The 141,109-nt window shown below is 42.5% G+C and overlaps 12 protein-coding genes, 3 long non-coding RNA genes and 4 pseudogenes across 26 annotated transcripts; 10 read left to right on the top strand and 9 right to left on the bottom strand.

Moving 5' to 3' along the window:
* Positions 1-10,702: 10,702 nt before the first annotated feature.
* LOC123470453 lies at positions 10,703-12,156 on the bottom strand. Its single transcript, XM_045170713.1, has one exon. It carries the CDS (start codon positions 11,735-11,737, stop codon positions 10,979-10,981), a length of 759 nt encoding a protein of 252 aa, XP_045026648.1. The 5' UTR covers positions 11,738-12,156; the 3' UTR covers positions 10,703-10,978.
* Positions 12,157-14,344: 2,188 nt separating this feature from the next.
* Positions 14,345-15,913, top strand: LOC116933651 (annotated as a pseudogene).
* Positions 15,914-22,987: 7,074 nt separating this feature from the next.
* On the top strand, positions 22,988-28,518 carry LOC116933646. The gene is made up of 11 exons (XM_032941379.2): positions 22,988-23,345; positions 24,682-24,814; positions 24,918-25,022; positions 25,100-25,154; positions 25,291-25,527; positions 25,609-25,885; positions 25,956-26,202; positions 26,283-26,391; positions 26,494-26,672; positions 26,763-27,574; positions 27,653-28,518. Exons 2-11 carry the CDS (start codon positions 24,689-24,691, stop codon positions 27,756-27,758), a joined length of 2,253 nt encoding a protein of 750 aa, XP_032797270.2. The 5' UTR covers positions 22,988-23,345; positions 24,682-24,688; the 3' UTR covers positions 27,759-28,518.
* A 145-nt stretch (positions 28,519-28,663) lies between these two features.
* On the bottom strand, positions 28,664-42,095 carry LOC116933644 (transformation/transcription domain-associated protein). Of its 3 annotated transcripts, XM_032941378.2 has the most exons (14): positions 41,757-42,094; positions 38,972-41,540; positions 35,114-38,851; positions 34,669-35,001; positions 33,023-34,582; positions 32,868-32,959; positions 32,612-32,806; positions 32,339-32,534; positions 31,698-32,267; positions 30,794-31,623; positions 30,349-30,726; positions 30,177-30,270; positions 29,536-29,955; positions 28,664-29,455 (listed from the first exon to the last, which is right to left on the bottom strand). In XM_032941378.2, exons 2-14 carry the CDS (start codon positions 41,534-41,536, stop codon positions 28,766-28,768), a joined length of 11,661 nt encoding a protein of 3,886 aa, XP_032797269.2. In that variant the 5' UTR covers positions 41,537-41,540; positions 41,757-42,094; the 3' UTR covers positions 28,664-28,765. The 3 variants fall into 3 exon arrangements, with proteins under 3 accessions (XP_032797269.2, XP_032797268.2, XP_032797267.2); XM_032941377.2 differs by having other exon boundaries at positions 32,868-34,582; positions 41,616-42,095; XM_032941376.2 differs by having other exon boundaries at positions 32,868-34,582.
* Positions 42,096-46,819: 4,724 nt separating this feature from the next.
* Positions 46,820-47,386, top strand: LOC123470630 (glycine, alanine and asparagine-rich protein-like). Its single transcript, XM_045171170.1, has one exon. The coding sequence runs from the start codon at positions 46,820-46,822 to the stop codon at positions 47,384-47,386; it is 567 nt and encodes a 188-aa protein (XP_045027105.1).
* Positions 47,387-47,597: 211 nt separating this feature from the next.
* Positions 47,598-51,499, top strand: LOC116933653 (uncharacterized protein K02A2.6-like). The gene has a single exon (XM_032941383.2). The coding sequence runs from the start codon at positions 50,209-50,211 to the stop codon at positions 51,244-51,246; it is 1,038 nt and encodes a 345-aa protein (XP_032797274.2). The 5' UTR covers positions 47,598-50,208; the 3' UTR covers positions 51,247-51,499.
* A 14,681-nt stretch (positions 51,500-66,180) lies between these two features.
* Positions 66,181-67,080, bottom strand: LOC116933656. The gene has a single exon (XM_032941387.2). The coding sequence runs from the start codon at positions 67,078-67,080 to the stop codon at positions 66,181-66,183; it is 900 nt and encodes a 299-aa protein (XP_032797278.2).
* An 8,810-nt stretch (positions 67,081-75,890) lies between these two features.
* On the top strand, positions 75,891-77,599 carry LOC123470327. 5 transcript variants are annotated; one of them, XR_006643975.1, is made up of 3 exons: positions 75,891-76,008; positions 76,173-77,054; positions 77,144-77,599. It is a non-coding gene; the product is annotated as an uncharacterized LOC123470327 (long non-coding RNA). The 5 variants fall into 5 exon arrangements; XR_006643974.1 differs by having other exon boundaries at positions 75,898-76,008; positions 76,163-77,054; XR_006643977.1 differs by having other exon boundaries at positions 75,901-77,054; positions 77,144-77,156; positions 77,216-77,599.
* On the bottom strand, positions 77,099-78,459 carry LOC123470324. The gene is made up of 3 exons (XM_045170504.1): positions 78,319-78,459; positions 78,150-78,254; positions 77,099-77,824 (listed from the first exon to the last, which is right to left on the bottom strand). Exons 1-3 carry the CDS (start codon positions 78,349-78,351, stop codon positions 77,150-77,152), a joined length of 813 nt encoding a protein of 270 aa, XP_045026439.1. The 5' UTR covers positions 78,352-78,459; the 3' UTR covers positions 77,099-77,149.
* On the top strand, positions 77,869-79,235 carry LOC123470326. Of its 3 annotated transcripts, none has more exons than XR_006643972.1 (3): positions 77,869-78,020; positions 78,158-78,256; positions 78,516-79,235. It is a non-coding gene; the product is annotated as an uncharacterized LOC123470326 (long non-coding RNA). The 3 variants fall into 3 exon arrangements; XR_006643971.1 differs by having other exon boundaries at positions 78,158-78,267; XR_006643970.1 differs by lacking the exon at positions 78,516-79,235 and having other exon boundaries at positions 78,158-78,387.
* Positions 78,483-83,571, bottom strand: LOC123470325. 2 transcript variants are annotated; one of them, XM_045170507.1, is made up of 7 exons: positions 83,200-83,571; positions 83,072-83,134; positions 82,927-83,013; positions 82,743-82,867; positions 82,531-82,669; positions 78,614-78,919; positions 78,483-78,559 (listed from the first exon to the last, which is right to left on the bottom strand). In XM_045170507.1, exons 2-7 carry the CDS (start codon positions 83,094-83,096, stop codon positions 78,483-78,485), a joined length of 759 nt encoding a protein of 252 aa, XP_045026442.1. In that variant the 5' UTR covers positions 83,097-83,134; positions 83,200-83,571. The 2 variants fall into 2 exon arrangements, with proteins under 2 accessions (XP_045026442.1, XP_045026440.1); XM_045170505.1 differs by having other exon boundaries at positions 78,483-78,919.
* A 665-nt stretch (positions 83,572-84,236) lies between these two features.
* LOC116933658 (splicing factor 3B subunit 4) lies at positions 84,237-85,525 on the top strand. The gene is made up of 4 exons (XM_032941389.2): positions 84,237-84,395; positions 84,463-84,776; positions 84,839-84,883; positions 84,941-85,525. The coding sequence occupies exons 1-4, from the start codon at positions 84,362-84,364 to the stop codon at positions 85,445-85,447; spliced, it is 900 nt and encodes a 299-aa protein (XP_032797280.2). The 5' UTR covers positions 84,237-84,361; the 3' UTR covers positions 85,448-85,525.
* Positions 85,526-86,944: 1,419 nt separating this feature from the next.
* On the bottom strand, positions 86,945-88,336 carry LOC116933659 (D-aminoacyl-tRNA deacylase). 3 transcript variants are annotated; one of them, XM_032941390.2, is made up of 5 exons: positions 88,176-88,319; positions 88,101-88,115; positions 87,676-87,766; positions 87,293-87,528; positions 86,945-87,213 (listed from the first exon to the last, which is right to left on the bottom strand). In XM_032941390.2, exons 1-5 carry the CDS (start codon positions 88,216-88,218, stop codon positions 87,092-87,094), a joined length of 507 nt encoding a protein of 168 aa, XP_032797281.1. In that variant the 5' UTR covers positions 88,219-88,319; the 3' UTR covers positions 86,945-87,091. The 3 variants fall into 3 exon arrangements, with proteins under 3 accessions (XP_032797281.1, XP_032797282.1, XP_032797283.1); XM_032941391.2 differs by lacking the exon at positions 88,101-88,115 and having other exon boundaries at positions 88,176-88,336; XM_032941392.2 differs by lacking the exons at positions 88,101-88,115; positions 88,176-88,319 and adding an exon at positions 87,951-88,090.
* A 3,351-nt stretch (positions 88,337-91,687) lies between these two features.
* LOC123470629 lies at positions 91,688-92,332 on the top strand. Its single transcript, XM_045171169.1, has one exon. The coding sequence runs from the start codon at positions 91,688-91,690 to the stop codon at positions 92,330-92,332; it is 645 nt and encodes a 214-aa protein (XP_045027104.1).
* A 1,828-nt stretch (positions 92,333-94,160) lies between these two features.
* On the bottom strand, positions 94,161-98,874 carry LOC123470628. Its single transcript, XM_045171168.1, has 2 exons — positions 94,806-98,874; positions 94,161-94,744 (listed from the first exon to the last, which is right to left on the bottom strand). The coding sequence occupies exons 1-2, from the start codon at positions 98,872-98,874 to the stop codon at positions 94,161-94,163; spliced, it is 4,653 nt and encodes a 1,550-aa protein (XP_045027103.1).
* A 2,666-nt stretch (positions 98,875-101,540) lies between these two features.
* Positions 101,541-102,989, bottom strand: LOC116932387 (annotated as a pseudogene).
* A 16,696-nt stretch (positions 102,990-119,685) lies between these two features.
* On the bottom strand, positions 119,686-122,291 carry LOC116931910 (annotated as a pseudogene).
* Positions 122,292-123,284: 993 nt separating this feature from the next.
* On the top strand, positions 123,285-124,770 carry LOC123470362 (annotated as a pseudogene).
* Positions 124,771-127,816: 3,046 nt separating this feature from the next.
* LOC116932276 lies at positions 127,817-128,401 on the top strand. Its single transcript, XR_004399485.2, has 3 exons — positions 127,817-127,934; positions 128,011-128,166; positions 128,226-128,401. It is a non-coding gene; the product is annotated as an uncharacterized LOC116932276 (long non-coding RNA).
* Positions 128,402-141,109: the final 12,708 nt, after the last annotated feature.

Genomic DNA, 141,109 nt, shown 5'->3' with positions numbered 1-141,109 from the left:
AATGTAAAAAAATGGAACTGATAGGCAATGATTGTGATCCGCGAAGGTTATTGAAACTGAATAAAAATCGGGCACAGCCTTTCTGCTGACACAGTTCATTTTCAGTCTTGGTGTGATACAGGTCTTCCAAGATGTACACTTTTTCCGATGTATTGTCCGATTGGCGGTATTTTGACCTTGCTGCTGTGCGCTTCGCTGAGATTGCCTTCCGTAATCCTGTGAGCCGGTACCGTCGCCTGAATGTAAGTGATCGGAGGCTGTTTGCCACACTCCTAAACGATGCTAAGGTTACGGGTACCTCTTTGGATTTTACACCGTTTTCAGGGGAAGTTTAGGAATTGGTTTGGGATTTTTAGTACGTATCCCTTCTACGCGAAGTATCGCGATTTTTATTCCCACAACTATGCCAGACTTCTGTGGTGGCTTGAGTCAGGTGAGGATGTTTATCATCCGTCCCCACGACGTTCCAACTTCCATTCAGAAGTTTTGTTCTCCACGGTGGAGGCTCGGCTGGCAGCCCGACTGGTCGCGCTGGAAGTTTTGAACCTCTGGGGGGAGAATCCGTAATCTGAAGCCTTATAATTTTTCCTTTGTCAATTGCAATCCGGTATTTCTTTTTTTTTTGAATTTTCAATACATTTTTTTAACACAACTTTTTTTTCTTGTTTCTACGCTAGAGGGCATCATAGGCTAAGTTTGACACAATGGTACGTGATTACTATAGGTGCATAATAACTACGGGAAAGTGAATTATTGTTTTACAGGTTCTGCATTTCCAACTCTTCCCTCCCGCGGTCTTCGGGTGGTAGGCTGACCACATCGTGCTGTTCGTCAGCAGCTAACCTTGCACTGAGTAGGTAAAATTTATAACCCAAAAATATGATTCCCATGCTTAATACTACAGCTACCATTATTAATTCATAGGGATATCGGGCAGAAGATGTCTCCATCTGTTTATCCACTTCGGTCACAAGGTTGTGAATTTGTTTCACCGTCATTTCAGCAGCTAACCTGTCGCGGTCATTGCGTTGGAGTAATTCACTAATGATGTCTATCGAACTCGTGTTCTCCCGTGGAATTTCAATGATGACGTGCTTCCCGCTGCTGTTACTGGTTGGGTCCTGAGAAAAAACGTTGACAGATGGTAGCAACGCCGCTTGAAGATTCGGGGCTTCTATGCTTCCTTCCATGCTGGCTGGGAAGACCCAATCTTCTGTTCTCGCCGTACAACCCAAAGGTACTTCAAATATTCCAACCGCTGGTAATGTTACCGTTCTTAGGGGCGGTTGTCCAACATTGGGTGGACATGAGAATACTATGTCGTGTGGTTTCGTCGCCGAGAAGGCCCATTGATTTGCTCCAATGTATACGACTTCTGGACCTCGCCAATCTGCAAATTTCTTCCGGCACTGCGTCTTGATTCGAGGTACATCGTTCATAAATGCTGCTATGGCGCAGGACTTGCGAGCGTTCCGTTTGCTGATGCCCGTATGGAATTTACATAACGGTCGTCCTATTTTACTGCACTCCCCGACGTCGTCTTTGGAAAGTTCCAGGAATGTTTCGAAGTCAGCTGCTACTGCAAGAAAGTTTGGTAAGTTGCTCAAGCTGACACTATGCGTTCCATTATCCTCGGCCCCCGGCAGGTTGATGATCTGAAACAGCTTATACTGTTGAGCTTGATCGAAGATAGGGACCTGAATGAAGATCCTGAAATGATGTTCCAATGCTGCCACCGTGACTGTGGATTCACGATAAGCCACCCAAAGCTCATCGCTGGAAATTGACCATCCTCTAGGTAATTGTCAGTTGACATTTTTAATCACTGCGTTAAATCGTGCTGGGGAAACGATTTGAGGGGCTAAATGCCCGTTTGCTAATAGACTGAATCCTATGTTGAGGCTATCGGCAAGTTGGTGTAGCCATTGCAGGATTTGATTCAGCGCCTCAAACGTGTCGTCCAGCTGGAAGAAATACTCGAAATGGTCTAAGTCAAGCTCTTCTAGCTTTGTATTCCACTCTAATAATTGTGCGGTCACGCTTTGCAGGGACGCAAACTGTCCTCAGAGCTCTCTAATCAACTGAGAGTTGGTTCTGGATTCCAACAACGATTCGTTCAGAACGGTAGCTTGCTTTTCCATAATGTGTATCATTTCCTTTTGATTCAGTTTAACCTGTTGCACCTGACTGTTTAATTCTTCTAGGTCCTGCTGTGTTGAAACGCCAAAAAGCCATTTGAGAGCTGATCCACCTCCGTCGATGAGACTACGTCGGTTTCTTTGGTTGGTGTTTAAGGCTTCTTTCACGGTCGTGAATTGCTCGGCCACGCTCTCCAGTTCCTTCGAGAAACTTCGTAATTTGCTGAAAATTCTTTTGGCTGCTATAGTTTGTGGTCGAGCCCCTTGCTGTTTCCATTTGTCTGCCACTGCTTGCTGTTGGAGAATTTTCTGTTGCAAGTAAGCTATTGCTGCTCCAGCCGGCCCTAAATCGAGGTCAGATACGATTATCCATGCTGATTCACTGAAAGCGACATCTACATGTTCTTTAAAAATCGTGTTTTCTCTCAGGATCAGTGCCGTAACCATTGATGGATTGAAGACTGTAAACAGGAGCATCAAGAATGGTACCAAGCAAGTTAGGTACCTAGCGGGTGGTCTTCTGTTACGGATGGGCCTTTGAGCTGGTACTACTTCAGTTGAAGTGGGGGGCACTACCATGACGCCATCTGCTGTGGGATGTTCGGTAACTGTTTCCTTGTCGTCTGCTACCGCTTGAGGGCTGGTAACTGCTGGTACATCTTGTGATTCAATTTCTTGATCTTCCCTGTGTTCTTTTCCAGTGGTTTCTTCTAAATTGTTTGGAGCTATTTCTTGTGGGAGCTGCCATTCATTTGAGGCTTCAAAGAATGGCTTCATACGGATGACGTGCACAATATCCGTTTTCCCTCGACCGGTTGCTGATGTCACCTCATAATTCACCGGCATGGTTTACCTCAACACTTTGAAAGGTCCCAACCATCGGTGAAGGAGTTTTTCGGATTTTCCCACTTTTCTGAATGGTTTGTACACTAGCACTAAATCTCCGGATTGGAAGGACAGATCCCGATGATGTGAGTCGTACCTCTCTTTCTGTTTGTTTTTTACCTCTTCCATTCTAGTTTTCACTATTTCTTTAGCCGTCGATAATTCGATCAATAGGCGATCTGCGTAATTTCCTGTGGCGCCATCTTCTGTCAACAATGGATTCGGATCCGCGCCCAGCTCCAAATCGATTGGTAATTTTTGGCTCGCGTCCGTAGAGGAGAAAGAATGGAGAGTATCCTGTGGATTCTTGCCTGGCTGTGTTGTACGCAAAGCACACATACTGTAGGGTCTCATCCCAATCCCGCTGGTCAGTACTAACATAAATGGAAAGCATTGCTGCTAACGTATGATTCATTCTTTCCACAGCCCCGTTTGCTTGAGGATGATAACTGGATGTTGTTTTGTGGTTGGTGTGTAACTTTTTGACCACTGCTTGAGTTAACTCAGCAACGAAGCATTTTCCTCGATCAGTGATGATTTGTTCTGGAGCTCCATGGCGAAGAAAAATTTGGTTAACGAAGAACTCAGCGACATCTTCTGCTTTGCCGGTTGGCATAGGGACATTCACGCCAAAAAAACCAATCGATGGCGCGTCAAAATTTAGATTTTGATAAAAATTGGAGTGTGTATTGGAAAATACACCAACAATTTATTGTCCAATTTTTGGATTTTTCATTTAATTGGTTTAAGAGTTATTGCGATGTAAAAATCGCATTTTTTCATTTTGCCGAAAAGGCAGAAAAAATTTTTATTTTTCTTTTCTCTTATTCTTGCCTCTATTTTTCACTCGATTGTGATTTTAAAAATGTCAATCGATTCCTTATTACTTTCTTTATATAGTTCATAAAATAATTTTCTTTTTAATAAAAAATTAAATGTATAGTTAAAAGAATGAAAAAAAAATTCTCATAACTTCAAAATTCTGTATCACGGAATGCTTGTCGATTGAGAAACTTTAATTTTAACCACAGGAAAGAAGAACTTTCATTTATCATTATATAAAAAAACCACGTGACCTTTTTTCTTTATAGTTGATAATTAATTCAATCTATAAAGGGCTCTTTTTGCATTTCAAGACGTTTTTTTTAGCCCTGAGCATTCTCCCCCCATAACGTCGGCCATTTTGGGAGGGGAGCGATTTCCCCCTTCATATCGTAAAAACGACCTTGAGACAAGCGTTCATGGGGGGAGAATGCTCAGGGCTAAAAAAAACGTCTTGAAACGTCTTGAAAACGTCAAAAGACAGAGCAAGCAGATAAAACAAAAGTTTTTTCGTTTTTAACTGATATCGGATATGATCTGATGAGAAAATAGATAAATTTGCAATGTTGGGAAAGGCTCAATTTTTACTTTGTCTGATTTTTCTAAAATTATTTTAAAATTTTAAGTTGGCCCTATCTTGAATCTTTAAGAAATAGAAGGTTACCGATGTTTCATAATTGCAGCTGTTGTACCAGACGCATCGAACATCCTTTCTACTGAAGAAGAGACTCAGTCAACAAAGGAGAAAAATCTTGAAGCTCCTGGATGGAAATGATAGGGTGAAAAACTTTGTGATGTGCAACGAAAACCCTACAAAGAAATTTTTCAAAATGGGAAAAATTACACAGTACTATGTGTACCTGTGGATTTCCGTGCGAAAATTTTACAGGCCTATTACGATGACATTGTTTCCGGTCATTTAGGTATCAAGCGGACTCTCCACAAAATATGCAGTCGATTCATTTGTATGAAAATGAATCTTAACCTATCTAATTTTGTTCAGAGCTGCATGAGCTGTCAAGGAAGGAACGTAGTACCAGATAGACTTCCGGGATTCCTGCAATGGATAAAAGTAGAAAGACCTTTTGAGAAAGTGGGTATTGACCTGCTAGGTCCATTCCCTCTGTTTTACAGAGTAACAAAATGATAATTGTTTCAGTGGATTATCTGACTAAAAGGGTTGAGCTAAAAGCCATGCCAACCGGCAAAGCAGAAGATGTTGCCGAATTTTACGTGAATCAAATTTTTCTACGTCATGGAGACCTAGAACAAATCATCACCGACCGAGGAGAATGCTTCGTTGAACACTTAACTCAAGCAGTGGTCAAGAAATTACACCAACCACAAAACGACATCCAGTTATCAACCTCAGGCAAATGGAGCTGTTGAAAGAATGAATCATACGTTAGCGGAAATGCTTTCAATGTATGTTAGCAGTGACCAGCGGTATTGGGATGAGACCCTACAGTACGTGTGCTTTGCGTACAACACAGCCAGGCAGGAATCCACGGGATATTCTCCATTTTTCTTCTCTATGGATATGAGCCTAAATTACCAATCGATTTAAAGCTTGGTGCCGACAATTATTGCCAGAAGATGGCGCCACAACAGACTACGCAGATTGCCTGTTGTCCGAATTATCGGCAGCCAGAGAAGTGGTTAAAATTAGAATGGAGGAAGTGAAAAACAAACAGAAAGAGAAATACGACTAACGACATCGGGAGTCATCCTTCCAACCAGGAGATTTAGTGTTAGTGTATCAGCCATTCAGAAAAGTGGGGAAATTCGTAAAGCTACTTCGTCGTTTGTTAGGACCTTTTAAAGTGTTGAGAAAAACCACGCCAGTTAATTGTGAAGTAATATCGGCAACTTGACGAGGACGGATATTGTGCACGTAATCCGGATGAAGCCATATTTTAAAGTTTCCGAAGAATGACAGCTTCCACAAGAAGTAGCTCCAAACAACTCGGAGGGTAACACTGAAAAAGAACAAGAGGAAGATTAGGAGATTGAATCAAAAAATGTATCTCCAGTAACCAGTTCACAAGTGGTAGCAGACGATTAAGGGATAGTTAACGAACATTCCCCAACAGGTGGCGTCACGGTGGCATCTCCTGCTTCGACCGAAGTACAGCCAGTTTAAATGCCCGGCCGTAACAGGAGACCAACTGCTAGGTACCTAACTTGCTTGGTACCATTTCTGATGCTCCTGTTTACAGTTTTCAACTCACTAACGGCTATGGCGCTGATCCTGTGAAAAAACACGATTTTCAAAGAAAATGTACACGTCGCTTTCAGTGAATCTGCATGGACAATCGTAACTGACCTCGACTTGGGACCAGCCGGAGCTACAACTGCTTATTTGCAACAAAAAATTCTGCAACAGCAAGCATTGGTGGATAAATGGAAAATGCAAGACTCTCGACCCCAAAAGATAGCAGCTAAAAGGATTTTCGTCGAATTACAGTTAAAGGAACTAGAGAGCACGACTAAAAAATTCCCGACCGTAAAAGAAGCCTTAAACACCAACCCTAGAAACCGACGTAGTCTCATCGACGGACGTGGATCAGCTCTTAAATGGCTCTTTGGGGTTTCAACACAGCAAGACCTAGAAGAATTAAACAGTTAAGTATAACAGGTTAAGCTAAATCAAAAGGAAATTATACAAATCATGGAAAAACAAGTTACCGTTCTGAACGAAACACTGTGGGAATCCAGAGCCAACGCCTAGTTGATTAGAGAGCTCTGAGGCCAATTCGTGTCCCTGCAAAGTGTTACAGCACAATTATTTGTATGGAATGCAATGCTAGAAGAACTTGACTTTGACCATATCGAGTATTTCTTCCAGCTGGACGACACATTTGAGGCGATAACTCAAATCCTACAATGGCTGCACCAACTTGCCGACAGCCTCAACTTAGGATTCAGTCTATTTGCAAATGGATATTTAGCTACTCAAATAGTTTCTCCAGCACGATTTAACGTAGTTATTTAAAAAATAAACCAACAATTACCCAGAAGATGATAATTTTCTAGCGATGTGGTTTGGGCTTATCGCAAATCCACAGTCACGGTGGCGGACCTGGAACATTATTTCAGGATCTTTATTCAGGTTAACAGTAAAAACTGTTTCAGATCATCAACTTGCCGGGGGCTGCGGCTAATGAAACGCATAGTCTCAGTTTTAGCAACTTACCCAACTTTCTTGCAGTAGCCGCTGACCTCAAAACATTCCTTGAACTATAGTGTTTTCCTGCCCATCCAATGTTATTCAACCTTCCCTGAGAACGATAACGTTACCAGCAGTCAAAATATTTGAGGTACCTTTAGGTTATACGGCGAGAACGTACATTGGGCCTTCCAAGGCAGCATGAAAGGAAACGTTGAAGCCCCGAACCTGAAAGGGGTGGTGTTGCCATCTGTTAACGTTTTTACCAAGATCATGTTTGAATTAGCTATAACACAATTGAGAAACAGTCTTATGATCTTTTTATTGAGTACCTGGATGAATAGTTGGAGATCACTAGTTTGATAGAGAGATGCAGAGAGAGTGCATGTGAACGGTAGCAGTACTGCAGTACAGAAAAGCAAGAGAGCCACGTACAATGGCTGTACATGGTTGCACATTATGCACACAGATGGCGTTGGACACGTATGTTTTAACAGATCAAACCGGAAAAAGCAGTAGGAGACACGTTTTCATCGAGATCCCGCCGGAAAATTCGATTTTAATAGACATAATCAGCGAGCTGCTCCAGCGCAACGATCGTGCCAGGTTGACGGCGGAAATTACTGGAGAGCAAATCCACATGCTCGTGACGGAAGAGGATAAACACCCACAGACATTTTCCACTCGACATCCGTATGAAATAATAATGGCAATTTTATTATTGAGTATAGGAACAATATTTTCCTGGTATAAGTTTTACTTACTTAGTGAGAGATTAGCTGCTCACGAACAACACGATGTAGTCAACTAGTCATCCTTTCACCCGACTAGTCGATTTAATTTTTTTGTAAACTAGTCAAAGGTTATCGACTTGTTTTGGACCATGTTTAAGCCAAGGTCTACTTAATGGTTAAAGCCTGTAAACTTGAATATCTCCTATGGCGGTGATGCTTTATCTGGCAACAACCAATCAAAGGGGAAAAAGGGTTACAGCCGCGCTATCTGGCCCTTGCTACTTCTACTGCTTCGAAAACCTAAATAAAAGATTAAGTTATAACATGGTTTCCATGTATTTTTTATTAAGAGTATCTTATAATCCTAACTTTTAGTTAAAGAATTCAAGCAAGTGTAAAAAATCGCCTCTTTGAGAAAGATTTGTGTCCACTTAGTAATATTCTCATCATTTGATATCACCATTGATATAACAGTTTTGACGTTATTGAGATGATGGTTAAAGAACTCGGTCTACAGATCTAATGATGTGAGGATAAAGGTTCAAGTGTATTGTATGTTATGTTATCAATGTGAGTATCGACATTTTTAAAATTTTGAATTTTATTTCTAAATGAAAGAATTTATCCTTTTATAGAGTTTTTGCCTAAATGATTAATTTTACAACTACAAGTAGAAAATTGTCCATCAACGTGATAATCAAACTTATATTTTTTCAATATACAACTTTTTTTTACAACTCTATCTCGTTTAGGTACCTGAACTCTACCAGGCAAAGTACGACAGACAGTCCTGGTAGAGTTCAGGCCCCTCTACCACAAGCTAGGCGTTGCCGTCATTGGTGCAACATGTTCCCTCCCCTATCTACCAGCACTGCCACTGCCGAACGGTCGGGGCAGGCCGGGACCTTAATTTGTTTTGTTTACTTATGATAATTGTTTGTTTGTTTGTTTTTTTGGTTTTTTTTTTTATTCTTGCAATAAAATGCCTTTTACCCGTATAATTTTGTTTTCACTTTTTAGATGGCTTAACGGTATGCTAGGAACACCGACGTGGTGTAACCGGTTCCGCAACCCGATTAAATTTTTGTGTACCCTGTTTGCACCCGTTTCGTGTATTACATCGTATTTTACTATTTATATTGATTTCCCTTCATTTGCTCACACTTTTCGAGTTTGGGCAAGGCCATATCGTTTACATTGGGTATTTTGAACTGAAGGGACCCACATAACACAATACAGTACGTCGGATGTCCGACAGATGTCGGGGTCGAATGTTGAGTACATCTTTTTGATATCCTCCGAACAGCCTGATATCCGATTTGGATGTCCTATGGATATAATTTTTTTGGGTTTTGACCGCCCTAAACAGCGCCGTCAGACATTCTAAGGATATCCGAACGGGCTTTCATTTGGCTATAAATATGACATGTATTGGACCTTCTTCTTGAAATCTTGAAAAATATTAGGCTATGTCAGGATAAGAACGCGGGTCTCCCGCACCACAGTTGAATATTTTTCCACTGTGCCAATCTATAAACAAAATATATCGTTTTCGAACAATACAATCGAATTGTTGTAAAACACTTGAGTTTTTTTCGATAACAAATCACATACAGGATTTTTAAGAAGTCAAGATGATATCGAACTTAGGTTAAACCTGAAGTGTTTAAATTGCAATTAAACAATTTATGCTAAATATTTTTTGAATTTTAAACTTCAACATGATTAATTAAGTTTAAAGTAGTTTTTTATTATTTGAAATTAAAATCCTATCATAAGTATACTTGCTTTGAATATTATTAAATGCCGAATAATATTTATTTTCTGTAAGTTAATTTCCAATGGCTTGGTTCCCGTAAGCTAAACGGAAAGCCTGTGCAAACAAAATCATTTTTTGTAATACAATTTAAAATAAACCATCCGGCAAATAGATAATTACTCCTTAATTTTTTAATTTGTCGTATTAAATGCTGGACTTAAAATAAAAATACGTTCAAGGGAAAAATTGGAACATGGTTAAGTTCTCCCCTTTTGGAAACAAAGAAATTTTGACAATTAATAATGAAACTTTGTGATCGGCCCCAACTAGTTCTATCGAGTCAACCGCCCCGCACCGATAAAGTGCATTCAGGGTTGAATTGAGGTGCCAATTTTTCAACCGGGGCGGTGCGGGGGGAAATTTGAGGTTAACCCGTTGCCCCGACGCAATTAAAAAAATGCTGTTCTTTCGGTTTCAGAGTTAAAATCGGGGCAAGCGGGTAGAACGAGCTATTATCGGGGTTGTTATCGGATCGATCGGGTGAAACAGTCAATCGATAATGTTTTTTGCATTGATGAATCGATTGATTGCAATCCAATTGATTGGAAACCCCAATTGAATTCGGGGAGAAGAATTTTCCACCCTGAGCCACGCCTCGATGGCCCGAAATGAGAAACCCGATTTGCAAAAAAGCACCCCGATTGGCTCGAGGCCGATGAATGAAACAATTGAAAATCTTCTTGGCTGTTGAAAGAAGGTCCGTAGAATATAATTTCCGCACATCCATTGCACTTCCAAGGTGACTAGCCGACGGACATCCCTGGAATTACCCATTGAGTACATGGATATTGTAACGTGGGGAGTTACTTGAAGACCCGGGTAGTGACTAAGACACGTTTATTCACTGTAAACGTCCACAACACTACAACACATATAAGTTGACTGGGGACGCAGCAAGGGAAACGTACGAGTATTTATGCACTTATGTGGACAGCAGCTACCGGGGAAAATATCCGCTGACAAGACTGTCGGACATCTCGGGTAGAGTTGCGGTCAATAACTGATACAGGAGCGCCGGACGTGACAACTAGTCCATGGGGCCTCAATAACCGCGACATCTCCCTCTCTAGATAGCGAGTCGTCCCGACCGCTATTACTTTCCTATAAAACTATATATACCAAAAACTCAACATACCATGGAAAACATTTGAACCCTCTACACTCTACAAAGATAACACCTTGCCAAACATCAACTGAGAGAGAGAGAGAGAAAAAAAAACGGTACATGAGTTCATAAAATAACATAAGTTGGGGGATTTTTCCACTTTCAGCAAGTCAACCGCTCCCGCCATCGAAGAATTTCCATGCAGTGTCGCTCTTCTCCACCAATTGGGTCTTCAGCTTGGCCAAGTCCTCCCCTCTGCTTCTCTTTCTTTGTCTCCGGCTGCTTTCACGCCGCTCTTTTTCTTCTCTACATTAATTCCTCCAACATTCTCTCGATTTTTTCCAACCTCGTTTCTACCGTTGCATCTTGCTGTGATGGGTCATACGTGGGTTTTTCCTCCCTTCCCATAACTCCCAGCATTCTCTCGATTTTTCCCAACCTCGTTTCTACCGTTGCATCTTGCTGCGATGGGTCATACGTGGGTCTTTCCTCCCTTCCCATAACTCCCAGAGCCCACTCGTATTGCTTCCCTCGATCGGTCATCTCCTGGAAGCGCTTTACTTCCTGGAGGAACTCATCGCAGTTAGTGGGCTTTAAGCTCCATAATTGTTCTAGTACACTAGGTCTCAACCCCTGCCAGAGATACGCTAGCTTCGTGGCTTCGGCCATACGCGCGTTTACCCTCCTGCACAGATCAAGCACGACGTAGTAGTACTCCAGGGTCGATTCCTCAATTCCCTGCTTCCTGGCACGCAATTTGGCCTCGTTATGTCGCACATAGTTTACGGGCGTAAACTGTGTCAACAGTGTCGATTTAACTCCCCTGACCACCGGGGGCCCTTGTACGTCCGACCACGCATTGGGAAGATTGCCCGTTGCCTCCATGCACGCATACCATTTGCCCGCAGCCCCCTCTAATGACAGCTCAATGTGATCCCGTAACTCGTTTTCACCCCATCGGTTGTATCTACCCACCTTTTCGTAGCGATGGATCCAACTCACTACGTCTTCCCCATCCCGACCGGTGAATGTGGGTGGAGTCTGGAATTTAATTTGGGCGGCCATCCCTACGGTATTGAGGGGGGCAACTGCCGCGGCCACAACAGAATTTCTCGCTAACCTGCCGCGTAACAATCGAGCGCTTGCAACAGAAGATCTCCGTCGAAAAGCGCCAAAATCCCACTCTACTCCCTCTTCACTGTCCTCAGAATCAGAGCTGTCCTCGCCGTCCGCCCACGCTAGAGTTTCCTCCTCGCTAATAGTAGCTTGATGTTGCCCCAAATTACTTTCTCTCGTTATTACCCGTGTACGGTCTTCCCACCCGGATAATCCTCCTGGCTCACCTACACAGTCGTCCACTCGACTCCCGTTCCTTCGCACAAGGTTACTCGGGTTCAGGGTTTCGACGATACCACCTACAATTGCTTGATCAACCCTTGGCGCAAATCGCCCAAACTCGTCGCGAGGGCGTTGTCTTCCCCTTGCTCTACCAGCACCCCCACTCATCTACTGCCTTCTGAATATTTGTCTAAAACCTGATCCTCAGATCGCTTAAAACGGCAACTTACTGCCTTCCCCCCGACGAACGACTCTTCGTCTAAATCCGATCTTCCGATCGCTCACAACGGTAACCTACCGCCTCCCGACGAACGACTCTTCGTCTAAATCAGATCTTCCGATCGCTCACAACGGTAACCTACCGCCTCCCGACGAACGACTCTTCGTCTAAATCCGATCTTCCGATCGCTCACAACGGTACCCTACCGCCTCCCGACGAACGACTCTTCGTCTAAATCCGATCTTCCGATCGCTCACAACGGTAACCTACCGCCTCCCGACGAACTACTCTTCGTCTAAATCCGATCTCCCGATCGCATACAACGGTAACCTACCGTATCCTAAGCCCCATTAGTCACTACTAGGTCTCATCTTTCTCCCTAGAATCTCTTATGGTGTCCCTATGTTGTCACACACTAATCGCCCGTCACACGGCCGGTGCTGTGGCTTCGTACCCCAACAGTTTAAGGCGCGTGGCCAGTTGGGTCGACGACTCTCGGAAGCCCCTAACAGCCCCCGCCTCCGCACAACCTGAGCAAAAGAGTGACAACGCAAGGACTTACCACAAGTTCTGCATCTCCACCATGTAACGTGGGGAGTTACTTGAAGACCCGGGTAGTGACTAAGACACGTTTATTCACTGTAAACGTCCACAACACTACAACACATATAAGTTGACTGGGGACGCAGCAAGGGAAACGTACGAGTATTTATGCACTTATGTGGACAGCAGCTACCGGGGAAAATATCCGCTGACAAGACTGCCGGACATCTCGGGTAGAGTTGCGGTCAATAACTGATACAGGAGCGCCGGACGTGACAATTGGTCCATGGGGCCTCAATAACCGCGACAATATCTAACGGATGTTCGACCATGATTCGGACATCCGACGGCAGAAATGTGCTATATGGGGAACCGCTTGATAAGTACCTATCAGAGTTATAACCGATCAGTCATTTTTCACGAGACGAGACCAATTTATTCTGAAGCTCGCACAAGTACAGAATGTCCTGATTTCGATTGCTGCACTATTTGCTGTAGGCTCTGTAAGCAACTATGCTGTTTGTTGTAGCACATGCAAAAGGGAATTGTGTGTTTTGTGGAGCACAACTTGTTCTATTTTCATTATTTTTGAAGATGTATTTCTTCATTTATTTGATGTTGAAAAGGTTGACATTTTTCAACAATACCCCTCGTTTCAACACAATCTGCCCTACGGCTACCTGACGACGAGAGTCACGTGATTTGTGAAAACGAGAACTAGAAGCTAGAATAGACCAGTCTTATAACTCGTATAGAGCAAGTGATTGACGCGTACCCCCTCCCTATTTGTGAACGCACTCTTGCGGATTTCGCCGTGTTTGTTACGAGTCCATTTTTCCTCTGAGGAATCCTTATAGGGAAAAAAGGGGATCGCAAAAAAAAACTTGTGAAACCTTCCCAATTTACCAAAGGATACTAGCAATAATGTTGTGTTAAAGGTAAATGAACTAGCTACATTTTAATATTAAATTAATGGTATTTAATTCTAGAAAACAGCTAAATTTTAATGTTTAACGGTATGTTGCAACGGTTTTGTTTCATACATTTCCAATTCCAAGCTAAAGTTAGGTTCATAAGCTAAATTTCAGCTACGTAAGCCTTTCTTTTAGCGTGTTTTCAACTACTGTGCTGCCCTCTGTCGTATCAGTTAAAAACTTTAAAACAAATCCTTAAAAAACCCTCGAAAACTGACGACCAAGCCTTATGGCCAAAGTCGACGCAATGAACGAACCATCCCTCTATGACTCTGATGTCTGATGGGACTGAAACAACAGATGGGTTTAGCCTGAATTGCGAGATCGTGCAACTCAGTATCCGTTGAAGGTCTATTGCTTAATCTTCTGTCACAGATAAAGACCACTGGTTTATTCTCTCCATAAGAGAATGAACATGGTCAACTGTCGCCAACATTCTTGCTACCCTTCCTCCGATTTCTCCAACCTCGTATCACTTGTCCTGCCCTCTAGTGTACGTTTTGTTCTCTACACTCTGCTTTCTTCCAACCGTCCGCCATTATTCGTGGCAGTATACAGTTTGTGCGTCCTCGGCGTCATGAGAATTTTCTAAAAGAAATGTCGTTATCGACAGAAAAAAAGAAAAAGTGTGGTACACATTGTTTCATTTGTGGATCAATTGAAGATGATAAAAACCATAGATTTGGAACTTTTGAAGCTAACACGAAGAGGTTTTCAGAGTGGGAAAAATTGATTCCTAAACCTGGATTGAAGGTTCGCTCAGCTATCTGTGGTCGGCATTTTGATGCTGATGACATAATTAAAGGGAGAGAAATTGGAGGAATTTTCCAGCCGTTCAAGCAATAGAAACTTAAAGACCATGCTGTACCCAAACACTTAATCTGTAATATATTTTCTAAATGTTCATTTGTAAACTGGTATGTTGCTGAAGTAACTTGACAACTTTGACGTAGGCAAACCTGTTGATCCTCTTGCTGAATCTCTCCATTGTTCTCAAGCTAAGAAAGGTCCTTTTTTCAAATAATTTTAAAAGTTAAACACAATACAACTATTGTTATTTTACAGGTGGGCCCAAGATACGTAACCCATTTGCAGATTGCAACAAAGAAAATCGAGAAGCTCTTGCTTCCAAATCTTCTAATAATGGTAAATGTTTTCTTAGGTTTAATATCATCATATTGTTGCATACATTATTCCAAAGCTTTTTGAACATAATTCCGTAATTGTTATCATAGGTGGGACATCTAAACGGATTCCATTGTCTGATTGTAGCACTGGAAATCGGCAACCTCTCATTTCCAAAGCTTCAAACCATGGTACTTGAAACATAACTTTTAATTGAAAATATCAATTGACATTCTCAATTTTTGCAGGTACACTCATCAATTTAGCTAGTCCCCGTGAACACTTTGAGATGATTAATAGAATCAATCCAATTGACCGAAATGTGACTGTTGTCAATAATTTGTTTGGGGCAGCTCAAGGTAATTAATTATGGAAGTTTTAAGATATGGGTTGTAATTTAATTAGTCTTTTTCATTAATCCTAGGTGAGGGCACTGTCACACTTCATGACTTTGGAGCCAACGATCTACCGCTCCTCTCCGAAAGACTAGCTTCGACTGAATCTGAAGCATCAGACGCTTGTTTTTCTACGATGGATCTTGAGCCAACACTTAATTCTACCGAGTCTGAGTCCATTTCCGGCGATCCCAAGACCTCGTCTGCAAACGATCCCTCTGATGGTGAGGCAATTTATATTTTGTTATCTATTTCTTAAAATCAAAATAATTTTTTTTTTTTTTGAATTTTTAACACGATTCATTTTCAGTGCCGAGCTCCAATAGCTACGAGGAAGTTCTGTCAAAGATTAAGGAACTAAGTCTAATCCCTATTTCTTGTACACAACATCCAGGAACACTCCCATATCTAATAATGGAATATGTTCATATCCGATTTCATTTTGAGGCAAAACGTTACCAAAACTTACACTTGTCGAAACAAAATGCTTCAATTCTAAATCACAAGAAGCTCTCTAAAATATCGACGTAAACTATTTCTGTGATGCAAGTGATAATTGAATTCTGAAAGTCAATAACTATAACTATGATCTCTACGTGTTTCAATTGAAAAAACAAAGATATCTTAATAAAATTCTGGATGACTATGTTGTACCCAGTCCTTTAAAAAAATTGTCCTTATCTAATCCTTTAAAAAATACACCACCAACACAATGAACTTACAAAAGAGAGAGGAGTAGTAACAAAAGTTCACCAATCCAAAGACTTTTTAAGAAATTTATTAGCCTTGTGGCAAACAATAGCGATGACTTTAAAACGTCAACAAAAGTAAAAGAGAAAACAATCTTCGTCTGCAACACCCTTCGTAGCCACGGTGCAGTACAGCAGTTTATCCGCTAGAGGCACTACAATCGATACGAGAGCTCGGCGTCAGTAGGGATAGGGCTAAAAGGATAGCACATGAGAAACCAGTCTTCTTTATCTATGCTTCTGTCGATTTCGGATGGCTGCACTTTTCTGCACTGGTGCAATTGCCACGAGAAAAAGTTGTTCGAGTGGTAATCTTAGTGCAATCCACTTTTTCGGTGCATCGATTTTGTACGTTCCAGTGGCACTCCAGAACCGTCCGAGGTCACTCGAAAACTGCACTTTCTTGCCCGACCTTTTTAGTCAGTGCAAGGCTGCAAGCGGTGCAGTGCAATTTTTAGCAGACAAATTTAGAGAGTGTGTAGTTTAGTGATAGGAGCCTTTTTTTCTTTCGTCTTCTACTTCCTCCAGCCGGCGTAAAAAGTGAAAAAAGTGTTCGAGTGTAACCTCCATTTTCTGACAACCCGGTGGAGTGCATGACGTCACATGACTCTTCTCGCTCCGAGCCAGTGTGCACTGGCTACTGCACCGAGTGCAGCCATCCGAAATCGACATTCTATTTAGGTTTTCGATGCAGTAGCAGTAACAAGCGCCAGATAGCGCACCCACATTTTTCCCCCTGATTGGTTGTCGCTAGGTAACGCATCACCGCCAACGGAGGTATTCAAGTTTACAGGCCTTAACCATTAAATAGGCCTTGGTGGTGTGTGTTGGATCTGTGTTGTGTCTGAGTGCTGTCATGGTCTGTGCTGTATACTGTGATCAATTTTTAAATGCAGCTTGACAGTGTCTCAGATTTCTTTAGTGTACCTGCAATTAAATTATTTTGTCGTCAACTGAAAGATTGCCGAAATTCAAAGTCAACGGATTTTTCTCGTGGAGAAAACCAATATGAGCAATGGGTTGTACCCCTAAAAAGTTGCATTACAGGAAAAGAAATCAATTATTGTGTGCACACTGTTTGGCTTCAAGGAAATATTCTTCATGTAATCAACGAGTCACATGTTATTCTGAAAGATGTCTCAGGAGGAATCGTAAAAATTTCCTTGATTTCTTTTTCTGTTACAAATTGGATACAGCAAGGTATATATATATTTAGGTTTTGTAAAGTTGTGACAAATTCTAAACAAGATTTCTTTATATTAGGAGTGTATTGTTCAGTAATTGGCACAGTTGTGTCCTCAAGCCAAACACCACTCATACAAGCCATAAAAATGACCAAGTTGGATAACAGCATGAACCTTCAAATTTTGTGGGAATGGGAAGTGAAAGATTTGGCAGATCAGCTGTGCAATGCTGCTTGAGCCTTGCATGTTGGTGTACACGCATTACTAATATATTTAAAGTACCAAAAGCCAATATCCTTTTCTGTGTATTTTTTCATTATCTGCTTAAAAATATAAACTTCACTCATTGTCATACACAATGGAAAATTATTCATCCTATGTGCGTAAGTTGCATCTCCCACTTCGCATTGTGTAACTTTCGTGTACGCGTAGTTGATGCTGTAAGTTTTCCAGGTCACCGTAATCCCATTACTCTTAGAGAAAAGTGTTAAAATGATCGATCAAAATGCTTAGTTCAGCTTCATAAAAGAACGTACGTTGTGTAGTAAATAACATCTTTTGATGCCAGTAGTAAGTAAGCAAATTAGTTTGCTGCTTTCAATTGCTTTCCGATTAACACGTAGTGGCTGTCTATGACGGCTGGGGCGCCGCGTTTCCTTTTTTTTTTTGTTTTGTTTCTGTTTTTTTTTTGTTTGGTTTTTTTTGTTTTCGTTTTTTTTCTTTTGTTTTTTGCTTTTTTTATTTTTTGTTTTTTGTTGTTGTTGTTGTTGTTTTTGTTGTTGTTGTTGTTGTTGTTGTTGTTGTTGCTTTTAACCTTTCCACAAAACAGAGCGGCTTACAGCCGTGTATCAATTTCACAATTTGCGATACTTTTATACTCTGCAGTGCTTTGGAGTACTACAGACTTTTTCTGTTTTTTTGGTTGGTTCTTGGAATAGTACATGTTAGCCAACTCCTGAGGGAAGTGTACGTGATACAATTTCAATTTGCCTAAAATTCTCGATTAAGGCTTCATATCCGCCGATTTGGCTAAAATCTAAACTTTGTGTTCTAAACCTGTCTAGCAAGCGAGAAACTGCTGTCAATTTGGCTTAAGGTCAAAACTGATTCTTGGCTGGGTGTACGAGTATGACTTTTGAATCAATTGGTTGAATCAACGCGGTCCGCATCGGTCAAAAACGGATAGTTTGAGTACAACCGGGTTACAGCCGTCGTGCCAGTAGAATACGGTATGTTGTAAATTCTGGTGTGCTAGTAGCTACGCTGGTAGCTACGTGCCAAATTTCTAGCTTTTAACTATGCTAAAGCATAAAGTGAACCTATGCGTTGTCGTCATTACATATTCAATAATTGTTTATTGCTCGTTTTAAATTTTGATCTACGTAATATAAGGCCTTTTCTATTTCTTAAATAGTAGTTTTTTTTTGCGTCATTCTTTTACTAAGCAATGTGTGTTTCGATTGGTAATTCAGCGTTTATCAGCTGTCGTGAAATTACCTTCCGTTGTCGAAAATCCTGGAATTTAAGTTGAAGAGTAATTGTATTAACAGTTAAAAATTACTTCAAGACATTCCCGATGCTACTGCGAATGCTTTAGAACAGTGAAACACTAAAAATAATGCCTAAACGAAGAGCCCAAATGTTTTACTTTTTCTTTGGGCTACCCTCCCATTGGGTCGCGAACTTGAAATACTTATTATCAGGAAAACGATACGTTCCAAAATTCCTAAATTTAACCCCAAATTTAACTGTGATGAATAGCCCTTGATGAGGATCCGTTTTTTACTACTCGGGTTATGCTTTTTTGACCGATAGTGCAACGGATATGTTTCGATGCATCGACGAAGACTGTGTTGCTATACAGTCGTAGACGGGTGGTATAAAGCTCTATGGCAATATACACGATATTCTAGAATCATGGCGGATTCTCTTCATCTCGGATGTTTCCTTTGCGATTTTCTGACTGAAAAATCGTGTTTTGTTTTTTTGCCAAAACTATGTAGTTTTTACTACATAGGGTGATTTTTCTTGATTCGTCATCCCCCTTTCGTCGGGGTATATTTTCCATTCTTTTACCATACTTTGTCTGGTACTGTACCATACATCAGCCTAATAGCTAAAAAAAAAAAATAACAGGAAGGGGGCACATAACTATAGTGCAGTAACTCAATGAATTCTTTTATGCAGTTTTATATTGGTAGTGCAAAAATAAGCAGTGTACAAACGGTATCCACCAAAGATGTGTGTTTGGCACTCGCTTTCCAAATTGTCTGAAGCTAGTATTGGTTAGGCTACTCAGTACTTAGTATGCGATAGCATGGCACCAATAAACATTTGTAACAAGATTTTCGAAAATGAAAGACAACATATCTTTCAATGTAGGTGATGGCAGTTGGAATCAGGGTCACTATCGTTCGCCATGGACGGTCATGGAGAACATTCTTGATCTTAGTTCCATAAATCTGGTCTTCCTATTATCTGGCCATTTATCAAAACAAATTAACGTTTTCCGTGATAACCTTGACTTTCATCCCGCATATCCTGGTAACTTAAATTTGAATAATTTTGAATAATTGAAGTGATAGGTAATGTACGGCTGTCATGCCATGGGGGAATGGTATGGCTGTAAAATTCTTTGGAAGTAGAATTTTGCCATCAATATACAAATGCAAAATAATGACAAACCTGTTCGCGTTTAGCCTGCTATTTTGTTCTGTAACCACATTAATTAGTGAATTTTTCATTGCCACGAGAGAAATCTCGAGAAAAATCATTTGTGGATTTCGATTGTTAGTAGCGCCATTTCCGATTATTTGGTGGCATGTCAGCTGTGCTGCAGCTGAAAGAAAAATATCTATCGCTTGGTGTGATTGGTCAGAAGACGCCAGGTGCTAGCTCCCCGAGACTTCCTACCACTTATCTTGCTGGAAGGGCACAGAAAAGGGTCGAGGATTGACCCTCGCCTGAAAGCTGGAACTGAAACATGTGCCGAGGGAAAGGAATTTTTAAAAAGCAAAGCAAAGAAGAAAAAAAAAAAAAAGAAAAGAAAAGAAAAGAAAAGGGATGCAGGTGGCTGGCGATAATGCACGCCTAGTACATAACCCAAAGAAGGATAAAAAGAAAGATATACAGTATATTTATATATATAAAAAGAAAAACGCACCCCAAACAAGTTTCTTGCTTTAATATTAGTCTAGGTATAATGTTAAGTCTGTTTGGGTCCTACCCTGTCTACATCCGGTATCTGAATATGCTCACAACAACCTAGAATCAAATCCCCAAAAAAAAAAATCAATATATCAATAAATTTTATGTTATTATAAGTTATTATACTGTATGTTACAATATTATTAGATGTTTACATTTTATTATTAGTGATAAATTGATGATATATACTACTACTATTACTACACGAAAAATGTACGGTAGCAAGTTTCGATTCGTGTTGGGTGTATTATATATTTGATTACTTCTAAAGGAACAAAAAAACTTACAGTATAGCTAGAAGCTTCCTATAATTAGCTGGTTATTCAGCTGTCCTAAGACCGTTTAGGCTGACACGTTACTTGATATAAACGTGTACACTTATTCACGAAATAAAGAAAGTTGTTGAAAACACATCTATAGCAAACAATGTGCGGCATCAACGGTTGAAGTTTGAATGCTGCGGGTTTGAAGCTACCTGAAATAAAGAAAGCAACAATTTTTGTTTTGTTTTTTGTTTTGGGGAGGAATAAAAACATTCGCTTCCTGATCAGAATGATTCGTCATACGGGTATATATTTTACTTATTTTGGATAAAGTTTCATTTTTCCCTTAATTATAGAGAAAATTCATCGTCATTTTGTGCTAAATGCGAGACATCTAACTCATCACATCAGTCCTATTTGTACAGGAACCCTTGTAGCTGTGTTAGCTCTACAGCAAGCACCATGACTGTATCATCTAATTGTTCAAAACAAGCTTTAGTGCACATCATATATCGATGAACGAAAACTCTAAACAAAATAAATAATTAAAATGGATTCTGCAAGACTTCGGCTGAAACGATGGCCATCATCCTATAGAAAGAAAACTGAGACGCGAAAAGATTCGTCCGCGTTTGGGTATTTTCTAAGAGCCTGAGCATCAATTTTATTTCATCGAAAAACAAAATTAACCCCAGTTTCACTTCTTGTGACTACAAAGAAGCCCCAGTCACGTGACTCTGAAAAGTCCAGATGGTGGGCATGTGCCTTTCTTCCCCGGTGTCCAGGTATAGAACACGTCTCACCGTTTACAGGTTTCTGTTGTCCCTCTTTTGTTTGGGCCTGAAGCCAGAACCACTCGCAAGGCGACTTGTGAGCAGGGACCGGCTTGGATAGGAGCAGATGGCCAGCAAAGCTATTATTCACATATTCGAGGCAGCTGAGGTTCACCGATTCCCCTATACGCTTGCTGCTCATTTTCTTGTATGTTTATTGTTCCGTACGTTGTTGTCGTTCTCGTGTTAACTCAGTGGGCTACTCACACTCAGTATATTAATACAATATACAGCCTACAGGTGTATCGGTCGCCTGATGTATCAGGCATTATCATTAACCTTTCATTGGGAAACGCTATATTGATTAATTGATTTTGCCATGTGGCACCAACGGTACGCTGTGCTCCAAAGCGGTCCACTAACACGCATTATAAGGACGAGAAGCACGACTAAAGGACGCCACACAAAAGATAACATATACATTTGCTTGCAATGTTATCCTTACTTAAAAGAACATAGCCATTAGAAAACATAATATATCGGCAACATGTTTGACCAAATTATTGTTTAAATGTTGGCAATAGTCTTATAGAAAAATTTCTTTTTCGAAAACAGTGGCAAAGAACGTTCGTGTTTCGTATACTTCTAGACTGCTGTGCGTGAATCAGGTGTATTACCGCATGATGAGACAGCCTGAACAGACGAGAATTGCGGCACGCTTGAATGAACTTGATCGCCAAACTTCTTATGACTATTACAAAACAACAGGAGCGCATTTTCGCATTCATCTTTATTATCCTTGATCCCAAGCGAATCACTTTATTGCCATCGCATAAATGAACTTTAGTATCTCATTTTTGCCACGAACAGCTGAACTCTGTAGTCTAATTTCTTTTCAAGTAAGTACAGGCCTACTTCTACTCTAGTCGGCTTCACGACCAACACGGGTTGCTTTCTGAATGGCATGCATAATCATTCTCCAATAACATAATCCAGTAAATAGCCCAACCAATAAATTTGTAATGGTGTCCGACTCGCTAACCTATCAACCCTTTTCGCCGCGAAGTGAGTTCAAATACAGTTTGTTGGATATTCATGTCTTTCACGTTTTGTGCTTGAACGATGTAGAGATGGGCGGAGATGGGCAACAAGCCCAACTGGGAGCCATTCCTTTCCTTCGTAAACTTTTACTATATTTAAAGTGCAGGCGAAAAGATAAAAATGTTTCAATCTTAAAGGGCTGAATGGCGAAGAGAGCGAGACCAATCGTATGGTAAAAGGATATCTAAACGTTGAAATATGTAGCGGATGCACTTCTGATGCCTGCACAGTAATAGCTGTTCATCTAGTCTCCCCCATCCGCCACCCGCCACCCCCCTCTCCATCCCCCACTCGCCCAGTCCCTTTCTTGCCGTGCGCCGTGTGTCGACCATGCAGGGACCCGCAACGAATAATGGCAATGGTGTTTGTCGATAACTCGATATTTTTCCACCCCTCCTTTCGTTTGTTCGTTCCTCCCCTCTCCCACAACCCCTCTCCGTAGGCCGAGAACGCACACTCGCTCGCCCTCGGTGCTCTCATCTCGTTTTTGGTATTGCCGCTTGTAACGCTGGCTCTGTGTCTGTGTTGTGCGAGCCGACAACGAGTGCCCATTCACCCCGTCGTCAGAGACGAAATTCAGTCTTCTCTGGGACGTCACTGGTGTCAGACGCAGAGTTTCGTGTGCACCCTAACCCACTTTGGATGCGTCACGTCAGAGATCACCGACATCTGAATTCGACGTTTACTTTTTCACAGTGAATTCTGTGCTATTTTCTCAGCAATCAGCCGATATATTCGTGAATTAACCCAACAAGTGTCTTTGCATTTTGCTACTAGCTGCAACAGCACGCTCACCAAAAGGTAAGAATTAACTGATAGTCGCGTGCTTTATGGTGTTCCTTGTCGTCTAATCATTCCTTATTCGTCTAGACGTAAAGATTTAATTCAAGATTTAAATTTAAGCGACGTTTCGTTGGGTTTCATATCTTTTGCTCAGACTACTATTCCCCACTGCAAAATATTCGGTTTTGGAAAAATCCATGGCGTGCATTTCTTTTTTCTTCGATTCCACCGTTCAAAAGAAGTCTCACCAACAATCGTAGATTTAATTCAATTTCGATTTGATGTCAACGAATCGTATAAAGTGACACATAGTAGTGTCTCATGAGCTAGGAGAGAACCGATGAGCTTGGAGAAGTAGAGATGAGTCATCGCTGATGCTGCGAGACTTTGCTACTTGCGAACGACGCCAAGGAAGGAGCACAGAACGTGGATGGGGAGGGGGAGGGTTAGAGTCATTTCAGACAGGGTACGGTAACGATCGGTAAAAGTGGGGGGGCTTGAATAGACTGGGGTGGGGACGTGGGGATGTACTGTAGTATAACTCGTGGTGGAGTACTTCAAGGCATGGATCAGGAAAGCAATGGGGAAATGATTCATTGTTGCTCCGTTTCCTTGGGACATTTTTTGCATGCAAAATGCTCAGCACAGAATTGCTAGTTTTTTTTCTTCATTACCGTTTAGGATAGGTACATTTTACTTCCCAAGTGATACCGCATCACCTTCTTCGTTCAGTTCTATAGTATGCATAAATTGGGCATCCAGCTATTAACATTAAGCAAACAATAATATTTAAAAATAAAAAAAATAATAATACAAAAAAAAAAAAAAAAAAAAAAAAAAAGAAAAGAAAAGAAAAAAACTTATAAGTTGTTGTGGAACAGAAACTCAAAAATGGTATACGATTACTGGAATAACTTTAGTGACGGAAAATTAATTTAATGTTTTCTTGCGCCGTGGCCGTACAGTTCATAATGATCCTTTCAATGTAGTCCTTTCAGCAACTACAATATAACACTGTATATATACATATTTTTTTTTTTTTGTTATTTAAAATTTTTACTTACTCGTTCTCAGCTTTTCAATAAAGAGCTTGAAGGCCAGCCGACATATCCGGCATGCAAATTTAGTCTACTTTACACTGGCATAAGAAACTATTGATGAATTTGATGTTCAAAACTTTATCAACGAAAGCTATGCACAAATGTGGACACAAGACATTTAAAAACGGAAATTGGCCTAATGCTGGAATAGCGAATTCCCAATTTAAAAAAAAACAAAAAAAAACAAGAAAACGACCAAATGTTGCTTACGAAATCAAGGAAACAATAGTAAAGCATTTGCTTTATTTTTCTAGCCGAAAAATGACTGGCACTCAGTCCGAGACGCGACCCTTTCCACTTTCCACACGTTCGAGCAAACGATGCTGCCGCCTTTCGTTCAACAGTCTGCCGTCCGTATGGTACGGCATCGCTATCACAACATTTCACGTATGTACATGATTCTTAATGGTGGTGCAATTCAGCACCAGTGTCACCAGACCTCTAATTTGTTTTTACTTTCTCTATTTATTCAACTGAAATACACGAATAGGCTTACATAGTACTTCAGGGCTCAAAATTATTCATCGAATACATGGATTCCAAATTTAGCACCGCAATAAGCACCTGGGAAACGAACCTCTACATCTCACTTCAGGTAAATCATTCACTTTTAAATTTCCACTGCAACGTGGTTCACTAATTGTATTATTCTGATCCTCTTTTATGTGCCAGGCGACAGCCCTGCTACTGCTACCATTTTTAGCATTTGCTTCCATCTTCAAACTAGGTAATTAGGCATACACAGTTTGTGGGTGTATTTTTAAACAATTATTTTTACTTGAATTAATCCAAATAGAATTTGAGTAAAAATAAAATACGATGCATGCGAATTGGTTATAAACAAAGTATTTAATGCACAACAGGAAACCTGGCCAATGACGGGTATCGCCTAGGAAGACAAATCGATTTGGAAATGGATCTTGATATCCCACGTTCAAGGGCTCGTGACCCGCTCGTGAGGACCGGTTCTGCTTGCGGAGCCGCATGGAGGCATTGCCCGCCTGTCGGGCCGTCATTGCATGCCGTTGCTGCGCTGTGCAGCCTGGTTGCTAAAGTGGTTCTGGAAGCTCGGATGATTAAAGATCAGTTGATCAATCGTGGTACAAGTTTTTTTGTTTTGTTTTTTTTCTAAGTCTATAGTGAAAGAATACGCTAACGATTTTTGTGTGTCGCTCAAATAGATCAGATTTGGAGTAGCGATTTGGACTTGGCATTTTTGGGCAATTCACTATGGCCGGAAAAGGGATCTTTTATCTCTTCAAATCGTCTCGTTGAACAGACTCCTTTTCCCAGCCCCGAATTCTTCAGCTACGTGTTTGCTTTGTTGGCGTTTGCCGTTCGCTGCAGCGACGTCTTCTGGGGAGCAAATAAATGCCTCGCTTTCCTCGTCTCTCTTCAGCTCATTGCAAACGGCATTCACGCTATTCTTGCATTTTGTGGAGCTTCGGTTCTATACAAGTAGGTGATTTAGACGTTTCTTGAAACGCCACTCAGCCAGCTAACGACTGTTTCATTGTGTGTCATGTAGGGTTGCATTGACGGGGGTACCTGCAGCCATCTCCGCTGCCGGTGGCTCGATGTCTGACTATTTACTTCTCGATCCACCCATCACTGTCATGTTGCTCATGCTATTGTCCTGCACCCTAGTTCTCGGCTGCTCGCCTCTCAACATGTATGCCCTCAACAAACTAGCGCTCTTCCTGACGAAAAGTAGGAAAAAGTACATACGTGAGCTACCCTCTGCCCGCTCCTATTTGTGGAGTTTCTATCCTCACGTGAGTTTCATCGCGTCACATTACGCCAAGCATTCTTCTTCAAGGTTTCATTTATTTCTTTTTCCGGCCTAACTATATAGTTGGCGGCGCTAGCTACTCTGTTGGCTGTTGCAGCAAGTGCGGCCCCTCTTCTGCATGACTTTAGCAAGCTGTATAAGTTGAATCCTCAACCTGTCCTGCTAGTGGCCGGTAAAAACAAAAAAAAAACAAACAAAAAAAAAAACAAAAAAAGATTTCAGCGTATTTAAAAATGTAGAAAACATTTGTCTAATATTTTCTCGTTTCACATAGTGACTGCCTCCATCGTGCATGCTTTTTTGTGGGTGGCTCTCTGGCTGCTTTTGACTGTCAAATCCAATTGGGATTTTCGACTGAAAATATCAGTAGGTCGCACGCTGCTCAATTCACCGTCGTCTTTGGCATTGGCGGCTGAAATTGAGTTCAAACCCAACTGTAAGAAAACTAGCGAGGTAACGTAGTGTTCAATCTGTTTGGCCAAAAAGTAGTTCCATGCACAAAACTAACCAAACGTTGTAACATTTTCTTCCCCCCCTGCGTAGGAATCAGAAGCTCTTCTTCATGGCGCTCCATCGCAAGCGCCAACTCTGATATTATCCGGTGGCAAAGCCTACGGAATTTTGGATCCTGATACTCAGCGGAAAATCCAACAGCTAGTCGCTCCGCCTCTGGATAATCAACAGAAAATGAGCGACAACCGTAACCAAGTTTACTGGCTTCGCTCTGGCTGCAATGCTTCGCCTTCTTCGGAAATCGATTCTCCTACAACGCCCACTTTACCGGAACCTGTAAGTGGCGGCAGTTGTGCCAGTATCACCGATGGTAGTAGCCATAAGATCCATAGCCCTCGGCGAAGTGAAGTGGCCGTAAACACCTCGTCCGAGCTGCCATCTTGCGCCGTGAATCGTCCGTCTTCGGATTACTCCATGCTTGTCCCGTCAAACGCCAACGCAGTGATGTCTCCAAGTTTGGCTCGTCCTGTACGAAAACCGTTTATGCGCATTCCGAGCACGGAAGAAGACGGAGACTACGCAACGCTACGTGATCTACCTCTGGTCACGTTACCCGAAGAAACGGAACCAGTCGACTTGCACGAGATGAGTAGTAGCAGCGATAGTAGTGGAGTTGATTCTGGATTCAGTTGCAGCTCAAAACGCCAAAACATCCTACCGATTCAAGGTCATGGTTCTCGTTTGGTCACACCAAATAGGGACTTGTGTAATCCGTACGGTTATGTCAAGCCGAAAATGACTACATTTACCTCACTACCTATTACGAGCAATGGTGCCGTTCAACTTCGTACTACAGCGCAGTGTTCACCGTTCAACAGTTTACCGTTGACGCATATGCAAAGGTATTTTAAACAATTTTGTTTTACTCTTTGCATTACATTTCATGAATTTGCACCAATTGATTCCAATTGTTTTCCCAGGTTACACCAAGTCCAGTCACACGAGACATCGGCTGAAGAAAGGCGACCTGCTATCCAAGCTTGCCTATTTGCTGGCCATGGTTTGGAATCAAATCAACGACCCTAGTTCTATAGATTTTGGAATTCGTTCAAATGGGCTTTACATATTTGATTAAACAAAGCAGATATCTATTACTTTTCTATACTATAGTACAAGAAAAAAAAAAAAAAACCTAACAAAACAAAACATCAATTGCCCAAAGGAAATTTGGATATGCCACTCATTCGTAATCGACCTGTTATAACAAAGAATGCTCCTTCTGAAATGACAATTTGTATATTTAAATCCATGGGATGTGGGTAAATGTTAATTAATCTTGTGAAAAATCTCAAATCAACCATGATCTCGAAAGTAAGTTTTTGAAAGCTTAGTGTGTCATTCTGTAGCCCTCGATCGTGGTGCATCTCACGAGGCAGCTGTTATGCCACTCTGTAACACAGAGACCCTAGAGGGCAGTTTCGTGCGCATAGTTTTGTGACTGAATTCTTTTCAACATCCCGCAGAAATATATATAATTTTTTTTTAAAGAGAGGACCAAAACTCGCTAAGTCAAGGTTTTATTGTGTTGTTTTTGCTATGTCTTGTTATTTCTACTGTGCCACATTTTGTTCTGACTTCACATTCGTAGCATAACAATTGACAGAATTTTGTTATCACCGAGTCTGCGTCTGGAATACCCCCTAAAGTATTACAAGATGACCATGTATCATTCCACCTGTTGTAACCTATTTCCTTGTGAAGCCGCATATTATATTTTGTGTGACTAAACATTTTTTCAAGTAAAAAAAAAAAAAATTATTGTTATTATACAACCATCAAAAACTGAGCTTTTCTCACCTACCGTTAAACATTTAAAAAATCTAAGCAATATCGAAGTGTTAGTCTAGCATGGGATGGGTGCAAAGCGAATTTCACTGAATTTGGTAATGAATTGGCAACTCAAGTAATTTAGGTGCAAATACACCGCCAGCTAAAATAATTGACACGTGTATTGATGAAGCGAGTCAGTATACTTGGTTACATGAAGTTTTACATTTGATTTCAGACACGAAGGACAAGGGGAAACGGTTAAGTTACAGCCAGGGATGCCAAGCTGGATCCATTCGGCACAAATTGTCGTTACTGTTGGCTGCGGCGACCAAAGTGCTGACTTTAGACTCATTTCCATCGAAAGTGGACAAACTTTGCAGCCTGTTGATTATCGCAGTGACAGCTTTATTGACCAAACCAATTAAAATATCTCCTTCCACTTGGACGCTTCCTCCGCCTTCCTTTTCCTTTTCGTCAGCCGTTTTCTTCTTATGCCAGGCGATCATCTCGTCACGCAGAATAGCTTTCAATATGGCAGAAACCTTGACACTCGGCTGAACCAAACAACGAGCCGCAGCAATCATACTGGCGGTAAGAGGACCGGCCACTCCAATCATCGTTAGAAAATCGGCCAGGTTCGGCGTGAGACGAAAAGGCACCGGTCTATTGGCATCTAATTCCCCGTTTGAGTCTTCAACGTCAAACTTAAAGTAGGAGACACTAAGAAGACCCGAATCTTGATGGATGTAGAGCATATCGGCATTGAGACGTGTAAGGTGCAGCACGTATTCGGCCAGATTGACCAGCGCCATTTGCAATGTCAGCATTTTGCGGAAGGTCCAGTAAAACGTGGCTGTCGGGAATGTGACGTTGGCCCATTCACGCAACAAAGTTCGCGGTACCATAATTTGCTGTACATCTTTGTGGATATCACGCAACACCTGGTGACTAGCCTGAATGGTGAATCGAACCAAAAACCCAGGTAACAATCTAAACTCAAGAGAGAAAATACGAATCAATAGACACTGGTTACCTGACAGCCTCTGGCTTGAATAGTGGCTAGTCTTTCGTAGTATTTGGCGATAGGCATGTCGTGCTCAATGTTTCGCTTCACGCAGCGCAATCTGTAGATGTCCAGCAACGTGGCGCTGGATGGGTTGTCTTCTACTAGTCTCATCTGCGGTGATACAGCCACAACGCGCGGAACAGTGAAGTTTAAGAATCTCTTGGACGTCTCTTTATGCTTATTCAAGTAGTTGTTCAACATTCTAAGCAACTGTAGGACTCGTTCTTCTCTCCGGGCGTCGCCAAGACCTGCATCGTTTACAACCAAGTACGGGTAGATTTTGCCGTTGTGTCCTCGAATGTAAAGACGTCGGGCTGCCGTGTTGTGCTTCTGAACGATTTCCACGCGTGGCAAGAAACGGGCTATTCGCACGTAGTAATGAGTATGCTAGCAAAAGCAAAATACAGACTTGAAATAGGAATTGATACACGGCCAGATGCCAGGCATTTCATTCAAACAAATCACGCATTAGGTGTTTTCAGATCTTATCAGCAAGTGTCATTGAATAGCTCGACCAAAGATGGAAGCAGTTCTACTGAGTGGGTTTTTACATCATACACAAGTGCGCATCATTACAACGCGTCTCAAATGGATGGACAAGCCCTTACCTTGGGCAGCAGGAATTCTCCAGGTAGTTCGACTTCTGCCGTCTGTAGGTTGAAATTGCTGAGAAATCGGCACTTTTCCTCAATAAGGAATGACCTAATAACGAAGAAACATTGTTTTCACGTTACAAAGCCGACAACACGTGCGCACCTCAAAGCGAACAAATACACATACCTTGGCAACAGTTTCGTTTTGGCTTCCAAAATTTTTATCCACTTTTTCAATTTGTGAATAAGATTGTGGAGTTTCATGGCACCCGGCAACGTGAAATCAAAATCGGTAGAGAATTGCGTCTTCATCCGTTGAAAAACAGGATCCTGTGCCGTGGCTTGAGCTCGCCGAGCTAAACTCTCCGACGCGGCGCTGCTGAACGAGCCGCTGGCTGAATTGGCAATGTTTTCGATGCCTATGCCGAACGTCGCTACCAGCTTTTTGACGAAACTCAGCGTGTGCGGAGTGATGGTGGCTTCGGCAACGGATCCTCGATTTTCAAAAGCAATGGCATAACATTTGGCGAGACCTTGTCGCAACTGCCGCAATACTTCTTCATACCTACGGTAGAAACGTTGATGGACTATAGCAATAGAAAAAATAAAAGAGGAAGTATAAATGTGCGTACCAATTTTCCCTAAACCAAACCATTTGATCGACGATGCCTTCGAGAGACGACAGAACAGTAGGATGCAAGTCCCTCTGCATGTGCATAATCCGCGAACAACGCCACATTGGCTCAGTGGCTTTGATGGGCCCAGCTGCTTCTGCCCCAGCAGCAACTGGTGTACTAGCCTGGGGTGTCCCGTTGCCAACAGTGGAACCACTGTCAGCCGTGGCCTGGGTGGCTGCTAATTCAGCGGACTTGTAACGTTCTCTCTGTTCGATTTTCAGCGTCAGGTACAATGTGCGGATGGGGAAGTACACTGCCTGAGGGAACATTCGTCCAACTTGGCTCAATAAGTTAAGGACTAACTTTCCTTCGTCGCGCACAAGGCAAACTAGTAGTTGCGGGATCCACGGTAACCACTGAACTGGTGGAACACCGACGCAATACTTGTCCAAGGCTTCAGCTAATGACAGCTTGTCGTCGTCGTAGGTAAGCAGCCACAACACTTTAGCCAGATATTTCCTCGATTTTGATTCATTTTGATGACGACATGCATGTAGGAAGCATGTGATGGCCGATATTCCAATGCCGATATTGCGTGAATCTTTAGTGAATACTTGTTCCAAATGGTCACCCCACAAAGCCCAGGCTTTCACCAATGTGTCGTGCATTTGCACGGCAGCAGAAAACGCTTTATTCGCATCATCCGGCCTGCCGATTTGAGCAAGCAGCATTCCTTTCAGAGCGTAAAGCTCCGCCGTCATTTCCTTGGCAAAGTACTTCAAATTGGTCGACTCTATTACTTCCAATCCTTCTTGCAATTCATTTTTTCCCAACACGTTGGCAGCCTGCATTAAGACAAAATGACCCACCAAAGAATTACAAGAGCTTAGTGTCACAACATAGCACTTGTAAGACTCACCTGAAGGTAGCATTTCACTTGCTGTCTGATTTTTTGAAAGCAATCGACAATGGGAACACTAGGGATGCTGTAGATTCTTGCTAAAGAATCAAGACATACGCCCGTTAAATTGTGCTTTCGGGCCACCTTGCCGAAATGGATGATGGCCTGGGCGGAAGCGTGAACTCCGAGCATCGATTGAGCACTGGCCTGCTGATCACTTTGTTGGTCATAGTGTGACACGATAAACTGGTAGTGGTGCTGCCTCCATGTAAAGACGTCGCTCCAATGACTCAGATCATCTGCGATGACTGGCAATCTGTTCCTCCATGTTTTGACGATGGCCTTCACGTCATGCAGCGTTCCAGGTCGAGACTGAAGTAGCCCTTGATGAATCTGTGCAGCTTCCTGAAGTTCGACTACCTGCTGAGCAGCTTGAAGAGTCGTCAAGTGAACATGAGACACAATGGCTGGTAGACGTCGCCACTCGCGAATGCACAGACTGCTGGCTAGTTCTACGTAGCGTTCAACCATGTTGGTATGTTGTTCCTCAGGATGACACATGGCCAAAAATCCACGGTACAAATTCACCTAGCGACCGAATTAAGCAGTAAAATTTTAAGTCGTATATTGCTATGTAGCTGATTGCATTTAGTGCCAACCTTCCAAGCATATTCCTTTGGACACGCTTGTTCCAATTGAGTTAACGCATCTCGAACGACAACCCAGTTCGGTGTGCGCCAGGCACTTTCTAAAACCAGCTGATAATTCAAACATTCGGGAGAGCAACCAAACTCTTGGAGCAGTTCCCACTGATTTAACTCTTTGCCGCAACGCATCCAATGGTCTTCGAGTAATCTGTTGCAAGTGTGAAGAATTTCTTTCAATCAACATCCGAATCCGATAAAGTAACGGTAAATACGTTAGTCACACACCTATATTCGCTCTGAAGAGAAATTGGAGCTGGTGTGTTAGCGAATTCTTGTCGCACTTTGGTCATGGCAAGCTCGTAAGTTCCTTGAGCTTGCTCAAAGAACCCTTGTTGTTCATAAGCAACAGCGATGATGGTTTCGGGCAAGTGAGCACGACGTTGCCACAATCCACTCCACAAGTCTTCTTCTTTAAGTGTGCTGAAAACAACGACAAGACATGCAATCGACGCATTGACAAAACGTGCTTCAAAAAAGATACCTGTACATCTCGGAGAGGGCGTCTAAGGTTTCGTGATGCGAAACGGCTCCGGGGTCCAAATCGAAATCGTTGCCAGCTTCTTTTTGTTTCACCTTGACGCGAATAAAAATGAAATTGTGTCGTTCTTCTTTCTTCGCGCAAATATTTGTACTGACCTTGGTGTGCGCGGTGGAGTTGCCGCTGTCAAATGCTAATTGTTCCAACATCAGAGTCGTTCGATGCCACAGATTATGCGATTTTCCCAGGTACTTCAACAGGCAGGGCTTAATGCGAATCGGCGGCACACATAACGATAAGGCTTCAGCGAAAGTGTTGATGGCACTTGGTTGGCAATCTCTTTGAACGACATGCGCGCCACTGCACAAAAACGGAACTAGTTCAACGGAAAGCGCTTGCTGTTGCCGTTCACCGAGCACCTTCCAGATACGTGGGAACAGATCCAACCAAAGGACTTCAGCTAGAGATGTATCCATATGGGCCAGTTGTGCGACCGCTTCCAGAAATTGTGCCGACGTTATTTCCCGGCCGCTTTCCAGAAATTTGACTTGACGGTTGACCAGTGTGGCTAGGCCAGTCTTGTTCACGCCAGACGGCGTGAGCGGATCATTGGGAGCGTTGCTTAAATCCATGTCAATATCATCTTCCTTAACATGAGCGAAAACGTCAAGCAATTCCTCGGGCTCCTCTTTAATGTTTCCGGCGACGCTGAAGTTTTCTCTTTCACTAGCATCCGCCGTAGCGATGACAGATGTAACGCCAGGGAGCAATGCCGAAGCAGGAGCCGTATGGATGGGAGCACCGGAAACAGACGTGACCAAAATCAGCTCCAGACATTGCTTTATCCAATAATGAGCTGAAATGGCTTCCCAATTTTGGGAGCAAACTATGTATAACAGCCTGTCATGCAGACGCCGCCTCATGCTGGTATCCAGAACGTGGAAAAACTTTGCTCTGGTTGACGGCTGAGGACAGCGGAGGCCAGCGAGGAAGGCAGGTTCCAACTTGGAAACCAGTTCCGAACCTTTCAGGGATTCCTCACAGTACACGAAATTGATGAGTTCCAGAAAAGCAATGTTCAATTCCACGTCGTCAGGGAAACGTTTTTCCAAACACTGCATCATCTTGACGAGGAGAATTGATTTTTCACGCAAACTCGGCCCTTGGTTGATGGCGATCGGTGTTTTGGTTTTCATCCACTCGTCCAGCATGCGCACAATGGAGCGCACAACTTTAGGCTCATTGCTCTTTTCTAGGAGGCCGACGAGAATAGAGCCGATGAAAGCTTTCCTCATCTCAACACCCATGACTCCCACACGATTCTTTACCAAATCGAGGCTGAGGATGAGTAATTCGCACGAGCTGAAGCCACTCTCAGTCGTAGTGCTGGCCGCAGTCGTCTGGCGATCGCCAGTTGCAGGCGCTGAATGTTCACGCGCCATTCTTTGCAGCGCTCGCATGAAAGATGTTATGAGCCGATCGATGTAGCACGGATTGTTGGTACAGGCAGCTTTCAGTAGCATCAAGGTTCCAAGCAAAGACGTGGACGGAGCGGTCGTGTTTCTCTCATAGGCACCTAGACCTTCGTAAATGGCTTTCGTAACGGCAGCGTACAAGCCTTCTAGTTCTTCGTGCTTCGACGCCACGTTGGAGTTGGTTGGCTCGGTAGGGAACACGGACATCAGACGAGAAAGCAGCCCGTGAAGACATCGTACAACCTGAATGAAAAGAACGAAACGAAACGAAACGCACGGATGACAAGCTGCGTCGAGTGCCCAATCACAACGATTACAATTGGAATTACCTTAGGGTTCACGCAGTTCATGAGTGAAGAAAGGCCACGTTGAAGCGGTTTAAATCCGGCTAGAATTTGTTCTTTGCGTAATATACTCAGCAGAAAAGTGAGTAAATCGAGAGCTGTGCAAATGTTGGTAAAATTTGGCGCAGAGACTGTCGCGGCCGACGCGGTTGCAGCCGCGGGGGTATTATCCGCCGTCTGGAACAGGCGATCGAACCAAGCCAGTTTCAGCTCACAATTGGGCCAAACGTCAGGTTTCAAAGCCATCTTCAGAAGGGCTACACACCGTTTAGATAACTGCTCTCCCGAGCTGTTGGCGGTGGAAGTGGCATCGTTCACCTATTTATATTATCATCATGTATTTATTTATTTATTTATTTTCTTCTCCAATACCAAATATTTATGGAATATAGAGAAAAAACAAAAAAAAACAAAAATGAAGGGAGATTACCTGACAGGCTAGCCTTAGCAAAAAGTTTGCAATAGCGTCGCAATGAGTTTTCTCAATGGGTTTACTGACTTCTAGCGTTTTGCCGGAGGAAGATGATGATGCAAGTCTCGGCTTCTTTAGCTCTGGTTGTCCGTCGTTGCCTGCTCTTTTTTGCGAGCCTGATGGCAAGGTCTCATCGCAAGATTCACCTCCCGAATCGGCTTCATCCTTCATGCGCTGCAGTTCCCACTTGAGAACAACTTCAGCCAATTCGACAGCTAATTTCTTGTGCTCCAGCGTGGCGGTGGGAGTAAATCCAAGACGCTGAATCGAAGTTATCATGTACTGCACCAGGTGATGTCGAACCGGATAATAGACTTTGTAGTGGCGCACCAGTAATTGCAGGATGTGCACCAGCTGAGCGATGGTGTGACCTTCTTCAACAATGATTTTTTTCGTCCAATGGGTAAGCATCGTGTTGCCATCTTCCATACGGAGAGGCATGGCTGGTGTCAGGATTTCGAGCGCCTGTCGGACGACGCTGCGCGCCTCAACGGCGTGGGCCTTCAGCAAACTGTGGAAAACCTGCAACACAATCCGTTTGTGTATGGCGAACTTGGCTATAATATGGCTGAGCAGAAGATGGCCATGGTAACGGGTGGTTGGATCGACGCAATTCTTGCTCAAAAGGCAGGGCCACGCAAAAGTCATCAAGCGGCGCAGTTTGTTTCCTTGGCGTTTGTTGGCCGCATCGTGAATGTGTTGCGAAGCTTGCTCGACCAACAGGCAGCTCAACTGAAGTAGTAATATCCGAACGGCATCCGAAGTTCCAAAAGGATTATCCGGATCAATCACTTTGTTGATGAAAACGCTGACCACGCTCTCATTATTGTCTTGATCGGGAGTTGGCGGTGTCCCTATAAGCAATTCACCTTCTCCTCTTTCGAAACTGACAGAGAATCCGGGAATGATGATGTGCTGCAGGATTTTGGCTTTCAGTTCCTGGCCGAGATTGGGATTTCGGAAAAGCTCCACAAATTTGAAGAATGATGCTCGCTTCCAGTCGGCGCCATACGACTGGCCGACAGTTTTCTCTAAAAATTCTTTCAAGAAATAAAAGTCGGGAATGGTGCGATCGCACAACGCGCGCATCAAATGAAACAGCAATTCAACTTCTTCGGGGTGCTGTTGAAAGTAGTGCAACAGAATTTTGGCCAGTTGGCGCTGCTCTTTTCGCTCAGCAATTGAGAGATCGCTGGTTTTCTTCTCGTCATAGCGACCCGAGCACCAGGCTTTCGTCAAAACGTTGATCAATTCCGGTTGTTCCGATATCCACTGGTCATCTTTGCAAATGATGATGCGCAAGATTCGAACAGTCACTTGCAGCGCATGAGGCTTGGCGGTGGCAGACTCCGAAGAGATTCCGCCAAGCACGAAATTTATCAATCGAGTTGTGTTGCCCTTGATGGCGTCACGAAAAGGTTTGCCATCGCTGTGACGCACAAAGTGCTCCAAAAAGCGATTCCAATCGGCATCGGCAATTATGTCGTCTCGTAAAAGAAGGTCGATCGTCTCTGTCGGGTATCGCAAAAGAAATTTTATTAACGGCTCGCGGAATGGACTGCCTGGCTCTAATCCTAAAGCGCGCTCTGTTTGCAGTACGAGTTTGCAGAGTATTTCGAGGAATCTGGCCGAAGCAGCTGGTATCTGATGGAACAGGCCGATGATGCCGATGGCCACCTTAACTTCATTGCTACAAAGACTGCTGCTGCTGGTGCTGCTGCTGAAAGGACCGTGACTAGAATGGGTTGCAACGGGACGATTCCCTCCAGTCTTGAACGCCACGATGACTACTTCCAGCCACTTGCGCAAATGTTGAAGAAGTTGCTCACAAAGCTTCTCATTGAAGACGTGGGGGAAAAGTTGCGTCGTGTGCGACAGGCGCAGTATGACGTTGGTAGACAAGCTGCGATAGTCACCCAGCAGGAGTAGTAACGGACGAACGGCTGCGTGCACCGTTTCCATTTCGATTTGAGTGCCAACCAGTATCTTTTTCATACAGGAGAACGCTGTTTCTTGCAGCTCAGCGTTGTTGCAACTCAAAGCTTTGAAGATCACGTTTAGAATCTTGTCGCGGCACTGTGTTATGTAGTGACAAGCGGCCAGGGCTTGCAAAGCAGACTTCCTCAGTGGTGTCAGATTGCTGACGGACTTGTAGCAGGGTAGTTTCAAAAGAACTGTGTCGTCCACCTCGCACAGTGAAAGCAACTCGTGAAAAAAGACCTTGTGCTCAACCACGTTGAGATCAATCGTGAAGAGTCGCGGCTTCAAGGTAGTACAAAAGGTATTGCCGTCCATTAGGCCGATTTGAGCGTTGACTGGCTGGTGCCTCAACAAATGCTTTTTTGGAGGAATCATGTCGGCCAAAACTTCTTTGTGTGGTTCCATGATGGCTGTTGGCGTTTGATTCGTGATGCGCGCCAATACCTGTAACAGGTGCATGGCCTGTTCACGTACCGTCGAGTTTGGACTGGTGACCTGTCGTACGAGTTCGTGAGTCACGTCATGCAAACTTTTCTTTTGCGCCGATACTATCTCAGGAGAAGGCAAAAGTTCAGGCAGCGGAGTAGCACACAAGAGAAGCATTTTTTCCAAATTGGCTTTAGCCATGTCGATGGCTCCACTTGATACTTCGCCAGTGAGATCCATCATAACAAATAGAAGAGCCTTTAGGAACACATATTGGTGATCGAGAACCCACTTGAATGCCATTCGTTCAAACAGGAACTTGATAGCAATGCAGCCCCCCAATTTAGCGTACCAAGCTCGATCGTAGCAAAGGCTACACATCCGTTCAGCCAGGTATTCCATGAGGGGAAGTTTGCAAGCTCTCTCTTTAGAGCCAAGAACGATGGACGCCGTGTCGAGCATCAACACCAGCGCCAAATGTCCTGGTTTGCAGAGCTCTTTCTCTTCGTGGCCCATTATTGTGGCCAGGGCATCGACTAGGACAAGTGGATCCATCCCCAGAATACGCTGCGCAGAGCGACCTGGTACAAGCATTGGAAAAGGCCCGGCCTGCTGGACGACGGCAACTAGAGTGTAGTGTCGGACTAACGATACCATGGTGGGCAGAACGGCTTGTCGCAATTCCTTTATAGCAGCGGCGACGAACATTGCAGTGACTGCCGTTTGATGAACATGTCTTGCTTGCTTGTCACTGCACTGGAACGATGGACTTTGTACAGGATGGACATCTCCCTCTAAGAACGAATGATGAGACAACAAGCGCTGCATTACAAGACGATCGTCGTCCAGATGAAGAGAGGATAACAGGAAGCAGCGAACGACTTCCCAACACTGCGTCCGATAAAAAGGTTCCGTACTACTTGATTTCAAAGCAGAAAAAGCAGTTTCCATGATCTTTTCGACGGGCAACGAAACGGGCTGTTTCAATTCTTGAAAGTGAATAACGACGCATGGGCCAGAATCTTTGTCCCAATAATCCAATCGCTGTGGTTCAACCATCATTTTGCGGTTGCCACCTCCAAATTTACCAAGGACTCTGAAGGCGACGTGGGCGATTTGGTCGTTTGGATTTCTCAAAGTACGCCATAGTGCCTGCATCAGCTCAGCTCTTACGGGTTGTATATGCTCGTAAAGAAAGTCTGGTTGTAGATTATCGACGCAAAGCTCTAAAGTCCGCAAACCTTGGCTTACTAACGTCTGTGATCCATTCAGGGACGATACTAGGGGGTCCTAAGAGAGGGAGAGAAGAGGGAAAAAAAACAAAAAAACAAAAAAAAACACACAAAAACGAAACAACGAGAAATTATTTTAAAGATCAGCCGAAACGTATGCATTGCAAAGTGTTGTTACCATAAGCATCGGCAGGTACGGAAGTAACGAGGATAACCGTACGGGAACAGTTAGGCATAGTTCCACGAAAAGATCCTTCATATGCTGTTTGTGAAGTCCGCTTTGAAGACTGTTAAGACTTTGAAGAAGATTCGGAAGCAACGGCAAAAATTCTTGATATAGAAGATCATGACTACCTCCTCCGATGGACCGGAAAAGCGCCCGCAATAGGAGGAAGTAATTGTAGGGTTCCTTCGCGCTTAATGCTAGCTCCATGGATTTGTTGACAATATGAGGCAGATGAGGCTTTAGCATTTGTTCATTTTCTGCAGCAAAAAGGGAAACACTACCAAAAACCAGTTTAAACAACTTCAAATAAAGATTTGAGCGTTCCACATTTAATCCCATTTCTTCCATATGGTTCAGTAGATATTCGACGAGAATGGTAGCAAAAACTGCCGAGGTTGAGGGGTTCGCTAGAAAAGAATTTGCCACTACTTGCAAAGCGCTATTACGATAAATGCGCTCCACTACGTATTCAATAGTTGTTGCAAAGACTTCCTTGAAGGTCTGGGGATTCATCATGGCAAACACACCAGCAAAATGTTCCAACACTTCTTTCTCTTCCTTAGAACGAATAGTTTGCGCAGGCACAGTTTGCCGATTGGCAGTTACTCCGGCGGCGGGAAAGCCAGTCAACGTGCTATTAAGGCTACCCGTTGTTTCCGCCACGACCGCACTAGGAATGTTCAACGCGTAAACATCAAGTGCCTTCATGGCCCACTGCACTAAACGGATGAATATCACAGTTTCCTTAGGTTGCAAATTCTTCCCTGTAGATGCTGCAGTAGTTTTACTTTCAAGAGGAGTCTTGCAGGCAGCACATCCCCATGTGATAGTTTTGACGCCACAAACCAGAGTCTTGACCAAGCTCCGACATTCAGTGATACTGAACGCAGGACCCGCCGTTCGAACTGTAAATTTCATCACTTTCTCTTTTTCATCTAAGAGGATTAGCGATGACCGTGTATCTTCTGATTTTATTTCATTCCCAGCTGACGGTGAAGACGACGATTGTGGATGGGATCCGTTCTGTGACCAGCTTAAAGAAGGAGACGAAGGCTCGCTGCTGGGAGTGGTGATCGGTCCATTGGAATCTTGTTTATTTTTCGTCCCCATTAACGTAGGTAATTGCAGTTTCACAATGCTTTTGAATTTTAAAACAAAAACTTCAAGCATTTCTATTAGCAACTCCCTGCCAGGTCCGTTTTCAACATCGGAACGTTGACGTATGCACTCAACCAAATTCAACAATAATTTGCATGACATTGTCTGGATACTTGTTGGAAGCGATTCATCATGAACATTTTTTGAGAACAAATGAACAGCTCGAGCAAGATCCAGCATTGGAAGATGTTGACGAACATGATGAACTAGGTCGGCTAAAGTGCTGTAGGCTAATGGTCGTAAAGATTCATTGGTTGTCCAGCCTTTACCAAATAGTAAATTTTCGTCAAACAAACGTTCCATAAATGGAATAAAATGGAGGCGTAGGTCGGTAGCCAGTATGTGCCTTGATGCTATGAGTAACTCTTTTCGTAAATGGGCCACTTCCATAGGGCACAGACTTAAAAGCCCTAAGATTCCCTTAACCATTAGAGCAGCTTGTTGGGCAACAGCTTCTTGATATATCCGAATGATGTATGCCAGGAAAGACAGGGTTTTGATTTGTGCTCCAATGAAGTCTACGAAAATCTCTTTGTTGAATCCAGGATTCGTCTTGTGCTGAGTTGATGGCTGTAGAGTTATTGTTGTCATGATTAGAGGTATGAACTCTGCTACATCCTGATGGACATTATGCTTGTAAAGCTGATACATCAGGACAACTATTATCGGCAATTCTTGCAACACTTTTAACGATAACACTCCTTTTGGTATCAAGTTATATGATATGTTGTTTCCATCAGGTGTCCTCGTCTCTGTGAGTACAACTGTAGCTGTAAATGTTTCAGCCAGAACTTCTTCAATGTTTAATTCACTTAAGTCCTTAACTTTGATAGGCGATCTTGGTTCAAATATCTTGTTTAAATGATTGGGTAGATCATGGTAGATGCCTTTGACAAATTGAAGAAAAGTTTGGATTTCCACACTATACTGTGGACGGTATTGCTTGTGAAGTTCAATTATAATTCGAAGACATATAAGCACATTATCTTCATTCTCTCTCTCAAGTAACCTGAACATCAAGTTAAGTGATTGCTTCACATATGGCCTTAAGTGCTCATTTGTTGGGAGACGATGAAACATTTCTAGAATCAATTTACGCACTTGCTGGATATTGTATTCTGCAATGAATAGTGGCTCACTGTCTTGCAGAATCTTGAGAAAATTTTTCATTGCATGATCCAAGAAAGCTGGATACTGTGGAGAACTGACAATAATTTCTAAATTTTCACTCAGCTCTTGGGCTGCTTTCAACTTGTTTTCGTCTTTTGCTCCAGGATCAGAGAGCATTGAAACAAATGAAGTAAACGTATTCATTTGGGCTACAACATCAAACCCAGGTACAGCATTAGAAGGCCCCATTTTTCTACAAAAACAAACAAAAACCAATAGTAAATTAAAAAAATATCTGGCTGGTAAAAAATAAAAACTAAATTCTCACTTAAGATATTTGGACAATGCAGTACAATGTCTCAGGTAGGAATTATGAGTAAAATCTACATTAGTCACACAATTGACCAATTGACATGGCCTGAAAAAGCTTTCAAGCAAAGCTTAACTAACAAGAAGCTTCAAGCTGTACCAGAAAAAATTATGATGCACCCCGAACGCTGTTTCACTTCACTACTATTTCAAAGTGAATTGCAGAAGTCATATCGAAATTCCAAATGTTAAATTGTTGGTTGTTCTAACAGATACCGAATACACCGCCATAGCCATGGCAAGGTATAGAATAGATGGTAGGCGCAGAGTCATAGAACCCTGGTTGGTCCAGGCTGAGAGGAATCCCTATACCGCGTTTCGTTGGTCTGAATGTCTGAAATTTCGACGTTTTTGGGGCGGGGCACAGTGGTGGAAACTAAAATCAGAGTCATCTATCGAGAGAAACTGAATTATTCAACGGCCATTTCAGTGTTTCTATTCGAGCTTCAATTTTTATGGTATCGTCTGCTCTGTTCGTTTCCTTTATCACTGTTGTGATTGGCTGTTGAAGTTTTCAAACGTATTTCCTGATTGGTGCACTTATCACACACCCGCTGGAGGCTCTGACTGCTATTTCCGAAATTTAGCACAAAGACAGAAAGACAGACGATTCCCACCCTGTCGTGAACGAACCAGGGTTCTATGACTCTGGTAGGCGTACTCGAGAGGGCGCATATGGACCAAAAAATGATATTCCGTAAATGGCAACGTTTAGGTCGAATGGAGCAGATTTTGCATGGGTTTATCAACTCCATCTCGTTCAGGGCCATCAGGGGCCTGTACGCTGTCAGGCAAAACATGACGACAACTCCTGTTAGGGTTCAGGTCCCTGGCCTCAATTTGCAGCAAGAGATAGGCAGCTCAATTCGCCATACTAGCGCAACTTGCCTTACGCATTCAGTTGCAACTCCATCTCGTTCAGGGACCTGAACCCTGTCAGGCAAAAACACAAAACCCCCGAGCCGTTATTTTTTTGTTTTGTGTTTGTTATTATTTATGTTTATTGTTTATTTTTCTTTCTGTTTCCTTTCCGTAATACAATGCCTTTTAACTTTATAATTTTGTTTTCATTTATTAGAATATTACTTAATTAAGCAACGATATAATTTCATTAAAATTACTGTAATAATTGTGAATTTCCACTCATGGGCATTCGGGTAGTGGAACCGGTTCCAAAACCCGATATCATTACTGTGTACCCTATTTGACTTGTTTTTTGCAATACATCATAGTTTTATTTATTTTCCTTCACTTGCACACCCATTTTAAGTTAAGGCTGGGCCATATCTTTTAAAGTGGGTATTTTAAAGGAAAGAAAACCGCTTGATAAGTACCTACCCGAGTAATGACCCATCAGCTATTTTTCAGGTAGGTAGGTCGGTGCGGTTTAACGTGTCTCGGGTAATCCCTCTATCACAGTACACAAAATTAAAATAGCTTTATAGGTAACAATATTAGGTATAAATAAACAAATTTTACAGAAATGGATAACCGATGATGGGGGCTATCCACTTCCGTAAAATTTTTACTTAAAAAATACCTAACCGAGTAGTAAACCGATTGGATATTTTTGTCGGTGTGGTTTGACGGATCGTGAACTAAATGAATTATAATCGGTAAACCATAAGCTCTATATTTGAAAAAAATTACAGGAATGGATAGCTCTTGATTAGATCAATCCATTTGTGCAAAATTATCGCATCACGATAATTTGCATCGAAATTCACAATTATTACAGTAATTTTAATGAAATTATATCGTTGCTTAATTAAGTAATATTCTAATAAATGAAAACAAAATTATAAAGTTAAAAGGCATTGTATTACGGAAAGGAAACAGAAAGAAAATTAAACAATAAACATAAATAATAACAAACACAAAACAAAAAAATAACGGCTCGGGGGTTTTGTGTTTTTGCCTGACAGGGTTCAGGTCCCTGAACGAGATGGAGTTGCAACTGAATGCGTAAAGCAAGTTGCGCTAGTATAGCGAGCTGCCTATCTCTTGCTGCAAATTGAGGCCAGGGACCTGAACCCTAACAGGAGTTGTCGTCATGTTTTGCCTGACAGCGTTCAGGCCCCTGAACGAGACGGAGTTGGGGTTTATATGGGACAAGGGATCGGCCCCGATTAGCCATAATCGGGTTAACCGCCCCGACCCGCACCGGGAAAAGGCAATCGGGGCTGATTCGGGGTTCAATTTCGTAAGCCAGGGCAGGGCGGGGAAAAAATCGAGGTTAACCCGCTTGCCCCGACGCCATTTGCAAAAATGGCGCCTGAATTTCAACTACGAATTTGGGTCGGGTTTTTATCGGGGCAACCGGGGCGAACTCCCCGATTTTCATCATAATAATCGATTTTGACTCGATCGATTATGGTTTTACGTCGATCGATTGATTGCAATCGGGGTTGCAGCCCCGATTAGGCACCCCGATTCAACCCTGATTAAGATCGGGGTTCAAAAATTTTCACCCTGAGCCCCGAACGCCCTGCCCTGGGCCCCGAATTTGGAAACCCGATTGGCAAAATGCACCCCGATTAGGGTTGGGGCCGATCCCTATATGGGACTACCACAAATTCATTCATTCAACTTTTAGAAAAAAAAAATTTACAAAAATAAAATCTGATTCATATGTAGAATTGTTTTCTTTATACAGCTCATTTTATTTAAAAAGTGTTTAAATTTTTAAATAATTACTAAAAATTTAAGAAAGGAAAAAGCCTAATTAGGCGACAGCAGCACATTTTGTGGCACTACTGCCACTATAAAGAATTTTTTAAAAAGGGGCGGTCCTTTGACATTTATTTTTTTATGCTTCCAAAGCTTGTCAAACTGCGGGACTTGTGTGGAGGTAAAATTTGGAAGTAATTTTTTAATTTTATTAATTTCCGCATAGTTTGGTTCCGCAATTTGACAAGCTTTTGAAGCATAAATAAACAAGTCAAAGGACCGCCCCTTTTTTAAAAATGTAATAGTGCCACAAAATGTACTGCTGTCGCCTAAGTCTACCTAGCCTGCCTAAGGCTGCCGCTGCCGAACGGTCGGGGCAGGTCGGGGCCTTTATTTTTTTTTTACTTATGTTAATTGTTGTTTTGTTGTTTTTTATTCTTGCAATTCAAAGCCTTTTACTCATATAATTTTGTTTTCACTTTTTGATGGCTTAACGGTATACTTTAATTTAAATTAATGTTGATTGTCAAATGACACCGACGGGGTGTAACCGGTCCCACAACCCGATTAAATTATTTTGTACCCTGTTTGCACCCGTTTCGTGTATTACATTGTATTTTACTATTTTTATTTATCTCCCTTCACTTGCTCACATTTTTTTGAGTTTGGGCAAGGTCTTATCGTTTACATGGGGTATTTTGAACTGAAGGGAACCGCTTGATAACTATGATAAGTACCTACCCGAGTTATAACTGATCAGTCTTTTCTCAGGTAGGTAGGTCATTGCGATTTAACGTGTATCGGGTATTCCCCTTGTCCCAGTACACGAAATTCAAATAGCTTCTATCAGTAAAAACATTAGTCCAAAATAAATAAGTTTTACAGAAACGGATAGCCCTCATCATAAGGAAACCTTTTCTGTAAAATTTTTGCTTAAAAAGTACTTACTTAAGTAGTAAAACCGATTGGATATATTTTGTCGGTGTGGTTTGACGGGAAGTGAAATTAAACTAATTACAACCAGTAAACTATAAATTCTAAATTTAAAGAAATAACAGCTAGGGATAGCTCTTGACAACATCTACCCATTTGTGCGAAATTATTGCTTTAAAAATAGTTACTCGAGTAGTAAACCGATTAAAAATTTTTTGTGTAGGTCGGTGCGGTTTGAAGAAGAATCCTGTAAACCCCATCTCCCTGAAATACATAAAATTTAAATAATTTTTTGCGAACAAACTACAAGTCCAAAATAAATAGTTTTTACAGAAATGGATATCCCTTATCAAGAGCTATTCATTTCTGTAAAATCTAGGAAAAAATATTTACAGACACACATTTTTGAAAAAGATTGTTATTTTTTACATTCGTCTACTGGGTCGAGTACACCTATAGAGCGCAAAAACACAAAAAACATCTTGTCTGCAATTTCTTTGTTTGTGAATCTTTATTTATTTATTCTACAGAAATGGATAGCCCTTATCAAGAGCTTTCTATTTCTGTAAAATTAAAAAATTAGAAACATTAGAAATTATTTATTATTAGAACATATCTGAAAATGTAAAAGCTATGGAAGGGAGTGAGACTCATCCATCGTCAATCCACATTATTGAGAATATTAAGGGAGACGAAGAACATCCCATCGCAGTATTTGGTATGAAAAAATCCAAGAAACGTAAAGAAAATTCCATTACAGAGAATGTCATAGAGAATGTAAAACATGGCTTGGCATATTCAATACAAAATGTCGTATCAGATTACCAACGAATTGCATTCTGTGCCAAAAGGAAATAATTGGTCATAAGTGTTTGTGTTATATCCATGTATGTGAGCGTAAGGCTAGAGGGCGCTGTGATGGCAAGCGTGTCGCCCTCCAACGGCGAGGAGTGAGGGGGGATCACTCGAGCTTGCGCTAGCAACACAGAAAGTCTGTCATGCTCGTGTCTCTTTGTAATCTTGTATTCGTGAGGGTTACCAATACAGCTTCAGTTTATTCAAGACATAACATGGCGCAGTTGGTCTGAACTAACACGTCAATCAGTTTATGGGTATTGTACATTTTTGTTGCCACTTTAGAATTATATTGCGTTGCATGGTGGTCGCCATTTTGTTCTCGTCTCGTGGTGCATGGTGGCCGCCATCTTGTTCGGCAACTCTTGGTCTTTGTGTATGATCGAAGCCGTACGTTGTGGGCGAGACACGCGAGTGCGTAACAATTAGTGTGCTTATTTTATCCATCGAGTTTTTACGGTCGGTGACTGAAAGGAGTGAATTAAATTTTTGTGAAACTGTGTGCACGGTGAAACATTCATTTTGTGTTGGGTGGTTGTTGTCGATGACCATATAGGTCGTTGCGGAGTATTACCAGTACGGTTGTATAACGATCCTATTCATCGGTTCATGTCAGCACCATATTTTCTTCGTTCATCTAGAAATCGCCGATCACCAAGAACGACCAGCAATCGTCGTCTACCAAGAAAATCCAGACCAGTCGTCATGACAACGGCAGCAGATGCCCTCGCGGTGGCTTACGCAGCGACCACGGCTATTACGGCAACTACAGCCCGAATTGATGCTATTGAGCAAGGCCAGTTAACTATTTCGACCCAGTTAACGGCATTGTCAACGCAACTCCAGACTCTATTCGCGAATACCAGTGGCGGTGGTGGTGGCGGTGGCGCTGGTGGTGGCGGCGGTGCGGGAGGAAGTAGCGGAGTAAGTGGCAGTCGTGGAGCTGGTAGCAGCGGTGGCGCTGGTGGAGGTGGAGGTGGCGGCGCCAGTGGTGGTGGTGGCCATATACCTCAACGCAGACGGCTTGATTCTTCAGGCGTTGACAAGTTGCATGCAGATATCACAATTTCTTTATTACGTTCATGGAGGAATCGATGGAACGATTTCGCCGAGCTGAGCCAGCTGATAACGTATACCCCGGCGGAACAAATGGCAGCGTTTCGGATGGCCTTGGATCCCACAAGTGGTGGAGGTGGCGTTGGGGATTTTGCCAACGGCAACGACGTCGCCAGACCAGGTGTTGGATCTCATCACGGATTATGTTCGTGCTAAGCGAAATGTCGCGTTGGATCGAGTGGCGTTCGAGGAAAGGCGACAAGGCCCAGCTGAGTCGTTCGATGACTTTTACATTGGGTTGCGTCGCCTGGCAGAAGCGGCGGATTTGTGTGAACTTGTGTAGAGACACGGTTGGTAACGCGCGTCATTGCTGGGGTTCGAGATGCTGAGACTAAAAAGAAATTGCTGGCTATGTGTCCGTTTCCCCCTTTACAGCAGACGGTGAATGTCTGTAGAAGTGAAGAAGCAGGAAGAGCAAATGAAAAAATTCTTAGTGGACGATCCGGTGTGTCGGCGGTTAAATCTTCATACAAGCAAAGGGACAAATCGACGGAGTGTGATAAGTGCGGTCGGGCTTCTCATTTGGGTGGAGTGGTATGTCCAGCTACGGGAAAGACGTGCCATATCTGTGGAAAACCAGACAATTTTTCCCCTAAATGCCCGAATCGTGAGAAAAGGGAAAAGCAGCACTAATGGGGGATTTGGCGGGGGTTCCAAAACGAAAATGGCCCACATCACCATCGGCAATGTCCAGACCAGCCATCGGCGACGAGGTTCTCCCACTATTTCTTTGACGGTGAGCCGCGGGGACGACGCGGACCGCGTTACAACAATTCAAGCTACACCTGATCCGGGAGCAGAGGTAACGGTGGGTGGACGTGATGTGATGGAAGCTATCGGCGTAACAGAAGAAGATTTAGCTACGTCATCGTTCGATTTAGTCATGGCAGACCGTTCAACGCCGTTGCTATCCATTGGCCAACGCGACATCCGGGTTCGATATGGCGATCGAGACGCGCGGATCACGGTAGTGTTTTGCCCGGAAATCCAGGGAATGCTGGTGTGTCGGGTGGATTGTGTCAGCCTGGATATTCTACATAAAGAATATCCAAAGCCTTTGTCTACGGTGCGCTCAGTGCTAGTGGGGTGGTGGGGACATCTTTCTCCACCGGAAACGCAAAAGGAGGAAATACCCACACTCAGTGAGCCTGTGCTCCGGGACGTTTATATCCCTCTGGAACCAAAGGCAGATAAAATAGCGGCGATTGAGTTGGCTATTGTTGCACGATTCAGTGATGTTTTTGACCAGGAAGGAGGATTGCGACAAATGGCGGGCACGGACATGGTTATTCAGTTAAGAGACGATGCGGTACCGTACTACGTCAACGGCGCACGTTCCATCGCATTCGATGATAGGCCGGAAGTGAAAGGTTTATTGGACGAATTGGTGGCTAAAAAAGTGATCGAACCCGTTAGTGATGCATCGGAGTGGGCGGCACCGCTGGTAGTCATACGAAACGCTAAAACTGGAAAGCTTCGGTTATGTGTCGATCAAACACGATTGAACAGATTTGTGATGCGGCCGGTTTTTTACCAGTTTGGATGCCACGAATGGGTATTTTCAGATACCTCTCCATCCATCCAGCCAGCATTTGACGGTATTCATGACGCCATGGGGCCGTTATAAGTTTCTTCGGGCACCTATGGGTTTATGTTCGTCGGGAGATGAATACAATCGAAGAGCTGATATGGCATTTGCAGCAATACCAAATACGGTCCGGGTCGTGGACGACTTGCTTCGTTTTGACCGTACGTTCCCGGCGCATGTGGCCGGAGTATGTGCAATTTTGCTGGCGGCAAGAAAAGCCGGAATAACTTTCAGTAAGGAGAAATTCAAGTTTGCGCGATCCCACCTATCCTGGGTGGGATATGACATACAACATGGTGGAATATCTATCGAAAAGGAGAAATTAAATGCTCTATCGCAATTTCCTCGTCCGACAAATATCTCAGAGCTCCGTTCTTTCATGGGCCTCGTGGAGCAGTTGGCGGGATTCTCTACCGAAGTGGCAGCAGCGAAAGGACCCCTTCGGCCCCTCCTCAGTACCCGCAACCCATTTATATGGACACCGGATCACGAACAAGCTTTCGAAAATGTGAAATTGGCCCTTGTGTCGCCACCTGTGTTAGTCCATTTTGAGCCGGATCGCGAAACAACACTTCAAGTGGATGCGTCCAGGAAAAACGGGATGGGCTATGCCCTGTTGCAGCGTCACGGCGACACTTGGAAGTTAGTCGACGCCAATTCACGATGGTGAACAGATACCGAATCCCGATATGCTATTGTGGAACTGGAGCTGGCAGCAGTGGAGTGGGCGATAAGGAAGTGCCGCCTTTATCTATCCGGTTTACCAACATTCACCGTAATGGTGGACCATCAAGCTTTGGTAGCTATTTTAGATTAATACACACTAGATGCCATCGAGAACCCAAAAATTCAACGTCTTAAGGAACGCTTATCCACGTATTCGTTCACGACAATTTGGCGCAAAGGAAAAGATCACGCTATACCAGATGCGCTCTCTCGAGCCCCGGTCAACGATCCAGCAAAAGATGACGAGTGTGTTGGAACGGAGCTAGCGTATTCTATTCAACAAGCAGTCATTCAAAATGTCAACACCATCTGTCACCTGGACGATGAGTCAGAGGGGCCCGACCAGTTGGTTGATTCATTATTGTTAGAATTGCGAAGTGCGGCCACAACCGATTCAAAATATGCCGACCTCATCAAAGCGGTGGAATCGGGATTTCAGTCTAGTCGCCAGCAATATCCGGATCACGTTCGACAATTCTGGTCCATCCGTCACCAATTGGCTGTAGAAGACGGGATTATTCTATTTGGATCAAGAATAGTGGTGCCTCTGGCGGCACGGCGCGAGATCCTTCGTAAGCTCCATAGTGCTCATCAAGGAATCGTTCGTACCAAGAGGCACGCTCAACAAACAGTCTTTTGGCCAGGTATCACAAATGACATCACCATGCTCGTCGAACAATGTTCACCATGCCAGGAGCGCCTTCCGAGTCAATGTCAAGAACCCATGTTGACTGACCCCCTTCCGACGTTCGTGTTTGAAGACGTATCTGCGGATTTGTTTCAGTACGGATCACTTCATGTTTTGGTGTACGCTGACCGCCTCTCAGGTTGGCCGGTGGTTCATCAGTGGCGTCAAGATCCCACAGCCCGTGAAGTGACTCAAGCAATCCTCAGTAACTTCGTTGAACTCGGTGTGCCGATGCGATTTCGTTCAGACAATGGCCCTCAATTCGACGCCGGCGTGTTCCAGGAAGCTTTGCGCCGTTGGGGCGTGGTTTGGGGAAATTCTACGCCACATTATCATCAGAGCAATGGACACGCGGAGGCGGCCGTGAAAGCGGTGAAGGAACTGGTGGCCAAGGTCGCACCGTCCGGGGATTTGTCATCAGAGTTGTTTCTGGCCGGATTATTAGAATTCCGTAATACCCCTCATGAATGCGGATTGTCACCGGCGCAAATCGTCTTTGGACATCAACTTCGATCGATCATCCCGGCGCATCGCTCATCGTATGCTCAGCACTGGAAGGCGGCGGCGGCAGCACGAGAACGGCAGGCGGAAGCACAGGCGGCGAGTAAATTACGTTACGATTCACGTACCCGCCCTCTATCTCCCTTACCTATTGGACAAACGGTGCGGATACAGGATCCTAAGTCTAAGCTATGGAGTCACGTTGGGGTCATTGTGGCCGTCGGCCGCTACAGATTGTACCGAATAAAATTTGCCAGCGGCAGTGTGTTATGGCGGAACCGGCGGTTTTTACGTCCTATGGTTGCGAATCCATCCGAGGAGGCAGGTGATGCAGAAGAACATCCAGGTGTTGAAGGCGATGGTGGTTTTGGCAGCGAACCAGGTGTTAATGGCGATGGTGGTCCATGCGGCGAGGATAATCGGCCTACTTCACACCCATGTCATCCCGCGGATCCATCGGCATTGCAGAGAAGCAGTCGAATGCGCAAGCCTCGTACAATTATATCTATGTGATTGGTCGATAACGTGTGTTATTTTGTTTTCTTCGGATGTTCGCACTCTTGTCTAAATGGTATGTGTGTTATGAAGCCGTTGTTCCCTCGGTGTAGTGTATTCGTGAACATCGGCTTGGGAAGGGTTGTGTTATATCCATGTATGTGAGCGTAAGGCTAGAGGGCGCTGTGATGGCAAGCGTGTCGCCCTCCAACGGCGAGGAGTGAGGGGGGTCACTCGAGCTTGCGCTAGCAACACAGAAAGTCTGTCATGCTCGTGTCTCTTTGTAATCTTGTATTCGTGAGGGTTACCAATACAGCTTCAGTTTATTCAAAACATAACAGTGTTCATCCTGTCAAATGTTTGAACTTAAGCAACTGGTCAAGGAGAAAGACAAAGAAATGAAAACAGTAAAAGTTTATCACTAAAAATCGAAGACTCATTTAAAATGTCTCAAATTGAAATTAAAAGATAATCGTAAAAATTGAATACCTGTAAAAAGAAAAATAAGCATCAATACAAAAGTTTAAACAAACTCGCACGAAGTTATTTTGTTCCGTTGCTCCAAACAACCACTAGGCGCCTCTACGGTATATATGAAATACTTGCGGACAAAGCCTTATAGCCAAATCCTACTGGGTGAGCGTACCATCTCCTCTATAACTCTGCCTCCACTATGGCTGTTTTCCCTCTCAGAAAAGGGGAACCCTCTTACGGGGAATACTATACAAAAAAAAAACGGGGTTTCAAGTTGGGGTGGTCGGGGCATAGTGATTTACCACCCGGGAGAGTGCCTCTTGCGGGTGTGTTGGTTCACTCCACGCAGAGACTCATTTGTGATGGCACTCGCACCAGGCGCAAAATCACTCTTACGCCCCGACCATGAAGTACAGTATCCTGCACAAAAATCCGAACACCGATTTAATTTTTTAAAGCCACCTATTGGCGAGTTAACGGGTTTTTTGTCTGTTTTTCTTTAAGGGGTAGGGTAGACGGGGTGATGAAGACAACAGGGCACGGTTGGGTAAGTCTAGACATTTTTTAATGCCAGGTATTACACTTCAAGGCAAGTAACAGGTCGGATCGTTTTTGCAACCCCCAGGGTGGTGTGTTTTTTAAAACGACAGTTGGAAATGTTGCACTTAGGCTGTGAAATATTCCTTACCCAAATAATTAGCTAACTGCATGTGCACAATTATGTCGATACCGATGGCATATGTGTAGTGCCTCTGATTCCTACTTGTCTAATACATTTCGGAAACGAAAATTTTGTTGTTGCTTTATTTACATTTTTACTACCCCAATTCCCTATCCGCGCTACACACCATTCGCCATAAGACGCTGGGTTAAATGGCTCCAGCGTTCGGATACTAAGGGCGGGTACTGTACACACAACAATTTTCCGTTTTTTCGCTGTAACGCATAACTCGGTCTAGCCGATAAAACGGAAATTTTTTCATCATGATATGATTTCTTTCAATATTAATATTATATTTTTTTTTACGGAAATCGAAAGCTCTTGGTGAGAGCTTTCGATTGCCACAAAATTCATAATGATTGCGCCTTTCGTTTAGATGCAATAAATTATTCAATTTTGCCAACTTTGGGGGAGGAGAGGGGATGACGTAGATAAACACCCAGCCTTTCGTACACCGTTCGGATAATTTGCTTTGCTTAAACTAATAAACAGTGTACTTTTCGTGATCCTCTTATCACGAGGAACACGATGACACTTAGAACAACGTCATTAAACATAGTTTTAGATTATGAATCAGCAAATATGGATGAACCAATCGTGAAAGAGCACAACGGCGGCCATCATTTTTTGGCGCCAGTTCAAATTTCATCTTTTTCCATTAAAAAAAATAACGTAATTGATTATTAATAATTGCTAATCCAATGTTAAATAAATAACACTAAATGGCAGTATTTCAGTCGTTATCAGTTTTATTGACACAAATTAACAAAGAGTAAGACATTGAAAATTTTTACATAAAATTTTAGTAATTTTAGTAATGATAGGTATCCACCAATGTTACTCATCACTCTTAGAGCATGTTTCGAAATCGCAGTCGGAGTATATTCTCCTTAAGTTTGGAATGGCTTTGAAAGAATGCCTTTGAAAGAATTCGGTCGAATTTTTCCTTCCTCTTTCACATCTCAAAGTCAAAACACGATACGATTGACTTGGGGCTGATCGCTATTTTTTAATGAAACATGCAGAATTAACAAGCCTTTTGGAAAATGCTTTATTGTCTGGTATATGTAAAGTTAAACTTGTACAAAGCAGGTTTAGTCTAAATTTAACGAACGCCGTTTTAGGCTATCGTTTCACATTTGCAAGACAGGAAATAAATTGTTGCATCGCGGTAAGCTAAAATGCAGATTTAAATGACAAAAATGATTAAATCTTGATTTCAAATACAAGCTGGGAAGCGTGACAAGCCCCGGGACTTCAAAGAACAAACAAACTTCAAAATACGCCTAGGAGTTTCAAAAAAGCAAGTGGAGCCTCCTCGTTATCGCCAATCGTTAAGAGAACATGTAATTCGGTCTTGTTTTTATTATGATAAAGGCATTTTAATCCAAAGGAAACCAACTATTGGAGAAAACCATATTTCAATAATTGGTTTTAAGTGGTCAATGAAAATAAAGAATTAGGCACGTGTATAAATAAGGTAAACAATCCGTAAACGGAAACCAATCCTGTAAACATTGTAATTCCTGTAATACAAATTTTAAACTGAAAATTGAAATACAATCCGTGAACGGAAATTCAACATTCAAACTCTGAAAAAGGAAACATAACTATATACTTCCGCGAATGGATTCAAATCTGAACGCCTTCGAACTATTATAATTACATGTACGGAGGAAAAGTGGCACAATTGAAGTTACTTGCCCATCCGGGAAGGGAAACGGATCCGTTGGCTACCACTCCCGGCATCCGTTCTCATGGAATAACATACTTGAATCTGAATCCATTCACGGGTGAAGACTGTGTTGTTTTCTGATTGGTCTGCTGGGCTTCCCTTTCCTACGTTACCCTCACGGCGAAAGCAGACGATACATTTCTTTATGACAACTGCATAATGAAATATTTTGATAGTTGCTCAAATTCTCGCAACATGTCTTAAAGACTTTGAAAATACTAAAGTTTGAAACAAAATCGTGTTTAAATGAGTTAGACTTTATTTCGAACTGCTTGTGTTAGTCCCTGAGAACAGATTTGGTTGTTAAAGGTTCGGACGTTTCAGACATACAGATTATGAAGTAAAGTTAGTAGCGAGATTGACGTGATAAATTTGGTGGATGGATGAAGTAATCGTGAATTTGTTTTGTTGACTACCCGGATGGCTTGAAATAAAGAAGAGATCTGTGAGAGACAAACTTAAATTGTAGTGGTGTGAAAATTTGCTACGGCTTTACATAACAAACAGAAATGTGTATTGTTATAACTGGCTATGATGTTGTGAAAAATATTTCGCCACAAAGTGAAGAGTCAAATGTGAATGATCTGAACAGGCCAATCCTCTCGTGTGACAAATCAGAACTCCTCCCAGCCATTACCTTAGCCAACACCTAACACGTATTGAAGTATCAACACGACCCTCAACAGCATCATCAGACCGAACCCCCAATCAATCATCAAAAAAAAAAAAAAAAAAGGGTACAGATTGTTGTAGTAGGAACAAATTAACGGACAATCACCTGTTTAAGTTTCCAGTTGCACTAAATAATTGCACTTGCTTAATACTAAAAAACAAATCCCCAACACCTCTCCCAAACACCTTCTCTACCCTAAGAGTACTGAACAGAAGCAAAACATCCTAGAATTAACTCAAGTCCTTAACCATGAGGTGATTAGTAAAAGTGTGGAAGAAGAATGGTTGAACAAGGGAGTGGTACATGGCATCCCTATAGAATAGCACGAAACCCAGAGTTGGATTACCGAATGAAGCAAGCAGGAGTAACAAGTTACAAGAGCATTCCATAAAAAATTGGCAACAAAACCACCATTATTCTCAATTTCCCATCTGCATCTCTTTCTCGTAGCCTCCTAATCACTGGTTGGAGTTACCCAATTAAGCAATATATTCCCCGCCCACTACAATGCAAAAAATGTTGGAGACTAAATCATTCTTAGAGGATATGCAAACAAGGATCAGTATGCCCTCACTGCCATGTAGCCTACGAATCGACCGAAAACTGTCCAAACCCGAAATTTTGCATATACTGCCACTCTACGGAGCATATCTCAATCGATACTGTATGTCCTCAGTATAAGAAGAAAGAAGAGGTTATCAGAGTTGTGATGACGATGAAAATTTACTTCAAAGAAGCTAAAACCAAAATTTACCAAAACTCAAAGATAGGATGGAACGCTCCGAACGCACTTTTCCAAATAGGAAGAGAACCATCCTTAGATAATTTAAGAATGACTCTAGCTATACCCAATGAAGAAATCGAAGCTCTGAAAGCCAGAATTGAAGAACTGGAACAAAAACAAAAAAAACTCAAGGAAATCAAGCAAATCAAGCAGAACTTAGACAAATTACCTATTACCAGAGGCGAAGTTAACATTGCTGGAAAAAACGATTAAAACAAACATAATGTACCTAGTAAAATACTTTGATGAGAAGTTCGAAAAGCTCACTGCAAAAGCACCGGAACCCATACTGTCCTGACGGTAACGAGTTAATCATGGACCTTTTGCATTATATCTCTGGAAGAACAAATCATAGCATAATAGGAGGTGATTTTAATGGTGTGGCTACTTCACACGTAAACGAAAATAAGAAGGCCCCTGCCACCTAAAATCCTGCCCGGGAGGGCAGTACTGTAAGTGACATCGGGCCCAACTGTCGACAGGTACTAAACATAAAAAAAAAAAACTCCAAAAAAGGAAACAAACAAAACAAGATAAGCTCGCTTTACATTTCATACAAAGATTTTTACTATTTACAATACATATTTTGACTTCACAACACCGATTTTGACTCTGACGATCCAATATTTTCTTTTTTTACGTAAACGTCCTGCTCTTTGGCCGTAGCCATAACACAGAGCTTAGCCACTGGACGAATACAGGGGTTTTTGTGATTGCTGATCTTGACTTTTACCACTCTAACAACGTTATCTGATTCACTGGGTAGAACTTCGATCACTTTTTCTAATGGCCCCTGTCCACGTAGGGTATTCGGTTCGATGACGAGTACCAGATCTCTGATGGTGACGTTTGGCCGATTTTCGGCCCATTTTCTTCTTTCTGACAGGTGTGGTACGTATTCACGTAGCCATCTGTTCCAAAAATGCTGAAGGATGGCCTGACTTTGAAGAAACTGCTTAGCTACATACGGACGGGCTCCTCCATGTAGAAAGTGATTTGGTGTCAACGGGTCGGTCTCTTCTGAATCCATACTGAGGTGCGTTAGTGGCCGGGCGTTTAAGATGGCTGCTACTTCTGCGATTGCCATTCTGATGACTCGATCGGTAACCAGACGATTTCCCACGCTGACTTTCATAGCCTGTTTGCACAATTGCACTATACTTTCCCAAACTTCACCAAAATGGGGTCCGTGAGGGGGAGGGAAATGCCACTCAATTTGTTGACACGCCAATTTCGATTACAGTTCTGGGTGCTGTTGTACCAATTCAATTAGAGCCTGGCGAAGTTCTTGTTCTCCAGCGACGAGATTGGTTCCATTATCACTGTAGACGATGTTCGGCTTTCCACGTAAACTCACAAACTGGTAAAACAAAGAAGGAATTCTTCGAGACTGAGACCCTCGGAGACTTCTAAGTGAACGGCTCTCGTTGTAAGGCACGTAAACAAGCACACCCAACGTTTTTCGTGTCTACATCCTCTTCCACCGACTCGTACTGTTAGAGGGCCGAAGTAATCGACTCCCGTATAAGCGAAAGGTGGAAGATAGGGAGTGAGCCGATGTACTGGTAATGATACCATGAGTGGCGGAATAGGCTTCGATGACCTACGCTTGCAAGGCCAGCAGGTGTTGACAACTGATTTGATGACTTTCCGTCCAGAGATTATCCAGTAAGGTGTACGTAAATCCATCAGCAATCTTTCAGACTTGATGTGAAGGTTCCGCGTATGATGTTTATATACAATCCGATGCGTCACGAGTTGATTCGGATGGAAGCAAGATGGGATGCTTTATGAAATAATCAACTGGAGCCTGCAGTATACGTCCACCTATACGTAGTTTTCCTACTTCATCCAGAAAAGGGCTGAAAGTGCGTAGGTTTGATTTCAGAGGCCAATCCAGGTTGGTCTTCAAGGCGTAGATTTTCTCGGCGAATGCCAATTCTTTGGCGCGTTTAATGCAGAGTGTTAAAGCCGCCGACATTTCTTCGGTCGTCAACTCTCCAACGGTTGGCTTGCAAGTGCCCATCTTTTCTCTGGCATTTGTCGCGAACCTCCTTCACCAAGCGATAATTCTCTGGATCTTCAGAAGACTGGAATATCTTCTCACGCAGTCATCTATTGGGTGATTTTCATCCTCCGATTTGAAGGCGAAGACTCGAATCACGTTAACGTCACTCTCTTCCGGCTCTGCGATCTAGAAGAGAGTGAGTGGCGTCTCCAGAAACGTGACGCCATTTTCTTCGATTCGTGTTTCGGAGGATCTTGCCAATACGATTGTTAACAAAGGTTTCAAATCGACAAGTGCGGGAATAGATCCAGCGTAATACAGTTTGAGAATTTGTGTGGCAGGTGACTTCTCGAGCTTACGACAGATTACTAGAGCGATGTTTAAGCCTTCTACAGCAGCCTGCAACTCCAATCTTGGGATCGTGAGCCCTTTTACTGGTGTTACGTGGGTTTTAGCCATGACAAAGGATACGTTGATTGACTGGTCCTCGAAGACGAAGCGGTCAGTCTTTTCGGCCACTTTCTCCTCCGCCTTCTGTCGTCTTCCCATGGGAGCGGCTAACGAAGGTGATGATGCCGTTACTTTAGAGCCTCCCTCTGTCGAAACGTGTCCAATGGTTGACGTATGAGAAGCGTTCGGTCTCTTGACTGGCTTTTTCTCATCAAACCGTACTGATTTGGACGTCGACGTGGACAGAGACTTAAATACGTTGGTGGCGAAGGTCTTGAGGTTCGCAGCACCCTGGCTTTTCAAAGGTGGAATCTGCAGCAGATCGTCGAGATAGGTCTGGTCCATGACTTCGGTGTGGCCGTAGACTGCGTCGAGACGATCCCACACCACGTCCCACTGCACATGGTTCCATCAGCAAGGCGCTCGCCGATCTCGTTTCGTACTTCTTTCGACAGCAGCTCTTCCAACATGAAAAGGAGGGCGAACCGTTGTATTCGTTTCCTCAGCTCGAAATTTGGCCCTAAACCGAGCGCAATTCTTGGGATTTACATCGAACGGCTGGATCGTGAAGCTCGGGGTACGTGGACGACTACAGCAATCACCATAAGAAGGGTTTGAGCTGCCATTAGCAGGCTGGTGCTCAGGGGACTCGTCCGACGTTTCGTCCCCAATGGAAGGGCCGCAAACTGGATGCATGATAGGCAGTGGTCTTGAAGGCTGCTCTCGTGAAGAGGTGTCGGTGTCAAGCAGAGTTCTGCAATGCAGTACCGTGGCTTCGATTTACTTCAAGGTAGACCGGGCGGAAAATTCTTGTCTAGCTGATAGAGACTGTGGTCGGCTAGGTATGCGTGCTCCTTGGTCATAGACTTGCTCCTGAATCGTTCTCAAATGCACCTTGCTGATGCCAATCTCCGTTCGAAGGCCCTCGATTTGTGCGTTTAAATCTAACTTCTTCTGTTCTGTTATCTGACCTCTTCTGCGATAACGTTGTGCTAACCGTGACGTCTGAAGCCGACGTCCCATATATGCAGATATGAGAAATCCTAATAATTTTAAGGTTAGTACTTAGAATATTGCATTTATTGCAATAAATAAATCGCCCTCTTCTTACCTGATGCAAGGATGAATCTTGCCAACTATCCACAATCGCCGTGTGGATTCCAATACCGGCCTGAAGCCTGGAATGGATATCTGCCAAATATTCCAGATAAGTCTTCATTTCGTTTTTCGTTTGGATGACTTCTATTTTCCACCGCCTCGTCATCATCCAAGTATAAATTAAATTGTAATTGGACGTCAAATTTACTAAAAAAAGTTGAATAAATGAGATGTATTATTAAATATAACAACAATATACTTTCAGTTATGTCGTTCCAAGGGAATAATCCGGTTCCATACATTTCTTGAGTGATCTTGAACTGAGACTGCTCATTAATCAGTAACATTGGGGCAGTAGCCTTCCCATTTGCTTCTTGCATTTTAAAGCGAAATTGTCTCTCTCAGAAATGGTATCTGTGATAGCAAACAAACAAATCAGTATACGGAACATTTGGTTTAACCTATTTATATTACCTCCATATTTGTTCATCATTTTGCAAGCCCACGCAGCTGTCATAAAATGGCCTTCGAGATCGACTTTGTAAGAATTTGGTAGAATTGTTTCCTTTCTTTTTCCAGTGGTAACAAGCGCCTCCTCCTCACAGGCCACCTCTTTCCCTTGATTCTTAGAATCTTCAGAATTAGCTTCATCAAAAGAAAGGTTTGCATTAAAATAAAAATACGATAAATTACAATTGAATTCTGCATATTTTTTTTTTTATCTTTCGCAAGTTGTTGTAGTTTTTTCAAAATACCTGGAAGGTCTTGCTCGTTTAAACATCGCCTTGATAGTTGGGCCACTAATTTCTTCAGCGTCTCGTCTTCCTTAAAAGCTGCCTAATAAAAAGTAAAAATATTAGTCAGTGGCTTACAGACAAGTATCCAACTGGAAATTAAAAATATCATACCTTTTTCGCTCTCTTAACAAGAGCATAATCCATGCCATAATCTTTTTCTTTATTATGGTTTACCACCATTTCGGAAAGATGGTCGTTACGAACTGGGAAAGGAGTACCACATTATAGAAAAACAAAAAGAACTTTTGAATTTAATCTGCATCTCTCAATTACATGCAGGGCTCATGTGCTTCGTAACCAACCCATACCTAGCGAAACGAGTAAAAACTTGTTCTTGTTCCTCATCCTCACCCAGAGATGCACAGGCACAATCCCGCCATCGACCATTATTGTCGACCTATAGTACTAAAATAAAATAATAATTGAATCACAAATTGATATAAAATCTGTAGCGACGGTACCTGAAAATCCCATGTGTGTGTTCTACCATGAAGAACTGAAAGAAATCCTGACATTTCTTTGATCATCCGCATCTGTTAACGACAGAAGTCGTTAGGGTATAGAGTTATTTTTATTTTCGTTTTGTCTTTATGTGTCTGTGTCTGTGTGTGTGTGTGTGTGTGATCGTGGCATTGCCGAGGGGCAGACAAGTCTGAACTTGTCTGACCTTGGCTGAACTAATATCTCTTGGTTTTGCTAATAGGTTACCCTCCCTTACATTTCCGCCCCCTCATTCACCCCCTTTAATACCTAAAGATAATTTTCGCATTAGCACCCTTCTTTTGTTTTTTTGCCCCTCTTGTATTTCCGCCGTAGTCGAAGACGGAGGGAGAAGCAGCAACGATGGCAGTCTTATTCGTTTTCGTCGTGGTGGACAGTCGAAACATGTCGCTCCCTTTTTCGTGTTTTTAACCTCGTGTTCGTGTCTAATACATCGCAGCGTGGCCTTTTGCCACTGAGTTAACCACATTCCGACTTCGCTTATTTCGGTGGTTAACAGCATCCATTCTACGTGCATTTCGTGACCTTCGGATACTTTGAGGAGGTCTTTAAAAAATTTACCATAATTGCAAATGACGTCGTAGCAGAAGTAGACGTAACCAAGAGTGTGGTTAACAGCATCCATTCTACGTGCATTTCGTGACCTTCGGATACTTTGAGGAGGTCTTTAAAAAATTTACCATAATTGCAAATGACGTCGTAGCAGAAGTAGACGTAACCAAGAGTCCAAAGAAAATGGTGGAAGAAGTTGACGATGCGGTAATTTTTTCCGCTCTTCAGATTGGCGGTAACAAGCACAACTTCATGCCGGCAACAAGCACTAGCAAGCCCGGTTTCGTCCTGAGTACGATGACGCGAAGTGTTTTCTTTTCCAGCTTTGTAAGTGGAGTTACCACAATTATCGTAACCTTTCTATGGAAGAAGGAAATTTACTGTAGACTTGACGGCTGAAAAAAAAGAAAATAAATAAAAATTCACCTGAGGTTTCAGTATGTTAATTTCTTCGACGAACCTCGGAATTTTCGCGTTGCTTATGATTATGGAATCCTCAAATAAATATTGCAAATGGCCGCTAGGGAAAGACATTTATTAATAAACTTTTGCAATTGGTTTAATGGGACATTACCTCCTAGCTGCTTTATAGCGATATAGTTAAAAAATCACATCGAAGTGACAGTACTTGCACGGTAAAACACAAGCTTTACACCGCATAAACTCATTTAGCTTAACATCAACATCAATCTTGTGTTGAATGTACGAATATTGGCTGCTAGCTGTACGAAACATTATTTGATTAATAAACGGATTCTGAACGGGGATAGATTAAAACGTATGCATGAAAATATTTTTTAGCAACTAGAAAAATCCATCATCGTGGTAGGGTATGACCACCTTCGGAGGACATCTTTCCAGATACCTCTTTGTATTTCGTTGCAGCTGTTAGAGAAATTTGATGTTTCGTATGAAACCAGTGAACCATGTAGGATTGGGAAAACAGCGTGCATGTTCTCGTAGGCGATCTAGGCCAATATCCAGCATTTACATAATTCCGCACTGACGCTTCGTTTGTCACGCCACACGCTGGATTATGGCAGGTGAAGGATGCTGCGTTTAAATCGATCCTACCTATGGATGAATTAAAACAAAAAACTGTAATGTAGGTCACACCACAAAACGAAAATTGCATATTACTCATCTAAAAGCGTGACCACTATCATGTATTTATTTTTCAAGAGTTCCAATGTCAAAGTGTTGATGCTTCGGCAGGATTGGCATTGAGCAGGAATGAAGCATGGAACGGCGACATCTGAAATATGTTTGATAACAAATTAACAACAATATAATACGCATAGTATAGATTATTACGTACCTTGTTTGTTTTAATTGTATATCGATTGTTCAAATCGATTTGAACTGTGTTGACCAATTGTATTGCTAGCATTTTAAAGGGTAAGGGTAAGAAAAATATCTCCCCCCCCCAGCACATCTTCTCGCTCATCAGACCATTTTTGTTAGCGATTGGAGAAGGTTCTCCTTTTTTTGCGAAAGAAAAGACTTAGTTTAGAGATGGTTAGTAGTAGTTCTAGCTCTACTAGTTCAAGCTCGGGAAGTTCTAGTTTGTCATCGTCCACTTCTTCTTCATCGTCCAGTGATTACTCGCGGCGAGGAGATCGTCGGCGTCGCCACGCCCGCAACCGTGACCGTGAGTACGAGCGCGTGGCTGGAGACGGCCGAGATCGCATCCGTGCTAATCCCGACCATCTTCCTGGTGCCATGGACCAGCCTTTGCCAGTGAATGCTGGAGAGGGGCCTGCAGCAGCGCAGGAGCAAGGGGAACCTCAGCGTCTCGAGTTAGGAATTCAGGAGATTGTATTGGAATAATTGACTTTATCAAATACGTACACCTGCTTACTTTCACTTGATTTAACACAGAGAGAGTTCCAGAGAGATTGACAGGTTTCTTATAGACATAACAAGATAATACGGGGTACATGTCAATGTGCGAGGTGTGAAGCCTCTTCCGACTGTTCGAGATTGTATCTTCTCCAACACACCCACTCAATCTCAAACACAAAGAAATAGCAAGCACCCACTCAAACAGGAATTTAGACAAAAGAGCACATCCTAATACTATGTTTGAATTTTCATAATTTCTGGTAATCGACGTTCTTCGTTAGGGCGTCTGCCAACTGGTTCTCAGTGGATACATACTGGATGTCAATCTCCTTTTCTGCTTGCATGTCTCTGATGTAATGGAATTTCACACGGACATGTTTTGTTCTCTGGTGAAATTCAGGGTTGAATACCAGACGAATTGCTGATTGATTGTCACAGAAAAGAGCAGTTGCCTTCTTCTGTTCACAGCCAATTTCCATTAGAAGCCGCCTAAGCCAAACAACTTCTTTAGTGGCCATGCAGGCTGCAACATACTCCGACTCAGCAGTGGATAGGGAGACACATTTCTGTTTTTGACTACTCCATGCCACGGGACCACCGTTGAGGATGAAGATATTCCCAGTTGTTGAAGTGCCATCATCTGTATCACCACCCCAATCGGCATCTGAAAAGGCTTTCAATAAATGATTTTCACCTCCTTCACAATAAGAAATTCCGATGGAAGATGTGTGTTTCAGGTAGGCGAAAATGTGCTTAACAGCATTCCAATGAGTTCTAGTTGGCTTGCTGGAAAATTTGGCTACCTGTCCAACTGCATAGGATATATCAGGCCGAGTACAAATCGCAGCAAACATTAAGGATCCAACAGCCTCTCGGTAAGGATAATCTTCTACTCCCGGGGTAAGACGGTCTTTCTCTAAGTGAGAAAAGGGGTCTCCTGGAGTATTGCGGGGCTTGCAATCTTCTACTCCAAATCTGGCGAGAATTTTCTTCACGTAGGACTGTTGAGACACGTGAATTAGCTTCTTATGTCGATCCCGGGAAATTTCTAGGCCAACAAAATGGTCGACAGGTCCAGAAGTGATCTCAAACTGATCTGACAAATATTTCACTATTTCGTCCAATTTTGTTTGATGACTGCTGCAAAGCAGTCCATCGTCGACCCAAATTGCAATTATGGTAGTGTGATTCTCGTCCTTTTGGAAGTAAACACAGGAATCCGCATCGCTTTTAGTGAAACCATATTCAACTAGAAAATGATTAAATTTTAAATTCCACGCCCGCGAGGCCTGCTTCAATCCGTACAGGCTTTTCTTCAGTAGGCACACCTTTTGATTATCTTCTTTGAACCCAGATGGTTGGTCCATATACAATTCTTCTGTGATTTCTCCATTTAAAAAAGCTGTCTTCACGTCTAGCTGAAGTAGCTCAAGGTCGAGTACAGCTGACAGAGATAGAATGGTTCGAATGGAGTCGTGCTTTACAACAGGAGAATACGTTTCATTGTAACCAATGCCTGGTCTCTGCGAAAAGCCTTTTGCGACTAGCCGAGCTTTAAATTTTATGCCACCGTGACTGTCTCTCTTGATTTTTTAAACCCACCGATTTTGGATTGGTTTACGTCCAGAAGGGTTTTCGACCAGTATCCAGGTTTCATTTTGTAGTAAGGAGTTCATTTCGTCTTCCATGGCTGTTTTCCACTGGGCAGCTTGTGGTGAGCTTATGGCGTCTTCGTAGGTCAGTGGTTCTATCAGCTCCTCAGGATCGACTGCTAATCCCGCATAGATTCCTGTTAAAGACTCGTTGGCCCATCGCACAGGAGGCCGTCTTAAACGTGGTCCAGGACCGATGCAGTTCTTGGAACAGTTGATAATGGAAAGTCATCCGGAATGTGAGGAGTTACTTCAACAGGCGAACACAAATCAGCTCCAATAGTGACTGGATCTTGAGCAATGCATGGAATATGGGAAGACTCTTCAGCAGGATAATCTTCAACAGGCGAACACAAATCAATCCCATCTCCATTTTGGTTCCCATCATCTGTAGAGTTGAGAGAAACTGGAATGACCTCGTTAAAAATAACATTTCTGCTTACAAAGAATTTTCGTTGCACCGGGTCCCACCACCGGAAACCCTTTTGATAAACGCAATATCCAACAAAAACGCACTTTCGAGCTTTAGGAGAAAACTTAGCTCGTTCGTCATGTGGAATATGCATGTAGGCTGTGCACCCGAACATTCTTAAATGAGAAAGATTCGGTTTTCTTCCAAACCATGCTTCATATGGTGTTTTGTTGGGGAGAGCTTTTCACGCTTTTCACGCGGCTGGTCTGTGGCTGTCGGCATACTCCTTGCTGATTCGATTATTGTTCGGTTCTGCCGTTTTTCTGCCGAGTTTTGGGGATACTGGTTTCATGACGAATGCCTTTGGACTTAATCCATTGTTCAAATTCTTTTCCAGTGTATTCCCCACCGTTGTCACTTCTGAAGATGTTCACGGAGTTACTGGTTTCTTTCTCCAGTCGAAGAACGAAGTACTTGAAGTGTTTAAAAGTTTCCGACTTCTGTTTGAGAAAAAATATTGAAGAGTAACCGGAAAAATCGTCTTTAAATATTACCATGTAGCGTGACCCACTAGGTGATGGAACAGACATGGGTTCTACTAAATCAGAATGAACTAGATCTCCAATTCGAGTGCCTCGAGTGCCACCGTCCGTTGGAAATGGTTGAATATGTTGTTTGCCATACACACACCCCTCACATATGGAGATGGGTGACGTCTTCGATATCAAAAACCATCAGCAGCTCCAAGAGATTTCATTCTTTTGATCGTGGCTGTATTCAAATGTCCAAGACGATTATGCCAAGTGATTATTGGTGCAGCTGTTGTTTTTGAAAGAAGAGACGTGGAGAATGGTGGATTGATCAAAAGGTTCGCCACGGTTGACAGGTTCAAAATCAAGAAGATAGAGATTTGTCCCTTTACTTGTGCCTGTCGCCACAATAGATGAGTGATGAGTGATGCTGACTCCTTCGTCGTCGAATAAGATCTTGGTTTCTCTTCTTGCTGCTGCCCGAATAGAGAATAAATTTGCTCCAAGCTTTGGAACAAACAAGGCATCGTGTATGGTGTTGTTTTTCCATTCGCCATTAACTTTGGACTTGATAAAGATATCTCCTCTTCCTGTTGCCTGGAGTGGACTGTTGTTTGATCCAATCCCCTTCACAGGATAACTTCCGTTGATAACGGTGTTGAAAGTTGAAAACATCCATCGTTGATCTGACATATGTTGAGAAGCCCCTGAGTCGGCAAACTAGCTTTTCGGATCTCTGCAAGTACTTGAAAGATATGACGTTATATGTGAAGAGAAACCGTAATCTAATGGCCACTCAGTATGGTGTTGACTCAAAGCTGCCTCTGCATTCTTGAGTGAGCGAGTAGGCCTACCATGTTTGACCCAACAGCGTTCTTCAATATGACCAGTTTTTCCATTTGGATCACAAAAGTAGCAGATTCTTTTGTCAATCTTCTTGCTTGATTGTGCATCTTTGGGTCTGACTTGATTAGACCTTCTTGAAAAGAATGCTTTATCCTCTGCAGACTCCTCACTCTCGTGCATCTTGTTCAGACTTTCTTCTTTCAGAAGCCTAGTGGTAAGAAGTGGGAGTTTCTTCTTCGCCTCCTCAACATTTTCCCATGCCGAAACGACTGATCTGAAGCTTGGTGGTAGAGTGCACAGCACTTTGGTGATTATCTGATTCTCTGACTGAATTTCACCTAGATCACCTAGCTGGTTAGCCAGAGTTTCAATTTCAGTTATATATGACATCACATCATGGCCGTGTTGAAAGGAATAATTGTAGAAACGTTGCTGTAAGAAATACTTATTTTCTGAAGCTGCTTGCTCGTACTGTGCTGCTAAGCGATCCCACATCTCCTTAGAAGACTTGCAATTAATGAGTGATCGTTGAAAGTTTTCTTCAATGGTAGCTACAATGCAACAATTCGCAGAGTTGTCTTTCTTCATCCACAAGGTAATTTCTGCATTGTAAGTAACTGTAGGTGGACTTGCTGTTGACATTGTTGGTGTGGGCTTGACTTGCGTTCCCAACACAACATCCACTAAATCATACTGTCTTAAGACTAGTAGTACTTGAAATTTCCAAAAAGGAAAGTTGTTGGCATCTCTTGTTGAAAAAGTATTGGTAGACATGATTAGTTTTTAGCATACAGAGAAACAGATACAGCAATAAACCATGGACCAACCAGCACTAGGCCTAGGACCAAAAGAAATTTATGGACTGTAAAATATGCGAACAACTAACACAAAACTATACCAGGTTAATGACGTACAAAGATGATAATTTTTTCAAGCCAAACTGGGCCCATAACCTATTGGAATAATTGACTTTATCAAATACGTACACCTGCTTACTTTCACTTTATTTAACACAGAGAGAGTTCCAGAGAGATTGACAGGTTTCTTATAGACATAACAAGATAATACGGAGTACATGTCAATGTGCGAGGTGTGAAGCCTCTTCCGACTGTTTGAGATTGTATCTTCTCCAACAGATTGGATGGGGTCCTGGCGGACAGCAAGGTCGGGTTGTGGCCGAGCTTAATCGCGCGGCTCGTGAATCTAGTAGGAAGAAGGAACGCCCGTCAAAAAGAGAGGGAAAAAAATTGGTGAAGAGATTAAGGAAAGGCGTGAGCAAGAAGCGTGTGTCGAAAGTCAAGAAACGCTATTCGGTGTCTTTCAGCGACAAGTTAGGATTTAGGGTGGCTTCGATCGATTTCCCGATGTACATGTTGCTGCAAAAGAAGCTGGGTAGTTCCGCGTCCAAGACCAACATAAACGAGGCTGAAAAGGTGCTTTATAGATCGCAGCAGTCTCTCTTGCCTATGTTCCCAGTTCTCGCTTATTTCGAACATCAAAATTGGTCAGGAGCTCAGGGCAAGGCGGTAAAGGACTTGGCCAACCTGGCGGGCAGAGCCTTTTACGATATGTCGGACATGAAACGCAGGAATATCTTGGAGATCGTTGGCCCAAACGTTGTTTCCGTGGTCGACGATAGGGAAAAATTCAAAATAGAAGAAGACAAAGAGCTTTTCGGCACCTCAGTGGTGAACAAATTGAGAAAAGATGGGCAGTTCCTGAGCAACATTAATAGCCGAGATTTAGGCAAATCGAGATCGAGATCAGTAAAGGATCGTCTTTTGCTACCACCATCACCCCCCTCCACAGCACCTACAGCAACAACGCCGCCAACCCCCAACAGAACTACTTTCGTCAGGACCAAAACAGTTCCGGTGTGTCTCATCAACAAGGTGCCCCCATCCCGTCGGGATCGTACGATTTTCGCCGTAGCAACGGTGGCGCGCCGACCAACTTTACCGAGGCGGGTCCTGCCAACGGAGCCTGGTTCAACAAGGGGTATGTCAATAATTTACTGTACTCTTTAGTCCCGTTTCTCGTCAGCCCGGGCTTTATTGGGGGAAGGATCAGGCATTATTCGAGGGCCTGGAGGCTCATCTCTGGGGACCCCTGGATTCTGGGGGTAGTGCAGGAGGGCTTCAGGTTAGAATTTGATTCCCCTCTAGTAATGTGTGTTATTCCTCGCAACGCCGGGATGAGTGAGGCCCAGTTAGCCATAGGTAGAGAGAAGGTGACGGGTCTCCTTCAAAAGCGAACCATAGTTGAGCCAGACAGTCTGGGTTTTGTTAGTTCCATCTTTATCATTCCCAAAGCCTCGGGGGGTTTTAGGCCTATTATTAATCTTAAGAGGCTCAATCAGTTTTTGATTTTTCGCCATTTCAAGATGGAGAACATTAACACGCTCAGGCATCTTATTGTCAAGGGGGATTGGATGGCCAAGCTGGACCTCAAAGACGCATACCTAACGGTCCCAGTCTATGAGGATCACCAAAAATATTTGCAGTTCCTTTGGGAGGGGAAGATTTACCAGTTTGTTTGTCTGCCTTTCGGTTTGGCCTCCGCTCCGTGGGCGTTTACAGAACTACTCAAATTGGTAGTTGCTTTTTTGCGAAGTCTGGGTTGTCGTCTGGGAATTTATTTAGATGACCTTATTTTATTGGATCAGTGTAAGATTAATCTCGTACAGACGCTTTTATTCGTGAAGCGTCTGCTGCGAGTGTTGGGTTTCGTTATTAACGATTTAAAATCCTCCCAGTTGCCGCTTCAGATTATGGAGTATTTGGGTCTACTGGTAGATTCGGTAGACCTTAAGATTTTCCTCCCAGAGAAGAAGATGGAATCAATCCGAATGAAATATTCCGATGCGCTGGCTAGGCCTTGTCTACCGCTTCGAGACTTGGCGAGTTTGCTGGGCAATTTTAACTGGGCGGAATCGGCAGTTCCCTTGGCTAGGACACACTACAGGGCTGTCCAAGCCGTGTACAGTATCCTGCACAAAAATCCGAACACCGATTTAATTTTTTAAAGCCACCTATTGGCGGGGTAGTGGGTTTTTTGTTTGTTTTTCTTTAAGGGGGAGGGTAGACGGGGGGATGGACACGACCGGGCAGGGTTGGGTAAGTCTAGACATTTAAAAAAAGTGCCTTAAGGTATTACGCTTTAAGGTAAGTTACAAGTCAGGACATTTTTGCAAACCCCAGGGTGGTGTGTTTTTTAAAACGACAGTTGGAAATTTAGGGCTTGGGCTTGATAATGTTGCTTACCGAAACAATTTAGCTTATGTTCCAGCTGTCTGTAAATGTTTACGTCGTTGTCAATGGCGTAAATGTAGCCTTTCTGAATGTGATGCTGGAGATCGGTGTTCGATTCCAGATGAGGTGATGATTATTGTGGTTACTTTTCGAGAAATTCCCGTTCATATATAAAACAAGTTTTCATCGAGCAATATGTGTTTTTTTTTTGTTTATTAAATAACTTAAAAAATAATAATTCACTTCGTTCTAAAAAAATTAATATTCCCAGCATATTCGAATGAAAAATATTATAAAGATACGAAATGTTTCGCAATATCTTATCGGGAATCGAATACTGATCTACGGCGTCGCAATCAGAGGCTCTACACATATGCCATCGGTATCGACATAATTGGGCACAGGCAGCTGTCTAATTTATTTTGGGTAAGGAATATTACACAGCCTAAATCCAACATTTCCAACTGTCGTTTTAAAAAAACACATCACCCTGGGGGTTGCAAAAATGTCCCGACCTGTTACTTGCCTTAAAGCGTAATACCTTAAGGCATAAAAAAAATTTCTATACTTACCCAACCCTGCCCTATGTGTCCATCACCCCGTCTACCATCCCTCTTAAAGAAAAACAAACAAAAACCCTTTACCCCGCCAATAGGTGGCTTTAAAAAATTTAATCGGTGTTCTGATTTTTGTGCAGGATACTGTACATCGAGCAATCAAGATTATACGGAGGAAGTTTGCGGGTTAAGATTCCACTCTCTTCTATGGCAAGGATTGACCTTGCCTGGTGGATGGATAGGTCGGTCTATCTACCGGGAAGGAATATGTTTGAAGCCGAGCCAGTCTTAACCATCTGCACCGACGCATCTCTAACGGGTTGGGGCGCAGTTTGTGGCGAAATAAGTACAGGGATGACCTGGACGTCCGATGAAGGTTCCCGTCACATCAATGAGCTTGAGCTGCAGGCGGCTTTTAATGCTCTGCATTCATTCGCTGGGTTGAAACATGATTGTTCGGTCAGGCTGCGTTTGGATAATTCTACAGCCGTTTCGTATACAGTGCCGGTCCAGTTATGGAACCGCCTAGCTATGGGACCGGTTTGGTTATCGAACCAATTTTTCTTTGCCGTGTTTCAGCGCCACCGTTGGCCGTATTATGAACTATATCGATTTTCTATGGCGGGAATGAATGGGTTTTGCCTTTTAAAACATGCAAAAAAATATTAATGTAATTGGTTTTCTCTTTTTAGGCAATATTGTACATCCGTTCAATGACCCAACTAATAATAAGAGGCGGTAAAGTTATTCTAAGACCGTCAAAGTTTGAGGGATGAAAAAACCGACGGTAGGTGGCAATAAGATCGAATGCTTAGTTATAGAACCAATCCGTTATAGAACTGCGCACAGGCCGGTTCTATAACTGGACCGGCACTGTATTAATAAGGGGGGGGGCACGCGGTCCTTTGCATTGAACGAGCTCGCCATCAAAATAGCCCGTTGGTGCGAGGCCAGGAATAATTCTTTGCAAGCAGAACATTTACCCGGAGAATTAAATGTCATTGCAGACAGGGAGTCCCGCAGGAGGAGCGATTGGAGCGATTGGCGACTGCATCCGAAGGCCTTCAGGGCCCTGATGGAAATATGGCCAATGAACGTCGACCTATTCTCGAACCCTTGGAACGTGCAGCTCAAAACATTTGTCAGCTGGAATGTTCAGCCGGAAGCGTGGGCGACGAATGCATTTTCATCGAACTGGAGATCAATGATGGGTAATGTTCCCCCCCCCCCCTTCTCGGTGATAAGGGACTGTCTATCCAAAATCCGGAGAGAGAAGGTATCAACGGTGGTGGTCACCCCGCTTTGGCAGAGTTAACCTTGGTTCCCGTCGCTGCTGGGCCTCTCGTGCGATGTTCCGCGAGTTTTCCGCCCGATCAAGGATCCCTTATTATCAGCAGAGGGGGAGCGGAACCCGTTGTGCGAGGTGGCCAGCTTCCGACTCGTCGCATGGATGTTGGGCGGAGAAGATTCGAAAGGGAGGGATTTTCGTGCGACGTGGTCGACTTATTTATGGCAGCAACTCGGGACAACATGAACTCCGCTTACGCTTCGGCCTGGCGAGTTTGGTCAGATTGGTGTGTGGGAAGGAGTGCCGATCCCTTGTCTAATGATGTAACTGTTTTAGCATCCTTCCTAGCTGACCAGGCCAAGTCTAAAGCTTATAGTACAATTGGAGTTTATCGTTCCGCCATCTCCCAGACGTTGCCGCACCTAAATGGTTTCCCCATATGCGAACACCCCATGATTCTTTTATTAATGAAAGGCATTCGAAATCAGAACCCCTCTAAACCTAAATATCAGTCCACTTGGGACGTCGATATGGTCCTGAACTATCTAAGAAGGCAGGAGAACGCTTCACTTTCGGTGGTAGCATTGGCCTCAAAACTAGCCACTTTCCTGTCCCTGGCAACTCTCTACAGAGCCAGCGAACTAGCCGCAATTGACAAAAAATCAGTAAACTTTACTATGAAAGGAGTCTCCTTCTCGCTTCCCAGATTTAGGAAGGATCAGAAAGGGGGGCTTTGCAGTCTATTTTTCATAAAAAACTCGACGACGAGCAGCTTGATCCGGGGGGGTGTCTGAATCGGTATTGCGATGTGACGGAGAAGTACCGCACAAGCGATAGCAGCGAGCATCAAATTCATCGGTTCGGTCAGACAGCACTCCCAGGTCAAGAGCTCGACGATATCAGCCTGGATTAAGAAAGAACTGAAAGCAGCCAGAGTTGATACAGAGCGTTTTTCTGGCCACTCCACTCGTGGAGCAGCAGCTTCTAAGGCGGCGGCCTCAGGCATGTCGGTGGAGTCAATCCTGAAAGCGGGACATTGGTCATCAGAATCCACATTCACGAGATTCTATAGGAGAGACGCATCTATCAGCCCGAGCACATCGTTGGCAGGAGCGATTCTTTCGCTAAGCAATTCCGCTTAGTGGGTACTGTTTCTGTTTCTGACTATTTATTCTTATTTTATAATCTTATTTAATAGTCTTGCCTTTCAGCTTTCATCAGTTTCTCACCTTGATGGAGTATCCCCCCTTTTTATTCTGCCCTAGTTTCAGGCGGCCAAGAAGTCAGCTATTTTGCTTTAAAGTCACAGTTTAAATCGATTTGAACAATCAATATATAATTGAAAATTTTCTCAGGTACTCCACCAAGACAATTTAGATTGTATGAGAGAGAGAAAATCGATTTGAACTGTAATCTCCTCCCGCCCTCCCGTTAAAGTCAAACGTTTTCATGGGGATTTACAGTACCCACCAAACGATAAGGTACACCCCCATTTTTTTATTGCATTCTTATGGCCCTACGGGTCTTAGGAAAACTTGAATATCTTTTTACTGATAAGGACTACATTTTTTTTCTTTTTTCCTCTATCAGAAGAGAAAGTGCTCTAAAAGTTATCTTAACATGAAAAAATTGCAGAAGTTACACCCAGGGCGCTAAACTATCGTTCATACGATTAGGTACACCACTTTTCTCCTCATAAACGCCATGTTAATACCAGCGTTTCCAAAAATATAAATAAAATACTTCAAAACATCCTTAAATTAATTGTTTTATGCCGAACAATGCGTTTTTCTTTACTCTATTATAATATAGTGCATGTTTTTGAATTATTTGAACTAAAAAAATGCTTCCCTATACCCCAAAGTTGTTACACTCAAATATTTTACAGAGAAAATTATGATTTGTGCTTGCACCACCAGGGGCATTGGGATCAATTACAAGTGCTCAGATTTTTTTCTTTAAACACAGCTAGATTTTTCGTATTAAAAAAATTAAATAAAAAATAATTGATTTTTTATCATAAGAAGAAAGTATTTAATCTGTTTTGATTGTTGCCTTAATGTATAAGTTATATTATATTATACAGTATAACAACAAATTCACAGACATTCTTTTAGTTGTTGTTATACATTACAGCAACAATCAGAAAAGATTAAATTTTTTAAAATTTTTTTAACGAATAATCTAGCTGTGTTGAAAGAAAAAAAAATCTGAGCACTAGAAATTGATCCCAGTGCCCCTGGTGGCGCAAAAACAAATCTTAATTTTCTCTGTAAAACATTTGAGTGTAACAACTTTGGGGTATAGGGAAGCATTTTTTAGTTCAAATAATTCAAAAAACATGCACTATATTCTAATAAAGTAAAGAAAAACGCGTCGTTCGGCATAAAAAAAATTATTTAAGGATGTTTTGAAGTATTTTACTGATATTTTTGGAAACGCCGGTATTAACATGGTGTTTGTGGGGAGAAAAGTGGTGTACCCAATCATGTGAACGATACTTTAGCGCCCTGATTGTAATTCCTACAATTTTTTCATGTTAAGATAACTTTTAGAGCTCTTTCTCTTCTGATAGAGAGAAAAAGAAAAAAAATTAGTCCTTACCAGTAAAAAGATATTTATGTTTTCCTGAGACCCGTAGTGCCATAAGAATGCACTAGAAAAACGGGGGTTTACCTAATCGTTTGGTGGGTACTGTATGATCTTATCGGTTTCTATCACCAGTCAAGAGCAGCCGGCGGTTCTAATGCTTTCTTTCTCCTTGTTTTTTCCTCTTCCGCAGGTACGCTAATAATTATTCACTCGGTAGAGGAGGCAGAGGAAGTCGTGGTCGTGGAGTCTATGAAGGATGCAAGAAACCCACCACCCACCCGTTGTATTCTTTATTTTAAATAGTCTGATCAGCGAGTCGAAGTGCTGGGGGGGGGGGAGATATTTTTCTTACTCTAGCCCTTTAAAATGCTAGCAATACAATTGGTCAACACAGTTCAAATCGATTTTCTCTCTCTCATACAATCTAAATTGTCTTGGTGGAGTACCTGAGACAATTCTCAATTGTTCATCCCAGAAGTCATCTCAATTTTACTAATTTTGAATTCCCCAGTACCTCACGTTGATGAAATACATTCCATGAATGAAATTGAATGTCACAGTGTGGACAAAATGTCCTTAACACATCGGACAGTTGAATAATTTCTAAATCGGTTAATGATAGGAAATAGTAAGACACAAGGTGATGAACTATATTATTCAGGTAACATTTATAATTCAAATTTTTACCGTAAATGTAATGGAAGTAATTTTGATACCCAATAAACCCACCTGAGACCCAATAAACAACACTGACCTACCCGATGTAGGTTTAAAATTTTAATAATTCGTTACGGGAAAACTATAGGTACAAAATTAATAAATTTTACATAAATGGATAGCTCTTGGTAAGGGCTCTCCCATTTCTGTATAATTTGTGAGCAAATATTAATAGGAAAAAAGTTTGAAAAAGAAATAAAATTTATACATATATCTAGTGAATCGAGTATATTCATAGAGCGCAAAAACTACAACAACCTTTCAGTTAAAAACTTTTTCGTTAATGTAAATTCTTTTAATTACTTTACAGAAATGGATAGCCCTCATGAAGAGCTATCCAATTATGTTAAATTTATATATTTTGGAGTTATAGATTTCCTGCAAAAAAATTATTTACATTACATGATGTATTGGGAGATGGGGAGACCCGCAAAACCACACCGACATACCCGATAAATGACGAATCGGTTTAGTACTCCAATAAGTACTTTTGAAAGCCTTTTTTTACAGAAATGAGCAGATTTTATCGAAATATAACCATTTCCATAATAGTTTTACATTTTTTACTTAAGTTTTCCCGTTAAAAATTAATATCCCGGTGAAAGGGGATGATCCATAGGCACTTGGGTAACAATACAGTAAATAAAATAAAAAAACACACCGATGTATAATAAATTCTATTCATAAAATGAAACAAAGATTTAAAATAGGTAAAAACATTGTATTTATGTGAATAAATAAATTATAAACAATAAACTACATAATCAAAATAGAGGAAAGTAAAAAACAAGTGAAATACCAGTGCTGCAGAAAACTCCATTGTGGAGAGTGTGCACTGGAAAATGCATCGCGCTGTGCAAAAAAGTGCATCGCGCTGTAGGCTGCCATTGCTCGGAATCACCACGAAACGTCTCTGAGAGCCGTCGTGATGATCGATATCTAGTTGGGTCTCTTTGATATAAGAATTTATGTTTTGTTTTTGCGCTCTATAGATATTGTCGCGGTTATTGAGGCCCCATGGACTAGTTGTCACGCCCGGCGCTCATGTATCGGCTATTGACCGCAACTCTACCCGAGATGTCCGGCAGTCTTGTCAGCAGATATTTCCCCCGGTAGCTGCTGGCTACGTTAGTGCATAAATACTTGTATGTGTCCCTTACTGTCCCCCAGTCTAGTTGTAACTGTTTGTTAGTACTGTGTGTGTGTGAGCGCATCGACAGTGAATACAATCTATCTTAATCGCTACTTGAGTCTCAGCATTATTCCTCCGTGCTACAATATACTGGACCTAATAGATGTAAGTAAAAAGTTTCATTCTTTTTTAAACTTTTTTGTTTATGAATATTTGTTTATAACTTTTACAGAAATGGATAGCCCTCCCTAAGAGCTATCCATTTCTGCAAAATTTATTAATTTCGGGCTTATAATTTCCCCGATAATAAATATTATAGTTTCATATAGGACTGGGAGGAGGAGATTACACACTACCCGTTAAACCGCACCGATCTGCCCTAAAAATGGCTAACCAGTTTACCATTCGATTAATTACTTTTTAAGCAATTATTTTGCAAAAATGGATAGAGATTATCAAGAGCTATCCATTTCATCAATTTTTTTTTATTATGAATTAATGGTTCTCCCGACTATGATTTTTATTGGGGCAAGAAATTCCCTGCGATCCGTCAAACCACACCAACCTACAAATAAAAATAGCCAATCGGTTTACTACTCAAGTAGATCCTTTTAAAGCGATAATTTAACAGAAATGGATATCTCTTGATGAGGGCCATCCATTTCTGTAAAATTTGTTTATAACATATTTATATTTTTACGGATAACGTTGAGTTATTAATACTTATTATACGTAGTATAGAGGAAGTGACTGACGCGTACCCCCTACTGTTTTAAGAACGCACCATACTATTTTAAGAGAGAAATTGCGGCTGGCGGCCATGTTTATCTCGAAACATGGCTTCCAGCCGCAAAAGCTAATCTTAAAACACCAAGGTGCGTTCGTAAAACAATGGGGGTACGCGTCAGTCACTTGCTCTATATAGCGGCAGCGTCATAGAACCCTGGTTCGTTCACGACAGGGGGGGAATCGTCTGTCTTTGTGCTAAAATTCGGAAATAGCAGTCAGAGCCTCCAGCGGGTGTGTAATGCACTACATCGAATGCACCAATAAGGAAATGTGTTTGAAAACTTAAACAGCCAATTGCAGCAGTGATAAGGAAACGAATGAAGCAGACGACACTTGAAAAATTGGAGAATTTGTTGCAGTTTGAAAACAACCAACACCAGATCAGTGCACCTAATACATAAAAAAAAAGAAAAAACAATTCGGTAGGTATTGAATAATAACATACAATTTATTTCCTCTAATTTTTTATCATATATATTATCGTTTTTTTTCAACAACTTGCACGAGGTAGAATTCCTTAAAGAGTACGAAACAGTAAATAAGTATTAAGCGAGTTTTGACATTTTAGCATTTTTTCATACAGCGATTTGTTGGTTGAAAACCCATCGCAGATGCACGCTTTCACGATAGCCCCAGCATTGAAAAGACGTACAATACTTTTCGTAACGAGTTCTAGTAATACTACACCGGGAGCACCACCTTTAGTGCCAAACCACGCAAATGGCTGGATCCAACCTTGCAGAAATGGCCTGAAGACGAACATCAATACGTGATCAGCAAGTCCATTTGGAACCATGATGGTAGTCTCCCCGGCATAGTCGACGATGCCTTTCCACTTAAGACTTCTAGTATCGAATCTCATGTCTTTGGTTATAGAAATTTCATCCCACATCAGTGTGCCCCAGCGTTCGAATGGTTGCAATCCTTTCGATGCCTCCAATATATGCTCTAACGCAAGTGAATTGAATCCGAACTTGCACTCCGCGGAGCTTAATAACCTCCTCATAGTAGAAAGACTTTGGAGGGGGAGCAATCCATTCGCTCTTAGATGTACATATACTGTGTGACTTTTAATTCTGAGAATGGCACACTGAATTAGGAAGGAGTGTTCGAATCGCATTGTGCGACGGTGTTTGTCATGCGCCGGATCTATTGCTGCCTTGGCAATAAACATTTTGACAACCTGTTTCTCCTGAAACCCGAGGATCCAACCGGCCAAAAAAATGAAAGGCAAGTGAATATTCATATCTATACCAACGAAAACTATTGTTATATTTCTAAGTTTGAGATGCATAATCGATAGGAAGACATGGGCAATCCTTTACTTTTACGGAAGACCGGAAACACGATTAAGTAACCACTCGTGATAAGAAAAGTCAAGACAATTGGTAAGTAAATTTGACTTACTTTTAAATTACTTTTTTTTAAAAAGGTCCAAGTATTCAAGAATCAGAAGAATTAAAATCTTATATCTCAAGAAAGTAAGTCTTATTGCAATCTCAATTTGTAATATTTACCGTTTCAGATAGATGCATTAATAGACGGTCGAGTCCATTCCTTGAACCCTTGTGGACCATTATCCTACACTCACGACGCAATTTGGCAATCATAGTTGATGCATCCTGTAAATGCAATGTAACATTTTTACGATTGTTTCATACTTCTTTTTGCTGATTCAAATTTTACCTTTGCCCTACATTTGTAAATGTTCTTTTGCATCCGACAACGATACAGTTCTTCATTTTTCTGGGTCAATTCAGATTTTTTTTTTTTTTGTGGAGTCTGATTGTGTTAAAGAATCTTCGTGCTTTCTGCTTTTCATCCTTTTCTGTAGGTAACATTTTAAAGTGCTACATTTCACACATCGTTTTTTTTTCCATTAGAATTTTGCAGAAGCCTGATCGAATGACTCCATTGGCGTCAAAAACTACAGAGAGCCGTAATGAAAACTCGCCATCTTTAAACTGGCTTCCAACAATACCAACGCAAATGTTTTTTTCGTGAAAATTCCTTATTAAGTTTGATATGTCTTCCATTGATGAAAAATGAGTAGGAATACTGTTTGGTGCAATGTTCTTTCCATTAAGATGATACGAAACCTCTTGTGAGTTTCGGAATAGTATTGCTTTCACTGTCACCGTTCCGTTAGATAATGGGTCCGTGTAAATGCAAAGTATGTCGTTTTTGGCTTGGTTGAATGACCATATCCAACCGTCAGGTAATTCCATTTGGGACACAAATGTGAAATACGTGATGAAGTTTGGTTTGAAGTTCCATATACTCTCATCTGAAAAAGAACGAAAATAAATTATAATTAATGTCAGAAACAACATATCACCCCAGGTAGCACACAGACTCTGTTTCAGGTCTGTTACAGATCTGTTTTTGAGAGTCGGTAAATTGTTTGTAGTGTCCCACTTTTACAGACTGTCACACAGGTCTGTGACAGACCTGACTTACAAAATCTGTATAACAGGTTTGTTACAGACCTGACTTACAAAATCTGTATAACAGGTTTGTTACATAACGCGTACCACAGTCTTTGTACTACCAACTGTTTACAGATCCGTCGTTTCAATAATACAAGTATACAACTCACGCGATTTAAAATTTGTATTCAACACGCATTTCATTTTATACACCCCTTACACATGATTGTCCAAGCAAAATTATGTAAAGCTTTATGAAATTTAGCAATAGTTTTCAATACGGAGCGCCCATCCGATATAAGTTGGTGATGCACGGCCAATTAATTCCGTCTATTGAGTAGGGGCGAGGGATTAACCTGAAACGAGAATGGAAGTGACTTTAGATTTTTTAAATATCATGGAAGTGTAACGACAGAAAGCAATACCTCTAAATAAGAGTGGGTCCATTCCAAGGATATGATGATTGAATGTGTAGCAACCAAGGGGTCAACAAAAACCCTTTTTGACCATGGTGTTGGCCTTTTATTTTTCTCGAAAGGACAATCTGATAGCTTTCAGTCAGTCTAATTGCAAATCTAAAGCAAAATCAAAATTAGAAATAAACCAAGAATAATGAAAACTATTGCAATAACCTACAGATCGCTTTCCATCAACACACATGATAGCTTGGATGATACACGAGTAGTGGCAACTTTGAGCATGGTTAACAAAAACCCTTTTTTAACCATGGTGTTGGCCTTTTATTTTTCTCGAAAGGACAAACTGATAGCTCTCAGTCAGTCTAAATGCAAATCTAAAGCAAAATCAAAATTAGAAATAAACCAAGAATAATGAAAACTATTGCAATAACCTACAGATCGCTTTCCATCAACACACATGATAGCTTGGATGATACACGAGTAGTGGCAACTTTGAGCATGGTTAACAAAAACCCTTTTTTAACCATGGTGTTGGCCTTTTATTTTTCTCGAAAGGAAAAACTGATAGCTCTCAGTCAGTCTAAATGCAAATCTAAAGCAAAATCAAAATAAGAAATAAACCAAGAATAATGAAAACTATTATATAACCTACAGATCGCTTTCCATCAACACACATGTAGCACATGTTTTCATCATGATGTAACAATTACACAAAATACTTTAACATGCCAAAACTTACAAGTGTGCTGAGAAGACATGAAAATTCCAATGAAAAGACATGACGACGAACTATCACTTGTCAACAACAGACCGGCTGGCGGCTGCTGGTAGGCGCAAGAGAGAGTCCCCCTAGCGGGGGCTAATAGATTTTTCCCTTTCCATAAACAAACACACACACAGTTTCGCCACCCAATCCGCCGGAATCGCTTTCCATCAACACACACGCAAAATATTCACCATAATTCCCAAAATATTTCAGCTGGAACGCCTTCCATAAACACACACACACACACAAATTTCTTTTTCGACTCACACAAAATGTCACCAAAAGCTAATAAAAAAACGACCGGCAGCAGTTCCTTCTCGCAACTTCGCCAAAACGCGACTAATGGTAGCGTAGCTGCCTCAGCGTGGGTGCGGTGGCGCTGGTATAGACTAAACTCATCTTCAAAGACGTTGCCACATAAACACGATTTCTATGTGTGTATAAAATTTTATTTCGTTTTATAAACGGCATGAAAAGCGTTTATAAAACAGCTTGAGCAACAAGAAATAAACAAAAAAATTCTTTATTGGAGATGCAGAAATATTGTATTTGAAAAAGTATTAAGTTAAATTAATAACACGAAATTTTAAATTTTCAATCCCGTTTAGCACTTAAATTTTTTTTCCTCGTATCCTTACTTCCATTCAGCCAATTGGAAATATGTTTTTAAAAAAATTCCTCATCCAACTCGGATTTCGGAAAGTTTTCCCTAACAGATATTTTTAATAATTCATTGCAAATAAAGGTAGAGCTAAACGCGAGTCTTAAAACGTAGTGGTGACTTAAAACCCCAACGACAACTCATTCCTATTGACTTTGTAGAAAAATCTACTAAATGTATTACTCTTCCTTTCCACGATGGGATGATTGAACGGTGGTTAGTCATCCCCATACTCCATACCACGTAAATTGAATTTATTTTAATTCATTTGACATCCCTCAACCCCATGTGTACGTAGTGAATTCATTTTTATTTATTTGACATTGGCATGTTTTGCCCGACGAGTCTGACCAACACAAAGGTTTTTATTTATTGACGTGATTTTGAATGATGAATGTAGTTATGCTATGAAATATAGCATAACATAGTCTGACAAAATCTATGTTTTCAAGTGTGATCTCTTTAACTTGAATACATTTATTTAACTTTGATCACGTTGTCATTTTTTAACAGTTAGTCATCAACAAAGAAGTTGAGGAACATTTTAAAAATGTATGCATATACTCATTTTGAAGCTCTGGGTCATCTCTATTTTCTTCCCTTGTCCTCTCAACAGTCATCACGGTCTTATCACGATCTTTAACAGTTACCACCGATCTCCTACTTCCATATCCGGAAACCGGAAGCTTTTCAACAAATTATAAATATTCTTTTGACCTTTAACAATGTTTCCATTTTGCCTTGACCAAGATTTGAACCTTCAACCTTTCGAGTGCTGAGCTTAACTCTTAACCATTAGCCTAACACTGACTTATATAAGATGTCATCTGGCTGCATGGTATTACACTGTAATATATGAGAAAACATTTAAGTCTGTTTGCTATTGGGAATCCAGAAATGTACCATACCGGGGATACAGACACAGATCAGATTATTACTGACATAGGTGTTACAAGGGAAATACAAACCCGTAACATACCTGGGCCACAAACCCATAACAGATAATCACTGAAGTATGTTTTACATAGAAAACACAGGCCTGTAACATACCTGAGATACAGACACAAAACAGATGATTTATGTCATATGTTTTACAAGGAAAAAACAGACCTGTACCATATCGGGGGTACCTACTGAGAACAGATGATTTCTGTCATATGTTTTACAAGGGAAATACAGACCCGTACCAGACATGTAGTACAGACACATAACAGAAATATATTTCACTCGGTAATACAGATAAAAACATGCATGTAACATACGTGTTAGACAGAAGAAAAACAGAATGTATTTTTACAGAGTAAAAACAGACAAGTGACAAACATGGGAAACAGAGCAAAATCAGAAACAATTTTCTCAAGTAAAAAACAGATCTGTAACAGGTCTGTAGTACAGTGAAAAACCAGAATTATGTATTACAGAAAGATTACAGATCTGTTCCAGATCAGTGAAACAAACTTTTACCAAATCCTGTAAAACAGAGCAATTCCAGACAAATTTCCTGTAAAACAGAGATGTAACAAGCCTGATACGGATCTGTTTCACAAGTATGTGAAACAGATCGGTTACAGGAGTCTGTAACAGCTCTGTGTGCTACCTGGGACGATTATTGGATGCACGTACCTGTAGTTGAAGATGATTGAGCAGTACTTGTTATTTCTGCATTTTCATTAACGGTTTCTTCAGTTGTAATGTTCAATTCTGACTCATTTGAGGTATTCGGATCATGAACATCATCCATCGGCGTAAATTTCACCACTGTCTATAAAAACAAGTATTGGTTTTGATAAATAAATATGAAAAGAAGCTAATTCAACATTGATAACGATGCTTACTGGTAGTGTCTGTATTGTTTCTACGACTACTAATGCAGGTTGTTTAGCCATAGCTGGTAACTGTTTTTCAACTGAAAGGTTCTCATCTGGAACGACTTCCATGGGGGTGGCCAAATCATCAGAAACTATTTATATAACAATGTCTTAATATAACATAACATCATTTTTGAAATTCAAAAATTACTCTTTTTATTCAGGCTGCTCTTCTTCGCAAAAGCATATCTTTCTTTATTTGGATGCTTCCTGCACTTTTCATCGACAGTAGGGTTTGCTAAATAATTGAAATGTTGCTTAGCATGTGTAAATACAACTACAGAACTGATTTTTACCTATTGAATTGTTTCTCCTATTCATATTGCAAATGCTTTGTAATGGTTGTCGGGAAGTTTCATCTCAATAAAAATTATTTGGTAACTGGGCAATTCCACTCCATATTGTAAAAGAATTGTATACTTACTGGGTGTAAGGAAATATCTCGGAATGGCTCCTTCCTTCAAAACCCATCGTTTAAACGGATGAAACACGTTTAATACTTCAGTCCCTCTTTTTATGTCATTCTCATCAAAATGGCGCGTGCAAATACGAGAAGTGGTCGTCTAAACGATTGACGGTATTTGCTGTTGCCATAATCCTACGGCTGTTTTTGGGACGGAGAACAGAGCAATTCCACTTTTTATTTGCGCACTTTTATAGTATGTTGAATTACAATGTGGAACAGCACAATTGCCAACCATTTTGGCGCAAATCCCGAATTTCTAGAGCTTCTTTACATCTTACAGCTTCTTACATCAATAGGAAAAGCGTCCAAAATGGCCGTCAAAAACTCAGTTTTCTCTCGATAGATGACTCTGATTTTAGTTTCCACCACTGTGCCCCGCCACAAAAACGTCGAAATTTCAGACATTCAGACCAACGAAACGCGGTATAGGGATTCCTCTCAGCCTGAACCAACCAGGGTTCTATGACTCTGATAGCGGTGTTGTCTCTGAGGTAGGGATCGGCCCCGACCCTAATCGGGGAGCATTTTGCCAATCGGGTTTCGAAATTCGGGGCTAGGGGCGGGGCGTTCGGGACTCGGGGTAAAAATGTTTGAACCCCGACCTCTCAATCGGGGTTGTATCGGGGTGCCTAATCCGGGATGAAACCCCGATTGCAATCAATCGATCGACATAAAAACATAATCGATCAAGTGGAAATTTATCATTATGATGAAAATCGGGGAGTTCGCCCCGGTTGCCCCGATAAAAACCCGACCCAAATTCATAGTTTTAATTCAGGCGCCATTTTTCCAAATGGCGTCGGGGCAAGCGGGTTAACCTAGATTTTTGCCCCACCCCGCCCCGGCTGACGAAATGGCAACCCGATTCAGCCCCGATTGCCTTTTCCCGGGGCGGGGTGGTTTACCCGATTACGGCTAATCGGGACCGATCCCTACTCTGAGGTGAACCGTGGAGACAAAAATGTGTTTGGTTCCGCACATTTCTGCGCTGATTTCCACGGCATACCGTTCCAAATTCCACGAATACGAAATACCCGGTTACAGCGTAGAATCGTAGATATCTACGAGAACAAGAAGTCGTGAAATTGAATGCTCCAGAAAGAGGAACATTTTTAACGCTATGGCAGCAGGACCTGTTTCTGAAAGAAACCAAGGTAACGACCGTTTCCGCTATGATCATGTTCTAAAAGAGTTTCTTTGCTAAATATTTAAAAATTTTAGATGCTACCATTTATGTGGGTGGGTTAGATGAAAAGGTTACTGAGCCGTTACTTTGGGAGCTGTTCGTTCAAGGTGGTCCGGTTGTAAATGTTCATATGCCTAAAGACCGCATTACATTGCTACATCAGGGATACGGATTCATTGAATTTCTTAGCGAAGATGACGCTGACTATGCATGCAAAATTATGAACATGATAAAGTTGTATGGCAAGCCTATACGGGTAAACAAAGCATCAGCTCACCAGAAAAATCTAGATGTTGGAGCAAACATATTCATTGGAAATCTAGACCCTGAAGTTGATGAAAAACTTTTGGTAACACTGTTTTATTTTATTCAGAGTTATTGTTCAATTAATCATGTGTTCTTATCTAACAGTATGACACCTTTTCAGCATTTGGTGTCATCCTCCAAACCCCAAAGGTAGTTTAATCAAGCTGTGAAAATCTAAGTCTTGTATGTCATGTATTGTAAATTTAGATCATGCGTGATCCCACTACTGGGAATTCAAAGGGCTTTGCCTTCATCAACTTTGCTAGTTTTGATGCATCTGATGCAGCCATCGAAGCCATGAATGGGCAGTATTTGTGCAATAGACCTATTACGATATCATATGCCTTTAAAAAAGATTCCAAAGGTGAGCGCCATGGATCTGCTGCAGAAAGACTATTAGCTGCACAGAATCCTCTAGCTCAAACAGATCGTCCACATCAACTGTTTGCTGATGCTCCTCCAATGCCTCCTCAAATGACTACCATGGGTCTCGCCTCTGGGATGCCCCCACCGCCGCCACCTCCATTGCAGGGACTTTCCATGGCTATGCCACCCCCCCCTCCACCACCACCTTCTTGGGCACCTCCACCACCGCCTCCTCCGTCTTCGGCTTTTGTTCCTCTTCCACCTCCAATCCCACCGCCTCCGTCGTGGGCGCCTCCACCGCCACCACCATCTACTGGATTTGTGCCAATGCCACCACCTCCAGCTTAACGCTATTAACTCATGTATTGTTTGTGTACCGCCAAATGGCGTAACGCTGTAATAAAATAATACACCTTATCTTTTCGACGTTTGAATTTCCAAATTGCTGACTCGGTAGTGGCCATGGATTGTACGTAAGCTGTTGAAATGATAACAGTAATAAGACTTAAGTTAAAAGTGGTCCAGTTATCGAACCGAAATGTGCGCAGTTCTTTGATCGGATGGTTCTAAAGCAGATAAAATGGATGAAAACCATTCCCAAATCAATCTTTTCTGAAATACCACGTGCTGATAGCGATACAACTGTTTTAGACACCCATTAATGTTAGAAAACAAGTGGTGGTAGCAAGATCAATTCGAACATAGTTATGAAAATCATGCTATCCAAAGCTCATGTTGAAGTGGTCGGAGGCAGTAGGAAAGGAAACCTCTACCAGTTTGTAAGTTTATCCTACTTGTCGTGTCCGTGTCCCCTTAGGAAAGTATTAGGTTTACGGGTCACTCAATCTAGGACTCGGCCCCGATTACCTGAGACTGGTAGAAGCACCGACACCAACTTTGCCGACCGAATGCTCAAACGGTTGCAGTGTACTGTATCCTGCACAAAAATCCGATCACCGAATCCGTCAAGTCTTTACTGAATTATTTCACGAATATATGTAGCAATTGATTTATAATAAATGGATCTTTCTTTAATGACATGTGTTTTACGCGTTTTTTCGCTCACTTGTACACGGGACACTGACCAAGTTTAGAATGTTGTCGATATCCATTATTAGATTTTTGATTGGTACTTTACGAGTTTTCACCTTTTAATGCAGCGGGGAAAAGAATAGGGCTCCGTGTACAAGTGAGCACACCAAACTAAACAGAAAATATGTTTTTGAGAATCTCTATTATCTCTAGAATGTTTTGATATGGTAGTTTACTTCGATTTTTATAGCTTAAGAACCAAGAATTACAATATTATTTACCCCCCTTCCCGACATCCATTGCGGCGGCCATTTTGATGACGCGCCTAATTCAAATTTGAATTCTGACTTTTACTTATTATTACTCAAATGTTTAAAATTACCAGGAAGCTTGTACGTAAACACAAGTACCTTTTAAAGAGAATCTCAGTGTATTCTAAAAAGTAAGTAGCAAGTGTCTTACTCAAATACAACACAAAACTAATACAACGAGTGAAACAAGCACTAATGATAATTAAAAAATAAATAATAAAAAAAAACAAAAAAAAAATAGCAGACGAAAAACCCGAGTGCATTCCCCCCCGACCCCCGAGTTTTAGTTACGCCCTAGATTCCCCGCCTGCTAATTCATGACAGTAACCTGAACCGTATCAGGACTTCCCGTCAGTTTTCCTTGTAGGGGGGTAAGGGCACTTGAACGAGATGAGTTGATTAGAATTACCCCAGTAAACAAGGCAACCAAACAAACTGCAAAAAACCCCACCAATATCACGCAGGACTGAGCCCTAATCTTTGAATAAGAATTCTTCCTCGCTTTATTTGAGCTTGTTTCTTTATTTCTTTTACATGTTGATTTTACTTCAGGGTTTTTAAAACCATTGTCTATGCAAAAAGCAATTCAGAAAGTCAAGAAATAAGTTTTTGAAAGTTAGTTTTAATGGCCAATTTCAAAGAATCGAGATCATTCCACTTTCACTTGAGATGGCAGAATATTGGTAGAGGATTTGTGATTTGAATCAATTTCCAAGGTTACTGGACCATCATTTTCCAACATCACACACATATGTGCTCCAAAAACACCATCTACAGTATGGCAGTCATACAAAGCAATTTTAAACATTGCTATAGAGAACATTACAATGTTTATGGAATGCCAATATACCTTTAATCAATGAAGGATTATAATTGGTCTGTAAAATTGACAATAGCCGGCCATATAGAACTTTTGAATCTTTTGAGCCCATAGCTTGGTGAAAATCTGGCTTATTCCCCTTTAGCTTGTGATACAATGTAAACTGGCTTACACACATAATCTCAAGATTAAGATCAGATGTGCTTTTAGCCCATCTCTTTTGATTTTCATCCTCAAAAAGACGTACATTTAAAATTTTTCTTGCTCTGTAAAATATAGAATACAAAAAAATTAGCTGACAAGTACATGTATAAATACTTGCCTATTACAATCAAAGCAATTTTCAGTGTCCCTTAGTTTCCCCACGAACCTAATAAAAAAACATTAGATATTATATATATAGTTAAACTTACATGTATTCTGCATCATCCTCTGTGTCAGAAACAGATATCCCAACAAATACAAGCACACCTTTCTGAATGGAGCTGGCTTCAATTCCATCAACTATTTAAAAAAAAAGAATGATAATATATTAATGATAGAGTTTCTTAGAGGGCTATTCTACAACAACTTCCTACAACATTTAGTCTTAGAAACATTTTTGGATCAAAAACTCAAAGTCAAACAACTCTCTGTATTGGTCAAACAAAGAGAAATCTATTTCCTAATTTAAAAATTACTATGTTACCTCCATTTACGACTTCCATCCAATTTGCTTTACCAAAAAAATTATTTTTGACGACTTATTTAAGTTTTACAAGTACAGTAAGCAATGAATAACAGCTTGATTTCTTTGTTTGAACAAACTGACGTAAGGATTCAGAATGTAGAACCTTACCGAAACATGGTGTTTCTGGGTGTTAAGATACAAAATGTAAAATATGATGAAACGAAAAGAAAAATCAAATTTTACCAGCTACTTTAGCATTCAAAACTCGCTGCAATATAGCTTTCATCGGGCGTAGTTTCAGCAAGGTAAAAGAGACACCTTGGTACAACACGAGTTGTAGTGAGCTAGCTCTGCCCGGGTGAGCTTTTCCATTCGCTCAACCAGGTTGGTCGCGCACGCCTAGACGAAGCCTATGGCAAAGCTGCACCGCTACTTTTTCTGTAGAGGTGAATGATAGTTATCGTCTAGCTGACACTTATTCAGTAGATGAAACTCATTGTCTAGCTGCCAGTTATCGCAGCCATTATTTACGTTTATTGTTTTTGTTTTTTTCTTTTGATTTGGTTTTAAAGTGAGTTGTATTTGTGTTTGTATTTTTAAAATCTATATATACATGTTTAAAAAGAATAAACTTTTTAGTGAAAAAAATTTGCTGTATTTTATTTCTTTTAGAACTACGAAACAAATTTGACATTAGAAAAGAAGTAAGAATATATTATTATTTGATTGGTAATATTAATGAATTTCTTACCAATTAACGAATTTTATTAGGATTAGTGAAATGTATAAAATTTTTACAGTGTTACTCAGCCAAAGCTTTAAATTTGCATTCAGTGTGTTGGCTGCGTTTTCCATCCACGTTGGGAAGTACACTTTTTGATTAAGAAGGTAATCTATTGTGGCATTGTAAAAGAATTAACACACTTATCAAACAGGTAACTTATTTCACACAATTTTAATGTTATAGCCCTGACCCAAAAAAGTCTGTTTTTGGGCCTCCCCCCCCCCCGCTAAAATGTCATAAAATAAAATAATTAATTACGTTCTAAGTTTCTAGCGGATTTACATAAATTTTACGGCAATCGATAGGTATTAAAAAGGGCTATCTATTTGGTGAATTTCATGAAAAAATATTGAAACGGAAAAAAATTCCAAATGAAACAAATTTTTTGCATTTGTCGCTTAGGTCCAATACTGCGCTTGATCGATTAAACGCAAAAAATTTGTTTCATTTGGAATTTTTTTCCGTTTAAATATTTTTTCATGAAATTCACCAAATAGATAGCATATAGACGGATCACTATTTTAAGACAACAAGGTTTGAAAGAAGGTTTTAAAGATAGTGAGGCACCTTTGTCTAAAAACTGTGTTTGTGGTGCTCATTTCTCTGCATCCAAATATCGAGAGTGTGGGCTATCTTCCTTGCGTTTAAAAAGTGATGCGGTACCAGACACATTTGAAGTAAAATCGAGTAAGTTTATTATAAGTAATGTATACATTTATTGAGAAAGACCATGAAAAATGGAAATTACGAGACTTTTGGAGGAACGCGAATATTGAAGTTGACAACATTTAAAAAACGGTGGGCAGCTAGTCAGGCGTGGTTTTCAAATTTGGGATTGCCGATCCGAAAACGTCCATGTGACTCCTGAAGCCAGGCAGTGTTCCTTACACTGAGTGACAGAAAGCGACACTAATATTGTTTTGAATCGTCTCATTTGCCTAATTTTAAAATTTAATTAATGAGACGTACAGTATCCTGCACAAAAATCCGAACACCGATTTAATTTTTTAAAGCCACCTATTGGCGGGGTAAAGGGTTTTTGTTTGTTTTTCTTTAAGAGGGAAGGTAGACGGGGTGATGGACACATAGGGCAGGGTTGGGTAAGTCTAGAAATTTTGTTTTTATGCCTTAAGGTATTACGCTTTAAGGCAAGTAACAGGTCGGGACATTTTTGCAACCCCCAGGGTGATGTGTTTTTTAAAAACGACAGTTGGAAATGTTGGATTTTGGCTGTGTAATATTCCTTACCCAAAATAATTTAGAGAGCTGCCTGTGCACAATTATATCGATACCGATGGCATATTCGTAGAGCATCTGATTGCGACGCCGTAGATCAGTATTCGATTCCCGATAAGGAATTGCGAAACATTTCGTATCTTGATAATATTTTCATTCGAATATGCTGGGAATATGAATTTTTTTAGAACGAAGTGAATTATTATTTTTTAAGTTATTTAATAAACAAAAAAAGCACATATTGCTCGAAGAAAACATGTTTTATATATGAATGAGAATTTCTCGTAAGCAAACCACAATAATTCATCACCTCATCTGTAATCAAACAACGATCTCCAGCATCACATTCAGAAACGCTACACCTACGCCATAGACAACGACGTAAATATTCACAGGCAGCTGGAACATAAGCTAAATTGTTTCGGTAAACAACATTACCAAGCCCAAGCCCTAAATTTCCAACTGTCGTAAAAAAAACACACCACCCTGGGGGTTGCAAAAATGTCCTGACCTGTAACTTGCCTTAAAGCGTAATACCTTAAGGCATTTTTTTAGGTCTAGACTAACCCAACCCTGCCCTGTCGTGTCCATCACCCCCGTCTACCCTCCCCCTTTACAAAAAAACAAAAAACCCACTACCCCGCCAATAGGTGGCTTCAAAAAATTAAATAGGTGTTCGGATTTTTGTGCAGGATACTGTACAATAGTCATACGTCTGTGATTTTTACCATACCCTACTAATCATGTTGTCTTCATCTGTGTAGTAGATGGAATTTCGGAGCGGAAACGCAATTACTCAGCCAATCACAATGCGGCATTTAATCCATCTAAGAAGAAAAATACTGTGCTTACAGTTACGGTGCCCTTGTCACCGGATAGATCGATTTATCCAGCTACCTTAGTTACTCCGGCTACACCGGCTGTTACTCCGGTTAGATCTCCTTCTCCGGCTACACCAGCTGTTACTTTGGATACGTCCGCTTCTCCGGCTGTTGCTACAGTTGGCCTCACTTCTCCAGCTAGCTTCGTTTCTCCGGCAAGATCCGTTTCTCCGGCAAGATCCATTTTTCCGGCTACACCGACGGTTACTCCCGTTGGCCTCGTTTCTCCAGCTAGATCCGTTTCTCTTGATGGTCCCATATGTACGGCTGCACCGGTTTTTCCGGATTCCCCAGTTTCACCTTTAAACCCTATTTCTCAGGCTAGACCTGTTGCTCCGGTTAGATCCATTTCTCCGGCTGGAACATATGCGCGTCAAGCGAGTAGGTTAGTTCGCCTCCTAAATCCTTTCCTATTTTCTGAAAAGCAAAGAAAATAAAGACATGAAAATTTGCTTCAGTTGCTTAGAAGGGAAAAGAAGAAAACCATTAAATTGAAAGACAAAGTTGCTGAACTGGAAAAAGAAAGGAATAGCATTCCAACCAAAATTCGCAAAAACCTTTCGCGGATGCTAATCAACGCTTTCAACGGGGGAAAAGGAGAAATTTTCCTGCTGGACCAAATAAACAATTATGAGCAAATACAAGGCGCTCGCTGGAGAGAAATCACTACTGCCCACTGCATAATTTTCCATGCACGGGCTCCAGGGGCTTACGAATTTATGCGGAAATCGGGAATTATTCATCTGCGGTGCAGACAAACTCTCAAGGCTTACACCGGAAAGTCAACTTTAGAGACCGGGGTATGCTCACTTGTAAAGAAGCGTTTAAAGTCGGAAGGGGAAAACCTATCGGAAATGGAAAAGCATTGTTCCTTGGTCTTGGAAGAAATGACCATCGGCCCGGGAGAAGAGTATATTCCACAACTTGATAAATTTGTGGGGAAAGTCGACATGGGTGGCATAATAGACCCAAACGACTGCACCAAGCTAGCAACCAAGATGCTAGGCTACATTCTAGTTGGACTTAGCACCTACTATAAGATTCCTGTAGCCTTTTTTCTCGTGAATCAGCTGACAGCCAAAGAACAAGAAGCTCTTACAGTTCAGGTTATAAAGGATGTTGAGGGATGCGGCTGCGGATTCAAAATTGAACGGTTAGTCCGCGACAACTTGGCTGTCAATACCAACATGTTCAAGAGAATGAACGGAGGTACTCTTCATCACGTGATTCGCCACCCTGTACAACAATATAATGAAGAGGAGATCTCTTCGATACCTTTGGTGTACCGCCCTCTCTTTCTCAGTTTCGATTACTGTCACGTAACCAAAAAGGTCCGCAATCAATTACTAGAGCGAAAGCTGGAAATAAAAGGGAATCCTGTTACGGGACAATTCACCGTAAGGTTGTTTGAAGAACAAACAGGAGAATTGCTTACTCCAGTAAGGAACTGGACTCCTAAACATGTTATGCCTAACAGCATCGAAAAACAGAAAGTGTAAGCCGCAATGAATATGTTCTGACCGTCAATTACATCAGCCATCCAAATGCATGCAGATATGAAAACGAGGGGATTTGTAGACGTAGAAAGTACGGTTACCTTCATGGAACGTTAATACCGCTGGAACTGCTTACACGATGTAAGTAGCGTAAAAGAACATTTACGCTATCGTCTTCCGGCTACACTTTTTGGAATGGGATTTTAATCCCAAATTGCATGAATGGCACCGGGAAGTCGACGACATTGTTAAAAGGATACCAGATGGTACTAAGGAAGAGAAGGACGCTATCAAAGAAGCGAAGAAAAAGTTCCTGACACATGAAACCTACGAGGCCCTCACATTCACAACATCGTCTACTGTAGCATGCATTCGCCATCTACTACAAGAGTTAGGATTTAAATATGTACTCTCCAGATGTTGTAAACTAACCGTAAGATAACGATCGTTCGAAAGGCGATGCGAAAAAACGATCAAAACCGAACGGGCAGGGCGCAAGAACTTGTATTAAACTTTAAGACGCAGGCGAAAATAAAAAATGAGGCGACAAAAAATGGCGCTGAGACGCTACCGTTGCAAAAACGAGACTGCCTCGTTAATACACGTCATCCGATCGCTTACGCAAAAACAAAGGAATCGAGATGCGCGAATTAGAGAAACAATAGATGAAAAAAGGGGGGTAATTAAAGGCGCGCGCGAAGCCCGGCCGAGTTGCCATGGCAAATTGGTAACACAGCCGGCCCTGCTGCGGTAAACATTAAGCAGCACTAAAGGCTTCCAAGCGACATAATCGCACAACCGGGCGGGTGTAGGTCTTGCCGGACTTCGTAATGATTTCGGCCGCGCGTACTACACCATCAGAGCCAGATAAAACTCTGGCAACACGACAAATTGGCCAGTGTCCGCGCGGCGACTTTGGATCCACCATAAGCACCATGTCGTTCACCTCCAAGTTGTTTTGCGATCGGGTCCATTTGTTGCGGGTCGTGAGGGTCGGCAGGTATTCCCGTAACCACCGGCTCCACACCTGATCCACGATCTGCTGTGCATGAAACCATCTTCGGCGAAAACATTTGATTTCCGGGTCGATGACGTCAGCGGGCAAGTGGGGATTGGGGCGCCCCAACAAAAAATGATTCGGGGTTAACGGCTCGAATTCTTGCGGGTCCGCACCTAGATCCGTCAGCGGTCGATTGTTGAGTAGGCCCTCAACTTCGATGACAACCGTTGCAAAGGTTTCCTCCTTCACCGTCTGCTGACCGAGGATAGCGCGCAGGGCCTCCTTGCACGAGCGAACCAGACGCTCCAAAACATCTCCGAAATGCGGGGCAGCAGGCGGGGAGAAGTGCCAACGAATCTCTTTCTGAGCAAGTTGGTCAGCGATTTTCACGTCGTTAAGGCGGGTAACCGCCTCACGCAGCTCACGTTCTCCTGCTGTCAGATTGGTACCGTTGTCGCTAAAAACATCGGTCGGGGCACCCCGACGACTGACGAAACGGGTAAAAGCCATTAAAAAGGAATCCACATCCATGGACGGGGAAATTTCGAGGTGGATAGCACGGGTGGAGAGGCAGGTAAAAAGTGCAATCCAACGATTTTCTGTTCGCCGGCCAATTGAAATAGGGAAGGGACCGAGGTAGTCCACTCCAATACGGGTAAATGGAGGGCTGAACGGTTGGACCCGCTCCGCTGGAAGCGGGGCCATCATCGGCTGAAACTGCTTGGCTCTCATGCAGGAACAATACAGGCAGGTCGTGATGACCGAATTTGTCGCTTCGCGACCTTTCAAAACCCAGTAACGAGCACGAATTTCCGCAAGAGTGCGATCAGCTCATCCATGAGCCACGGAAATATGCGCCCAGCGTATGAGCAATCGGGTGAGCGGATGCTTGAGTTCCAGAACGGCAGGATGACGGGCTTCAGCGCTGATGGGGGCATTTTCGAGGCGGCCACCAACACGAATGATTCCGGCGTCATCTAGATAAACGGCCAGTTTCAGCAACCGAGACTCCGGGCGAACGGACTTCGCCTTTCGCAAACTGCTTAAATCGTCAAGCAAGGAGTCGCGCTGCGAATCGCGAATTAAAAGGCGACGGGCTGACTTCAGCTCGTCCGCACTCTGCTGCCGGCCCGTTTTCAACTGCTCACTTTGTCCGGTCGCTGCTTCTTCATGATTGCCATCCAGAATAGACCTTTCTCTGGCACGTCTCCGATGAACGAGGATCTGGATGTTGCGAACGAATCTTTCAATCCTAGCGGCGATGCGAATTAGGCGATGTAGATTATCGGCTCGTGCCACAACGTCATCTACTGGCCCGCTAGGATTGGCGATTAGGAAACAGCCAATAGACTCGTCTTCGTGGTCGATCAATTCAGTAGCTGGAATCTGGGCCGGCCATTGCTCGGGTGGCAAAACTAGAAACTCAGGTCCACGGTACCATTTGATTTGGATGATTTGGATCGAGCTCGGACGGACAGAGACCACGACTGCATTCGTCTGCTGGGTTAAGTACACCAGGAACATGTCTCCATTGCGAAGGGGTCGTTGAATCCAGGATCTCAGCTATTCTGTTTGCGACGAACACGTTGTAACGACGATGGCTGGCGTGGATCCACCGAACAACAGTCATCGCATCAACCCAGAAAAACACATTCGATATGGGCAGAGTCAGCTCCTTCAACATATAGTTTGCTAACCTGACTGCTAGCAAAGCACCTTGAAGCTCCATCTTCGGAATCGAAAGCTGATGGATGGGAGCAACTCTTACTTTTGCCATTACGAAAGAGACTTCGACCTCGTCAGAGGTTTCAGCTCGAAGATAAATTACAACACCCAAACCATCTTTCGATGCGTCCGAAAAAGCGTGCAACTGAAAAGAACGATACGCCGACTGGGGACTAGTCAAGAAACTTCTCGGAATGTTCAGCAGTTCGAGCATCGGCAGATGTTCCACAAAGCGCCCCCAACGATTCAGAATATCGGTGGGCAGAATCTCATCCCAGCCACCTTTGAGTCGCCAGATGTCCTGAAGGATGATTTTCGCCACCAAAACGACGGGTGATAGGAGACCAAGGGGATCATAGATGCTCGAAATTGCAGAAAGAATCGAGCGTTTTGAAAAGGCCTCTTCTGTCTTCTTAAAACGGAAAACGAACTCGTCTCGCTCACAACTCCACAGATACCCCAACGTGCGCTCGGTGGGCAAATCGTCGAAATCTAGATCGAGCTCGGGAACCAGACGAGAGGAAGACGGAAGTTGGTCCAACAACGAACGCGAAGAGCTCAGAAACTGGACGAGGTCAAAACCACCGAGCTTGAGTAGTTCAACCAGTTTCTGACTGATGGAAACGCCTTCATCCACTTCGTCGAACGACGACAACAGGTTGTCCACATAAAAGCTGGAACGAATACGCCTCGCGACTTCCTTCAGGTGTTCGGGCGCATCCTTTTCGAGGCGCTGAAGGGCAAGGCTGCAAACCGTTGGCGATGAGACAGCACCGAAAATGTGCACCGTCATCTGGAATTCCTGGATAGGATCTTCGGTTCCAGGCTCGCGCCACAAAAAATGAAACATTGTGCAATCTGCCTCACGAACCAGCACTTGATAAAACATTTTCGCAATGTCCGCAGTAACGCCAATTCTCCTTTCACGGAACCGAAGCAGCACGGCCAATAACTGCGTGGTGAGATCCGGACCTTTCAGCAGAATGTCGTTGATCGCGGTTCCTTTAAACCGGGCAGCAGCGTCGTAAACGAGACGAATCTTGCTGGGCTTCGTTGGATGTCGAACCGGATGATAAGGTAGGAACCACACCTTGGAACCGGGAGCTGTAGAAGTGACTTTCACTGCGTGGCCGCTGCAAAACACCTCCTTCATCTGCGCCGTAACTGCTTGTCGAAGGTCGTTGTCTGAAAGAAGTCTCCTCTCCAGTGCGAAGAACTTGCGACGTGCAAATTCTTTATTGTCCGGCAACTTCGGGCAATGCGGGCGAACAGGCAAGCCTACTTCATAACGCGTTCCAGTGTGCCGAAGGGTGGACTCGAGTTGGTCCATTGCGGCACGGTCTGACGACGACATAAATATCCTGGGGGCATCACGAACTGGGAGAGATTGGGTTTTCCAAAACCTTTCGACGCACTCTTCCAGCTGCTCGATCGTTCCCAGCTTAACGAAATTTATGCTTGGATCTTCCACTGCCGGTAATGGATAGGTCCTCCCAACAACGCACCAGCCAAATGGGGTGAGCACAGCATTAGGGCCCCGAACTCCAGTTGGAGGGCGACGAACCTCGATGTTTAGATGGGCGTCTTGAACGTCCATCCCGATCAAACTCTGGACTTCACCAGCGTCTCGAGCAGGAAAGTTGAGGCCACGAAGATAATCGAACGAAGCGAGAACATCTTTTATCTTGCGTTGCCCAAAATTTAGACGAGGCACAACAAAGGCGTCGGAAACGTTGTAGCTTTGGTCTCCCTCTAGCGACGAAACGGAGAAGCCCACAAGACGAGTCTCGACGACCGGATCTTTCCCATGGAAGGTTCCAAAACGAAGTTTGCGTGACCGGCCCGTAAGACCAAGCGCATTAGCCGCGTCTTCACGCAGAAGGGTAGCTTGGCTCCCGGTGTCGAGCAGGGCGAAAACGTCAAGAGTCCGGCAACCCGCACGAAGTCGGACGGGAACCACGGCCAAGAGAACATCAGATGTCAGGCGGGGAGCAATGGCGAGTGTTTGAGGTCCTTGAAAACATTCTTGGCCTCCGACGGAAGACGGGAACTGACGAGGTGTGCTTTTCTCAGGAAAAACTCTCTCCGCACCATGCAACAGCAAATGATGACGTTCACGGCATCTGGTGGATTCACAAGCGGGTTTTGAACGACAATGCGCACTGCGGGGCTTTCCTCCAAGACAGTTGAAACATACGCCTTTCTCCTTCGCCATCAGCGCTCGTTCACTCGGTGACTTCCTCTGTAATTCGGGGCAAGAAACAAGTCGATGAGCGCCGCCGCAGCCTGGACACTCAACATCTACGTCTTTCGCTACTTGGGTGGCTAAAATGGTAGGGGGTGGCCGAACGGGTGGCGGTTTCAGAATTGCAGGTCTACTTGAAGGGTGCTTTTCAACGGCTGGCTTGGGAAACGTAACACGCTGTTCACGAAGATCAATCTTAGGCACCAACTCGAATGCCGAACGAGCCATCCGCTCTTCTTCCACGACCTCTTCCATGAACCGATCCAAGTCGCTAAGGTCGACACCTTTCGGTAAGCGCTTACGTGCGTAACGGGCCCAGCGATGGCGAAAGACAGGTGGCAGCTTCTGTACTGCCTGATCAAGATTAGCAGCACTCTTAAGATCGTGCTCCAATCCCCCTTGTTCCAACACCACAACAGCTCCATGCAGCTGATCAGAAAAACTTTCAAGTGCCTGGCGATCACCCGGCTTGACGAAGGGAAGACTAAGAAGATCGTGTATTTGACAGCGAGCGATCTGCTCGCTCGAACCGTAGTGCTTCTTAAGATAGGCAAGAACTGCAGTGTACCCACGAAGAGCCTTTAACAATGGAGAGATGCGGCGAAAAACGCTAGGGCCAACCCACTCGGTAAGAATGGCCAAACACTGGGCATCGTTCGGAATGACGTCGTGGACGAGGGCTCGAAATCTTGAGGCAAAGAGAAGCCAATCTCGAGGGTCGCCATCAAACGGTGTCCTACACGTGAACGGGGCCGAACCTCCAAACATCCAAGGCATGGGCGCTGCAGCGGGTAAGGCCGTCGGTTTCTGTCCCAGATCGTCGATCCAGCTATCTGCGTTCTTGTCGGATGGCCCGGTGGGAAGCAGCACTATGTCACGAGGCTTACTCTTCGGCAACGGAATATGGATATCGTCATCTGGTTCACTGAAAGAACTCAAGGAGGTCGGCGAAGGCGAACGAACAGACCTCTTTGACAACTTCTCGTTCATACGAAGACGTGCGATTTCTTCCTCGATTTTCCGTTCCTTTCGTTTGGCCCCGATACGAATCTTCTCCTCACGTAACTTACGGGCTAGCTCGTTCAGAAGGTCATTTTCATTCTTTTCTTCTTCTCGCCGTTTGCGTGCCAGTTCAAGGTCGAGTTCGGCAGCAAGGCGTTCTCTAGTCAGAGCCGAAAGGGAAGAGCTCCGCGAACGATGAGAAGACGAAATGCTGGCGGCAACCGAAGACCTTGAGCTGGCCAAAGAAGACGGGCGGCTACCCTCGGCCTGATGACGACTGCCACTAACGGGATCGACAACCACTTCGGTGCGAGAGACATCTTCCTCACGGGAATGGTGGGATGTACTGGTAGGCACACCCCGCGAGGCAGATTCGGGTTGACGGGTCGACTCAACCACACCGGGGCGAGATGTGCTGACGGGCACATCCAGCGGGGCGAACTCGGGTTGACGGGTTGACTCGACAGAACCGGGGCGAACTTGAGCGGGTCGTTGCTCTAGGCACTGGTTGTTCGGTATCGTGGTCGGGGCGACGGGCTGTGGCAAATTCTTCATGAGCCGTATTATAATCATGACGCAAATTCTCCAACCAAGTGTCGTCGGTGACACCCAATTTTGCACAATAACGATGATGGTAATACATACATTGCTCATAATGATCGTTGGCCTTCGTGATGAGATCGTTTGAGTAGATTGAAGGACCTGTCTCGTGAATCACCATCTTGACTTTATTCACGTTGCGGGTGAAATTTCTTCGATGATGGAAACGTTTGCTGATCAAGGTTGCAGGATCGAGACGAATTGTCGAATCCGAGGCGAACGAACGAGTCGGCGAAAGGCCTCGAATAACAGCATCAGGAGCGGCAACGATCAAATCAGCATCACGAAGCTCATCTTGAGTAGCCATGATGAATTCAAGAGAGTGGACACGATGCTCGGAATGAAAAAAGAAAGGCTTGGAGAACCACTTAAACACTGACACGTAAAGAAAGCTTTTGCTCAAAATCCGGGAACTCTGACCGTTACCCCTCCTGGGCTGGCGGTTGATTCAGCGTTGGGATGTAAAGAGACAAAGGCACAAAAGAAATATCCAGTGACGACAATGAACGACGAAAACCCAATGACGAGAACAAATGGCGAAAAACGAATGGCGAGAATGAATGTCGAAAAACGAATGTTGCGTTAAAGTTACCAGGGTCGAATCTTCCCGGGTTTCGGCACCAAAAATGTTGTAAACTAACCGTAAGATAACGATCGTTCGAAAGGCGATGCGAAAAAACGATCACAACCGAACGGGCAGGGCGCAAGAACTTGTATTAAACTTTAAGACGCAGGCGAAAATAAAAAATGAGGTGACAAAAAATGGCAACGAGACGCTACCGTTGCAAAAACGAGACTGCCTCGTTAATACACGTCATCCGATCGCTTACGCAAAAACCAAGGAATCGAGATGCGCGAATTAGAGAAACAATAGATGAAAAAAAGGGGGGGTAACTAAAGGCGCGCGCGAAGCCCGGCCGAGTTGCCATGGCAACTCGGTAACACCAGAAGATTCTCAAGCGATCCTGTGGAGCAATTGTTTGGGGCTATATGGCAAATGATGGGAGGCAACTTCAAGGGAGATGCAACAGCAGTTTCACAGGCGTTCGAGAAGATTCTACGAGCTGGGATAGCCTACAATTCCATCTATGGCAACACCACTTTGTCTCGGGAATCTGAAAAAGAGTACAAGTTAATACGGAATTCCGAAAAATGTAAAATTAAAATGACGAAGGCACTGACACTGTTACCGGAGTCAAATTTCATAATGTTAAATGAAATTTAAAAAGCTCCAGGTACACATATAATTTGATTCTAAACGTTTTAACTTACCCAATGGTTTTCTTTTTTTTTTAAATAGTAATACCAAAAACATCATCCCAATCATGTACGGTAGCCTTCCTTGCTGGATACGTCGTCCGTGTGCTGACCGAGCAAGAGTTTTGTGAGGACTGTATTGCAAGATTGCAGGGTGTTAAATGCACCGACCCCTTGATGCAACTTATATACCGCCTAGGTAAAACATATTAACAATTAGTGTGACAAACAATTAAAACAAAAAATTTTCAATTTGCATTGCAGACCGTGGTGGTCTACTGTATCCTTCCGTCGAATTTGTCTCCAGGCTGTGGGCAATCTATTTATTCGTAAAAGAAAGCCTTATGCAGATATCGGGGTCGACGTTCATGCTCAACGGCCTTGTAGAATTTCTTGTTCCCCAGCTTGAAAAATGCAGAACTTTTGTGTGTGAAATTGCACGACCTGGGGAAAATAACAAGGACTTGATTGGAGTTATTTTTAAAAAATATCTTAAACGAATTTTGTCCAACAAGAGAAAATTGCATAAAATCCTAAACCAAAAAGGGAATACTTTTGATTTTGCAAATAAGGAACGTAGAGCTAAAACATTGAAATAATAAATAATAAAGTACTCATTTTTATCCTTCCTATCTGTTGCTTCTAACATTAACCACGAAAAAGGATTATCCAAAAATGTTGCAACTGTTGCAGCATAAAATGAGATGAAAGCTTAACATTCAATTTCTAATGTGAGTTGGCTGACATTTGGTTGCAACTGCACAACCTACGTCCTGTTCTTGGCATACTGTAAAAAAAAGTTTTCAATTTATAAATTAAATGAGGTGGAGTTTGAATTCCATAAATACTCACATACCGTAAACCGAAATTTGATATTTCCCACTGGGAATGTTAAAACTTAAACCTGTCACACCGCAGATGTCGGCCATTTCTGTTTGTCAAATTCCCTTTCCTCTGTAAATTGTTATTATTTAAAGAGTCACACTATCGAGCGCTAGATGGCGTCGTCGTATCCTCCCTCTTCTGATTGGCCCTAATCGGCACGTGACCAGAAAGGATTCTGATTGGCTTTGGTAGCAAATCCTCTCGTCTTCATAGGGAAGATTGAAGTTTACTGGCCTTAACCATTTAGTAGGCCATGATATTCTAGGGTTAACAGCGCTCATGGCGGCAGGTTCAGCAATCGCAACCAGTGCTTCCACGGCAGAAGCTTGGACTATCCTCACAACATTGCCAAATTATCCGAAATTATCCTTTTGCTCAGTCGTAATTATCCAAAAATTATCCGCTCCTTTTTTTGGTTTTCCGAGTTGTATTTAGTTACATTTTACCGTTTTGCATCAATTAGCATACAAATAGGAACATACGGGGGGAAGAAAAAAAAATTTGAATTGAATATCAAATGCTGCATTGTGCACAAAATGCAATTATTTCTCATTGCTTGTCTTTCTCATCGCTCGTCCGCACCGGTTGGTTGACTAGTCGTGTCCCCAAGCGTTTTGTTCGCACGCACTTGCAGCTACTCGTTAACGAGCTCATCTGGAAATTGGACTGAGTATGATTTTGTATCAGTATTCTTCATGAAGTACTTCATACGCATCAATCCCAGGATTGTGTCTTCTTCAAAGCGCCTCGATGATCAGTTTTGGTCAGCTTCAAAAAGTAAACAGTCGTTCCGCGATCGCGTTGCTGTAGGGGAGCGAAAACAAGTTGGAGACTACCACCGACAGATTGGGAAATCTGCATCCGGTTGAACATTTAAAGTTGAAGACCAGGAGCCAAAAGGCTTCCGCAGACAAAATCTTGAGATCATTTTCGGTTTGTAGACCAAGTTCCTTGATGGGCATCACTGAAAGGGATCGCTATTCAATCTCAGCTTTCGATGAATCACAGCTGTTGTGTAGGGCTGAAAATCGGGCGAAAACTTCGGCAAGCATTTGCGGGTTCCGGGCCCTTCACATTTGCGGGATGAGCATTTGCAGAATGGAATAAAAATCCGCGCTGAAATCATATCTCTGCTGAAGTTGGGTGATGGCTTTGATGTAAAAACTCCTACAGATTTTCTTACAGGACTCCAAATCTGAAGGCGACAAGTGCTTGACTCCCTCCACGTTTTCTGGACCTATATCAAAAGATTATTTTAGCAATGAAACTTTACAAAACTATTATTTAATAATAATACCCAAATAAATCTTGTTCAGTGGTTGATATTTACTAGCAAGCCAAGCGTCGATATTGGCCGGGCTTGTAGCCCTTGTGTAGTCCAACAGCATGAAGTTGCTTGCAAAATCCTTGATGAGTGCACCGACCCTGTCTTCGAGCTCGTGAAGAAGAGGAGATTCAGACTGGAAGACCGTGTTGAACTCCGTGAGGCAACCAAGGGCATAGGTGAGGAAGTTCAAAAAGGGCTCTGTTTGCGGATGCTTCAAGTAAGTTAAGATGTCGATCACCGACTTGCTTTTGTCGTCTGCATCCTCCGCCGTAAAGAACAAAATCAATGGTTGGAGCTGCTCAAGTAAGCGTTGCACAAAATTATGAAGAGATAGCCATCTTGTCTGGCCAGGGCTAAGGATGACGTGCTTTTCCACTTGAGCAAATTCTTGAAACTGCTTAAACATTCTTCTTCGGGTGCTGCTTCGGGAGAAAGGAGCAAAAATTTGCTTCATAGTAGTCTCAAGCTCTTCCGGAAATGCCTTGACGGCGTAGTTTGCAACCAAATTGCAAGAATGGCAAGAGCATTTGACAACGACGATAAAAGGGAATTCTTCGCTGAGGCAGGTCAAAACTGAGTGATTCTTCCCAAACATAACGTTGCATGTGTCAGCGCAGAATCCAACAAACCTGGTCAAAAATAAATTGATTTATTTAAAGCAAATATTTCATACAAAATATTAGAAATCACCTAGATCGAATTCCCAACGAGTCAAGGCGCTCAATAACAGCCTGTGACAGCCCGTCTGCTGTGGCGTCCGTGCATTTTACGTAAACCAATACGTCGACCATCATTTCGGACTCAGCTGGATCCCAATATTGAACCATGACAGCAAGCTGTGAGTCCACGGTGACATCGGTAGTTTCATCAATGATGACCGAGAACCACCGCTCTTTCAGCTTCTCAACAAGTGTCTTTTTGAGCCCGGAACCAAATCCTGCAATGAATGCAATGCGAATATTAGTATGATATCTAAAAAGACTGAAAGCGTCCATGGTTATAATAAATTACCGTCACTAATAATGGTGCTTGCTTTCGTGCGTCCAAGCTGAACCTTCTTTAGACGTTCATCTTTGGGATGTAGCTTCCTTAAGAGAGGAACAAGGGAATCGACAAGGCTGATGGGAAGCTGTTTCTCCGCAATCATGGCAAGAAGGCTCATCTCATATTCTACAACATCTTCTTTTTTTGCTCCAGCAAAATAGGATTCGAGTTGTCTCCTTTGTTTCATAACTTCTTCATGCAAGGGCACCCGCAGCTTGTGGTCGCGATATTGGTCCATGTGATTTTTCAACACAGACTTGTGATTCGTGAGGTACTTGTCGCACACGACACAATGAGCTTTGAATTCGCCAGTTTTGCGGTCGACAGCTTTCTGAAGCCACAACTGAAAGGCCGGATCTTGCAACCAGGCATCGACGAAACCTTCGCTTTGTTTCTCTTTTTCTTGCGGTTCATTTGGATAAGGTCCAGCTGCTTGCTTTCGTCTAGCCTTTTCCGAATCCTTTCGTTTAGCTTTCCCTGAGGATATTTGCTCTCTTTCAACCTATTTGAAACACAATGACATTAACACATTAATTGTGTACATTAATAAATAGTTGCCTGCTGTGCTGGAATATGTGGAATTTCTCTAGTTCCATCAAAATCATTATAGTCACAATCAACATACTGCTCAATTGGTGTGATTTCGGGCTGGGCATCCTCTGGTGTGACAGATTCCATGATCACATCGTCAATCTATGGGGAAATATTAGTTGCAAGTTGGGTATTAAATATACAATGGCCTTATGCATTCTTATTTATATTTGCGACTACCTGAACTGTTTCAATATCTGGCCCATCAGAAGCTGGACTGAGAACAACTTGTTGCTGATTTTCTTTCTCTTCATTGCTTTTTTCGATTCCAGCACGATTAATGGCTTGAAGCTGCAGCACCTGCAACACAGGTGACATTTGTGTTAGGTTGAAAGTAAGATGAGACCTGCCGTTGTGTCTTTTGCGAGATTTTCTTGGATTTGTCAACCTAAATCATTCGGTCATATATGCATCAAGAAAGGAATTTGATAGAATAATATGCGTCACTCTAGGCTGAACAGCACGTTTTTTTCGTGTTTCTTCTTTGTCAGGCGGCTGTGTTTGATTGTCTGGGTCAGTTAACTTATTTTGATTTTCTACGACAACAATGATCTCGAAATCACAATTTACAGGCCGTTCATCAACTCCCGACATCTAAAAAAAATGGAAATAATGAATAGAAGAAGAAATTTTTGAAAAAGAAAATGACAATATGGATCATTCCCATTCATTTGGTTTCATTAGAAATTAGCAGCCATGCAGATTGCAGCCCACGTTGATTTACAGGCTTACAGCCGGTACAGGCCACCAGAGTGCAGGTCAGTGGCCAGCCAGAGGAAAGAGAACAGAGCTGAATAAGCTGATCAGCCATTCAGGTGAAAAAAATATGTTCATCGCTCACCAGAGGTCTATTTAAAAAATAGATTTTTATCTATTTTATTTTTTAAATTGTGGCTAAATAGTAAATTCGCACATTTTTCCGGTAAATTGCCAATTATCCGCAAATTATCCGTTTATCCGCTTAGTCGAAAATTTCCAAAAATTATCCTGTGATCGGATAATTATCCGGCATATGGAAGCACTGATCGCAACTGTAAATACGCTATAGTCAATGGCTTTGGCGTGTGTAAATTGGCTTCAGCATTTTTATTCGTTTTTAATATTCAAAAGACCTGGAGTGGCACAGATGATTAACAGTGACAAAGAATCCGATGATTCAGCAGAATTTTCAGAGCCAAGTAAAAAAGCGATTAATCACCAATAGCCGACAGTTTGAGGCTCATGTACGAACACATATTTATCATCCATGAGAGTCATATCATTCATTCCGCACTTTTTATGGCTTATCATATTATAACACTCAGATGCCGTTGTATGGATAGGAATTTTCTCGGGCACGATCACTAATTGTCCGGAAAAGGTCCTACATTTCTCACACGGACACGGTGAACATTTCTCCATTTTGCGCAAATAAAGCCCAGAAATTTTACCGCGGCGCGTTCGTCACTATAGATAGCGTAGCGTACTGGACCGGCTGGTAACATTCGCTTTTGGCTTGCAATCGGCGTCGAGAAATTGAGTTATTCCCACATTCAAAAGTTCAGCGCAATCGCACACGGTTGTCTCAAATGCGCGCGCGCGTAGGTAAAAAAGGTATAGCAGTATTATAAATGGTGTTAATGACATTTCTATATGTGAAAACATATGGAAAAACGATACAGGGTAAATTTAACGGAACAATATTATGGCTGACTGTTCTACTCCATCATGTGGGTTTCTTAAATCTAAGCAATGAAAATAATAAAAGAGTAAATATAAACGTAAGGATAGAAATGAAAGAAGAAAATGAAATTTGAAATAGTTTTTTTAAAGGTCAACGATCTTCCGTCCGCTTTTCATTCACTGCGCTACGGCAAAAGGATAGGGAAATAAAGGGTGTCGTAATATAACTGTTTTTTTTTAGTAGAAGGATACGATATTTTTTTAATAAATTTCTATTGTTGGAAAGAGGGGAAAGTGAACTTAATTATCGAAAAGAAAGAATTAAAAAATATTCATTCGTGTAGAAATGCTGACAAGAAAGAAACGGTTTAAAAATTTTAGGGCAAAAGTACGGCTGCCGCGGGGTCACGCGCACTTTCAATATTTTTTTTCTAAGTCCAACACAGGGGAAAAACAAGAATGGGGGGAAGAAGCGGAGGGGAATAAAATGGAATAGGGAGAATAAAGAACGCATTAGTTACCTTCGGCTAAAAGGGGACTTAAAATATTTTCAATATTGCGGCGGCGGAGGGGTTGCTGGCAGTAGAACTCCAAGACAGTAGAACTCCAAAAACAGTGGAATTCCAAGACATTAGAACCCCACTTTTAAAAATATTTTTAAAAAATGTTGGTAAATCCGACAGTAGAACTCCATGTACAATAGAACTCCAAAGACATTAGAACCCCACTTTTAAAAATATATTTAAAAATTGTTAAATCCGACAGTAAAACTCCATGTACAATAGAACTCAAAAGACATTAGAACCTTACAAAAAAAAAATTAAAAATAACAAATAGCATGAGACAATAGAACTCTTCTGTCCGACAATAGCACTTCAATGCCCGACAATAGAACTCCAGCGATTGTTATAAAATATCAAATGCCCGACAATTGAACTCTAGCAACCGATATTAGAATTCTTTATGGTAAAAATTTTGTTTTCCCGGACGATAGAACTCCAATCATTTAAATATTGCATTATTTACCCGACAATAGTACCCCGCAACCCGACAGTAGAACCCCACCACCCGACAGTAGAACTAATATGATTTAAAAAATATATTTTGTTGTCCGACAATAGAATTCCAATACCTTAAATATGATATTTAATGCCCGACAGTAGAACACCAACATCCGACAGTAGAACCCCAACACCCGACAGTAGAACCCTAACACCCGACAGTAAAACTCCACTGAATATTTAAATAATTATTACGGCCGACAGTAGAACTCCAAGACTTTATTTTTCATTTCAATAAAAGTAATAAAATTAGGATTTGGCCCCGATCACATTCTAATCGGGTACACCGCTAACGTTCACCGTTAAAAATTAATCGGGGAAGTTTGACGCGGGGATTTTTTTGTCGGTGTTAGAATCGGTGCTGCAACGATTGCACTGTCTAAGCTCAACTTGGTCTCCGCGAGACGGTCCCGAAGGGTCGAGACCATCACCGCTACATCCCAGAGGGACTCTGATTGGCTCTCTCCCTCTCCTGACTCAATATCCCCTCCACCCCGCAAAAATTTGCAATTATACCAACATTGGATTAGTATATGGATATATAAATCGTTTAAAGTTGGGTTTCTGACTTTGGGATACTATTGGCATTTTGATATCGAACAAGAGCAAAAATTTGAAATTGTACCAGCATTGGATTAGTATATGGATATATAAATCGCTTAAACTTGGGTTTCTGACTTTGGGATACTATTGACATTTCGATTTCGAACAAGAGCAAAAATTTTAAATTGTACCAACATTGGATTTGTATATAGATGTACATATCGTTTAAATTTGGGTTTCTGACTTTGGGGTACTATTGGCATTTCGATATCGAACAAGAGCAAACATTTGAAATTATACCAACATTGGATTTGTACATGGATATATATATTGTCACGTGGTCAATGACCACGTTATGTGATCCGGTTAGTATTCAATACTACCGGACGTGTGACGTCAGTGTTTCCGCCGTATATAGTTCCCCTCCGTAGTCGTGTATCGTCTCTCAGTTTTAGTCTTGTTAACCGTGAATACAACGCGTTGCTACATGGTGGAGATGCAGAACCTCCGGTAAGTTTTTTTCGTGGTTGTGTTTCTGTTTGATTCTGTGCTGCGGATGCGGTGGCTGTCAGGGACCCCTGAGAGTCGACGACCCAACTGGTCTTAGCACCTAAAATTGTTGGGGTACGGGGTCACGGCTCCGACCGTAGGTCGATCGGGGGAAGCCTAACGAAGGAGAGACGCCGGGGGGAAAACGGTGAAAAGGGTTAAGGCAGTGCAGACGGGTACATTGAGGGAACGTGGATAGTGGAAACCGTGAGCCGAAGTGGTCGGCAAGAATCGGGGCAGTGAACCGTGAGCCGAAGAGTTCGGCAAGAAGCGGAGAAGTGACCGTGAGCCGAAGGGGTCGGCAAGAATCGGGGCAGTGAACCGTGAGCCGAAGAGTTCGTCAAGAAGCGGAGAAGTGACCGTGAGCCGAAGTGTTCGGCAAGAATCGAGGCAGTGAATCGTGAGCCGAAGCGTTCGGCAAGAATCGGGCAGTGAACCGTGAGCCGAAGTTTTCGGCAAGAAGCGGAGAAGTGAACCGTGAGCTGAAGTTTTCGGCAAGAAGCGGAGAAATGAACCGTGAGCCGAAGAGTTCGGCAAGAAACAAGTGGTGCGAGGATTGCGGGAAGTAGATGATAGGAGAGGAGGACGTAAGGAGCGGGGAGAGAATCCGAGACGCTCGGGGACGATTCGTGGCACGGGGTAGTTGGGGGATACCCGAGATCGGGAGTGCATCCCAGGGGCGGGCGAGGACGCGCAGTCGACCGTTGAGGGAAAGCGGAACGGAAGAGCGAGGAGAAATAGAGGACGGGGTTAACGAACCCCAACAGGAGCAGCAACCGGCATCCGTTCGGCAGGAGTATCATCTCACATTCAGTGAGGAGGAAACTGAGCGGTGGGAGGACGCTGAAGAGGAAGAAGGATCGGGAGAACACGGAGAAGAGCAGCCGGAGTGGGATTTCACGGATTTGAGAAGAAGATCATCGAATATCAGTAGCTACATCCGGGGATTCAGAGCAGCTCAACGGCAAGTGGGCGCAAGGCACGCGATGGCTCGGTCCCCGTGGCACACGCCGGACGGACAGGTCGTGTGCTACGGGTGTGAAGGGATAGGACACATACGTTGCGACTTCCCGAGCTCCCAGCGAGAAGGAGGGGCACCACAACAACAACAGCAACAGCAGGTGCGATTCGCTGGAGAGGGTAGGCAAGTAATTGGTATAGTAGGGACACAGCATGTAGACCCGAAGGTACTAGCATAGCCAATTCTGAAAATCGACATCCAGAGGATGATAGTACTGGATGGTAGTACTGGATGTGTTGTGCTGGGGAAAACGGGTGGCTGCCGTGATAGATACAGGGGCGGGAGTGTCCGTGTGTTCGCCCAAATTAGTGAGAGAACTAGGGATAACAGTGACACCATGGCGCGCAAATCGTCTAGTATCAGTTGCCGGCAAGGAGATTCAACCGGGAGGAGCTGCAATGCTGTAAGTATCAGATGGGAGGATGACCGTCGAGGGGGAGGCTTTGGTTCTGGATGGCGACATAGACTTACTTCTGGGGAAGGACATGTTGGAAAAACTTGGAACGCGGATGAAGATTGGGGCGCTACCGGAGATCTTCATTGGAGACATTGCCATCGGAGCACTGGTGGAACCATCCCAAGCATTGTAGAGGACCGAAAGGGTGTCGACGGGTAAGGTCCTGGTTAGCGGCGTGGGAACAATCGGACAGATGGCGATAACCCACTTATCGGACCACAAACAATGGATCGAAGAGGGGACGGTGTTTGGAATAATCGAGCCAGTGACCGAAATCAAGGAGGGAGACACGCCAGTAGCCGTCGCGACAGCAGGAGCAGAGAAGAAAGCGCGTCGGTAGCACGAATTTGAAAGCAGGATTGGAGAAGGATTAATTCCGACAGACAGAGAAAAGATCCGAGAAGTGTTAGTGGAATATGGCGACTATTTTTCGTGGCTCGGAGACCAACTAGGACTGTGTACGGCAGCAGAGCAGACAATAGAGGCCGGGGGAAAGGACATCCGTGACCGAGAGGCTGAAAATAGAGAGACTATACCCCTGGACGAGGAGGTGCAAAAAACTTGAAATGAAAGGATGGACGATCAGGTGCGTCGATCGACACGAGCCCGGGTGCCACCGGTACGATACGGACAAATGCCGCAGGTGGCAGTGGGGGCTCTTCTCTTTCTGCTAGGACTACTGGGACCGCGGATGGGGGAACTTTTCCCACCTACTCAACTGCGGTCGTTAGACGACTCAGTAGACGATTCGGAGAGGGAAAAACGAGCGGCGGAACATCATACATACCCATTCGAGCTATGGGGTGTGGGAGCTGCGTTGTTTATGGCCAGTGTGGCTGTGTGCAGCATCCTGTGGTGCTGCGGGAGAAAAGGAGACGTTAATATGGCCGAACTTCGGGAACGCCTACGGATAGTGGAGGAGTTCGTAGAAGAAGAAATTAAGAAGCGACGTGTGTGGCGGTGGAGTACCATGCATTGTCTCACCGAAATAGACAACCGTATGACAGCACATGAGGAAACTTGCTTGACGACACTGCGTGATCTGGAATCGTCCATTGAGCATCTAGCCTAATGATTATGTGTTTTTTTGGGGGGGGGGGGGTCCCCTGTATCATGTAACAATGTTCCCGGTTTTCTTTCGGGAGGTTATGTTATCAATTTAAAACCTAATAGGACTTATATACGTCAACGTAGTTTATATCTTTTTGTGTTGTTTGGGTTTTTTTTGGTTTTTTTGGTAATGCATTCGGGGACGAATGCAGCTAGAGGGGAGGATGTCACGTGGTCAATGACCACGTTATTTGATCCGGTTAGTATTCAATACTACCGGACGTGTGACGTCAGTGTTTCCCCCGTATATAGTCCCCCCCGTAGTCGTGTATCGTCTCTCAGTCTTAAGGCCCGTTCAGACTACACTTTTTTTCCCGTATTCCGGAGTCCGGATTTTTTTCAAGAAAAAAAATCCGGACGACGAAAAAAGTACCCGTTCAGACTGTCTTTTTATTTTTCCGATTTTCTGAAAGTCGGCGACAAATTTAGAAGACGTTGCCAAGTCACGCTGCGCCGTTTCTAGCATGAGTTTGATACAATTTACCTAGATGGCTTCGTTTTTGACAGTTCGTCTGCAGTGTTGGTTTTTTCTGAATGCTTTCCTCTTATTATTAAATGGAAGTGGAGGTAAAACACATTGAATTTGAGTTTTGGAGATGGAAAATAAAATGAGTATAGCCCTTATTCAAGCTTGGCGTTTATTATCGGCCATTATTATCAAAATTGTCACTTCAAATTCAAAACAACAATAAAAACAATTGTAAAACAAAACTGAAACAGTTGTACAGTTTATTTGTTGTTGCTCTACAAGGTTAAAATAGAACAATACGCGTAAAAATAAAAAATTCTGATTGGTTGGACAAAAATCCGGTCTCAGAAATCCGTGAACAAAAAACCGGACTCCGGAAAAAATTTGAAACATTTCTAATTTTGAAACACGGATTTCTGAGCCTGGATTCCTGACTTTTTGGAGAAAAAATCCGGAAAAAAAAATCCGGACACCGGAATCCGGGAAAAAAAAGTGTAGTCTGAACGGGCCTTTAGTCTTGTTAACCGTGAATACAACGCGTTGCTACAATATCGTTTAAACCTCTATTGATGATTAATTTCATCACGTTAGCTATCCTTGGAAGGCAATTCTTGTCGATAAAGGGTACCTCCTATAATTACAAAATATTCAATTTCCTTAGCCCAATCCGGTTTGGATTGGTCATATTTCTCATCAAACTCTCCTTTCTCCAAATAATTACGAATGGCTACACAAAATTCATCTTCTAGTTGTTTTCAGAAATCAATTTAACATTATTCGGTTCTGGTTGAATACTGGCTGGATAAACAGTCTGCGTTTTGATGGATCCGTCCAGGCCTATACTTTAATTCATAATTTGTTACAGCTAATAGTATAGCCCATCTACCTAATCTACTGTTATTATCTTCCTGATTTTTCAGCGATTGCCAAAGTCGATGGTCACTAATAACTTCAAAGGGTTTATCCAAGAAATAATGTTGGAACTGTTTAATTGCATCAATTACGGCTAGTGTTTCTTTTTCGGTTGTACTGTATTTCATTTCGGCTTTTGTCAATTGTCTACTAGAGTAGACTATTGGATGCTCTTGCCCATGCTGCATTTGAGACAGCACGGCTCCTATTCCATAATCACATGCGTCGATGAAAAGCAAAAATGGTTCGTTAAAATTTGGATAAGCGAGGACCGGGGGAGTTACCAGAGAAGTGCGCAATTTCTCAAAAGCAACCTGTTCCACCGTTCCCCACGCAAAAGGTTTCCTACTTAAATCTTTATGCGTTAATCTAGTTAACGGCTTAACTATTGAACCAAAATCTTAAATAAATCTCCTATAATATCCGGAAAATTCAAGAAATTATCTTACTTCGTAAACGGAACTTGGTGTTTTGTAATTCACTATTCCATCAATTTTACCGGGATCGGGTTTAATACCGTCCGTCAAAATAACGTGACCTAAATAATTTACGGAACGTTTTATTAACTGACATTTGTTAAGCATCAATTTTAAATTTGCTGCTTTCAATAGGGTTAAAATATCTCTGGTATTGTAACAGATTCACTGGGTTTAAGGGATGTATTCAGTCATAGACAGCTTACACGACACACACACACAGCATTACACAGTAACAGCACTGACAGCACTAACAACTAGTCTGAATCACTACATTGGACTGCCCCTCTGGCCGGTGATAGACGGGCTTTTGAGTCCTCTGATATCCGGCCAGAGTGGCAAAGTCCATTGACATCGCACATTTGCATCTCCTAGCATCCGGCGCTAAGCGACAAAGTACATTGGCACTACAATATCTCTTAAGTGATTTTCAAAAGTGTTTGAAAAAATGAGGACATCATCCAAATAAACTAATGCTTTACTTCCTAATACGTCTTTTAGTACATAATTCATTATTCGTTGGAAAGTGGCTGGTGCATTACACAAACCGAATGCCATTCTTTTAAATTGGTAAAGGTTATTTTCAACAACAAAAGCGGTTTTTTCGATATCTGGATCATGAACCTGAATTTGCCAATAGCCGGAAGCTAAATCAAGAGTCTTGAAGAATTTTTTTCCACATATTTGATATAAATTTTCGTCAATTCTTGGCATGGAACAATAATCTTTCTTTGTAATACCGTTTGATTTCCTATAATCGACGCAAAATCTTATTTCTCCATTCATTTTCTCTGCTAATACCACTGGTGAAGCCCTTGGAGACTGCGAGTATCGAATTACATTGGCTTGAAACATCTCTTGCACTTTGTCTTCCAATAATTTCCTTTGGTTGTTAGTTACTCTATACGAGCGCTGTCAAATGGGGCCTCGTCCTTCTGTATCAATTGTGTGTTTAATGAGGTTAGTATTCCCTAGTTCCGAATCTTTTGAATCAAACAAGTCGTGAAAGTCATTTAATAATTTAGAGAGCGGTGCTTGAATTTCAGGGTCGACTTCCGAAATTACAATAGGCTCGGTTATTTCATTAGGCTTAGCTTCTCGTTGGTTTTAAGCTATTTTCTCGATAACTTGATGGGTAATTTCAATTACGCTCAACTTGGTGTTTCTTGGAATTCTGACTTGCTTTAACGAATGATTTTTTACTACAATATTATATGTTCCATCTCCCGATACTTTTCCGATAAATTCTTCGATATAAACTCCAGCCGGCCAATTTTCTACTGGTGTGAATATAAATGCTGTTTTATGATAAACATACGGAAATGAACCCTTTAATTGGCCTACAATTACGAGCGACGTCTGACGAGATAGCGTTGTCTTTTTGACCGTCGTAAATTCCATTTTCGGTACCCTAGAGATAGCTGATGGACCTTGCTCATCTCTTGCTAAATAAATGCTTTTGGCTGCTTCTCCATCAAGCTTAATGCATGTTTCTGAATTGCGTCGCATCCAAGGATACAATTTTCAGAAATACCATTTGTAATAATAAATTCTTGCTGTAACATCGCCTCTCCCTATCCAACGGGCAAAGTCCCTTTTCCCAACATGTGTAACTTTTTCTCCCCTACATCATATAAATCGAAATCAAGCTGACTTCAGATCACCTGACCTCTAGGAGCAACTTATTAAATAATCTCTCATGAATAATACTTTTAGATGTGCCTGTATCAAATAATGCTTGTAACGGGACCTGCAAAATTTTTAATCGAATTCTTGGAGTTGATTCATTCGTAATGGTTGTTAATTTTGTGACTTGTCGGGATTTAAAATGAGGCTCTTCATCAACTGACCCGAAGCTGCAGTTGATCCTTACTGGTTTCCCTGGTGTTGAGGGGAACTTGGTATGTTTGGCCTATTGGTGCTTCTGAACTTAGGGCAATAATTCAATTTATGGTCGATGTCACAGCACGAAAAACAAACTGGCGGCTGAGCTTGTTCTAGTAATTGACGTTGATAATTGCGACAATTGGACTGCACAGGACCTCGGTAACCACAAAAATTGCAAATAACTGACAGTTGTGTAGACTTATTGTGGGGATAGTTTGTAGACCTTGAGAATGACGAAGTACCGTTTGTAGGCCTATTTTGCGGGTTTGAAAACTGTCTCTTGCCGTTATTGTTAGAAAAACGCTGTGGCGATGGTCTCGCGTTACCGTCTTGGTTAGCCGTCGGCATTTGAAACGAGGCCTACTTCTTATAAGATTCGTTCGACGGGTACGAAACGTTTTTCCTATTGAGATAGATTTTGTTCACGCTCTGTACAAGTTCATTAAGACCATCTGTAATCTGCTCGCTCTCGGTTTTCTTTTCACCTATCGCTTTCTTCTCGTGGCGAATATTAGCGACTGCCTCATTCACCATTTCTTTCTGGTCTATCACCATCTGTTTGAGCTCTTTTAACTCCGCGTTGTTGTTGTCATGTGAGCCATCAATGGATCGAATAAACTCCTGCTTTTCACGGTCGGTTTCTAACGCTTCTAGCCTGCTTGCATACACACGTGTTGATGCGACCAGTTCGTTAAAGTCTCTAAAATCTTTATATTTAACTTTTGACTGCAATTTTTAATCTAAACCCTCAATAAATTTTTGCATGCGATTAACTGCAAACGATTTTTCGGAATGACCTACAGGATACGTGCATTTAAAACTCTCCTGTAGACGTAGCGCATAACCAACAACTTTTTCACCTGGCTTACGTTTGTTTTTTTTAAATTTCTTTAGGTATAAGTCAACATTCTCATCACCGTGAAAATGATCAAGCAAAGTCTCTTTGATCGAATCATAATCATGCGGCTGATCTTTCAAAATGGCCTGAATGACGGAAAAAGCTCTGTCTGTTAATTTGGCACGCAACATTTGGATAGTTTTCTCTTCTGACCATCCTGACCCGTCTACTAAACTCCCAAAAGAATCTAACCAACAGTCGAAACGAGTGATTGGGCTTCCGGTAAACGAAGGAAGTAACTGCAAACAGGAAAAAGCATGCTGTTTATTTTGGAAATGATTTAGATCTCTAGCGGTTGCCGCTCTACTGGGAAAACGACAATTAGCCATAGGGGAGAGTGGGGTCATACAGGACACGTACCAAACAGGACAGTAGCAGTTACGGTTCTTGGTGATGATGAACTGGGGGGGGGGGAATACTGGGATGTTGTCAATGTCAATTTCTATATGTGACAAAAAAATCATCGTGAAATTCTTAAAATACTCGAGTTATAGAGGGAAAAAAAAAGAGCACTGTCTTTACATTTTTATTTACAGCACATTTTTTGGTATTGCCCACGCTTTGACTCGTCAAAAATTAATATAATAGTTAAAGAAGCTAGTTAATTCATTTACTTATACAGAGCCGGTATAAATTTTTTTTTTACGGATTACTGTTTAAGAGTTGTTAATGAATTAAAAATAGACCCTCATTAGGGGTGATACTGGATACTGTTTTAGGGGTACAATTGGAAGAAATCGATTTTTTATGGGCGGAGCCTAAGTTGGTCCAGTCATGGTCCAAAAGTGTTGTCTGCTTCAAACAATTTGTTTCACTAACAATCGATCAAGAATCGATCACGCAATATCTAAGATGCCCCTCCCAAAATTTAATCTACGCTAAAATAGATATTCTATTGATGAAGTATTTAGGGAAATTTTTTTAAACATTAATAACTAGAAACTTTTAGTGCAATTAACCGTGTCCAGTATGGGACACCCTCTGTCCAGTTTTACCGCCACATTTTTCCTCAACAACAATTTAACCCCTATTTTTCGAAATTCAATAACTCGTAAACTATATAGCGATGGCAATGAAAAAAATCCCTAATGTTATATGTTATATAAACAACGCTCTTTACACTAATCTAATTTATTTTAGCATAACATTGTTACACAATGAATTACAGACAAAACTAAGTTTTTGTCCAGTATGACCCCGCGCTCCCCTATTGCTATTTAGATCTGCCGACTGAAATCCGAAATTTCCCTGTCGCAAATTATGAGTTTTCTGAAATGCTACTCACAGACGATCGAGATTATCCACAATATCCACCGGGTTCCTGGGCGGTGGAATCGACGTATGGCAACATTTGATCGGGGCCCGATTGAAAGATGGCCGAATAGGGCGGTGGTCGGCGAATCGCACCTGTCTTGGTCGTCGAACAGCTCTCACCTCCGGGGGCAATACTTGCTGTGGGACAGCGGACTGCTGTGGTACCTCTCCCGCAGTATTCAACGGTAGGAATCGTCTCAGTCATGTCTTGGTTTGGGAGAGTGTTTGGTGGATCTCCTCCGCGAGTTGTACGTTGTTCGGGTTGTTCGCTCCCGGGAAGTTGTCTAATTTCCTCAGCAACGAGTTGATCTCTGGGGCCAACGTCTCCAGTGGGGTTAATAAGCGCAGTTCTCGCAGGTATAAAATTAGATTGCGGATGTCCACCAGAAATGTCTGTTGGTAGGCCAGCAGTAGCGTTTCCGAGTGAATGGATAACTCTTTCACCTCGTTATACAGGTGAAGGTAGCGTTCCTCTCTGTGCCTGATAGAAGACCCAGAATCCTGAAAAAAGTCCAGAATTGTCTTGTCTTTCTACGGCGTGACGTTCTGCAGCTCCGGTATGCAATAAATCTGACTAAGCAGGAATGTCAGGAACTGTCTCGCGTACGATGTGAAGATCGATGTCAGGTTGGATGCTGTTGCTCCAATGTCGCTGTCTTCTTTGCCCGTGCGTGTAGTTGCACTTGTAGGATCAACATCAGATGTCTCAGCAGGATTGTTGGTTCCGTCCACACCGTCACTGGATTCGGGTCGACTTGGTAAAGGTTCGACGGATTTCTTTGATCAACCAAATCAGCTGTACCGAGATCTTCGGATCGGTTGATTGGTCCGCTTCTCTCTCCTTCGGGCTCTTGATCGCAAGGACTAGAAAAGGGAGCTGGCTCGTCTTGGGCTGAAAGATCTTCTTGTTATCTCTCTTGATTTTGTTGAATAGGTGACGAAGACTCACGTTCAGGTGACTTTCCATTCGGAGTGTTCTAGTGAGGGGCGGTTAACTTTAACGATTAACGAAAACTTCCGTTAACGAAGCCTTTTTTGGTCCCCTTAACTAAAGAATAACGAAACGATGCAAAATGAAAATGACCGTGAATTTTTTTCGTTATTTACAAAATAAATATTGAGCAAATAGGAAAATTGCCAGAAATCGTCATTCGATCAGACGACTACATAAAACTTGGCATGGCCGCATAAGACAATACGTCATTTAGTCTTCTGTTCTAGTGTTTTCTGAAGTCTTATCTCATGTTCTGCTCCTTTAAGCAATTTTTTGAAAGAATATAAATGGGAAATTATCAATAATGGCTGAAAACTATGTATCTGACGAAGAATTTGAGTCAGATGAGCATTCTTATTCTGCCGCTCAACAATCGAAGAAACGCCATGTTATACATAACTTCTTTGTGTACAGTATAACGACAAAAAAAAGCCAATGCAAAAAAGAAAACTGCAAGACATTTGTAAGGACGGGGAATGGTTTTCCTTACTTTTAATATTGAATTTGGGGAATAGTTGTGTGTGATGATGATGAGTTTATTGTTGCACAAAGTTTTTGCCAAAGACCAGGATAACAGTTAACAAGACGATTCCGATTAAAAGAGACTTACTGACGAAGACTGCAGAAAACTAAAGGAGACTTTACTGAAGACGACTGTAGGGTGAACTGGTGAAGACTGCAAAAGAGACTGGAAGATGAATGAAAGGCGACTGAAACAAGACTGAAACAAGACTCACTCAAGACTGACACAAGACTGACGACAATCGGGGAAAAGGGAAACATTTATACGAAAGAGCAAGGTCACTTAGGGTTAGGTGTCGCAAAGGAAATTAATATTTTGCGTGTAAATGTAACACCTATGTGAAGAATTCACACGTTTGAGGGCCAGGTAGAAGGGAGATTAAAGGCCGGAGCCATCGGTAGATGACCTATCGGTGGAAGAGGGGAAAAGGATGTAAGCGTCGGAAAGGAGAAAGGGATGTAAGGAACGTGACAGGTCGTTCCTTACACATTGATAAATGGGAAAAACACAACAAACCTGAAAAATCATCTAAAAAAGCCCTGTCATAAAACGGTCATAACACAGAGTATGCTCATTATGTAAAAGAAGTTTCAGACCAAAGAGATGCTAACTCAGCCAAAAAAAGCAAAGATACGGATATCAGATCAGTAAACTTCAACAAACCAACCTACTCTATTGAAGGGAATCATTGTTTATTTCATTATTTGTATAGGCTTTATGTTAAGACTTGATGCACAAAGTGGAAAGTCTGTATTAGAAAGAGGCAGAAACCATACACGAGCGAAATACTGGCACACCTTACACACATCTCTACTCAGCACACTCTGAGTCCCATCGCTCCCTTCCGTCGGCTGTTGCTTGCAGCACCACTCGTGGCCAAGTCATAACATGCCTTTTTTTTTTTTCATAACGAAAATTGAATACGTCTGCGGGGGAACCAGCGAGTGCCGTGGAAAAAGAAAGAACCTATGGGGGCCATCCTAGACCGAACTACCGGTTCAAACATAAACGAAAAACTAAGCGAGAATATACTGGTGAATCGGAACATAAGGCATACGATTGATTAAGAGGTTCGGAAGCATGGGGACCCGAATTCAATGCAAGGTCTTTGTTAAAGACGCGGAGGAAAAATTATGGCTTTATGCGAACGAACAAAAATTGGTATCTATTTGGCCCATGATTCGTCCGGATACATTCTGGAAGGGGCGCGGTTTCTGGACGATAGGCGTCACGGCTGGGCTGGCTGGGCCGGCTGACGACGGCGTCTGAAAGGGTAATGTGGCTGGACCGGAATAGCTGGTGGTACGAATGCCGTAGCGGGCTGCACTCTCTAAGAAATATGTCGGTAATTTTACCGAGAAAATTCTCGGTAAACGACGTCCAGACTTCAGTGTCGGGATTTTTTTACCAACATAAAAATCGGAAAAAATACCGAATACTATTGTCGGTTTACCTCTGAACCTCCCGACATTTATTATCGGCTTTTGTCGTCTTTAGAATCGTGAATACACCCCCTCATTATTTCCAAGGCCCATCTGTCTGGTCCCCCTCTTCCTCTAGTCTCATTTTTCAAGGACTGTCTGGATATATCTATTGAGATGACCTTCGATACTATACCGTATTTAAAAAGGGCATATTGTGTAATAGATTAACTTAATTGTTATTTAATAAAATTATTAGGTTAATTCGATAGCATTTTCGGAATATTAAAATGGAAACTTCCTTCCCTATACCTTGTATGTGCGTTATTCTTTAATTCTATAGACTATAGCAAAGAGTATACACAATAAAAAATATTTTTGAAATTTTCCTTGTATTAATCAGTCATTGAAAAATTCATACACAAAATGTCACTGCTGATTGGAGGGACCCTGATTAGATAATACTTGCAAAATTTTAAACGAAATGTCGTTGACAACCAAAGATTTACAAGACCTTTTTTTTTTGCTGGGCTCTGACGCCTCTTATTCAAAATCTACAACATGTTGCAAAAAGTTGTATACCAAGTTTAGGTGTTCAGGGAAGCTTAAGTTAAAAACATGGTACATAGCAAACAAAATTGCAATTGAATCGGCGGCAGATGACGAAGGAATTTTGATGGGAACAAGGTCAGCTTTTAGATATCGACGGTCTCCGATGACGATTAATCCTGGTTGGATCATGCCGTCGGTTTCAGCTTGTCGAAGTGCTTCGGCTAAATTAGTTCTTTCCTAAAAATTTATATGATTAATTTAGTCTTTTTTGTTCAGTTTTATTTACAAACTACTGGAAAACGACGGACAAGTTTTTGTGAAATCATGTCGGGATTGGGAAGCGTAGTCCCTTTAGAAGCTCTAGACGGACGTGGGGGGAAGAGAACAGGGAGCGACAAAAACACTGCGAGGCTTCTGTCATTGGCCGTATCTGACATTCAAATGAAATTAAGTAAATGAAATTAAATGGGATTCATTTTAAGGGAGACTAATGCATATATTTCATACTTAGATCAAACAGAGGGTCCTAGTAGGAAAGAATGGCAACCGCCAGCGAAAGATCCTCAAGTGGCACCAGAAAATCCCCGGTAGAGAATAAGATTTAAATCAAAAACCCATACGCGCAATACCTAATGATGACATATAATACCGCAGCCTTTAAAGTTGTAAATCTGGGGAATCGCTTCACAATATCAGTCAAGGTAGGTTTTTTTAGCGGCTATCCATTTCCTGCGGATGTCCAATGTGTCACGATGAAATTGAAGCATTTTTTCTTTATTCTCTGCCGTTACATGATTTTCTCGCATAAATCGCTCTTTTTCGGCCAATCCTATGTCAACCAAGATTTCGGCTGAATCTTCTATCTTTCTATAAATACAAATATTACGATTTGAAATACATATATTGTATATATATTACTATATATATGTAGTATATTAGATATATAATTAGTAATCTAGTGATCGATGCAATGGAAGGAATCCGGGCTATCCATCAATACCTTTTTGTGTAGCTACGATTGACGGCTCCTTTATTTTTGTTGTCTGATCTGCGGTCTCTTACATAGTTTAATAGACGGCCAACGTTGGAATTGCTGTCATACCACGACGAATATACAACTTTATCTGCGGTGCTTGCAGAGTCCTTTGCTATTTGGAAATGAGCGACAATCGATCGGGCCGCTTTGTAGAACTCCGCCGGCTTGGGCATTGAATTCCTTAATGTTTTAGATAAATATTATTAAAAATGATACAATACAAATTTATATTAGGAAATGTAAATGGTGACTACATACATGCCCTTGTGCTTAAAAAGCCATTTTCCTACTGCAATATTGATGCTTGAACGGTCGCTTTTACTAAGTTGCGCGTTATTTTCATCCAGTCGGGAGAGTAACGCATCAACACGACTTTTGCTCCAGCCATTTCCCTTATTATGTCGCGGATGGGGTAGTAATCCTAGTAACGGAGAAGGAAGTAAATATTAAAACGTACGAGCGAATTTATAACTCATCTATACTTCTAAAGGATCCATTGACATCTCTGGAGCAGTTTCTTGTAAATTTGGATTATCAGAATCCGAATCCCGGGCATTATTATTGTCAGAAATGACGACGGTAAACTTTGCGGTACCACCGACAGAACAAAGGGATGAAAAATCCTCCTCCGTGGCCACGGGAAAATCATCGAAATGGAGTTCGAGAGAATCAAGGGAGGTTTCAAACCTGTCTGAAACTGTTAATAAACAAGGCAAGAAATACATCACTTGGAGTTATTTGGGATAGGATCAGCATAAAAAATAACCTTACTCTTTTGTTTCAAATCCAGCAGCGTATCTGCATTAAATATCGCCGTTAGTCCCCTATTTTTCACACTCACTTTACAAAGGTGCATTCCTAATATTTTTTTTTTACTGTAATACAGTCTTCCGAAAAGTTTTCTAACAATAATTGTAAGCACAGCAGTCACACTCTCACCGTCACACTCTCACCGTCACACGCAAGCCAAACTATGAAACAATAAAGATCAGCAGCGCACCCTGAATCTATTCCCTTTCGGCTGGCGGCAAAAAAAGATTACTCTTCCCCATAAAAAAACATTTTTTGTGAAGACAAAAAATTTATAAAAGAAATTTTTGGGGGCTAACGTAGAAAACACTTTTGGGGTATGGTCAAACTACTGTGCGGTATGAGAATTTTACTACTTAACAATTTAGTTTGATGGCGGGTTAGAAATTATGTGGTATTTTAACCTCACGTAAGCATTTCCGTCAGAAATGCTGTTATGAAGATCCAAGGGGTGATAATCAAAAAGTTCTGTAAAATCAAGGCAAATGGATGTAGCAGCAATTGGTATTTTAACATGATATGCATGTAATTGTGAATTAAAACCCACAGTTTGTAATTTTCGTACTAACAGAACGCATGTTTTATTTTCACGGACGATAAATTTTATTTCACCGAATTGCAACTCGAAAGTTTCTTTGCTAGTAACGACCAGAGATAAGGAGATGGCTCACTCCACGTAAAGCCCAGCAGTCGACATTTTCCCTCCTCCCCTTCTCTAGCAGACAAATTCGACTGCGCTGCTCCTTTCGGCCAGCTCCGGAATCATGGCTGTACTTGGCGGTAAAGACGGTATGGTTTAAAACGTGAAGGGGGAGCGCTACTGGGAAATCCTTACCGCCAAGTACGGCCATGTATAATTACATTTATGTATAAAAACATATGATCCTCATACAGTTCTTCAAAGTAGTCCAACATGACGTCAGTAAGGGAGGGCGCATACGCGATTTAAGCCGGCGGTTTAAGGTTGTTGATTTCAGCAGGGGTATTACCTTTGTCGACTTTTAAACAAGAAAAGCCACCGAATTTTTTCATTTAAATCTACCAATGACATAACTTTGCGAACAGTTATAAATTCATGCAATACATTCCCAGTCTCAAGTGGCAAGTGCATGCTGTCGATGTGGCGATTCTCTGAGGTATGAAAAAAATTTAATTCATTCAAGCAGCTATTTTTTTTAACGCCTCTCACATGCCGTAAGCGGTCATCAGCTGAAAACAATTCTAAGTCATCCTGATGGGATTCTTTGTTGCGCAATAGGAACGAGGACTCCAAGAAAGGTGTACTTCTTTCCTGTACTGTACCGTAACACATTGAACAGCAATTCTCCGTTTTACTGAAATTTTCAACAAGTCCAAATATTTCATTAGGGGCTGTTCATAAATTACGTAATACGTTTTAGGGGGGGAGGGGCTCTGACAAAATACTACGGTTTGTTTCAGGGGGAGGGGGGTATTTCCTATTTTACTACGTAGTGTGCGGAGAAAAAAATTTTTTGAAAAAAAAAGTAAAATTTGCTGCGGTAGCCTGGGGTAAATGGGGAGGAGCTTCCAGACAGGCCTAGACATGAAAGGGAAATCCCCATTGAATGGCAAACTGGTTGTTTCGTTTCGTCTCAGTTAGTCGTTGACCCCAACCTTGGTCAACAATGTCTCAGCCTATTATTTACCAACAATTATTTGAGGCATATTGTAAGGCTTATCCAGACAAGAAAAAAGAAACTTGCCAAAAAGAACTTAACAAAGAATGGGAGTCAATAAAATCAAGTTTAGAGAATAAACCGTTGTTGATAAAACCAAAAGCTGAAGAATATCTTAAAAAGCTTAATGCTATTGCTGCGAAAAAAAAGGTGGATTAATGCAATTTTTCGCCAACTCATCGATATCTCATTTAAAAACAAAAACAACCATAGAAAGGCCCCAAGAACTAGAATTTCAACCTGATTCGGATCAGTTTTGTGAACCTTTATTGACGGACTCTGAAACAGAACAGAACATTTCTTCAAAAATTACGAGTTCTGCGAAAAGGCCTGCCCAAGAAGCAACTAAAAATGAAATTGATCTATTAAATGGGGATTTGGTTGGTCTTTATAATCGACAAAAAATGGACATGCTAACTATACAGTCATGCTTGCAAGTTTCTTTAGCAGGCAAATGGGTCTATATCCTTTCATTTTGTTTGGATGGAAGGGATACTATGGTGCCTACCATACCTTCGTTTTCTTTCCATTCTTCTCTTCCTCTACGTTTCAGTTAATTTTCCTACTTTTAATGTTGCACCTTTTTCGCGGGTTGCAAAGAAAGAGAAATAGGAATAGCATAAAGGGGTACGGTAGGCACCAAAGTATCCCCTCCATCAAAAAGAAATAGAAGGATTTAGACCGATTAGCCTGCTAAAGAAACTTCCAAGCATGACTGTAGAAGAACAGAAAATTCTTAAGGCTAAGAAAAGAAAGCTGGATGAATGTAAGAAAAAACTTAAAAATTTACAAGATCGCCAACAAAATCAAAAAAAGTTCCGTGATAATCGTCGAGAAGCTCTTAATTCAGCTGTTGTTGCTGACCCTAATTTAAAATCAAAACTGAAGATCAAGGACTCTGGCAGTGCGGGTAGGCCTCGCCTCGAAGAAACACAGCCTTTGTTGCTGTCTGAAATTGTCCGAATCGCTAGGCATGGATCAGCGGCTCATGAAAAGCGACAAGATGAAATCTATCGTAGCATCTTAACCTTGGATGATTTAACTGAGCAACTTACTAAAGACGGATTTCACGTGAAAAGATCATCAGTGTACCTTCGATTACAGCCTAAAAGGAGTAGTAGCCACCAAGGAAAGCGCCATATTGACACGGTTCCAGTGAGACTTATTCGGGCTCAGAACGACTTTCATAAAAGTCATCCAGATCAGAGACTGTGTCAAGCAACTATACGTACCATGGATGAACTTGCATCTCTTTTGGGACCGTCAGAAGTGTGCTACATCTCTCAAGACGACAAAGCAAGGTATTTATAATTTCAAATAATTTCTGGCCTTTTATTAGAACTATTTTTCTATTGTCACTGTCTTTTTATTTACTGCGGTTATAAAATTAACGTGGAATTATTGTTTATTTTCAAAAGAGTGGCTATAGAGATAACGGCAGCAAATGTACAGGCCCCTATGCTTATGCACATGCAATATCGGGTAAAACTTCCGGACCATGATTGGGTTGTCGCAGCTGGGCACAAGCTCATCCCATCTGTATATGAAGGCATAGCTGTTGACAGAAATGGCCTAGGAATGCCCGGTGCTGTCGGATATTCAGGTCCAACTTATGTCGCCATTCGCTCCGGCAAACATTGTTTTTCAACTGCTTTAAGTCATTGTATGGACTTTGAACGATTACTGAACCTCCCTGAATTCAACTCTATAACAAAAAGTTCAGATGAGAGATGGAAGCCGATTGTTATGTTCTCAGGTATAAAATCAAATTGATGAATGAAATTTAATTTCTAACACTTTTTGTATAACTATTTTCTTTCTACTAGTTGATGGGGGTCCTGACGAAAATCCTCGTTACAACAAAGTAATTGAAGTTGCAATACATCACTTTGTGTCACACGATCTTGATGCGATTTTCATCTTTACCAATGCACCAGGTAATATCAACTTTATAACAATCCTATTGGATGAGATTTTTTACACACCCATATACAAAACGCCTTTTCATTATATTTTCACATAAAAAGGCAAGAGTGCCCATAATCGAGCAGAGCGAAGGATGGCTCTTTAAGTCACCCACTATCTGGGTTAATTCTTCCTCATAATTACTACGGGAACCACCTTGACGCAGCTGGTAAGACCATCGATGTGGACCTTGAAAAACAGAATTTTGAAAAAGCTGGGACTACTCTGGCAGAGGTATGGAGCAAAGTAGTATTTGATGGATATCCTTGTGTTGCTGAATATGTGGATCCGAATTATTATGAATTCAGTCAAGATCGGCTCAACGTGAAAGATCAGTATTGGTTTTCGGAGCATTTTCGCATGAGCCAGTACTTTACGCAAATTGTTAAGTGTAAAAATCTAATGTGTTGTATTAACGAGCCGAGAAGCTCATACTTGGCCGTTGTTCCTACGCGGTTTATTCCTCCTCCGATTCCATTGATCCAAACTGACAAAGGGTTAAAAGCTTCTGATCGTAGTGGCTTTGAAAGTCACGTCTTTCCTTCTTTATTTTTATCGCTCCATCTTTCACGCGACTTATTGTCTAATTCAACTAAAGAATTCCTTACGCTCCCATATGATCTTTACACACCCTCTGTTCAGTCGCAGTTATTGGATCGAATTTGCCAAAAATGTTCGCTTTATTTTGCATCGAAAGTTATGCTGAAGAGTCACATAATTATACACAAAAAGAAGACTCAAAGCGCAAGTGCAGTTGTTGAGAAAGAGTTCATCGTCACCAGAACTAGACCTGTTCGCATCGCAGCGATGCGACAGAGAGAAATGATGGCTATCATTGTATCAGATGACAATAATGGCTTAGAAGCAGAGGACGCAGAATGGATTGACAAAGACGAATTGGATATTTCTGGAATCCCACCATTTGTCGAAAAGCCCTCGATCTTATCGTGCCCAGTTGTGACGCTTGAAGAGCATTTTGATAATCCATGGGAGAACGAAGAGTGAATTAAAAAATAAGTCATATCCTGCCTATTAAATTGTTTATAACCTAGTTACACCCAGAATCAATCAATATTTGTGAGCAAATTGTTGTTTCATGTAAAAGTTAAACGGTTGCTAAAATACAGTTTTTTAAACCCTTTATTTGCCTACTTTTTATGATATAGTTTTTAGGGGGGGTCTTGCCGTTTACTACGTAATTAGGGGGGAGGGGGTTTCCGATTCTACTCAGCTTACCACAATAGGGGGGGAGGGGGTCCAAAAATAGTAAAAAAGCTACTACGTAATTTATGAACAGCCCCTTAGTTGCCAAACTATCGCCGCAAAACTGACTAATAGCTCCAAATATTTGCATGTGCCCTTTGCCTTTAATTTCTACAGCAATACCGTCGGATTCGAGAATTTTAATATCGTCCGTGATTTTTCTTAAAATAGTATCGAAGCCGTAAGTTTTTAAATCCAAAGAATTAGCCATGGCAACAAGATGAACCTTTTTAAAATTACCACTGTATATATCGTGTATGTACGCAAAGTAATATAAAATACACCTACATTATGAATTATTGCGTGACCTCGAAGAGGGTTCGTTGTTCCCATGCCGTCGTAGAATAACTGAATTCTCAAACTGATTCTGGTTTTGTCCGAAAACAGTTTATGGCGCTTAAATTTTGTCGCATCACAGTAATTTGAATATACCCTGTCGGTTGTTTTACGAAATAAATTTTCGTTTAGAATAACTGTCGCAAATTTTTCATCGAGAAATAGATTTTCTATAATACTATGAATGGGGACATAATAAGCTTTATCTGAAACGGTTATATTATTTATATCCCCGTCCCGTAAATAAACCTCCTCTCTCTTACCTAGCACAATCTCTTTTGGGCTGACAAACAACGGGTTTTCAGATATTGACTTTTTAATTTTATACTCAGTGTTAAGAGAACGAAGCGATTGTTTTGATTTGTCGATTTCTTGTAACACAACTGACATAGCAGGATTTTGTTCGCAATTCAGCAATTGTGACAGTTTGTTGTGTATGTTTTCAAGTGTGGACTGAATATAGCTGTCAAAAATCACCAGCAACTCACTAGCGCAATTAAATGTTACTGAACTTTTACTGACTAAACACAACACTAGTTTCGTCTTGTGTTTGATTTCAATAGCAAGATGTAACTGAATTATTGTACTCTATGTTTTACCCGGTTCTTTCTCTCTTTTTTCGTAAACAATGAATACCAAAATGTTTCCCATACTTATGGTACAGGTGACTCAACCCCGCCAGGGTGGGGGGGGGTAACTTTTTTTGCCTACCCCTCCTTTTCATATAGCATGACTGTCTCATAACAATAGTGTGGGCGTCTACGTCTGTTGACTCACAGGCCCCCACACTCCTGTTTTCAGACAGTTATGCTATTTGAAAGGAGGGGTGGTCAAAAAGAGTTGACAAATGGCCTTGGTTTTTCATCACCTATTCATTACTTGTTTCGAACCACCACTGCGATGTCTAGCCCGGCTTATCTGTATCCTTTCATGGAGCCTTACGATGCAAATAAAGCTATCGAAGCCCTTAAAGGTATAGAGGTTTCCAATTATTTTTTCGTAGGTAGAACGCATTACGTTTCTTGTCTTCATCAAAATTTTTCATTTAGTTCTTGAGGAATATTTTACTTGCTCTCGCCAAGATGCAGACGCTATTTTGAAGCCTGTACGCGAGGCGATGGCAATAGTAGGCAAACGGGCAAATGAGGAGTTCCTCATTTAAGCTATTTTAAATCGCCGTCGTCGAAAGAAGCATTACGATGACGGTATTATTTTTGCATGGTCAGACTTGTGACTTAAATAATTGAGATGTTTAATTTATTAGATAAGAAAAGGCCAGATGGTAAACCCGGGTGTGTATTCTTACCCAACAATGAACAAAGCCATTACAAAGGGAACAATCTAGATGCCGTATTGTGTAATCGGTGTAGAAATCCTATTATTTTAAATTAACTTTTTCTGTATAAATCATTGTTATTTCAATACAAAACCTCAGGCTAACTTTTGGTTGTCGCGCATCACCCTGCCTACGATCACTGTTTGTCTTCCACCACGCCCCTTTAAAAATTTCCCAATTTCAATGTGAAAAAAAAACATCATTGTATGGATTTTCGGGGTAAAATAGTCCGAAAACCGACATATATATCGTCAAAAAAATACAGAGAAATTAACTCGAATTTTTTTACCGACATATTTCTTAGAGAGCATGCTTGGCGATATCCACGTCCATGTGTGGCAAATATACCAAGAGTCGAGCACGTTGACGCATCTTTGACGCTCCTTGATACATCGCGCATAAGGTTTGAATGGTCTCTCGGACTAGTGCCTTTGGGATGACTACGCGGGCGTCCAATACAATCATGTCGTCGTCCGCGTCGATGGCGAAACGATGATGGACGTCCCAAAAGGGGCGAAGGGCCATCAGCAAGTTTCACCTATCGTTAGGGAATCCGTTCAAGATGGTGTTCCGTAGTTCTGACATTACTGGGTCGGATGCCACGGCTCTCTTCACTTTTTTGACCGCCAATTCGATGGCCGTTTCTGCAGATCCCGTCATGATACCGACGACGGCGGTGCGGGCCGTAAAAGCCGATGGGCCTTCCTCGAGTTCGTCTGTGACGCTGCCGTGAGAAACTAGGGAGCGCGAAAGTGCGTCGGCCTCGATGTTAAGTTTACCGGGAATCCATTTGGTGGTGAAGGCGTAGTGCGACATCTGAAGGCGGAGGCACAGCAGGCGCTGGTTATCCAGTTTGTCCGAAGCGTAGTCATTTAAGATGGGCATTAATGGTCTATGATCGGTGAAGAGATCAAACGACGGGAGTCCTCCCAAGAACTGGCGGCACTGACGCATCGACCATGATGCTGCTCAGCACTCTAGCTCAATCATGGTATGACGTGTCTCTGGCGGGCGAAGAAAGCGAGAGCCCGTCTGTACTATGTGCCAATTTCCGGTGGCCACTCGTTGTTTGAGAATGAATCCCAAGCCATTTAACCGAAAGGCATCAACGAACAGGGCTGTTGGGTGGCTTGGGTCGTAGAATGCTGATTCGGGGACAATCACCAGTTTTGTCCGTGCTGCGACAAATGCGGTTTCGGGTTCTGGGGTCCAACTCCACGCGCTATTTTTTTTGAGGAGTGGGGCAAGTGGTGCGAGGGCTGCTGCTATCTTTGGGCGGAAATTTCCAATTTGTTGGCAGAGCCCAAAGAAGGAACAAAGATCGTTTACATTGGAAGGCTGTGGGAACTCGCGAATCGCTTGTGTGAGGGCGGGGTTGGGACAAAATCCGTGCTCCGATACCACGTAGCCCGCAAACACGCCGGTGTGTGATGCAAATATCGTCTTCTTTTTTTAAATGATACGTTGTGTTCGTCAGCAGTGCGGAAAAGCAGACGGAGGAGGTCAATGTGTTCTTGGTATGTACGGGAGAAGATGATGATATTGTCGCAGTTATTGAGACTATGGACTCGATCGTCATGTCCATAGTCGAAGAATCGTTCGTCGGGAGGCGGTAGGCTACCGTTGTGGGCGATCGGAAGATCGGATTTAGACGAAGAGTCGTTCGTCAAGAGGCAGTAAGTTGCCGTTTTAAGTGATCTGAGGATCGGGTTTTAGACAAATAGTCAGAAGGCAGTAGATGAGTGGGGATGCTGGTAGAGCCAGGGGAAGACAACGCCCTTGCGACGAGTTTGGGCGATTTGCGCCAAGGGTTGATCAAGCAATTGTAGGTGGTATCGTCGAAACCCTCAACCCGAGTAACCTTGTGCGAAGGAACGGGAGTCGAGTAGACGACTGTGTAGGTGATCCAGGAGGATTATTCGGGTGGGAAGACCGTACACGGGTATAAACGAGGGAAAGTAATTTGGGGCAACATCAAGCTAGTATTAGCGAGGAGGAAACTCTAGCGTGGGTGGACGGTGAGGACAGCTCTGATTCTGAGGACAGTGAAGAGGGATTAGAGTGAAATTTTGAGGCTTTTCGACGGAGATCTTCGGTTGCAAGCGCTTGATTGTTACGCGGTAGGTTAGCGAGAAATTCTGTTGTGGCCGCTGCAGTCACCCGCCTCAATCCCGTAGGGATGGCGGCCCAAATCAAATTCCAGAACCCACCCACATTCACCGGTCGGAATGTTGAAGACGTAGTGAGTTGGATCCATCGCTACGAAAAGGTGGGTAGATACAACCGATGGGGCGAAAACGAGTTACGGGATCACATTAAGCTGTCATTAGAGGGGGTGCGGGCAAATGGTATGCGTGCATGGAGGCAACGGGCAATCTTCCCAATGCGTGGTCGGACGTACAAGGTCCCCCAGTGGTCAGGGGAGTTAAATTGACACTGTTGACACAGTTTACGCCCGTAAACTATGTACAACATAACGAGGCCAAATTGCGTGCGATGAAGCAGGGAATCGAGGAATCGACCCTGGAGTACTACTACGACGTGCTTGATCTGTGCAGGAGGGTAAACGCGCGTATGGCTGAAGCCACGAAGCTAGCGTATCTCTGGCAGGGGTTGAGACCTAGTGTACTAGAACAATTATGGAGCTTAAAGCCCACTAACTGCGATGAGTTCCTCCAGGAAGTAAAGCGCTTCCAGGATATGACCGATCGAGGGAAGCAAGACGAGTGGGCTCTGGGAGTTACGGGAAGGGAGGAAAGACCCACGTATGACCCATCGCAGCAAGATGCAACGGTAGAAACGAGGTTGGGAAAAATCGAGAGAATGCTGGGAGTTTTGGGAAGGGAGAAAAAACCCACGTGTGACTCATCGCAGCAAGATGCAACGGTAGAAACGAGGTTGGGAAAAATCGAGAGAATATTGGAGGAATTAATGTAGAGAAGAAAAAGAGCGGCGTGAAAGCAGCCGGAGACAGAGAAGGAGAAGCAGAGGGGAGGACTTGGCCAAGCTGGAGACCCAATTACTGGAGACGAGCGACACTCATGGAAGTTCTTCGGTGGCGGGAGCGGTTGACTTACTGAAAGTGGAAAAATCCCCCAACTTATGTTATTTCATTAACTCATGTACTGTGTTTTTTTTATTCTCCCAGTTGATGTTTGACAAGGTGTTGTCTTTGTAGAGTGTAGAGGGGTCAAATGTTTCCCATGGTATGTTGAGTTTTTGGGATGTAGAGTTTTAGTGAAAAGCAATAGTGATTCAAACTATCGTAAGAAAGAAAAGCCTTAAAAAGGAGATTTAATAGGAAAGTAATAGCGGTCGGGACGCCTCGCTATCTAGAGAGAGAGATGTCGCGGTTATTGAGACTATGGAATCGATCGTCATGTCCGGCGATCTTTTATCGGATATTTCCCGCAATCCTATCCGAGATGTCCGGCAGTCTTGTTCATAGAGATTTCCCACGATAGCTTCTGTTCTCCAATAGCATAAATACTCGTACGTTTCCCTTGCTGTTCCGCCAGTCTACTTATATCTGTTGTAGTGTTATGTACGTTTACGGTGAATAAACCTGTTTTAGTCACTACCCGGGTCTTCAAGTAACTCCCCGCGTTACAATATCCTCCATGCATCGTGCGGTGTTGGGAATGTGACCAAAAATGTCGTGAAATCGGCGCCAGTAATCGTCTCTGGCGTGCGAAGTACCCATCGGGAGTCTCGTATACTGGTGCAACCCCTCGGGGGTGGAAAAAATCGAAAGTGCCATTGACTCCTCGTCGAGCGCACACTGGTGGTATCCTTTAAGGGCGTCTACCACGGTTAAAAAGCGAATACCCTGTGGGATGGAGCGAACTGACTGGAACGGCGTAGGGTTTTCGAATTTGGCACCGATGAGAAATTTTTTGAGCAGTCGGTAATCTGAGCAGAAGCGAACGTTGCCTTACTTCTTTGGGACCAAGACGAATCTGTGGATCCACGGTACTAGAGCATTGGTTGGGACCTTTCGGATGATGCCTTGCTCAATTTGAGCGTTAAGTTCTTTGCGGAACGTAATTTTTAGCGGCTCTGAAATGGGGCAAGACCCGCTAATTTTCATCGGGATGGCATCGTCACGTAGGACAAAGCGGCAAGATGGGCGTCCATGACTCTGCAAACGCCGTCAAACACCTTTGGAAATTCGGCCATCAGAGACGTCAGATCTGCTTCCTTCTTTGCGGGGGAAGGGGATGGTGAGGTCGGCGAAAAGCGTTGATTAATGCGGGCGTGCGGGTAGCTGTCATGTAGCATGCCTAATTGACGCTGTGTGGCTGAAAATAATACTGGCTTCTCTAGGTTTTCCAATACATGAATGGTGGTTACCACCGGGCGGGAAGAACCGTCGTCTGCGGGCCAGTCGATAATGGCGCCGAAAGTCCCGAGGCATTTGATGGTGCTTCCGGGGACATTCCACGTTAAAAGAACCAATCGATGGCACGTCAAAATTTAGATTTTGATAAAAATTGGAGTGTGTCATTGAAAAATACACCAACAATTTATTGTCCAATTTTTAGATTTTTCATTTAATTAGCTTAAGAGTTATTGCGATGTAAAAATCGCATTTTTTCATTTTGCCGTGAGGCAGAAAAAAATTTTATTTTTATTTTCTCTTATTCTTGCCTCTATTTTTAACTCGATTGCGATTTTAAAAATTTCAATCGATTCCTTATTACTTTCTTTATATAGCTCATAAATTAATTTTCTTTTTAATAAAAAATTAAATGTATAGTTAAAAGAATAAAAAAAAATTCTGCCAACTTCAAAATTCTGTATCACAAAATGCTTGTCGATTGCGAAACTTTAATTTTTACCACATGAAAGAAGAACTATCATTTATCATTATATAAAAAAACCATATGACCTTTTTTCTTTATAGTTGATAATTAATTCAATCTATAAAGGACTCTTTTTGCATTTCAAGACGTTTCTTTAGCCCTGAGCATTCTCCCCCCATGAACGTCGGCCATTTTGGGAGGGGAGTGATTCCCCCCTTCACATCGTAAAAACGACCTTTTTCCGTTCCCCCCCCTTCATATCGTAAAAACGACCTTTTTTCCGTTTTTACGATATGATCGTACGATATGATCGTAAAAACGGAAAAAAGGCCGACGTTCATGGGGGGAGAATGCTCAGGGCTAAAAAAACGTCTTGAAATGCAAAAAGAGTGTTTCTTCGTTTTTTGCGACTCGTTATCGTTTAGTTTAAAAAAAAATTTTAGAGCTCTTACATTTTGAAATCCGCATAAGGAAAATACCTCAGCAACATTTATTAATACAAAAGAATGTAAATGACTGAGTTCTAGCGAAAAAACATTTCTTTCATTAATAACAAATTGAAATATTAATTGAGTTGAAATTGAACAGTGGCTTTTTACTTGTTACTTTAGTCATAAGGGAAATGACGAGGATGAATGAAGGATCATTTAAATAGGAAAGGACGCAAAAGGTCCTTATTACAGCTAAGAAAAAGTTTTGCGGAAAGATTCTCTTTGTCAGTACGATTTTTCCTACCCGCACAATGCCATCTAGCAATGGAAAACTCCCTTTCGGATGGGGCAGAAAAAGCTTGAAGAGCCAAAAGAGTAAAAGCTAGCTTCGATAAATATGGAAATCAATGTTGTTGACTTTTCCAGAACGCCAAAGATTCAATCTTTATCGGGATGTCTCCCTCTCCGCGAGTAAACGGACCTAAGTCCATTGAAACGTAATCCAACAACTCTACTTGTATCTTTGACCTTCGTAACCCAGTTTGGCGATAGTCATTGGATGACTCAGGAGCAGAACTTAAAGTTTTTGTGTAAAGCAATTTAAATTGATGGGCATTGAGATTTCTGGGGCCACCATCAGCAGTTCCTCCCTCTTTTTCTTGGCCAGCATTGTTCTCAACAGGGTTAACATCGTTCTCGCTACCATCGTCAAGACCCTGTTTTTGTAGTAGAATAATTAGTGACATAACAGTTTCTGGTAAACAAAATAAGTCCTACCATTTCTGTAGTTGTTTTATTCATGTGTCTTGTCACAACATTTTGAACAGCGGGCTCTCCGCATACAAAGAGTCTGTAATTGGGATCTAATTAAGTTGCTAACAGATAACTACTGTCAAATGTATCCATAGTCTCGTCTATCATGAAGTCAAGCCGAGCGTTGTGATTCTTTTTCATCTCAGCACAAACTCCAGCAAATGACGGCTTATCTTCAGAAAACTAGAAGTAAAAAAATCACAACAAAATTAGTCAGTTACGCATAAATTAAAACATATTAAGGGTTTTTAAACCTTTTCCAAGTGGATCGGAAGCTCTTCAATGAATTGGACTATTGCAGAAAAAGTGACCGCACTGCAAAGTTGGGTATAGGCTGCAAAGGGCTCCAGAAGGATCACATCTTTTTTTAATGCTGCCCATTCAGTGTTTAACAACCCATCCATGTTGAGTTCCTCACAAACAATTGTAACTGAATCACGCAGTTCAAGCAAACGTTCCAGAAGAAGGAAAGTAGAAGACCAGCGTGTGGAAACGTCTCCGATGAGCTTTTTGTTTAGAAAGCTCAATGAGCCTTGGAGTCGTTTTTGTTGATCAGTTGAATTTAGCAACCAATTTTCTTGCCCGAGCAATAACTCTGATGAAAAAAGGTACTGCAGTTCCAGAATTTGAATGCTTTACTCGGTATTTGTCAAATGCTGCCATCACAAGCTGAAGTGAGTGTGATAGACATGGAATTCTTCTCATCCGTTTTTTTCCCCAAGATGTTAAGCTGTCTCATGACATCTTCTATTTCATTCTCATGTTCCATAAAGTGAAAAATCTCTTGATTTATTTCTTCTTTCTCTGCAAGCAAAGCTTCAGAATCTGCCATCTCCCATAATTCTGCTTCATCCTCGGCTTCAACAACAAAACCGCTCGTCCTACTGGTTATCTCAGGCACCAATGGAAGTGAAGTTTGAGGTGGATTAAGATAAAAAATGTCGTCTGCTAATGAAGACGAGAAGTGCGACTGTGATAATTGTCAGACTGATCGGAATCATCGGAGTCAGAATAATGACTTTCTTCAGTTTCTCGTCCATCTTCATTACAATCAGCAGCATTCGTTTCTTGTGCCGTGTTAGTTGCAACATCATAAATGACTTTCTCCTTGTTTTCTGGTGTTGTAGCGAGCTGGAATGCCTTTATCAAGTTTTCGCCATTGTCGGTTACGATAATTGGGACCTCATTATCCCATTCAGTTAGGACGTTTTTCACCAAGTTACCAATTATTGTCCCCGTGTGAGGAGATGGGAAATGAAGTAATTCCAAAACAGCTTTTTCAGGTTGATGATCGGCGTTGATGTAGTGTATTGTTACTCCTAATAAAAATAAATGTTAAAATAGGGTTGTGATTAAGAGATAAACAGTTAAACTAAATATTAAAGCCAAACTGCAAGGCCTCATAGAGGTTTATCACCTAAGTAGGATGAAGCCATCCATGGCTTTGTCCAAATATCTGTTGTCAAATTGGGCTTTGACACTGCTTGTTGAATCCTAGCCTTGATTATCTTTCTTGCTTGCTTGTATTATCTAACGATATTAGCAGTAACTGTCATTCTTCCAGGGATTTTGTGTCTTGGATCCAACAAAAAAACATATGACTGCCAATCTTCATTTTCACAAATTATATTCGGCATGGAAGTAGTTGCAACACAAAAGGCTAGATTCTTCCTTAGAAGCAATTGCTTAGTATTCTTTTTGGTATACTTGGCCTTTTGAATCGCAATCTAAAAATCAGATCAAAAGATTGTATGAGGAGTTGAGTATATACATTGAAAAAACTTCTACAATAAAATTTTACCTGAGGTAATGTTGGTTGCAATAGGGAAGCAGCCTTAGCCTTGGCAATTCTTTTTAGATAACAAGACAGTGCAGTGTTTTCTTTGTCTTTTAAGAATTCCAGATATTCTTTTTTATTGTGTTTTTTTATTTTAAGATGATTATCGAGATTGGTGGTATTTCTACCCTTGATAGATGCCGAACAGGTTTTGCTGTGTAGTCATTCGCGTCATTTTTTCCATCGTAGATAAAGTATTCATGGACAAGACTTGTTTTATTTCTGCTGTTATTATTGTTCTAAATGTGTAATAGTCTCAGAGGTTTATAAAGCAAACGCACCACGATGTTACTGGATGAACTTCTGTGTATTTCACAGCTATGTAAGACAACCTCACAGTCTCTGGCCTCGTTCCTCACTGCCAGTCTGACACACACAACAGGTCTCTCCTCTCAGTCCTTGACTGCCACCTGGCGACAGCCCAGAACACTACATCCCTCCAAAACTATCACAAGACAGATTATGGACACTGAGTATGATAGTCTGAGTACAGCGACAGCAGTGAGATAGAAATAGAGGTTGAGACGTACATGTGGAGAGAATGAAGGAGATACATCAAGTTTACAAGGGGATTACACATATGACATTTGCTGAGTTTTAGTTTTTCTTCACACTGCTCTTACAAAAGTCTTGAGTCAGATAACATGGTCGCCTACTCGTACGGCCTGATCTCGTCACGACAGCATTCCTCTCTGCTCCCGCTGCTTGTGCGTGCTCTGATACCTCGAATCCATGAAAGCCAACTTCCCTGCTTGGGCTGTCCGGAGTAGCAGTTTCAGCTACCGTTCCTGGTTGGTGAGCAGCCTCGAGTGGGCTGCCTGGCTCTTCAAGTTCGCTAGAACCTTCCACCCTGTTTGGGTCGTTAGATACAGTCGCTTCCGTTGCCGTCTCCGACTGTAAGTGTGCGTTTTGCATACATCTCGAGGGCCTAGGTGACTGCTGTGGGGAGACGGGCCCCGCTCGACCCAGTATTAGAGATGAGTCAGCTGGAGCTGGTCTTTGAGCAAGCAAAGTTGGTCCTTGGGGTGGTGAGTGAGCGACGGAGCTGCTAGTGAGCGACCTAGATTGTTCGATCTGCTGCCACGTCGGTTTGGCAGTGAACAGCTGGCTGCCACGCGGGTGCGGGACGTTGGATGACATCTTCTTGAAGTAGCTGCTGTTTCGGCATACTGTCGACTTTGAGTTAACTGCCGTGATGCATGATCCCTTGACGCGGACTACTCGGTACGGTTCCAGCTCATAGCGGCTCTCAGCTTTGTTGAGTAGCTTGGTGTGTTTCTTCAGTAGGACTTTATCTCCCATTTCCAGTCCAGAGACGCGTACACCTCTTCGTGTGTCGGTGTATGCCTTCAGTTTTGACTTGTAAAGCGTGTCCCTACGCTTGAGTTCTGGAAGCAGGTGCCGAGGCGTGCGGCGAAACATAAGGTCAGCGGGTGAGACACCAGTTGCTGGGTGTGGCGTCAGTCGATAGTTTGCTAAGAACGTCTCCACTTCTTCTTTACAGTCCTTTTTTTCTATTGCTGCAGTCCGAATTACCTTGCTGAGCGTCCTCATAAAGCGCTCAACTATGCCGTTGGCTTCCGGCCATAGAGGGGTGATTTTCCGATGATGAATCCCCCGAACTTTGCAAAATTCCGCGAATTTTTGACTGTTGAAAGGAGGGCCGTTATCCGAGCGGATCGTCTCAGGATTTCCAAACATGGCAAACGTTGCTTGAAGCGTGGGGAGTACTTGAGTTGCACTCGTACTTCGTACATGGCTGACTACTGGGAACCTGGAGAAATCGTCGATGAGAACCAGGATTTCCCCACCGCTGGATGTGGTATAGAAGTCTACAGATGCTGCTTGCCATGGATGATCTGGTAGTGTTGACATTTGCAGTGGTTCTCTTGATGCTTTCGCCGTCACCGCTTGGCACGGGAAGCATGCGTTTACTAGATTTTCCACGGCCGCATCCATGCCGGGGAACCACACTTTAGACCTAAGTAGCCTCTTGCTGCGATCGATGCCTTGATGCCCGAGGTGTGCAAGTTGGACGACGCGCTCTTGAAGTGACTTTGGCACCACAATCCGTAGACCTCGAAGAAGTATGCCATCAGACGTCGTTGTGAGTTCCTGCTTGACGAGGTTGTAGGAAGCTTGCACGTGTTTTGGCAAGGTGTGCCACAAACCCTTAGTTAGAGCACCCACGACAAGCTGTAACTCTTTGTCCCGACGAGTTTCCTTAGCAAATACAGCTTCTGGGATCGCTGTTAGTGAACTCGTGCTTCTAATCCTTCGGACATACAATTCCGCAGCTTTGGTGGCTCTTGCGTTTCCAGGTGGAGGTTGGGGTAGGTGTCTCGACAGGTAGTCAGCTGCATTGTCCTTCCCGGCGATATGAGTCACTTGCATATCAAACTGTTGCCGTCGCATCATCCACCGTTCGAGTCTCGCGGACAGCTTGGCAGATGGGTTCGTGAACAGTGGTACCAGCGGTTTATGATCGGTAAGAACTGTGAAAGGTGCTCCTAAGAGGTATATTTTGAACTGCTCACAGCCCCATATGATGCCTAGGGCTTCTCGTTCAAGTTGAGAGTAAAGTGACTTTGTTGGGGTTAGGGCTTTACTGGCAAAAGCGATCACATGTCGGCTGCCACAAGAGTCAAGTTGGGTAAGGATGGCACCTAGACCTATTGGGCTTGCATCCACGATGACTTCGGTTGGGCGATCCGATCTGAAGTAAGACAGTTTCCTTGGGTTTGCAATTGCAGATTTGAGGTCCTGAAAGGCTCTTTCGCATTCTTCAGACCAGACGAACTCTTTGCTGGACGTGAGTTGGCGAAGAGGTGCAGACAGATCTGCACGCCGCGAGAAAAATCTGTAGCAATACGTGGTTAGGCCTAGAAAGCTTTTTACATCTGGCATGGACTGGGGACGCACTGCTTCCAGCACTGCTTGACGCTTGGCCGGCTCAATCTCCACTCCATCAGCACCGATTATGATGCCGGCAAACTTAACTCGTGTTTGGCAGAATTTGCCCTTTTTCTCATTGATCGTAGGACCTTTGTCTTGTAAAACACGACGTACCGCAGTGTACCTATGGTCATGTTCTTCCTTTGTCCGGACATGGATTAGAACATCGTCGCTGAGGTTAACAACACCTGGAATGTCTTTAAGTGTTTCTCGGATGAGGTTGCTGAAAACTTCCGCTGCAGCTGAGACACCAAAGAAAAGCCGTTTGTATCTGAACAGCCCTATGTGAGTTGAAAATGTTGTGATGTGCCGGGACTCGGAAACTAGCTCAACCTGGTTGTACGCTGACACTAGGTCGATGTTCGAGAAGAAACAGGAGCCTGCGACGTCTGAGATGATGTCACTTATGGTCGGCATGACATGGCGTTCTCTCTGAATAGCCTTGTTTGCTAAACGCATGTCAACCACCATTCTCCATTCGTCTCTCTTTGGAGTCATATGGATGGGTGAGATCCATGGTGTCGGGCCCACCGCTTTTTCAATGACGTCATTCTCCAACAGGCGCGTAACTTCCGCCTCTACTGCACCATGTAGGTGATATGGTATTCTTCTATGGGGCTGTGCTATGGGTTTGACTGACGGGTCAATGTGTAGCTTCACCTGAACGTCTTTGTACTTCCCAATTGACAGCGACGGGTTTCCTATTTTGAAGACTGTTGAGTTTTCCACAAATGCAGCCATCTTGAAGTAACCAAGCTTCGTTGCAGCTTCATATCCCAGAATGCATGGTTCCGTTGTTGAGCGGACAACATGTATCATGACCGAGCATGACCGGGAGCTTTTGGCAACACGCACTTCACACTTAAACTTCCCTATCAGGGTGATGGACACACAGGGTCGTACCCAAACACACGTCTATTAACAGTGGTAAGGGCAGGGCAACCAAGTTGTTGGTACACTCGGTAATTGACGATAGTAAGTCCGGCAGCCGTGTCGACGACGAAATTTATCCTGCGCCTGTAGAGTATTAGAGAGACGGACGGAAATAAATCCTTGCCACCCACTGTTTTGAAGATTAACTGATTGACCGAGCTGTCTGACCCAGAGTCTGTTTCTGTCGCACTGAAAGTTACTTGACGCACGTTTCTTTTCAGAGCTCCTTTTAGGCCATTACTTCTGTTTCTGCGAGATTGGCCATTCTTCTCTTTTTGTTTGGTGTGGCATGCCGCAACAAAATGATTGGACTTCCCGCAGTACGAGCACTCTTTGCCTCTCGCCGGACAGTCAGATAGTTTTTCATGGTCAGCCTTTGCACACTACTGACAAACATTCCGTGGATTTCCGTCTTTCGGCCCGAACTGCTCACCACGGTTCGATATCCCAGTGCCACGTTGACCAACTTTGTAGACTTTTGACTCATTGGACCCGTCCATATCTGATTCTGTTGAGCGGTCCTCTATGTTGGTGGCTTGAACCTTGGTTAGCTCTAACGTACGGCCACGATGAAGGAGGTCAGATAGAGACACCCCTGATTTAGAAAGACCGATTTCTCGTATCTTACGGTCTGAGCAGCCCGTTATGATCTGAATCAGGATTTCTCGGTCGACGTCTGTGAAGCCACAGCCCACCGCGAGCGTAGTCAACCGCATGTGGAATCCGTCTAATGACTCGTCGGTTGCCTGTTTCGCTTGACGAAACACATACGTGTTGTAGATCTGATGATCATTTGGACAGAAATGAGCCGAGATCGTCCGAACAGTTGCATCGAACAGTGACTCCGCAGCGACTGCAGCTTGGTTCTGAGCAGGGTCAGCAGCTACCGCAGGTCGAGGATTTACCATGAGAGTTTTGACCAGTTTCTTTAGCTCACCTCCGCCGTAGTAGTTGAAAGCTGATACTTTTTTTGCCATCGTCAGTGTAGCTCAGGATATTCAGTAGGTCGGTGAAACCTTCAATCCATTCGACCCAGCG

Source organism: Daphnia magna, linkage group LG3, assembly GCF_020631705.1.
Source record: "Daphnia magna isolate NIES linkage group LG3, ASM2063170v1.1, whole genome shotgun sequence".
NCBI lineage: Eukaryota > Metazoa > Arthropoda > Branchiopoda > Diplostraca > Daphniidae > Daphnia > Daphnia magna.
This window is presented reverse-complemented; position numbering and strand designations above follow the sequence as displayed.

What these genes read in the sequence shown, in the direction of transcription:
- LOC116933646 (XM_032941379.2), top strand. Translation starts at nt 24,689, where the DNA reads ATGACTGGCACTCAGTCCGAGACGCGACCCTTTCCACTTTCCACACGT. An exon ending in TGCTTCCATCTTCAAACTAG is followed by an intron (nt 25,155 to 25,290) that starts GTAATTAGGCAT and finishes AATGCACAACAG; the next exon opens with GAAACCTGGCCAATGACGGG. An exon ending in CCGTTGACGCATATGCAAAG is followed by an intron (nt 27,575 to 27,652) that starts GTATTTTAAACA and finishes TTGTTTTCCCAG; the next exon opens with GTTACACCAAGTCCAGTCAC.
- LOC123470628 (XM_045171168.1), bottom strand. Translation starts at nt 98,874, where the DNA reads ATGATTATAATACGGCTCATGAAGAATTTGCCACAGCCCGTCGCCCCG. An exon ending in CGAATGCAGTCGTGGTCTCT is followed by an intron (nt 94,745 to 94,805) that starts GTCCGTCCGAGC and finishes CTGAGTTTCTAG; the next exon opens with TTTTGCCACCCGAGCAATGG.
- LOC123470453 (XM_045170713.1), bottom strand. Translation starts at nt 11,737, where the DNA reads ATGGCCGCCCAAATTAAATTCCAGACTCCACCCACATTCACCGGTCGG.
- LOC123470325 (XM_045170505.1), bottom strand. Translation starts at nt 83,096, where the DNA reads ATGAATAGGAGAAACAATTCAATAG. An exon ending in GAGCAGCCTGAATAAAAAGA is followed by an intron (nt 82,868 to 82,926) that starts GTAATTTTTGAA and finishes TTATATAAATAG; the next exon opens with TTTCTGATGATTTGGCCACC. An exon ending in AAACAATACAGACACTACCA is followed by an intron (nt 82,670 to 82,742) that starts GTAAGCATCGTT and finishes TTGTTTTTATAG; the next exon opens with ACAGTGGTGAAATTTACGCC.
- LOC123470630 (XM_045171170.1), top strand. Translation starts at nt 46,820, where the DNA reads ATGACAACGGCAGCAGATGCCCTCGCGGTGGCTTACGCAGCGACCACG.
- LOC116933659 (XM_032941390.2), bottom strand. Translation starts at nt 88,218, where the DNA reads ATGAAAGCTATATTGCAGCGAGTTTTGAATGCTAAAGTAGCTG. An exon ending in GAGGATGATGCAGAATACAT is followed by an intron (nt 87,529 to 87,675) that starts GTAAGTTTAACT and finishes TATATTTTACAG; the next exon opens with AGCAAGAAAAATTTTAAATG. An exon ending in TAATCCTTCATTGATTAAAG is followed by an intron (nt 87,214 to 87,292) that starts GTATATTGGCAT and finishes GCCATACTGTAG; the next exon opens with ATGGTGTTTTTGGAGCACAT.
- LOC116933644 (XM_032941377.2), bottom strand. Translation starts at nt 41,536, where the DNA reads ATGGGGCCTTCTAATGCTGTACCTGGGTTTGATGTTGTAGCCCAAATG. An exon ending in GCCCTCTCCGAGATGTACAG is followed by an intron (nt 32,807 to 32,867) that starts GTATCTTTTTTG and finishes CGTTGTTTTCAG; the next exon opens with CACACTTAAAGAAGAAGACT. An exon ending in GTTTGGTTTAGGGAAAATTG is followed by an intron (nt 30,727 to 30,793) that starts GTACGCACATTT and finishes TTTCTACCGTAG; the next exon opens with GTATGAAGAAGTATTGCGGC.
- LOC123470629 (XM_045171169.1), top strand. Translation starts at nt 91,688, where the DNA reads ATGGAAAAGCATTGTTCCTTGGTCTTGGAAGAAATGACCATCGGCCCG.
- LOC116933653 (XM_032941383.2), top strand. Translation starts at nt 50,209, where the DNA reads ATGCTCGTCGAACAATGTTCACCATGCCAGGAGCGCCTTCCGAGTCAA.
- LOC123470324 (XM_045170504.1), bottom strand. Translation starts at nt 78,351, where the DNA reads ATGCAAAAGAACATTTACAAATGTAGGGCAAAG. An exon ending in TTTACAAATGTAGGGCAAAG is followed by an intron (nt 78,255 to 78,318) that starts GTAAAATTTGAA and finishes TTGCATTTACAG; the next exon opens with GATGCATCAACTATGATTGC. An exon ending in TAATGCATCTATCTGAAACG is followed by an intron (nt 77,825 to 78,149) that starts GTAAATATTACA and finishes CTCGGGTTTCAG; the next exon opens with GAGAAACAGGTTGTCAAAAT.
- LOC116933658 (XM_032941389.2), top strand. Translation starts at nt 84,362, where the DNA reads ATGGCAGCAGGACCTGTTTCTGAAAGAAACCAAG. An exon ending in TGTTTCTGAAAGAAACCAAG is followed by an intron (nt 84,396 to 84,462) that starts GTAACGACCGTT and finishes TAAAAATTTTAG; the next exon opens with ATGCTACCATTTATGTGGGT. An exon ending in TCATCCTCCAAACCCCAAAG is followed by an intron (nt 84,884 to 84,940) that starts GTAGTTTAATCA and finishes TTGTAAATTTAG; the next exon opens with ATCATGCGTGATCCCACTAC.
- LOC116933656 (XM_032941387.2), bottom strand. Translation starts at nt 67,080, where the DNA reads ATGTCTACCAATACTTTTTCAACAAGAGATGCCAACAACTTTCCTTTT.